This window comes from Salarias fasciatus, chromosome 2, assembly GCF_902148845.1.
Source record: "Salarias fasciatus chromosome 2, fSalaFa1.1, whole genome shotgun sequence".
NCBI lineage: Eukaryota > Metazoa > Chordata > Actinopteri > Blenniiformes > Blenniidae > Salarias > Salarias fasciatus.
The window spans coordinates 25,876,145-26,020,323 of NC_043746.1; the positions used below are offsets into that span (position 1 = coordinate 25,876,145).

The following is a 144,179-nucleotide window of genomic DNA, read 5'->3' on the forward strand; positions in this document are numbered from 1 at the left end:
TCTTCAGATCTGTAACTGCATGTAACCAGTGTGACTTTATCAGCAGCTAATTTGTTCTCCCTTCGAGTGCTGTATCCAGCCTGACTGATAACACGGTGAGCCTGATAACGTGAGACATACGGTGTCTAATATATGGAGATTTGGTGTTGCTGTAAGACCCAAAGCTTGCCTATAATAAATGACACTATATATATAAAATAAATGCAGAAAGTGTGTCAGTGTGGTCACCAATCAGAGAGCAACCAACAATCCTTCTGAGGCTGTTAAGGTTAATTTGAGTAATTTTACTATCCAAACGCCCTTCAGGAAACCAGAGCATCCCCCAAACTTCTGCAGTGGGGCGATTCAGTAATGCTCAGCAGACTGTAGCTTTATTAGGAAACATCCTGCTGTGATTTCATTTAGCTGTGACTGAGCTTGATCACATTAGCGATAAAAAAAAAGTCTCGCTCAGTCAACTTTCCCCCGTGAAACAAGATAAGCCAAAATAAACTTTATTGATCCCTCAGGATGGAAAGTAAATGATGAAGATGTCAGTTTGTCAAGAAAAAAGATGAGAAGATTTGAGGAATATGAATGAAAAGTCAAACGAGGATATGAAAACACACACACACACACACACACACACACACACACACACACACACACACACACACAAAATATGCAATATATTAAAGATTGTCTGGATGTTTAATAACTATCAGGGGATATTTGAGGGTAATGGTATGAAGTCATGTTACATTGCACTCAGTGTGGGTTCATCTGAGGAGAGAGAGAGAGAGAGAGAGAGAGAGAGAGAGAGAGAGAGAGAGAGAGAGAGAGAGAGAGAGAGAGAGAGCGAAACACTGAAACTCTGCACTTGCAGGATTTTCCTTTTCCCTGCAGGATAGCGAGCCGGGCTTTTCTGACACTAGTCAACAGAAACCATCATTTAGCCCTGAGGCACTCGCTCTCGCCTTTATCCACACTGCAGGCGCTGAGAACAGAACAAGGTTTTATAGTGAGTTACAGAAATATGTGCCGTGTCCGTGTGTCCCATGTGGAGTGTTTATCCAAGACGGGCCACCGAAAATGAAAAGAGCTAAATAATGAGCCAAATAATATTTTGTGTGTCTCTTGGAAGTGGTGGTGCCATAGGGTATTTAAAATGTGATGATTTTTAAATTACTTTAGCAGCATAGGAAGGCTTGAAAAGCACCAAAAAAAAAGATTAAGTAAAAATGTTATGTAATTAATTACTTATTGTTCAAGTATTTAAAGGCCCACTTATAAATAGCAATGATTTCAAATGAAAAGTAATACTTTCATTGCCTTTTGGGTGTCTGTTTACAGGACAGCAGTGCTTGAAGCTGCTGAAAACCCAAGTTTTTGAGAACTGCTTCCAAGGTAGAACTTTTCTGGAAATGTTCGGGGGTCATTCTGGGTACATGGCGCTGTTGCCGCACATTCACACCACAGCTGAATTAAAAAGTTCTTGAGTAGATGGACCAACGAGAGTGAGAGGAACCAAAATATTTGACAAATACTGAGGAAGCCACACGATAAACACCCAATCCACACACAGATGGCTTCCAGATTCACCCCTCAACCTTCCTGCTGTGTGGCAACAGGGAACCACTCCTCCACTATGCCACCAGGACTGATTACAAGGAAGCTTGGAAAACCTGTCAGCAGGTCAGGGTTACAGTAAATACTGTAAAATATGAAAGCTGTTCTTTTAAACTGAAATAATCGCACTAAATATATTAAGAAGTTATAACTTCGGATAACATCTGGACCTGCATTGCTGTGAGCATGTTTCCATTTTGGGAGCCTTTTGGAGCATGTTAACTTGTGTATTAGGGTTAATTGGAGTGATAAGAAATACCAAGCGGCCACCATCAGAGCCTTTGCTGCCGAGTATATGCATCCATCAATTCATGTCCTACTTTGTCCAACTCAAGTTGAAAGAGATCTGGAGCACACCTGATGGATGACAAGGTAAATATGGAGATATCAGTGAACAACTTGTCTTTGGATGTTTTTAAAAAAAGCCCCTATATGACACCCAAACATGCACAGAGAAGAGCCTTGAATCAAACAGAAATCTAAAAAAGTGATTGACACGTAGAAGATAAGTGTCAAAAACCAGTCCGGGACAATCCAGGTATCGTTCCTAAAAATATCAACAGCCATATTTTTCCTATTTTGATTCAAGGCAGTATGCACAGTGATGAAGGATGCATGTCAAATGTTGGATCAGAAGGCACATACAGTATGCTGTTAGTGTCAGGTTATTATAAAAATACAAAATTACTATATGTATAATCACACTGAGTTTATTTACCCTCAAAGTCTTCATCAGTTACTGGAATCTGAACTAAGGCCGTAAGAGAAGAAGAGCTTCATACCCTAAGAAAAAAAGAAAAAACAAAACAGGGACCATTCAGTTTTTCACTTCAGCAATATCTGCTGACAGCTCCATCGAAGCATGAAATAACATGCAGTGGCCCAGAAAACAAGTATAAAAGACCTAATGTCTGCTTCTAAGCTGTGATTCATAATATATGATGCATATTGACATATAATGTGTGTCGCAACTGCCTGAGCACACAGTGGGAACGATACGACTGAGCGTCTGGTGAAAAGACTGTATCCACAAACCCAGGAAAGCTTTACTGCGGGGTGACTGTCAACTAAAACTGCCAAGCCCCAGGAAATTATAGACTGAGCGTCAAGACACTACTCACACGTGCACAAATACTATTCATGATGGCACATGTGCAGTAGCAGTCTTTCCACTGTTCTGATGGAGGTGGAGCCTGAGCGTTCTCGTAAAGTTGTATTTTTCCCCTTTTTTGATGGAACTGGAGCATTTTCAAAAATGTCCACCTTGAAATCCATTGCTTTTTCAGTAACAGAGAGCACAGTTGTTGCATAAAAATATCCCCAAATGCAACAAAAGTTTTGTGTTTTCACTTGTAAATGTTGTGTAAATGAGGTTTTTGTTGGTTTAGTCTGTTTGTCTTTTTAATCTTTATCTGACCCAGGTTTGAGCAAATCATTGATGAAGTTCATGGCGCTGAACATGGTGCTAAACTAGCCAGTCGGCAGTTGTGGTGTATAGATAATCAGCAGGTTTGCTGTTTAATGACAAATCCATGGCGCTGTCCATGGTGCTGAAACAGTGCAAATTGTGCTGTACAACTAGTCGTGATCCACATTCTCTCCATTTTGCCCTTCTGTCTCTGTTTCCCATTGTTAATGCTACTAATTGATCAGCTGAGTCATTACAGGCTGTCACTGGGCATTGTCTAACATTAGATTTAGATTTTTTAATGTACTTTTTTACATAATATATGGTCGTTTATGAAACTGATCGAGTCCCTTTGTTGATTTATGATTTTATTTCACATTTTGGTTGTTCAAAGTGTGAGACTTTATTTTTATTTTTGAAGCTAAGGCCATTCATTCAGTCCATTTTTGGCAGCCAAATACAGCTCAGATCCTGATTAGATCCTTAATGTGAATTGTTGCCAAGTGAAATAGCCGCTAGGCTGTCAGGTCCTACGACAAGTCTCCACCCCTCTACACTGTGACACTGGTTCTTTTCCTGTTCTCAGATATGTTATGCCATTTTACTCATGCAAAAACATGTTCCCAGTGATCAAATCGGAAAAAGTAGTTAATTTCTGAGGGGAATAAAATTGAAGGTATTGTCTTCTTTTCCATTTATACATTTCACAAAGTCACTCTGCAGGCCTGGTTTAATCATCATGAGCCAAAGGCTATTTGATACACTTGATAAAAGAACAGCCTTTGCATTCGCAATCCCCTGATTTCAATCAATTCTGGCAGCTTTTATTAGGCATCTACAATATTTCTGCATTATTGATAATCCCTGCAGGTTCTGCCCCCTGAAAATCCACAAGCTGATAGTTTTAAGGTCAAGACTGAAAGATTTTCTCTATGTCTGAAGATTCAACATATCGGTATGGGTCCTCTCATAAACACACTTGTTGGAACATAGTGCATGTCGAGATTTGGTGCACGTCAGAGTGCAATGGAAATGTGGGCTAACAAAGTTCAATCTATGTGTGAAAAAACACGCAAGGAGAACGCTGCTGCACACTGCTTGGCTGCTCCACCGGGACCGAAGAGGAATTTTTGAGGGGGAATTTTCTGCTCCACCAACACACGGTCCTCGGATGATGATGAATCTTGCTGTGTTGGAGGTGGAGGTGATTGTGTTTCTGTTTACACTAGAAGTCAGGATCATGGGGATTGCCATCAGCTCCCACTTCAGGTGGAGATCACCTCCTGATGAGGGTGTCTATTTAAGATGATCTCTGAATCCCCTTTTGGCACTGGAGCGTAGCAGCTTCTACAGTTAGTGGTGACTTGCAAATGTTTGTTCTGGCTTTTCATTCCCAGTTCCCAGTCTGAAGACCAGCCACCGCCTGCTTCTGTTCAGCTTCTGAACCACTCCGACTACCTGCCTGGCTTTGGAACTCCCAGGCCGAATGTCTTCACCTGATCCAGTCCCTTGGGTCCCTGTGGACTCCCGAACCTCAGATCTTCCCCGTGAAATTAATAAATATATTTTTTTCAATCTTCATTTTGCGATCTGCTCTTGAGCCTCTGGCGCACACGTAACACCAAATTCCATGGCTGGAGGTGAAACAAGATGTGGGCACTTAATGTTCAGAATTTTTCAGATGGCACTGTCGAGGCATTTTGCCAGTCACATGTGTATTTCTCCCAAAATATCCAACTACTGGCCTCTCTGAGCAGTTCTAATAAGGTTGTGCTCTCAGGCTCAGACCCTGAAAAGGCCTGAACCTTTGCACATTGTTTCCTGGCACCCTTGTTTGTTGTATTTTCTTAAGTGCTTTATCAGCACTTCAGCATTTGGCTGTGTGGGTTTTTCTGTTGTGTAATATTTTTTGTACAAAACTGAATAAAGATTTAGAAACGGCTCTGCTCTCTGATATTGTGAACGTTTTTTTTCACTCTTCTCAGCCACACAATACAGAAAGTGTTGCATAAAGTCTTCCTTGAGCAGAAGAGGTGTGAGCATATTTTTTTAAACGACTCTTCTCAGAACCAAATCAAGTAAAATGAGATGGATGATGATTTTCAGACATAATAACATCTCGAAGAAGAGGATTGGAAACCTATCGGAATGACGGCGCTTTTGTAACGTTGTGTGGGTGAGTGAGTTCATGTGTTTAGTGCTCGATCATTTAGGTGTTGTTTCAAGCAACGACAAGGTTCGAATCCAGGATTGTTGCTCAGGGCCTTTCCTTTTTCTAATGCAGGATTTCTCTGTGAGAAAGAGAATAATCACCCACTCACAAGGCTTTATCCACATGTAGTCGAATGCCAAGTTTCCTAATCTTTGGAGTGTTATGAGATACTCACAACAATAAGTCTTCTTGTGTTGGGTTTCTTGGGTTTCATTGGTTGTTTATCTGTGACATTTCAAGGATTTACCTCCTCTTCCTCCAGTCTGGGATACAATAGGCTCCAGCCCCCCTGTGAAGACACTGCCTACTGAAAACGCCTGGCCCTTGCAAAGTCATCGCAGCAATGGCTCCGAGATGGATGGGTGACTCGGCTCAGTCATGTTTTCAGTCTTAACTCGTGCATTCATCAGAACTGCAATGGAAAATCAGTCGGTAATTAATGTTTAAATGTTGCTCATGTGACAAAATCTCATAATTTCACTCGCTCCATTTTCCAGGAGCTACGCCATTTTGCCCCTGAAACGTTTTGCATGATGTTTCCCATGTGTAATGTCACCTGATCTCAAAGTAAACATCAAGGCAAATCCACAGCAGATTCAATATTTAGAGCGTAGAGGTGAGGGACTACTTTAATTAAAAGGCATACATCAATGGGACGATGTACAGAAACAAACTAGGCTTACATAAATCAAGAAAACAATTAGATGAACTGTAGAGATGCTGTGGAGCGAGGTGGAGTCCACGGTGATCTGCAGCCTGCCTGCCGGCGGAGAGAAGAGGAGCCCGCATGGTGCAGCAGCAGCAGCAGCCTCCATGTTCACTTTCTCCTCACGTCCTGCTGATCAGGCTCTCCTTTGAAGACGGGAGATGAGGAGGGGACAGGTTGACAGATGTTCACACACCGCTTCTTCAGCCTCACGCTCACGGTCCGCCTCAGCGTGTGTATGTGCGTGTGTGTGCTTCAGTTCAGCTGAGATATATGTGTGTTTATATGCGATAGCAGGTTTTTTTTTTCTGCATCATCGAGCATTCATCCTTTTAGACAGTGGGTGGGCAAACAGTCATGTTTATTTCAAAATTAAGTCGTGTGCATACAGTGAACAACAAAAAAAATCATGGAATATTTTTGATTAACGTGAAGAAATTCAGCATTTCATCTGTTTTGTAGGAAATCAAAAAATATTTATCACAAGGTCTAATAAAGACTAATTGATCTAATTAATTCAACTGACGAGTTTTGAGTAATGATAATAAATTTACTGTATGCTGGACAAGAGCATCACCAAATCTTGATGCTGTACCAACAACAGCCTGGTCTTGTTGAGGGACGACTCATTGTGACTTTAACTCTTTAACAAAGTATTAAATGGAAAGTCATAGCTCGTTTTCACAGTACAATCATAAATTCTCATGGAAAACAGCTTAAATTTTAAAAGCCTTATGATCCAGTTGAATATTAACTTTAAAAACCCAAGATCTTTGTTAAATCAGAAAAAAAATTCATGATTTTGATGACAAAAACTGTTGAATGTTGTAGATCAATGGGAAAATCAGTGGAATGAAATTTGATCATGTTCATCTACCAAAGAGATTTCTGAAAATTATAGCAGCTAAATATGTATCTCTAATTTCAACCAACATTAGCAGAGTTGATATTATTACCTTGAATAAAGAAAGATTTTATTTAAAAAGATTCATGAGCATTTTGCCATCTTTAGAAGACTGCCTCTCTGAAATGCTTTTTCTGTAATAAGAGGTGATCGGGTGCTTTGTGGCACTAATTGATCACTCTGCAGCCATTTCAAGACTCACAAAACAACCAAAACTGCATTTACATTCTAGTTACGTGCCTGTGATTTATGGAGTTGATTCACGCTCAGAATACATCCATCATTATACCGGTCAGGAATTCTAAAGGTTATATATACATTTGCATAATAATTAGCAAACACGTTAATAAAATGGATGGCTTTTTTTTTTTTTTTAAGCACCACAATAGAAATCAAGCAATGAGCCTTTGCTGTGTATGGAATAAACAGTTTTATTCGAATGTCAGTGAAGCAGATATTACTTTATGTAGTTCCTGCAGTTCCAGAGACCGTGTGACGTGACAGGATTTATTTTTGGCCTATCCCATATCAGAAAGGATGAATAGAAAATAGAAATCCATCTGGTTTTTATTATCAGGCAGTGACCTTTGCCGGTGAGTTATTCCCTGGCTTTCATGCAATTGTTACATCCAGGTCCATTCCTATAGAGAAGAAAGCGTCACAGGAAAAAGTAATATACAGAGTGCCAGACAGATGGAGAGAGGCAGTGACATTTCACATTTCTTGTTCCAATTTTTATTTTTTTTTTGCAGCCTCCTGTCGATGAACCCACTACTGACTTTCAGTCTGATACAGTTTTTGGAAATGAAGCATGCGTGCCGCTCCTGCCGTCACGAATGACGGCTGACATGGGAGACGGTGACAGTCCACGGCCCATTAGCTCAGCCTGAAGCCGACTTCACACTGCCAGGTGATTCTATGGAGCAGTGAAACTGGCCACGATCAGGAAGGAATTTAAATGAAAGCATTTTCTTTTAAAACTAGAAGATGACTTTTATATTAACGTGTTGGATAAAATCCACATGTACAATTTTGCAGTGCAGTAACATCGTAATAGTGCCAACATCACATATTATGTACAATCTTTAGGTTTGTAAACTAGGACAGATTCTTTTTTGTAATTCAAGTTTTTATTCAGTTTTGTCTTTTATGAAAAATAACAAAAAATAAAAGGGAAAAAGAAAGAAAAAAGGGACAGAAAGAAAGAAAAATAAATAAAATAATGAGGTACAATGAAAATATCTTAAACAAAACAAATGTCAAGTGTCAGGTTGAAGACATGTATGTGCAGAAACTATCCCATTGATGCACTGTGGCTTCAGATGCACATAGCAATTTTCCCAACATTTTTTCTCAAGCAACGTTTTCAATCATCCTTTCCTTCCACATTTTAAGTGTTGGGGACTGAGAGTCTTTCCAGAATTTTAAGATTAGACGGTCACAGGTTACCAATGCAGTACCTAATACTTTAAAATAATACTTGTTTAGTAGTGATATTTCACCTCTGTCCCCAAGTAAACATAATTTTGGCGATTTGGGCAAATTACAAGGCAACCAGCCCTGCATATAATTTAGCACATCCTCCCAAAATGGATAAACCAATGGACATTCCCAAAGAGCATGTATCAGGGTACCTTTAGTTGTTTTGCATTTCCAACAGAGATCGTTTCTGCTAAGACCCATTTTACAGAGTCTTTAGGGGAGTGTAATAGTATCTGTTTAGAATTTTGTATTGAATAAATTTACCCCTGGCTTCTCTAACATGCAATCCATTATTTGAAAGAATTGAATCCCACGTACCCTCATCTATTGTACACCTTAAATCTCTTTCCCATATTGATTTAAGGCATTTAGTTGTATTGTTTTTACTCCAGTAACAAATATTATACCATTTTGAGGCTTTACGTGTTTGTGGAGGTGATAGCAGAAACGTCTCTTCTTGGCTTTTCCCCTTCAACATCCTAACTTTTTCTTTTAAACAATCTCTCAGTTGCAGATACTTCCAGAAATGCCCATTACCTTCTATGTTAGATTTTCTTTTGACATCTTCATATGACATGAACACATCCCCTTCCATTAAATACCCAATAGTTCTAATACCTTTTTTTAACCACTTTGCCCAGTAAATTGTCTGTTTACCAATTTTAATTTTAGGATTATGCCACAAGGGGGCATATTTTTGAACAAATGGAACAAGCTTATATTTCTTGTGTATTTCCAACCACACCTTCTGTGAAAATTTCCAGATTGGATTTTGCAGATTAAATTCTTTACTTGTATTTTGTGTTAAAATGTCCTTTGGTGAAAATGGAGATGCAAATTCTTGTTCTATTAAAATCCAGTCAAGGTTACTATTCCCAGCCCAATTTTTGGTCAATTCAGACATTTCAAAAGAGAAACTATAGTGTTCTATATTGGGCAGAGCGAGTCCCCCATTTTTTTTTTTTTTTTGGTTGGTAGAGTCGATTAATATTAATACGTGGCTTGCCACCATCCCAAAGGAAATGTTTTATCATACGATTATAGCTTTGTAACATTAACTGTGGGATGTGCATAGGTAACATTCCCGTATAATAATTAATAACTGGGCCAGATTCTTGTTGCCAGCTTACCAAACAGCTAAGCCTTGAAGCTGTGGAATTTAAAACAAGTTTTAAGTTTTCAAATAAAACTCAGTATGCGTTCTCAAATTACATTAAGGACTGCACTCGGCACGTTCATGATAGACCAGGTGAATTCTAACTTACACGTCTAACATGTTACATATGCAGTATGTTTTTCTCCAACGGTGAAATTATGGATAAAACATCAGCGAGGCAAGTATTGTTAAAAGATTTTGGGCCCACATGAACATGAACTAAAGTTGGTTTAAGATTCACAGTATGTGAAAAAGGCAAGATTAAATAGTCTTCTGGTGCCGAGACCAGATCTGAGACCTGGACCGCCACATGACCTGCTCTCTACAGTCGGCTAGCTCAGGTGTATCTATCTTATTAAGTGCACTTATGTCTTTCTTTGAGTGTTTTTCTATTACATCCACTGGCTTTGTTCCACTCCAGCAGTACCTGTTAATTAAACCACCACGGATTAATATATTCTATTATTGGATCCTGTGAAGCGGCGAGCATCTTAAATTCGTTGGAGTCTCCCCCGTGCTCCGTGCAGTGGTGCAGTGGAGGGACAGTCAGGACAATATGATGGTAATCCTTAACAGAAAGACAGGAAAATTAGATGTGAATATTTCCCCCTCTTCCCTCTCAGGACTGCATTTCCCTGAGCAGAGACCAACCGGAAGATGGATTTACCTATTATCGTGCTTGTGCACGCCAGAAGGAAAGACGTGTGGAATCAATACATCCTTGGGAATAGCGCACGTCCCATACGAATGAATGGCTGAGCCGGTTTACAAATGAGGTAATTTTCCCACTAAAAACTGAGTAGTAAATCCTTAGTATCTGCATCCGTTGCGCCGTATTACTTATTAGCCAGTTACTAAGAAAATTACCACGTTAATTATCTGGAATAGCCTCCCTTTGTTTTCGATGTTTTGCATAATAACCTTGTTTCAACCTGCTGGATTTGCTTCTGCTGAATGGGTTTCTGAGCACAATTAGGCTTTAATTGTGGACCTCAACAGAGGGATGAGGCACTTTTGTGGCTGCACGCGCACCTTGGAGGAGTTTTACAGTATGAGCCGAAAGGGTTAAAGTCGGGTGTCAGTGGGGCTGGAGACTTTCGAAGCGGAACAGCAACAAACTAAACCTTTCCATTTTCACCATGAGGAGCATTGCAGGTCAGGGGTCAGTTGGACAATGCGACTGGCATGTGGGGCAGATGCTCTTAGTTTCTACGGCTGACCCTGATCTCATGAACAAGTCGTTTGTGTGAGATCAAGGAAAAGATAAACAAAGAGAATCATGTTTGATGTTTCACTCTGGTTTCCTCTCAACGTGAAAAACCATGAATGTGAGGTTAATTATCGACTCTAAAATTGTGGTGAACTGGTGATATGGAGTGAAATTAATGCCAAAACCTCTCCAACACAAAAAACGTGTTTTATTCACAGCCGATGATTCACACACAAACTCAGTGTGTTTTGCAAAAGCAAAATGTCATTCACAACTAATGCACTTAGGTTTGTCCATCAAAAAAACGTTCCACAAATTAAAAAAATATATATCTGCACTTACATTAAAACATTCTTTAAGTGCAAAATAAAATCTTTCAAGATTTTTTTTTTTTTCCGAGTACAAAAAACAATTCTGCGGGTTGGAGAAAAAAATCTGCAGGTTGGAGAAAAAAATCCGCGGGTTGGAGAAAAAATTCCGCGGGTTGGAGAAACTTTTCTGCGGGTTGGAGAAACTATTGGCTCCCCAGCGTCACGTGACTTTTGGCAGTGATTTTGCACCTTCCTGATTCGCATCCGCAGGACTTAGGATTTATTCACAACTGCCAGTGTTGTGTAATTTGCATGCCACAACAGGAGGTGGCGCTGTGCGCGTTCACGTTTACAGTGTTTACAGTAAATGATCATGTACTGTGCTTCAGACAGAATTAAACACAAGGAGAAATGGACCAAAACAGAAAGGCGACGGACTGTACGGAGACCAGCTGGACCCGGTTCAGACCCGGTTGGGCTCACTTACCGCTCCTGTTGTGGAAAAGGCTGCCTGGAAGTGAAATGTCCATCAAAGCATCGCAGCAGCACGGCGCTATAGGTTGTCAGGGCACAAACTTTTGTCTGGATTCAGTGATGGCATTTTGTCTTGAAGAAGACAGTAATACTACAGCCAGACACAGAAACACTACAGCCAGACAGACTCACATCTTTGTGACAGCTGCTAAGTTTTGTGACTTAGTTGTGTGGACGCCGGTGGACTGCAAGGTGCACAATGTTTTCCTTCATTTTATTTGCAGTGTTATTTGTTTATGCACAATCTAATTGTACTTTATACAGTTGCAGTGATATTTGTTTGCACAGACTTTTGCACCTTATTTGAACTGTAACTAACTTTAACAGTGTGTTGCACTGCACAAGAAGATTGGTAATAAACAGAATACTTTGAAACCAGAAATGGTGACATTATTGCAGCATGGGTAAATGGCACAGTCTCACAGAGGATTTCCCATTAAAATGAAGTTTCATAAATAGCTACTGAGCTACAATATTTAATTTCACCATAGTCTTATTAACTTATTAAAGCAGAGGCTGGTTTTTGTCACCATATGAGCAGTAACAGCTGAGGAGATTTACCTGTCCTGACAGAATGAAATGTTCAGGATAAATATTAGAATTAAGCAGAGGAAGACTGTTAGCCATCAATTTTATTTACAGAAAAACAGAAGTTGGCCACATATAAACAAGATAAACAAAACAAGCGGTTCATCTCAGCACACATGGACTTAATTTCACCATTCATTCGTTTACAACTGACACACTGCTCATTCTCCACCATGTCGTTCTGTTGTGGAGCTTGATACACATCAGGTGTGTGAGGTTCAGGTGTAGCCTTTTTCTCCGTTGGAATCTTTCCGCAGCGTGTGTTGAGATGTGATGACAGGAGCGCAGTCTGGATGAGGTTCATTCACTTCATCAGCAGCTCTCCTGAAAAACACACTTGCCCATTATGACTTTTAACATGAGGTCAGTTACAATGTACTCTCAAAGTCAATCTCCTATGAGTGAGGACAATTATGATATAAATTCAACAGTAGAGGGAAGTGGAAGTGGAGGAAAGAGTGTTTGCTTTGCCACTACTGCCCCGTGGCTAACGCTCGCAACCAGCTAACACCACGGACACCACAACATGGGTTAGCTCCGGCAGTGACAAAAATGACATGTACCCACGAAGATAATTTAATTTTTCATCAACAATGACCACAAACTCACCTGTTGGCTGCTCAGGGCGTGTTGTTTTGGGGCGACTGACTCACTCGGTTGTGGTCCTGGCTGGTTGTGGATGGTGCTATGCGTTAAACGGCATCAACAGCGCCACCTCCTGTTGTGGCATGCAAATTACACAACACTGGCAGTTGTGAATAAATCCTAAGTCCTGCGGATGCGAATCAGGAAGGTGCAAAATCACTGCCAAAAGTCACGTGACGCTGGGGAGCCAATAGTTTCTCCAACCCGCAGAAAAGTTTCTCCAACCCGCGGAATTTTTTCTCCAACCCGCGGATTTTTTTCTCCAACCTGCAGATTTTTTTCTCCAACCCGCAGAATTGTTTTTTGTACTCGGAAAAAAAAATTAATCTTGAAAGATTTTATTTTGCACTTAAAGAATGTTTTAATGTAAGTGCAGATATATATTTTTTTAATTTGTGGAACGTTTTTTTGATGGACAAACCTAAGTGCATTAGTTGTGAATGACATTTTGCTTTTGCAAAACACACTGAGTTTGTGTGTGAATCATCGGCTGTGAATAAAACACGTTTTTTGTGTTGGAGAGGTTTTGGCATTAATTTCACTCCATAGGGTGACCTGTCCAGGTTGTCCCCCGCCCTCACACAGAGTTAGCTCTGTGTCCAACGTCCAACTAAACGTTACCAAACAAGCCACCCTGTTTCAGTCTTTATGCTTTTTTGATGATGTGTTTTCCCCTCATAGTCACATTTTACAATAAAAGAAACAACTCTCAAAAAGTATTCTTAAAAAAAAAAAATAAAAGCTGCTGTGGTACTGAATGCCTGTGAAGCCCTCCAGAGAAATTCTCAAACAAACCGACATGAAAAGGCTCCCCAACTTGTACACTTACAAGAGTGCAGACACTGGAACAAGCACAGATAGGTGGGTAAGTGAAAAAGAGAAAGCTTACCCCACTCAAAAACCATCCACTTGTGTCAGCACTTTGTGGCTGTTTTTCCCTTTTTTCATTTAAATACGACGGAGCCTCTGGAGCCTTTCGGCTGAGGAGAAGCAGCTGCATTCACCCGGTAAGTGGATAGCCTCTATTTACATTGTCACGGGTGGAGACGAGCCCGGCCGCGTATCTTTCTTATCCAGGCTGCACAGGGACTCACATACATCAGTTCACATGTGCCGCCTGGCACGCCGCCTTACAGGCACAATCCCATTTCCAGCTCAGTGCTTTATCACCTTGATGACCTGTAATTTATCGCACTCCAGTGCAAGCTGCGACGCCATGAACAAACCCCCTTCTGAGCCTTTGTGTGGGTTTGTGCACCTCTTCTCCAAATACCTGGATACACTTCTGTGTGTCTCCTTATCCCGCTTTTATTATGTCAAGAAGAATGAAAATATCAGTAAAGGTTTCCCTATGAGGTCCTTTTGGTTTTCTAACACATGCGTCCAGAATAATGGGCACGTCAATAGGACCGGAGCGGCACACGGGGGAGATACATCAGCGTTTAGCCTCTGGACGATAACGCCCCTCTACTACAACCACCGCTACCTCAGTCTAATACCTCCAATAAACACACACACACACACACATACACACACTCAAGAATGCACTCTTTTCACGCGCCGCCACTCCTGACTTGAGGGCTGACTGACTGGCAGGAATATCATCCATTAGCAAGAAGCTTCTCGGCATCACATTAATGGGCCCTTGTTCATCGTGTCCGGCCGCCGGCTATTCTCAGGGGCAGCACTCTCAACAAGACATGAACAAAAGCAAACAAGGCAGTGGCGCTTTGCTTGTTTGTTTATCTTCAGAGATTTAGTTTGGTTGGTTTGAGATGGAAACCTTCATTATTTTATCATTTGTTTTGTTACTATTTGTAACCGCCCCCCCGGTTTTCATCCGGCCCCCACTGGGCTGGAGTCGGGACTGTTGCCGTCTTGTATGTGTTTCTGTCACTTTACCAATATATTGTCTTTATGTTTTCTCCCTTATCTTACTTACTAAAAATACTGAATGCACTTTCATACAACTCTTTTGGAATCTGTGGTACTTCTGATTCCAAGTCCAGATCTGTGTGTGTGTGTGTCTGTGTGTGTGTGTGTGTGTGTGTGTGAGAATGTGCATCGCTTGACTGAAAAGCAGCATGCGCACAAAGACTGGTCTCTCCTCCAGTCTCAGAAGAGCCCATGCATCCGAGCGACTCCAGCAGCACACCTCTAATCCTGCCTTTAGCTGACAAGACATCACCAAGATGTGCTATTATCTATAACTTATTCTTATCTGGTTTTATCCCCATTAAAATGTAATCTCCACTGTGACAGGCAGCAACTTTTCCTGCCACACAACCACGTCAGGTTGTCTAGGTGTTTTTTTTTTTTTTTTTTTTTTTTTTGAATAACTAGAAAAAGTCATGATATTCTAATATGCCGTCTCTGTCTTTAGGAGCAATAACACACAAACAGCTGCAGAAAAGAATGGTTGATATACAGTAGGAGGATCAGCTGAAACATGGTTAGTTGTTAAACCAAGTTAGAGGACACTGAATCCATTAGGAACATGTTTAATGTCTTAATTAGAATTAATGTGAGAAAGTAGGAGACCATTGAATGCTTTCATAGTTATACTCAGTGTGAGTCTCTATAAACAGCTTTAAAGCGGGATATAAGGGTTGAGGTTTTTGTTGTATAGTGAGTTATGTCTTGACAACCAGAGTCTGGAGTTAGGGCGAGCGAGCACACTTTCTGGCATGGACTCCACGTTTTTCTCTATTGTGAACTATAGATCAATTGGACTTAAAAGCTTGTTTAGTGCTTTTCCACCAGAGACCCTAAAGTGCTTTATATAGTCTAAGACCCTGCATCACACACATTCACATTCGTCACAATATTTTTTTAATCTTGTTCACATTCACACATCTTACCCAGTTTTTCTTCTGTTGAATTAATGCCTAAAGTGTGACGTCAATAAACAAAATCTGGATGGCCCTATTCTGCCATGGCAGTTTTTTACAGGTTATGGATTTTCCTGCCACGTTATTCTCACAGTCACTGACACTGTCACTTACCCTCCGTCAGAATCCGCTGACAGTGAATATTTTTTGTCACTCCTTCACGGACACTCATCTTTATTCCTGCATATGTGGAGCTTCATGTATCTCAAAATTCAACAGTGGTTTTCATTGTTGAACCACTCAGTCACGACCCATCTCCATCTCAAAGGAGGAAATTATTTCCATCTCCATACATGTCTCAGTCCAGCGGAGCAGCAGAGGTCCTGCAGGCTTTACCATCCCGACCACGCTAATGTGTTCATGTTGTTGTAATTCTGAATTAGACATACCGTGCAAATTTTGACCTATTAAGCTGTGCTGGTGAAATAATCAGCATAACAACCTATAGACTACAAATTTTTGCCTTTAACCATAAAGCTGTATGTAATGTTGCTACTTCATGTGGGACATAATGGTCACTGCTACTGAAAACTCCTATACCTGCTGCGTGTTGCACCCTGACACAACTTGTATTTTAACTCGGAGCGCTCACAGTGAAGCAGTGACTGTGGAGACTCGTACTAGCAGTCGAGTGGATTACATCATACTATGAATCCAGGATGGAGTAAAACATTTAGAAAGTAGGGCAGCTGTCTGATAGCTCATTCACAATGTTACATAATCTCAACTTTCAGACCGCCGGATGATGATTGCCCCGGTCCTGCACGCTCCTCTCTGCCCCCTCGTCTCCCTCATTCGGCGGCGATGTCGAGCGTTGTTTCATTTAACTATTCATCTCTAAAGCAAGACACTCATTTTCAAAATTCTTTTCAGTGTGACAGCTGTGTGTGTTCGCTGTGGCGGAGTGGTGATTTTAAATGGTTTCCATGAGAACACTCCAGATTGTATCTGTGAAAATAATTCCAGAGAAGCGACGCTCTCGGTGGTGTTTCGCTAAGTAGGTGATTTAAAGGCAGCAAATTGACAACAAATGCCAGTGATTTGCTGAACAACGGAGCAGTTTATCTCGTAAATGTTACAATTTAGTCATTATGGCCAAGTGTGCTGAATCAGAACTGTCAAAGTAGCCCCTTTTTCTCAATTCAAACAATGAAATACAGGTTGTAGAGTTGATGGTAAATATTTCATGTCTGCCATTCCTTCATGATTCCATCCTCTATTGCTGAGAAAGTAAAAAAAAATCCTCATTATGAAACATTTTTTTCCTCCCAACACACGGAAGAACGCCGACGCTTCTTTGTGTTGGTAATGTGTCCTAATTATGTTGGGAAATGGGTAAAAACTGCGTTTCTCCAAGAATGGCACCTCACATAAATTTAGAATTTCCCTTTGTTTTTCACAGAAAGGATGAAGTGATTACATTACAGCGCTTTGTGTGGCTGTCACTCTTCCGCCATGGTGGCGTCTACCTCATTGGTGAGCGTTTCCTGAGCAGCCTCTGCTTTGTCACGCCAGAAGACAGCCAAATTATATTGATGTCTGTCTTCCGCTTTCATGTTAATATATTCAGAATGACTGTGGCGTTATCGTATTGTGTGGGAAACACAGTTCCTCCCCTCCTCGTCTTCACCGCTGCCCCACGTCGCCTCCCAATACGTATTTCTCCGAATGAAACCAGACCGGATCTGCTGTGTTCTCGGTGCCAAATTCATTTCCAGTGTGGACGAGGATCACAGTGGGATTATGTCATGATAGCCTGAAACAATCAAAGCCAAGCCTGCAGACTGAAGTGGGGCTGCTCTGTGCATCATTATCATCATAACCTTGAAAGACCTTCACTGGCAGACAGGAGGGAGTCAAGAGGCCCTTCAATAACTGAGTATACAGCGCCCCCTGTTGTTCATGTGAGGAGAAAATCAAGGGCATCAAGCAAATGGGGAGACTGATGAAGATGAAAGACTCATAACAATTGCACTATTGATCCTCAATTGATCATGTCTGGGAGTTCAAACCTGCTTTAGCTTTACAGCTGGAGACAAGAGGAAACCCGGTGTATTGAAGCTTAAGTCCCCGGAGTCCATGTCCATGGACTGTTACATCTGTTGCATATTTCAGTTTTTAATTCCTATTTAAACTTTCTTTTCCTTATTTTCATTAAATTGCTGGTGATATATTTGGTCTACACTCTTTGTTTTCTATTATGTGTGATTCTTGTCTAAACTATCAAGGCAAAATTTCGATTCCACCATGTCTCTTGTATGTACAGCACACTTTAACTTTGACTTTGATATGGAAATAATTGACCTGATTTCAGCAAATGAATATATTTTCAAAGTCAAAGACAAAATAACTAATCTCAGAAGTGTAAATCTACATTATAATACCCACGTTAAGATCTATTGTGTATGAAAGAATGAAGATTCCTGAATTCAACAGGATCAGAATTGGATCTGAAATCAGCCCCATCACACTCTCAACTAAGAATAGCAACTGCTAACATGATGGATGATATTACATGTGCTGAGAACAGTTCCTGTTTATATGGAGGACAATTAATACCTTTTTGACCCCCTGAACATAGCTGAATGTGGGGTTTTTTGGTATCTATGCGATCGGCCCGGCGAAAAATTCGATAAAATGTATGCCTCCACAGTGACAGATCAACACTGGCTCAACAGCACCGCCTACAATCAGACCCCTATGGCCCACAGAGTGGGCATATTTTCACGTAAGAACACAAAATTCACACCAGTGACAGAGCATGAGGGGACAAACAGAAAACTCTCTTGGCTCAAATCTGTGGGACCAACAGGAAGGCGGCCATCTTGGATACAAAATTCGCCGTCATTTCGCTTTTCACTGAACTCTTACTTCCTTTCGTCCAAATGAGCCCAAACTCACTGTATCTACACACATTGACCTTCAATAATCAGCCAGCTTTTTTTGATACGTCGCTCGGTCTCCTCACAGCACGCCGTCGAAAAACGCCTTCATTTCCTGTTATTTCGACAGCCCCTTGCGAGCTCAGGCATTGTCCTAGAACACTCAGATTACAGTCAGTTATGTGCCATAACGGTCCTCATGTAATGCATTATAAAGTTTACTACAACTCAACTCTATAGCGCCCCCTACCATAGACCTAAAACATTAACATTCTTCCACAGTAACCAAACTGTGCAGAAAAATTCTATGCCTGAAGACAAGCAAAACATTATATTATCGTTTAGATGCATTTATAACCGTTGGCCAGCAGGGGCGCAAAGACCCCAACAAAAAATACATAAAAAATTCTTACAACACATACTTTGTCCTACTGTCTTGAAATTTTGATCAATTATACACAACATGATGCTGATTATATTGATGTATGAATGACTTTGATAGATGCTACAGCGCCACCTATGGGAGTGTGCAAAGATTACAATGCAATTTAAAAAATTACTTTTACCAATCTTTTTCAATAATGTCAATCTAGCGAGCGTGAGATGTCAACGGCAATAGCAGGGGAGTGAAGCACTAACGGCGATGGCTTTCATCGCCGCGCGCAGCTTTAATTTCTGTTGTATTCATTTGACAATTTTGAGAAAGAAATTTAATTTGATTACTATCATTAGCAGTCATAACAGCAGTAGTAGCAGTGGTGTTAATAGCAGCAGATGTTTCAGAACTTTTTACACCTTAACCCAGGAAGCAGTTGAGGTAATTGTTTTTGGGCCCAAAGAGGAGAGGTTAAAGGTCAGCACTCATCTTGACTCCATGTTACTCAAGACATTGACTTAAATCAGAAATTTGGTGTAGGTTATGGATTCAGACCTGAAATTCAGCAACCACATTAAGGTAATAACTAAATCAGGTCAATACCATTGGAAAAATATTGCAAAAATGAGAGTCCTGAGAATCGTAAACCTCCAGACCCCCTGAGGTTCTCAGAAGAGGTTTACTAAGTGTTACTAGAGTCAGAAGGAAGAAACTAAAACTAAGCTTTTAGTTGCTTAGCTGATCTGTGAAACAAACATCCTTTATGCCTGAGGGCTGCCATAGACACTAATTTTACCTTAAATTAATGTCTACAGCAGTCAGTTAATGTTTTAACTTAAGACATTAATTGGCTCAGGGTTTTCAATGAACAATAGATTTGGCTCTTTGTATTACCTTTCTTATAATATTATATTATTATTATAGTTTTGTCACAAATTACAAAGGAAATTCCACTTTTAAATTAGATTAAAATATCATTGGACAAAATAAACTTTTATTTTTGAAAGTACCCGGCCCGCCCACACTTCCGGTCTGTTCCTGTTCCGTCTGTGGCTCGTTGCACACTCTCAATTCTGTTTGTGCTGTTTTCGGATAAATAATCATGTCCCTGGAAGTGGAATCCGCAGAGTAAGTTGTCCACATCACGATTATGAAAGTGGGATTGGTTATGTTAAAAAAGTGTTCTCGAGTATCTGCAATTTTTTGGTTTATTTGTCAGTTGGGCCCGTCTCATCCTGCATTAGCTTTAAGCTAAGCTAACTAGCCGACATTGAAGTGCATTCATGAATATTTACCTGTATTTATCGAGGTGACGTTTAGCTAGATTCCCATTAAAGTGCTGTTGTGTGATGCCAGTCGTCCACCGTGACTCGATCGCTCATACGTGATGCTGTTCTGCAGGAATCATGAAGTTGAGACTCGCTGAGCGAAGTTAGCATGTCGTGCTACCGGTGTGCACTGTTTCCTCAGAGTCAACTCATTATACTAAATAAGAACAGACATGAGGTTTTTCAGGTCACAGAGATAAAATTGTTGTGTTTTTTGTTAGTATTGAGCATATTTGTCATTGATTTATTCCTAGTATTTTTGTTGCTTCGGCTTGGTTCACCTAGTTGTGTCACAGTTTTACTCAAAATGTAACTGTCCAAATGTTAGCTTGCATCGAGTTGATACTAGATCACTAAGCTAACTCCTACAACAGGTTTGCTGTAATATTTGAAATATCCTATATAGTAAACGGCTTGTTTGGAATTATAGTAAGTGTTGATCTAGAAATAGATCCATTAGACTTGCTGTTCCAATATCTCTAATCTGGTATATTGCCATGTATTAACTGTAAATAAGAAAAATGTGTTGCATCTGTACGTTGGTTTGTGTTTAGTGATTATTAATTTTGGCTGCAGAACTGATCGCTTCCCAGGAATGATCACGATTTTTGGATTTGAACTTATTCTCATCAGAATGAATGAAATTGTCTGACATCTCACAGTGTATTCATTTGCAACGAGTCACAGACTAACTGAATTTCTTTGTTTTTCTCAGCGTGATCCGTCTGATTATGCAGTACTTGAAAGAAAACAACTTGCACCGAACTCTTGCCACACTGCAGGAGGAGACCACCGTGTCTTTGAACACGGTGGACAGTATAGAGAGCTTCGTGGCAGACATCAACAGTGGCCACTGGGACACTGTCCTGCAAGCCATCCAGTCCCTCAAGCTCCCGGATAAGACCTTGATAGACCTTTATGAGCAGGTGAGGATGGACGTAATTGTTTACACACACAGCACACCCTCTTGTCTTTGATTTTTTTCACAAGAGTCCTCAGTATTCTGTAGAAATGTTTACATTGTGATCATAAGCCAGCTGGGATGAAATGAAAATGTTATTTACAGAAGAAAAGAGACACATTTGTGCTGCCACTGTCATGATTCATGCTAACAAAATTCCCTCTGGAGGCAGTAGGACGTCAGTAAATGATGCACAAATTCATATGTTTTCTTGCTTCTTGCCCAGGTTGTGCTCGAGCTGATTGAGTTGAGAGAGCTGGGAGCAGCCCGTTCACTCCTCAGGCAGACAGACCCCATGATCATGCTCAAACAGAACCAGCCGGAGAGATACATCCACCTGGAGAACTTGCTGGCTCGGTCTTATTTTGATCCCAGAGAGGTGAGTCGCAAACGATTGTCCAACAAAAAGTAATGATGTTGCAGCAGTGTCATTTTTATTGTGCATCTCAAGTTATTTCACCTTCAAGTATTTGGTTTTCTATCTCTCAGACATTTTTTTACTTTGCTATATAATCGCTATGTAACACTGGCGGGCCAGTCTTGTTTACCATATGCTGCAGTGGAGAGGGGTTTTATTGCAGCCGGATAAACAGTATTTTGACAAACCAGCATCAGTGGAGTTCAGCTGAGAACTGTCATGGTTATACAGGATGGAAATAACATGCAGAATGTATTTGTTTGTATTTGAGAGTGATACTGATCCTGTTTTTAGGCATACCCAGACGGCAGCAGTAAGGAGAAGCGTCGGGCGGCCATCGCCCAGGCTCTGGCTGGAGAGGTCAGCGTGGTGCCGCCGTCTCGTCTCATGGCTCTGCTGGGACAGGTGAGGAGCAGTAAACACCCGCTGCTGTTATGAGTCGGTTGGCAGGTGGCATCTTCAGGCTCAGTAAGTTTACAGTTAAATTTGTTTCCAGTCTCTGAAGTGGCAGCAGCATCAGGGTCTCCTCCCGCCTGGTATGACCATCGACTTGTTCCGAGGTAAAGCTGCCGTGAAAGACGTGGAGGAGGAGCGCTTTCCGACTCAGCTCACCAGACACATCAAGGTGCGCAAAACATGAATTGTAGAAAATAACCTAATCAAGATATCCTCAGTGTTTCAGGATCTCTTTTTCAAATGACTTGATGTGACTTGATTTTCTTCCACTTCTAGTTTGGACAGAAATCTCACGTGGAGTGTTCCCGATTCTCCCCTGACGGTCAGTATCTGGTCACTGGATCTGTGGACGGCTTCATTGAGGTGTGGAACTTCACCACAGGCAAAATCAGAAAGGTAGGACAAGAACAAGGTTTACTGTAATAGTAGAAGCTCCTCAGCATTTATACTTGCATACAGGAATGGAATCTATGGTCTTTAATGTGTTGTACGTTTGTTTCACCCTCCAGGATTTGAAATACCAGGCTCAGGATAACTTCATGATGATGGATGACGCAGTGTTGTGTATGTGCTTCAGCCGAGACACAGAGATGCTGGCCACCGGAGCCCAGGATGGAAAGATCAAGGTAGAAGACTTGACTTTATTAACTATTACCCAATGTCCTTGTGATTGAATGCTTTCTGAGTCAGAGCAGGATCTGTCAGAGTTTTGTGCTTTGCCACCACCTTTTTTCTCTGAACATCTGTGCCTTAAGCATCATGTGAATAGAGACATTACTAACATTTGCACAGAGGTCACACACCAGCTCCTCTCATCTGATTAGAATCTCAGCCGAATCGGACCAATCTAATCAGATAGAAACATTGGCATGGTGTGATTTGAATCAGATCAGTCTGTCATCGGATTGCTTGGGTTCCAGTAGCCACAGCTGGTGTTACATACACACAAGACCAGTCTGTGATGAGAACAGAGGACTTTTTTTTTTAATTAACGTGTGTATTCTGTGTGTAATTCGGTGCTTTAAGGCATCAGTAAATGCAGTCTGTGTGTTGGTGTAGGTGTGGAAGATCCAGAGCGGTCAGTGCCTGAGGAGGTTTGAACGTGCACACAGCAAAGGAGTAACGTGTCTCAGCTTCTGTAAAGACAGCAGCCAGCTCCTCAGCGCCTCCTTTGACCAAACCATCAGGTAAACACCAACAACCAAGTCCTCCATTTATCAACCTCCTTTACTTCCTGTTCACTAACTTTTTTTTTTTTGCGTTAGAATTCACGGACTGAAATCGGGTAAAACTCTGAAAGAGTTCCGCGGCCACTCCTCGTTCGTAAACGAAGCCACGTTCACTCCAGACGGCCATCACATCATCAGCGCCTCCTCCGACGGCACGGTTAAGGTGAAACACACTGCAGAAAGAAACTTGCTGGGTCCACATGAGCGCCGCCTCCTCACTGCAGCCGTCTCTCCCCCCTCCTTCAGGTGTGGAACGTAAAGACCACCGAGTGCTCCAGCACCTTCAAGCCTCTGGGCACGTCGGCCGGCACCGACATCACGGTGAACAACGTCATCCTGCTGCCCAAGAACCCCGAGCACTTCGTCGTGTGTAACCGCTCCAACACGGTGGTCATCATGAACATGCAGGGCCAGGTGGGAGAGCTTCAGAGTCCACTGATTTGCTAAAATTGGACACAGAGATGTTTGTTCATTTGTATCTTGGTTATTTGTGTTCATTTAATTCTTTTTGTCGACTTAAGCATTTTTTTTGTCCATGTCTCTAATTTTTCTTTTAAAGCACTTTGTAACAGTGTTGATAAAAGTGCTGCTTGTTCTGTTGTTGACGTGCGTTTTTATGTTTTTTCACGTGCTCTCCATGTCTGATCTGCTCCTCAACCTCCCCTCTCTGCAGATCGTGAGGAGCTTCAGCTCCGGTAAGAGGGAAGGCGGTGACTTTGTGTGCTGCACCCTGTCGCCCCGAGGCGAGTGGATCTACTGCGTGGGTGAAGACTTCGTGCTCTACTGCTTCAGCACGGTCACCGGCAAGCTGGAGAGAACGCTGACGGTACGCAGACCGTCTCGTCTGATCACGGTGCAGCGGGTTTGTTTTGATTTCTCCTTTCATTCAAGTGTCGCTCCGCCTCTCCCCAGGTCCACGAGAAGGATGTGATTGGCATCGCCCACCACCCCCACCAGAACCTCATCTCCACCTACAGCGAGGACGGCCTGCTGAAGCTCTGGAAGCCCTGAAGCCTCGTCCAGGAGGAGAAACGGACCTTCTCGCTCAGCAGCTCGCCGCCTCTCAGCTCTGTTTTGGTCATTTTTCAAACCCGTGGAGGATCTCGAGCACATGTGGAATTTCACATTAGCATCGACGAGAACAGATGCGTGGAATGAAAAAAGATGGTTTTTGTATCACTGAAAGCTAAAAGTGGGAAAACTCACAGCAGGTTGACACAACAGAGCCTTATTCACGCCAGATTCTAATCGATACCTTATTTACATTGTTTTACGACGTGGTTTGATATGTATGTCATAAACTAAGAGTGCCTGTTGTGTGTAAACGTGTGTTTGTTTGTTTTGTTTTTTTAACACTTTCTGCACTCATCCCAGAAAACACAGGACGTGTGATCATCCCAACCTGACAGATACTTTTTAATTTAAGATCTGAACAGTGAAAAACTGTCATTCATAACACATTTTAAGCCACTGTCCAGTAAATAAGGCTCTGCTGTTCAACTCCTGGCTTGGCTGCCTCTCAGCTATGAATTTACACCAAATGTTCACACTCTGCATCCTTCACTGTGTTTCATACACTGACCAAACAGGACGGACAGGAGTTCAGTGAGGACTGTAGATACAATTATTTCCTGTCTTCACATTTTATTTTTTGTAAATATTTTTTATTAGTGTTTTTTCCAAGAAGACCTGGTTAAATAGTGACTTTTCTGAATTGATTTGCTGAAATGTTATTTTCAGTCACAGCCAGCAGTTGCATCCGTTCAGACATCATTGTCGATCATTACAATTTATAATTTTTTAAAAAAAGGATTTTCTCACTTTGTGTCTCCCGTTTTTGGATTTTCTTTGTCATTCATTTGAATTTCCCACAAATTCAGACGTTCCAGACCTGAACTGTGCAGATGAGACTTTTCTTTATCTGAGCCAATAAAAGCTATTTGACCAGATCTGTGACTCATGTTCTCTGTTCAGGTAATTCTATATGTGTATGAGTGTGTGTCGATGACTGAAGTATTGAAACAATGTGTGGACAGGTCAAGACAGTAAATCTAGTCAGATGCTGTGTAAATATTATAGAACATACAACATTATGAAACTCCAGCCTCAAACAACAGATCATCTTGCTGTGAGGAAAGCATGCAAACCATCACACTGACCGTGCAGTTATTTTTTAAGGGGCTTTCATTAAAAACCAGACAGCTAGAATAAAAAGGTGTTGGTGGGCTCCTGTCCCCACTCTGCAATCATATGCTCTGCCCTGTCTTCATGGTTTGGTTTCCGTCATCTTTCCTCATGGTGTCTCCTCTGGGCTCCCTCCAGTGTTTTGGGCTGTGTCTCATCAAGCCCTGCACCCAGTCCGTCCCTCTGTCTTGTTGGTTTGTCTACGTCATTTCCTGCCTTTGCTTTAAAGGTAATAAACCTCGCTTTAATTTGAGCTGATTGTAGATTTAGGTTCTCTTTATTGTCTTATAATGATTGAAATTGTCCTTGAACAAAGCAATCAGGTCTGGTATTTCATAACGAAGCATACATCTTTATCTTTGACCTCAGTGAATGAGTCCATGCATGTCCACTCCTGTTGAATGCTCCATATGTTGATCATTCATTCATAACATTATGGATAAATATTTGTGACGGTTCAGCTGCATCAACAAGAATTTAGTACAAGCATGAATAAAGCAGCCACCTTAACAAAATCTGCTTTTAACATTAAGAAACCTGCAGAACCACTCAGAGGAGGAGAGTTTCTGCTAATGTTTCCTACTGGAAGTATCGCTGGAGATATACCCACTCCAAATGAAGGAAGTTTTACTCTCTTAAATCGGTGTGCAGCAGGATTGCGTGTTCCTGTTCTTGGGAACTTGACGGTGCAGAGAGGGGGGGTCAGGGGGGGGTTGAATGACTGCTCAGAGTCAGAGAGGTTCCTGCAGGCTACAGTCACTATGGGAGAGTTCCTGCACTTCACTCTGCTTTTCTGTCTGAACTGGGGCGCTTTGGCTCTCGCTCCAACCAGACCTGCTGATAAAACTACAGTCAGACCCACCGTGGGCTCAGATGCCAGTTTTACTCCGAGTGAGGAGCTTTTTTCTGCAGGGAGAATCAATGCCACTGAGCGCCCCACCGCAGGATTCACAGCCAGTGATCGTCAGTCAACAACAGAAACCACCACCACCACCACCACTACTACTGAGAAACTACCTGAGAAAACACTGTCAGGAAAAGAAGAGGAGGAAGAGGAAGGGCCAATAGAATTAGGTGAGTACATTTTCTATATTAATTATTTTCTTTATTTCTTATGTGTTTTACTTGTGCATTGAGAAAACTGGCATTTCTGGACATAAGATTGTTTGATTTATTTCATATTCTTGTGAAGTATTTCAGAGTTAAATGACATTTATGTCAAAAACTTTTTTATGAGCAGAGGCAGAAAAAGTTTTTCTGTCCTTTAAACAACCAACAAATGTCGTCAGCATCAGAATGACTCAAACTTTATGTGTTCTGTAAGTGTATTATTCATCTGAGCAAACAGTTTACAAACTTGTGGCTCTTTTAGTCAGACAAATGGATTTTGAAGATGAAATTTGAAGTCAGACTGTCCCTCCTCTGCTTTTCATTATCTTGTTAGAAACTGTTGATCCGAAATCACATATCTGTGGTCAGAGTCAGTGTCCGTGGCCGGGGGGGTGTCCCACATTCTCCTCTGAGCGCAGGGAGACTCTGTACTCATGAGTTTAATGAAAACCAGATGGGCTGTGCGAGAGAGAGAGAGAGAGAGAGAGAGAGAGAGAGAGAGAGAGAGAGAGAGAGAGAGAGAGAGAGAGAGAGAGAGAGTTCACATCAAATCACTCATGTGTAATGTTTTTACCACTGACATACAGTACATTCCACTGTAAACTGACCTGAATGTAAGTACGGGAGTCTCCGGCCTGAAGAATAACACACATGAACATTTGTTTTGGCGGAATGTCAGATTTTTTAAAGCTCACTTTTTCTCTTTAATGGAAGAATTAGGGAGTCTTTCTCTTACTTGAAGAAATATTAAGGGATTTAACCTCCTAATTTGTGTTGAAACATGAAGGATTTCTGGTTTTAAGAGCATTCTGGATCATTTTCCAAGTCAGTTCAGGCAAGTAGTTGTTAAAATGAACCCAAATAAGATGAATTCACCCTTAAAGAGTAACCCATCCATCTCTGAACGACATGCTCATTAAACAAAGAGGATGCTATGTAAATAATTCTGAAAGTTTCTTGATTTAACCTTTTTTTATATATATTACAACAATTACATAAGTGCATACAGTATGTCAGGTCAGTTGTGGTTGAGTTGTTGAGAAAACAAGCTTGAGGAATAAAACTTCAGTACGTACAACTTAAAACTTCTTGCGGATGTTACAAAATAAGTGTTGAGTTCATCTGACTAATTTACTTTTGTCGTTCCGGTTACGCTGAGTTCAAGAGAATGTTGTGCAATACGTGCAAACTCATAAAGTTTCTGGGTTCCAACTCTGAGACAGCCAGCTTCCTTTTAAAAAGATTATTCACTTTTCCAGATTGTGTTCATGGCTGAAATGTCAAATTGTGGTTTGCACAGATGTTGCTGAGTGTGCAGCTGATTCTTCCCACCGTCGCTTCTCATTTCAAGCAGTTTGGACTGGTCGTACGTTACGATGGAAAAACACTGGATGCCTCACTAGACATACGATGGTTTTACCTTTTTGTAGCGAGCAGATCCACCAGGAGTGTTAAGGTAGGAAAGAAGCCCAGAACGGCGCTGAAGAAGCCCAAGGTCATCGTCAAGAAGCCAAAGGTCACTAAGAAAGTGCGAGCCAAGGTCAAAAAAAGCATGAGAAAGCCAGTGGCGGCAGAACGAGTCCTCCGTATGTATCAGGATGGATACAGTATGTCAATCAGACAGCGGCCAATCGCCTCTCCTGCTTGTTTGAAACTGGTGGGTTTAGAGTCAATGTCCAGCATGTGTCAGAGTAAAGAGGAGATTTGAAATAAACCCACACAGGAAACAAGCAAACAAGCTGAATTAACACTGGAAATGTCCCATAAGACCCAGACATGGGTGCTAGTGAGACATTCAGTCTTACCACAGAGCTGCTCTGATTATACTGTATATCTAAACTTTTTCACAATGACTACAACTAACTTTTTTAGAAATAGTACTCAGATTCCTGTAATTTTATTATTTAATCATTTTCTTAATTTGTCTTTTAAGTGCCATGAAAACTACAAAAATATGTCACTGAACCGGTTTTCATGACTAAAAGTACAGTAGTTTTAATTATCTTTATCATTCACTCCAGAAATATCAGAAAAATCATGTTTGAAACTTTGTTTTAATATTTGTTTTCTTCTGTTTTCCACACTATATTTTCTGTTTTTAACACATGCATACATGTGAAATAATAAAATAAATCAGATAGCTAAATGGCAAGCATGTATGGAGACACAGATGAGAAATCTTTGTTGATCCAATTTGTCAAAATCACATGATTAGACATACATATTCCATTACGGTGTTTTCACCATCACTTAAGTAATCTGATAACTCCAGGAAATGCACGAGGAACTGATTTTTGGAGCACATGTCAGGCTTTTGGCTCTATATAATAATCTTTATAAATAAACTCACTGATGTTCAGAGTTATGCAACAAAAAGCTTTCGTGCTATTCTTAAAGAAAGTCTCATCAAACAAAGCCTACGCTAAAAAATGAGGAATCTCTTTAATAAATCCATTTTATTAGTTTCCATCTTTGATCTCTCTTTCTTTTTTTAAATTATTTTCTCTCCTAGTAGAGTTTATTTACTCAAATAATCTGAGACGTGGGCCGCTTTAATCTGGTGGAAATTGAATCCTGTGTTTGTTTTCATCTCTTTGGCTTCAGTTCGGTAATTTCCAGAGAAGTCTGTGTTTTGGCACTGGTCCAGCTCTGAGCGGTAACAAAGACGAGTCACAGGCGACCCCGGTTAATCTCTGAGATCCTGCAGGACTACAAGGCAAAAGGGGGAGACGGGTCTTTGCGGGACATGCCAGCTACATTTAGTGTGAATTTATGCCTCTTCTATACCTCGGCCCGGCGCGTTGGAGCTGCCGGTGAAGCTTCCTAACAGGAAGAGGCAGTTTGAACCCAGCCGAACCCCACAGACAATGAGAGTCTGTCTGAAGCTGGAATACTGCAGCAGAGGTTTAAAGGAACTTCACAAACTAGAAGGGAGCATTTCTTTCTGTTTCCTGCCCTCGTTTAGCTTCAGTTTGTAAGTTTGGTCCTTGCAGTAACGGCTGTAATATCATAGCTTGAAATGCATTGAATCGAAGACTCAAATCACCCTTTATTCACTTCTCATTTGAATTCAAATCATATTTTGGTGATTGTAGCAAATAAATCACTGTGAATCCACTCGGCTCAGATATGATGGGAACCAGAGGTAGATCAATAATTCATACTGTCAGAGATCCTGCAGGAAGTTAAAGGGAAAGAGCAGAGACGACAGGAGAGAGAGACAGAACGCTCATGGCAACAACATCTGGAACGCAAGAAACGAGGGAGGATTGGTGCAGTAAAGACGGTTTCTTAGGTGTGTAAACCAATAGCAGCTGAAATGAATCTGCGAGATCTGAGTTATAAACTTAACAAAACTGGAAGATTTTAAGTTTTTAGTGTAATTTTTTTCCCCATATTGGGTTTTATGTGCCGCTGAGATTAACAGAGTTTGAGCCTTAATGGCTGACTCAGTCACATCAGAGCTTTGCTTGTAGAAACTCAGCTCCTGCTTGCTCTGCTTCTCTGCCATTTCCTGCAATGAGAAGTGACTCCCAGTTAACTTGTTCACATGATGAATAAAGCCTTTCTGACCGCTCCAGAATGCCCCCCGCTGGGTCTGGAGTCACTGAAGGTCAAGGACGACCAGCTGAGAGCTTCATCCTTCAAACGGAGAGGCCTGGGCCCCCACCGCGGCCGCCTCAACATCCAGGTAGACGACGAGAAAGGAGGACGAGAGCCTGTTTTATTTTGTTATACATCGCCGAAGTAACCGGGAAAAACATTAACAGCATATGCAAACATCATCAATACTTCAAAATGCTGCATGCTTTGTGTCTGCTGTGTGTGCGTGTGCGTGTGCGTGTGTGTGTGTGTGTGTGTGTGTGTGTGTGTGTGTGTGTGTGTGTGTGTATGTGTGTGTGTGTGTGTGTGTGTGTGTGCAGTCTGGGACTGAGGACGGAGACATCTACGACGGCGCCTGGTGCGCTCAGTACCGAGATAAGAAGCAGTGGCTGGAGGTGGACGCCCGGCAGCCGACCCGCTTCACCGGGGTCATCCTGCAGGGCCGCAACTCCATCTGGAGGTCTGTGCTGAAAATGAACACAGTGATTTCTGGAAAGAACAGTCCCATCAAGCTGCTGAGAAAATGATAGATTTCTTTAAGGTGACGATGCTTAGAGACCAGTAAAGTAATCATGCGAATTACAACCATAGCTGAGAGAGTACTGCATGGTATGTATTCTCAGTCAATATAATGTTATGCCATCTGCTGTGTCTATTTCTGATCAGAAAATTGCTTTTTTGTTTTTCACAAAATAAGTGTATATATCTAATATTACATTTTTGGCCTCTGTTGTTAAATTTTCTTTTTAAAATTATTATTTTTTCAGCTTTTACATATTTATTGATTCAATTATGTTTCTTGACATTTTCTCTACCATTTATCTGTGTTATGTATTTTATGATACCCAGCCCTGTATCAGGGTTTTTAGTAATAACACAATATAAAATGATAAAATGATTGGCAAAATGGTATCCCTATACTTACTGAGATATTTTTACACTATTCTCAAGTTACTACGTTTTTGGCTTCAAAAGTATTTTGTTACGCAACATTTTTACATAGGCTATTGGCTAATTGCTTTGATTTTTTTTTTACTTAATTCAGAAAAATGGAAAATGTTTCAAAAAGAAGCTTAAGGGTATTGCTGCGAAAAGGAGGAATATCTCGTATTTTCATGTGTTATTCCACTGAAAAGGGTAAATTGATGGAATAATCAAAGATTACTTTGTGTAACGTCGTGTCTGTGTCGTGTTCACCGGCAGCTGGGATGTGGTCTACAGCTACAAAGTGCAGTTCAGTAACGACACGCTGGTCTGGAAGCCGTGCATGAACGGGACTGAAGAAGCCGTGAGTGAACACATGAACTCTTGTCTGTCCGGACATTTCTCCTCTGATTTCAGATCAGATAGATGTTTATTTTAGAATTATTTACCCATCCGTATATTTTTGACAGTTTGTCAGTAGAAGGTAGACGTAGAAGGTGTTTTTTTAGAGATTTGCTTTCAACCAGGATGTGTCTTGGATCTGCAGGTGTTTGAAGGAAACAAGGATGCAGAGACACCCGTCCTCGCCCTGTTCAACACTTCCACGGTGGCGCGTTACATCCGCATCAACCCACAGTCGTGGTATGAAAATGGGACGCAGGGCAGCATCTGCCTGAGGGCGGAGGTGTTGGGATGTGCTCTCCCGGGTAACTGAACCCACTGTTTGGAAATCCTTCCTTCATTTGCGTGTTTTAAACTGCTGTAACCTCCATCCTTCACGTTCTCCAGATCCTAATAACATCTACGCATGGCAGACGGAACCAGAGGGGTCTAAAGACAAGCTGGACTTCAGACACCACAACTACAAAGAGATGAGAAAGGTATGGTCTGGGTTGCCAGGTCTGAGAGAGAAAATCAGTCAAACCACAGGCCTGGCCCACAATGGTGTGCTTCCTCATATCAGGGGTGTCGAACACATTTTAGTTTCAGAGGTCTGAGTGATCGACCATCATTAGACACATTTAATCCTTTGTTCTGTGTTTCCAGCTGATGAAGTCTGTGAACGATGCCTGTCCCGACATCACCCGCATCTACAGCATCGGGAAGAGCTACACCGGCCTCAAACTCTACGTCATGGAGATCTCGGACAACCCAGGGAAGCACGAACTCGGTGAGCCATCAGGAGTAGAAGAGTCACTCTTTTTAGGAGTGCTCCAAGCATTCCAGATTAAAGCTCAGTGAAAACATTCAGATCCGGGTTTAATGGTCATGAAGGGGTTAACTTCACCACGCACTGCCCATGTGAGGACAGAGGAGTAAATACTTGGCATTCAGGCAGTAATTTGAGAGGTCAGGAGGTCAGAGTGGACCTGTACACTGACAGCGACTGTATCTCAGCCCTCCTGGAGACACAGAGGCCGACAGTGTGTGAGCCGTGAGCCGTGAGGCTGCTCAGCCTGGAGCTCCTCTTCATTTGCTCTGGGACTCGCTCATGTTTTCTTTGGCCTCCTCCACTCAGCCCACATGGCAGCAGAGCACGAGGGTTTTCCCGCCAAAACGAAAGGCGGTGAAAGCAGCACAGACGAGCTGGAGCAGATGAATCTTCACTGAGGTATCAGTCCAGTCCGGGCGATATCTTCCAGCTTGTTTCAGTACACTTGCAGAGACAATACTTTTAAATATCCACAGTTTAGCCTCTGCAGATATCTGGCAGCCTTTATGAAGGAAAAATATCACTTTTTCCCTTTTCTCTCTGCTGAGTTCATCTCAGAATCTTTTTTTTTTTCCTGCTTTTTTCACCACAGACCACTGCTGGTTTGGTATAATCTTCTGTTCCAGTTGGTCAAATCCTCCAAACTATTCATCTTTTCCATTATGTAATCTGCATCTCAAGCTGTTTAAGATGCTTGTGTGACTCTAGAGATCATATAAATAAATACACAGTGGCAGAAAAATAAATGAGATGATGATGTTTGTTGTTTGGGATCATCGTAAAGTTAAAGATGTTGTTAGATATTGTAAGCAATATTGTTTCAGTTTTTAGTTTTTTGCCAAGATAAATATCCAAAAAAGTATGGCCTGATTACTTGTTCTGAGATCCTGCAGCTAGAAATAGGGTTAGTTATTTTTCTGGCTCAGTCTACATGGTGTCAGCAGTACAGAGAGTTAAGAAACTCAAGAAACTCCAAACTCCACTGAGACCAAACCAGAGATTTAGCAGATTCTGGTTGTCATTAAGTTGAACATATCTGGAAGACTAAAATACAGCTAAATGTAAAAGTATTTCTGGGGCAGGAAAAAGTGTGAAACATTCCTAATTCAGCCTGGATCAAAAAACGGCAACAATTAATGGAGGATTTTTTGGAATATTATTTTCAGCTTTAAAAAAATGATGTCTGAATCAGGTAATCAGACTAAATCATCTTATTTACATTTCACTCAGATGATATTGGTGCACTGCAAATTCCTTCATGTCTTTATTAATGCAAACTTTTTTTTTTTTTTCCATTTTCCATTTCGTACAGTGACTTAGGATGTACTGAAAGAAGTGTGAGGAACTTAGCTGAGAACAAACACCCTCACCAGCGGGTGAAGTGAAGCGAGCAGTAACTTCCTCCTAAATGGTTTTGAGGAGGATGTGTGATATTTCAGAGTTACATGGCACTGTAGTAGAGGTTAACCAGACAAATCAGAAAACACATCCAATTCTTTCATCTCTTATCCGTGCAACTTTGCAGAGCAAATATTTATCAAAAAACAATGAAAACCAACTTGTGGCTCTGGAAAGTAACTTTTTATTCATGTTAAAGTGTATTGTCTGTTATTTAAGCTGATTATCAGGGTAAATGTGTACAGATTCAAATAAAAGAAGTAACACATGCATTGCACATACAAAAGGTAATATAGATACAAATATGAATATAAACAGCAGCAGTAACTGTATGAAATCAGAAATAAAAACTGTTTTATTGGTATAGGGATTATTGGACTAAACTTTTTTGTTGAAGCAAATGAATGGATAAGTATCACGAGCGTTAAATCGGCTGCAGGGATGTGAAGAGATTTTATCATCAACTTTGTCTCATCTCTCTGTTTTCTCCTGCAGGAGAACCGGAGTTCCGCTACGTTGCAGGGATGCACGGAAACGAGGTGCTGGGCAGGGAGCTGCTGCTCAACCTGATGCAGTACATGTGCGAAGAGTACAAACGAGGGGACCAGCGAGTAGTCCGGCTGGTGAAAGACACTCGCATCCACCTCCTGCCCTCCATGAACCCTGATGGATACGAGCTGGCCTTTAAGAAGGTGCCCGGAAGCCTCCATCCAGGTTCAGGATCCTGTTAGAAACCCAGCGGCTGTCAGACTCTCTGCGGTCCTCTTCCCCCCGCAGGGCTCGGAGCTGTCGGGCTGGGCCCTGGGCCGCTACAGCTACGAGGGGATCGACATGAATTCCAACTTCGCTGACCTCAACTCGGGGATGTGGACCGCCATCGAGCTGGAGACGGACCAGTCCAAGTTGATCAACCACTACTTCCCCATCCCAGAGTACTACACCTCCGAGGAGGCCTTTGTAAGGATCAAACACACTAAAACATTACAAGGTGGACATTACCCACTGTACCTCAGTTGGTTTTTACTGGTCTGGCGTTAATGAAGTGAGCCTCCCGTTAAACCTGGTCCTCCTCCGCCAGGTGGCCTCAGAGACCCGGGCGGTCATCAGCTGGATGCAGAACATCCCCTTCGTCCTCAGCGCCAACCTCCACGGCGGCGAGCTGGTGGTCACCTACCCGTACGACATGACCCGCGACTGGGCGCCCCGGGAACACACCCCCACCGCCGACGAGAGCTTCTTCCGCTGGCTGGCCACCGCCTACGCCAGCACCAACCGGGTTCATGCTCCTTCCCACTGCTCTCAGGACTCGGACCGGTATTTCCCGGACTGTGGTGAACTCTGTGTGTTTCCTGATGCTACCAGGTGATGTCCAACCCGGACCGCCGGCCGTGCCACAACAAGGACTTCCTCAGATATAACAACATCATCAACGGAGCCGATTGGCACAACGTACCAGGAAGTAAGAATGTGTGTGTTTTTACAACCAGAGTGTAATAAAAATGAATATATTAATTCAACACATGGTCGGAGACAGCATCTAAATAAAGGTCGTCCATGGACCAGTGTCAGTCCAATACTGCTGTCCAGCTACTGCCTACCTCTGCCTCCGAGCATCATGGGAAATGGTTTGATAGTTCCATAAATCCCCATGAGTATAGAGTAAACAAAACCTGTTAAACAAGCCAGAATATGTTTAGTTTTTGCTCCTCTCATGCGGTAGTCATCTGGTATGGCTTTCGGGGGTTAGTTTTTGGAACGTCTGTCCTTCTTGATGCGTTTGATATTAAAGCATTTTCAGTTTATCACATAAAAAGATGAAACTTAGGATGAAAGCTGTTAAAATGTTATTCTCCTCACATATCTAGTTTATTTAATATTAATCAGAATTATAACCAAGCAGAAGAGACTGCTACAGGGGTCACTCTGGGATGTATCTACTATAACTATTTGCGCTCATATGGTAACTGGACAGTGTCCCACTTGGAGGTATTTATAGAAAATCTGCATATTTAATACTTCTTAGGCTTTTGAAAATTAATTTGCAGTTAAACGTCAAGTTTGACTTCATACTGAAATCTCAAGAACTAAACACAATTCTATTTCCTTTAGATGGTTTCATTGCAGATCATAATAATGAGTGACAATAGATTCAATATAACAATGAAAGAGAAAAATTCTAATCAGGTTCTGTGATTTTTCTCGCAGGTATGAATGACTTCAGCTACCTGCACACCAACTGCTTCGAGGTGACGGTGGAGCTGTCCTGCGATAAGTTTCCTCACGCCAGCGAGCTTCCCATTGAGTGGGAGAACAACAGGGAGTCTCTGCTCATCTACATGGAGCAGGTACAGGCCTCCGTCCTTTAGGCTCTTCATTGATCTGCTTCTCCTCTTGCCTTCATGTGGTGATGCTGGTTTTGTTCCAGGTCCACCGCGGGATTAAAGGTGTAGTTCGGGACAAAGACACAGGCGCCGGGATCATGGACGCCATCATTAAAATTGAAGACCTTGATCACCACATTAGATCAGGTACATTGTTTTCAGCTCGAGAACGAAACAATAAAGGCTGGAACGCTTTCTTCTCTCAGAAATGAGTCTACAGTGGAAAAAAGTCAGAATCCAGACTGAGTTTTTTGCCTAAAGATGTAAAATGATTCCGTGTAATTCTCTCTTCTTCCCACTCGAGCAGCCTCTGACGGCGACTACTGGCGTCTGCTGAACCCGGGCGAGTACCGGGTCACGGCCACGGCCGAGGGATACCTCTCCTCCTCCCGCACCTGTCAGGTGATGTACGATTACTACCCCACCATCTGCGACTTCCACCTCACCAAGATGCCGCTGCAGAGGCTGAAGGACATCCTGGCGAAGGGCGGGAAGATCCCGAAGGACCTGCAGCTACGCCTGCGGCAGCTCCGCATGCGGAAGCTCCGCGCCACCACCAAGGCCATCAACCAGAGGCGGGCCGCCGCCAGCAAGCGGGCGAGGAGGGCGTGAAGAGGAGGAGAGTGACTGGGAACAAAGCAGGACTTGGTTCAGAGACGCCCGGATTCACCGGATTCATGCCTGATCATCTTTTTTTTTTTTAAATGCAGACAAAACGGCGCCGTGCTGTTTAAACAGTGAAATTACAGAAGAGTTTAATTTCCTGCTGTGGAGCAGCAGAGAAACGCTGTGCATCTGGACACCATGTTTGGAAATACTGTAATAAATGACTGATTTTATGTTGTGTAATGTTTTTTTTTTAACCCCAGAGAATCAATAACCAGTGACATTTATTGAACCTTTAGTTATTCCATATTTATTACTTAACTGACATCTGACTCGAGTAAAAAAAAAAAAAAAAAAAGTAAGCTAAACAAACTTATTTGAGAACAGAAAGCTTCCACTTGACACCATTTCTCATCTTCGGTGGTGCTGGGACTTCAACATCTAGAAAGTTAGAAAGAAGACAGACAGAATGATTAATGGCAAAAGAGAGAGAATTTACATCTGATGATACAACAAACTATGAATTAATGAGCGTTTATTCAGATATGAAATATATAAAAACAACCACATAAAGTTTTGTAAATCCAGAACACCACACACAAAAGATTTAATCCTTCTTTCTGTGAGCTGAACAAGCTCCTCCACTACACCGCTCCAGCAAAATGTTGTTTGACAACCTTACTGACCATAACAAACGCAAGAAATTAATCCTGACATAAGTGCAGTGGTCAGCAGTCTAGCTTCTCCAGATAAAAAAAAAAAGAAAAAGAAAAGAACAAAAACACTTTTTTTTTTTTTTTTTAAACAAATTCTATGAGCCATTGTTCCTCTGTGTCAGATTGTCTCAAATTCTTTGTCTGGTAATCACAATTATATTTTTCAACATTTCAAGTTCAGTAAATAATAACCTAGTCCAACCAACAATGAGATAGAAAGCCTTGACCATATTAGATCTAAGAAAGTCAACAATTACTTCCCAGTAAGGGCTGCACCATAAAATCATCATCATCGTAAATTTAATTTGATTCAGGATTTCACTGAGAGCCACATCTGGCCCTAACGGACCTCATGACGCCCGGGTCTGCTGCAGTTGGACAGGAGAAACATAGGAAATGAAAGAATGGAGCGAAATAAAAGGTACTAACCTTGTGAAGCTGCAGGTCGCTGCTGCTGCTGGAAAGAAGCCATGATGCTGTTTGCAGTGGAGTTCGGTCCAGTGAGCTGCAGAGACAGGGGGACGAAAATTAACACACAAATAAGCATTAAAATTTTAGTCATAAATCATGTTCATAGATCCGGGAACACTGATCACTGGTGCTTGTTGTTTAGAGTAAGATCTAATAAAAACATAATAACTGAAAAAAGCGTATTTATTTACCGGCCCCTGGGTGCTGAGCAGGCCTTCGGGGGGCCACACCTCAGGAAGCGCTGCCTCCATCATCTGCAGAGCGTCTTCATAGGCCAGCTGCAGCTTCTCTGCCTGTTTGTCAAAGTGGAAGAGCACCAAGGCCTTCAGCAGGCCGTGGACCTCCTCTGGAACAAATGAAAGGCAGAGGATTCATTATGCAAAACACTGTTATTTATTCTTTTTTCATATATGGTATTAATACTGTTTCAGGACAGATAAGAGAAAAAAAAAACACAAAACATTTTCTGCAACACACAGAGAGAATCCTTTTCCATGTTTGTACCTCTCATCTTGTCCACAGTGGTGATAATCTCACTCAGAGCGTACATCAGCGCTCGGTCCTCCATCGGACTTCCTTCCTTCAGACTCAGCTTCTTTCGATCTGCTTTCCTTCGGTTCTTCGAGGATCTCCTGCAGGAAGAGCGTGAAAAATTAAGCCAGTAACAACACCGAAGACGGATTGCTGCGAGTGTTTTTCTTACGAGGAGATCCGGGAGTTGCTCTGGGAGTATTTGGAGCCGGTCATCACGCTGCTGGCCTCAGAGTACAGCTCAGCATCGGCGCAGTCTGGACCGTCTTCATCTGACAGATAGCACAGAGGTCGGTTGATTTATTGATTTGATTGATTGATTGATTGATTTTATTTGTTTCATTCTTTTTTAAAAGAAAGAAATGAAAAGGAACAGAAAGAAGTGAGACTTATGATGTCTGCCCCTATCAACATAAAATAAATGACAATTTGTCAAGATTTGTTAACATATCACAAAAAAAAAAGCAAAATTCAATACAACCATTTCACTTAATCAAAATATAAATACGAAAATTTCACAAATAATTGCAGATCAAATACAACCATTTCCCAAGTGTAAATACAAAAGAAAAGAAAAAAAAAAAAAACCTTAATGAAATATTTTCAAAAGAAACAATCATTCTAAGTTTGACCATTCTTTAAAACAGAGTCGTACCCTCCCAATAACTGTGCTTTTAAACATTTCTTGAAGATGTGAATGGACTGAGACCTCTTAATTTCACTGTCAAGTTTATTCCATAAACTGATTCCTTTTGTTGTGATGCATCTTTCTTTCAATTTGGTTCTTGATTCCGGTCGTTTGAAAACTTCAGTGCCTCTTAATCTATATTGACTGTCTCGCTTTGCAAATCTATTCTGTAAATTAAATGGTAATTTTTTCCGGTGAGCTTTATACATTGTTTTAAGAAGGTTGAGTTCTACCAATTCTTTCATTTTTAAGGATTTCAATTTTATAAATATTGGGTTATTGTGGTCTCTGTAACCACTTCCATTCACCACACGAATCGCTCGTTTCTGTAAGAGGAAGAGTGGTTCAATGTAGGTCTTACAAGCATTTCCCCAGACTTCAACACAGTAGGTCAGATATGGTATAATCAATGAATTGTACAACAGAAACAAAGAATTATTGTGAAGTGACTCTTTCAATTTGTACAGAACAGCAATGGTTTGAGAAATCTTAGTTTTAACGTACTCTATGTGGGATTTCCATGTTAGTTGTTCATCCAGCAGTACACCTAAAAACTTAATTTCATTTGTTCTTTCGATCTCTATACCTTCCACTGTCAGTGTTGTGTCAACGTCTGTCCTTCTGTAACTGAAAATCATATATTTGGTCTTACTGATGTTCAAAGATAGTTTGTTAGCGTTGAACCATTTTATAACATTCTGAAACTCTTTTTCTACAATTTCTAATACTTCATTTATATTGTCTCCAGCATAATACAAAGTAGTATCATCCGCAAACAAGATGCATTTCAATAAGCTGGAAGCAGCGTCAATGTCATTGATATAAAGAAGAAAGAGTACTGGTCCAAGGACGGATCCTTGAGGAACCCCACAAGTTACGTTTCCATTTTTAGATTTTATATCGTTTAAAGGGGAAGATGATGTGAATGAAGCATGTAAGCCCTGCTTCACACAGTTCCAAAACACGTTTGAATTAAAAACCAAACTCTGAAGGCCAGATGATGTTCTTCGTACCGAGCATGTCCTGTCGGGCCTTTTCTTTCAGCTCTCGAACCACCGCCAGCCGGTTCCTGTGACGTGTAAAAGTGGCGACCTGAGCCTCCAGGAAGACGGTCTGGGTGCCGACGGCTGGAAAAAGAACAACAGAAATAAATACTTCACTCATCTAATTTCAGTTCAAATTTCATCTTGAGACCTGCACGAAATACTTTCGATCATATTCGACTGCAGGAATCCACCAGAACACACGACTCCATTCTCTCTAACACTGTAAACAGGCTGAATAGCGAGGACACTCTCCCATGATGCCTGCGCCTTTAAACATTTTCAACTGTGAGGCGCTGGTACCTTCGATCAGTGCAGGTTTCAGGTCGGTCTCAGTGATATCCTGCCTGTTGTGCATGTAAATCTGAAGCAGACAGAAAAAAAGAAAACATCATTTGATGAACTAGAATTCTCAGAAGTGTGTGATCTTTCTCGTTACTGACCAGTCGGAGTGCCTCCTCCCAGACGGCCCCGGTGATCAGAGCTAAGATGGCTTCCTCGCAGTCCTGGTTGGTAGCAAAAGGAATCAAACTGTCATCAATTTATCAGTAGCAGCAGGGGAGTTCTGCAAATTTGTAACAAAAAACTCCTACTTTTGCGTACTGATCCAGCAGCAGAGCGGCTTCTGAGTACCGCCTCTGCTCAATCAGCTTCTCTGCAGGAGAGCGAAGAAGGAACGTTCACAGCTGGAAGCGCAACATCTGGCCAGCTGCGGGCCTCTCTACCTGTCGCCATGGTTACCTGCCAAGTCTCTGGCCAGCAGCGCTAACTGGTCCGGGGGAAGCGGCATCTGCTGCGCCACACAGATGGCGTTCCTCCAGCTGGAGCTGGTGGCGAACGCCTGCAGGGCGCTGGCCGTCTCGCCGCATCGCCATAGCAACAAGCCGGCCTGCTCGGCCTGTTGCTGCTCCACCAGGTGCTCGGCGTAGGCACAGCTCAGAGCCTGGAGGTGGGGGGGGGAGTTCAGAAGAGTGAACATCCGGCGGAGCGGTTCAGTCATTCAGTGACGTGAACGGCGAGTCGACCTTGCACTGAGCGCTCTCGGCGGCGTAGAGTCTCAGAGCCTCGCCGTACAGCTTCTGCTCCATCACCAGCTGCAGGACTTCAGGGAAATGTTCCTCTCCTAAACACACACACCAAAGGACACGGCAGTGCAGCAGACGTGTCTTCAGTATTCACTGTTGGTCGTGTTAAATGGTGCATAAATAAAGATCCGGCTGTGATGTGCTTCTCAATTATCTTTGTTCTTTCATGCCGCAAATAAAACTTAATGTGGACCTCAGACTTGTTTCTGTTCATGTTGTTTAAGCAAATATTCTTCTTTTTCTTCGACATGCTGACGGACATCACACTGACCGCTCTTGCTGAGGTGAACCAAAGCCTTTCTGTAACGCTTCAGGTGCTTGTCGATGGTGTAACGCTGGTAGTTTGGCTCCAGGCTCTTCAGCTTGTTTAGGAATGGAAGGTACTCTTTGGGGTCCTGCACAGGAAGACAAGGAGTGAAATCAGTAACCAGGAGGACAGATTTGGACGGATTGTTCCGTCTGTCTGGTACCTTCTGAGACTTCTCGGCCACCATCAGGACCAGATCGAAGTCGTACGTTCCCAGAGAGTGTTCGTACAGGTCGTTGACGTTGACGAGGAAGAGGAGGTACTTCAGCGCCTCCTCGGCGCTCACGGCCCCCGCAGCCTGAGGGGGGTTTTCTGTGCAGATACACAAAAACAACGCAATACTATCAAACACGCTTTACCTAATTTTGCTGGAGGTCACCGCGACATCAGAGGCCTGCCTCCTGACCTCGAAGCTCGTGGACCTTCTGCAGAGCGATCTCCAGCTCCGGGACGCTCTTCTTCACATGTGCAGTCAGTATCGACAGACAGAACCTGAGAGAGGAGACACACGCTCAGGCTTTCCATTAAACAACAGATCTGGAACTCCTACATTGGCTAAGAAAATGTGGAAATAAAGGCGTAACCACATCGGGTCAATCCGTGTGGTGAAACCCAAACAAGGAGCACTCACTTGTTGGAATCCATTCCTTCCATCGCGCTCCGTAAGGAATCACAAACCACATCCACCTTCTTGGGCCCTGAGGCGGGGCGGGGCTGGGCCGGGCCGCTCTGAGGGCGGGGGTACATGCTGCTGGTGGTGTCCTCCTCTCTGACAACCACACCGGAGAAGAACACATGGAGTCAGGGAGGGTCGGGGGTTTATCATGAGAGAATGAACTCCCTGAAGCTCACCTGAGCTCCGTGAGGAAAAGGTTGATGTGGTTGATGGAGTCCAGTTGTGTGATGAAGGTCTCGATGTTCTCCAGGAAAACCTGCACAAGGAAAAGAACTCTGGGTCAGAATGAATGTTTTTTTATATTTTTAAACATTCAAACATCCATTATTTCCCATAATGTGAACCTCTTCTTGTTAGCAGGCATTCAAAGCTTTTCTGATTTTCTGTCTGCTTTCATTCATTGGTTTTAAATATTGAAGGTTTCAGTCCATTCATTCCAGATTGTGTAGAAAGTACTTTGAATGTGAACATTTTACAAATGCATTCAGAATCCTCTTTATGAAAATTGAGAGAAAATTAGTTTTTCAAATATTATTCTGCCAGCTTATTGAGTTAAACCCGTTCTGAATGTAAATGGATTTTAAATTGTTTGTGGGTTTGACCTGATTTGACCTCATTGAATGAATGAATGAATGAATGAATAAAATCACTCCAGCAGTCTCAAATCCTCCTGCATACCTTTGGGTTGTGGTCATAGATGAGGTTCAGGTTGATCCTCAGCTTCCTCATAGACTCGAAGGCTTCTTTAAACCGTAAACTACAAGAAATAACACACGAATAAGCTCAATACAGCTGAAGAAGAAGAAGACTCTATTCACATACAGGATAAACACACGTCATGAAGCTCAAAATTATTCACAAGGTGTTAAAATCTTCTGAGCCATTAGAGACATGACAAACTAAAAACAATCAACAGAAACATATCAATTCTAACTCTCAACTTTATTTATATAGCTTTACAGGTCTGACAGAGAGACCTAAAAACCTAAAGGCATAAAGTGTGAACAGTAAAACAATAAGTTTCTTGACAGAACTGAACTCTGGTAAACGGACCTGTCGAGCCACTTCCTGAGCTGAGCCAGCACCAGCGCTCTGTGATGGACGGTCTCCAGGTTCCCTCGAGGCATCTGGACACACAAACACACACAAATCAAGACAGATCCAAACCTGAAATCTCAATCCCTGCTTTTCTTTTGAATCTGCACTGAGTGAAATGACCTGCAGAATGACTCTGGTGTCCTGAGGCACCACCGTGACGATCCGGGATCCTCTCTCCACGCGCCGCAGCGTCTCATCGCTCTGACCGCCGTCCGACGCCAAGGCCGCCTGCAGCCCTGAAAGATCAACGTAAACTAAAAATGATCAACAGAACGCAACAATGGCTACTTTATTTATTAGTGTCTGTTTATTTCCTTATCGTATGGAATACATGCAGATACACATTAAAACTGCAGCCGTGTGTGTCTTCTCCCCACCTTTGAGTGTGAGCGTGCTCAGCTGAAGGCAGCGACAGGTGTGTGAGTGTGTGGTCACCAGGAGGAAGTCGCCGCAAACGGCGAAGGAACTGATGTTGGAGGCCAGCTGAGGAAGATTTAAGAACTTTGATTCAATCCCCAATAGCTGTGTTTCTTCTCAGCTTTAGAAAAGAAAAAAAAGATCTGAAACATCTGGGAACGGGACGTCCGTGACGTACCTCAGCGTCTCCGGCGTAGAGGTGCGATCTGTCTGTCAGGCCGAGCAGACATTCCTACAGACAGACAAAACAAGGAGCAGTTCATGCATTTAGGTCAAACGTGCAAATCTGAACACAACAACGTGCCGAGCGAGGTGATGTTCGTACCTCGCCGCCGACGCTGCACAGAGCCGCCTGGATGCAGGGAACAGGGAAGTTGATGCTGCAGCCGCTGGAGTCACACCAGTTCTCCACCGAGGGCTCAGGACAGTCTGTGGGAGCAAGAATCAATATGAAACTGGAAAATAAAACTATAAATGATGAAAGATTTTTAGTTACTTCACTCATATCAGTCACATTTTAAAGGATTATTTCACATATTAAATATGTAAAGACTGACCCCAGAGCAGTTTTCGGATCTGTCCGTCCTCCAGCTGCAGAGCGACCGTTCCAGTCCGGGGACAGTGAACCACGCTGACCACGAGCCCGTCCACCTCCACCTCACACCTGAGCCACCGCACAGGTCAGACGGGATTTACACGCCGTTTCAAACACATTCATCATTTTCAAGTCAAACTGACCCGATGGCGAGCGTGTCACTCTCATCCTGAAGGGGGCGGAGCATCAGCAGGGTGGAGGAGGTCGGCAGCAGACCGGGAGAGACGCCCACAAACAGCTGGTCCTGCAGCCACAGCAGCTGCCTCAGGGCCAGAGGGGCGTCCTGACGCACTGCCAGCCTGAAACAAACAGGAAGGACAGGAAAACAGCTATCAGGAGAAAGAGTGTGCACTGTATAGAAATAGCGGCGTGTTTTAAGATAAGAGCAGCAGTGTGATACAGTCGGGTTGGTTTTGGTTTTACCTGAAGGTTTTCTGAAGGAGCAGAGGTTGAGATATAACCCTGAACGCGTCTCCGTTTTTAGCAGCTTGTTCTCCTGAACCTGAGGTACAGTTGAAATATAATGAATACATATTTAGTGTTTCAATCACAAGAAAAAAGACGAATGTGAATGGCAGTACCCAAAATAACCTTTTTTGAATTTAACAGAGAAGTTGCAGAACTTGAACACCAACTGCAAGACTGACAGTTATTTTTATAAAAATTCTCTGAATAACCGTAAAACATAAATCCCATATCTTTTTCAGGCATCTTAGGCAAAAGTAAAACCGACAATTAAAACCTTCAAATAGCTTTTTTTTGACAGGATTGCTGTCTTTTGCTTGAAAATTCACCTTGGCTGTAAACTGAGATCTCTCCGTTGGCTGTGAACGCTGCGAGCTGATTGGTTCCCTGAGTTGCACAGAGGAAGGCCACCTGGTTGACTGGAGATTTTAACTGGAGCTCAAATGAAGACATGGGCGGAGGAACCACGCACTGCCTGAAGGTCGTCACCAGGATTTTATCTGAAGGGGCAGAGAGAAAAGTCGCTTTGACCTCCGTCCCTTTTTAATGAGAAAATATGAGCTGCACTTTATGTTATTGAAAGAGATCCTCATCATCATCATCATCCTCACCTCCATCGATCACGGCCACGTTGGCGTTGTCGGAGGCGTCCACCCCGAAGCTCCGCTCGGTCGTCCAGCCCCAGTCGTAGGTGACGCAGGTCCAGCTGTGGGTCACCAGATGAAGCCGCAGGGGGCGCTCAGGGTCCCAACAGACGCAGGCCGGAGCCTTTCCAGGGTCTGCGCCAAAGTCCAGGCTCTGCTTCAGATACCAGTGGTAGTTCCCCACTGTCCACAGCTGGACTGCAGCAAGAGAGCCAAGTTACTCCTATGATACACTTATTTGTAGATTTTCAGCTGTGTCAGGTTGGATTTTTTTCATTCACACTGTGGCGTGAAACAAACATCGTTTTTAAACACTACTGTCTAAACGTGAAATTTTTCTGAAAGGAAAACATAAACGTATCATCAGAACATACTCCAAGTGTTGAGCCGTCCATCGTCCCCTGCAGTCAGATCCTCCAACCAAACAGCCAGAACAGTGGAGTCACTGTTCCACAGGAGCTCTTTAACCTGAAGCACAAGCGAGAAACGACTGACTGCACCTTCATGTTACAACTACTGCATCGCTTTCGCTCTGAATTTGAACGTACTTTGGCTTGGTCTTTGCTGAACGGCAGAGTGAAGTCTCCATGCAGCAGCCCGTTCTTCTCCATGAACACCACGCTGTGTTTGTTGGGGTGGCGCTGAGTGCTCGCTATCAGGCTGCCGGACGGTCTGAAACAACACAGGAACGCTTATCTTTCAATGTCTGCTTTTTGCTTTAAGACCCAGCAAATGAAAAGTCTGGTTATTCTGCATATTTATGAGATATGTGCTTTATTATTTCTCCAGTCCGTCTTCTTTATCCAAGAGTCCACGGGAATTGGAGCCAATCTCATCTGTCTGAAGGAACTCAAGCACAGGGAGCACACTCAGCTCAACATGCAAACTCCAGACAGAAAGGCCTTCAAGTCTGGACCCACACTGTCATTCTTATCGGTAGAGAGGGTTTCATTTCACGTCCAGATTATTATATATGTTAAAAAAAAGCTAAAAAGATTGAAGTTTGATCGCAGAGCTCCTACTTCCAGCAGAGGGCCTGCTCCAGGCCGTTGACGGGCTCGCTGGTGGCCTGCAGGACGCCCTCTCGGTTCCACACCCGCACCTTCCTGGCTCCGGTCTGAGGACAGATGGTGCTGACGGCAAACAGCTGACCGTCACCTCGCCAAGTCACCCGAGGCCGTCGGTCGTCCCAGGAAACAGCGGGCTGCACCTCCTGTGGAGGGAGGTTCACATGACTCCAAAGATGTGGATGAAGTTTGAACTTTAACAGCTTCATCCACTGACCTGGATCTTCTTCTGCGCTGCCTGTTTCCCCTCTGACCCATGGAACTGAGTCTCCTTCTTCCCCCAACCTACTGTGATAAACTTTCCTGCAAAATAAAGCAGAAAGCTGCAGGTTTTGGACCACAATGGTTCCTGACCATCAGGTAAGAGAGGATGAATTAAAAATAACTCAGTTTGAAGGCAGTGTACCTTCACCAAAATCATCCTGGTGAATTCCGATCTCAGTGATGGGCTCGAAGTCTTTGGTCATCATGATGATGGTTTGTTGACCTATAATCACAAATTATTAGTTATTTTTTACATCATGTTCATAAATCTCCAGAGTATCAGTGTGTTTTCCATCAGACGCGTCTCATGACTGAACTGCAGTTCAATGATCCTCAATACTTTAGATTTAGAATATATAAATGTTGTTGTAAAAAGCTTCCTCGTTATAAACACAATTAGTTATAGTTTTTAAGTTTGAAAACAACTTTAAAATGATACTTAAATGACTCGTTTTCTTTAAATTTTACCAGACTACAATCACAAAATGTTTGTCCTCATAATGGGAAAATAAATCAATTACATTCAACAACATAGTTCCATTCTCTGATTATTCAAAATCCTAAACTGAAGTCATATGCTCAGGAAGAACTGACTTCTGACCTGTTGATACAGCATACTGACCAGTAGTGAGAATGACAAGCTCTTCATCTGGACTCCAGCTCATTGAAGTGAGACCACTATCGACACTGCCCACACACTCCAGCTGTGGAACATCAGCATTTTTCATGAAGACCATCACTGACTCACATCAATTGCCTTTTACATCAACACTTTAAAAAGAATAAAAGTTCTGTTTTACGAACCTGGTGGGTGTTGAGGTTGAAGAGAACGACGTCCCCGCCTGCAGTGGCCAAACATGCAGACTCCAGCTCAGCCAGATCCTGCAGTCCGACCACCTCCCCGCTGCCGTCCTCTGGGAGGAAACTGTCTGCAGTCAGAGAAGCTTCACTGACAACCTACACAGAAAACAAACAGAAGAGGGCTCATGATCAGTCACCACTTGTAACAAAATCTTCTACAAGCTTCGAGCCAAGCAGCAGCAGCACCCCACCTGGCCTGATCGAGGGTCGTACTCTGTAATAGAGTATTGAGACGATATCAGCAGCGAGCCAGTGTCAGCCCTCACGGAGAAACACAGCGGGGAGCCCGGACCCTGCAGCTCTGAGCTGCGCAGGCTCTTCAGCAGTTTCAGATTCCTCATGTCACCTCAGCGGTGTGGGCCCAAGAACTGAGAAGGACCTGAAAATACAAGAAGAGTTCAGGCTGTGACAGACGGATCTGGAGGACGGATCTCTCAGTCAGCAAAATGCCCATATTTCACATTGACAATAACATAAACTACTTCAAAATCATCACAGCGTTCTAAAAATATTCTTTATCTATACGTTTTAGAAATAAACTTAAATTTGTAACTATCCAGATACCCAGTGTCCGAAAATGGAACCAGTCCCTACTAGCTTCCCTTTAAATCGCAGAATTCTGCATCGATTTAACTTCACAACAGAAAGAAGAAGCTTTCAAACTTGCAAAAACCACATCGAATAGCTTCGACTCACCGCTATGGTAGAATCTGGGGGATTAAAGTCTCCAAATCATCCAAACTCTAAAACACAACAACATGCATGTGGCTCTGTCAGACTCTCATGCCCTCTGACCCATGACGTAATTACAGGAGGATAGAGGCACTGTCGCCTCCTGGTGGTGAGGAGGAAGTACTGCAATGCAGGTTTTCATTTGCTTTCATTTTCACTTTGGGTTTTTTTTCTGCATTTAAAATGTATTGCGTGATTTATTCATATTTTATGTTGTTTTATTTGTGTCGAAATTAATTTCCTTCATTTAATTTCGTTCATCACAGTTATTTAACCACCATCAGTCATTTGTAAAGTGCTTTAACAGCACCAAGTTACATGAAAGTTAATCGGCATTGCTTTATCAAAATCAGGGCTGTGAGGTGCTGGAGCTGACTGCTGTTCACATTCACATACACAACAAGGAATAATAGGAATAAGGAACAAGGAATAATAAAAATGAGCTATGTTTTCAAACTGTGGAAGCAAACCTGAGCGCCCCTAGAAAACCCATGGAAACATCAAATGGAACTGCCCTCAAGCCCAGGACAGATTCAAACAGGGGACCCTATGAGGGAAGAGAACTAACTACTACACCTCTATGTAACCCTGCATGAAACTTGGTATCCAGAAATAGTTTGACTGTGTAGTTGAATGACTGAAATACAAACTAAATTTTGATGCTGTTAATGAAAAAGAGATCAAAATAAAAGCATGACTTCATGGCATCTGAAGGAAAGTCCAAGATACATTGTACATTCCTTTCTATACGTATTTCAAGGTTTATGTTTGTAATTTTGAGGAAAATGTTTGACTTATGGATGTATTGCAATTTTTGAGCCAGCGGTAGAGTTTCAGATAAGCCACTACAATGATAACAACAATATTTCCAATCTGATCTCAGGAGCAGGAGCATCTTCAGCAGCAGATTAATGCAACCAAATTGCACAACAGTCTCACATGAGATCACAGGAGAGCTTTCCTTCCTGTGGCCATTAGATTCTTTAACTCTTATCACTCCCCTGTAAATATTGTTTTCTGAGTTTTCACTGTCAATCCATTTTCCATCCATGTATTAGTCACTATGAAGTCTTGTACATGTTAAAATTTAATATTTACTTTTTTAATTCTGATTCAGAAAGATTTGATACATTTATATTATTCAATATGTGTGGATCAACGCTTTGAAGAGTTTCGTATTCTATTCTATTCTATTCTATTCTATTCTATTCTATTCTATTCTATTATATTCTACTACTGCTACTAGGACTACTGTCCATTACTACATGTACATTATACTGCACTAATGTTTTTTGAACAATTCCAGACACTGTTTTCGTGCAATATTAATACATTTTAAGTTGTTCTTTGGCTTTACAGTCATATTTATTTGGCTCTCGGTTTTCTTATTATTCTTAATATTAAAGTTATATTTAAAGTAAATTGAAGTGTCAGAATCTATAGATATAATCTCTCTTCTGGTATTTGCCCTTCATAATTAAGTGAAATAACTTATGATACCATGGTTTGTACAGTTTACGCTTGTCGCTTTTACTTTGAAAAAGCCAAAGCGGAAGTTGTGTTTGCGATGCTTTTATCTATGTGGCCCGCAGACCGGAAGCAGCGTGTGTTTGTTTATACCTTTTGACGTTCTGTACTGATTGACAACAGGTGAGAGACACGGACGGCTCGGTCACTGACGGGATTATTATACACACCACGAGGGCAGGATAACAAAGGTAAATGTTTTAATTATTTCCATTTTATCGTCTGTTTCTTTAATTCGGGCAGAACGACAGACAGACACGCCTTTCCATCCCAAAATATCTCACCAAACGACGTGTTTCACCTTCTTTATGACCTCGTTTTGTCTGTTTTCGACGAGAATATGGTTATTTTCAGAGAATAATATCGATGTTCATTGAAGAAAATGCTATAGTCGCATGTATGTTAGTGTGTCTGGTTACCGCCCCCCTCTAATGGTGAAACGCAGGCAGTCATTAAAATAATGTCATAATAATGACAATAGCAAGAATTTGTGGCCTTTAATTGCTTAGATTAGGTGAAATTGACATTAAAATAACAAGTATGCATACAAGAGTGTGAAAACAGCCGCAAAGGACGCCTTTTTAATGAAATATGTGATAAAAGAAAATAGCCTTTCCTGGAGAAAAACACAGTCAGTGTTGATTGCTGTTGAAATTGATTGAAAAGGTGATTACTGACCTTAATCTTAAACGATTAAGATTATGAAAATCTGAAGTTCTTTGACGGTGAAAAAAATCAAACTAGATAAATGAAAGGTTTAAAGTTTAAATAGCTACAAATGTTTCACAACTACAGGGAAACAGACACATTGCAGACAAGATACCATTGCTTTTAAAAAACAGAGAAGAAATAAACCAGATTAAATAGGAGAAAGGTTAGTGTGAGTCAAATCATGTTCATTTAGTGAAAACAAAGATACAGTTGACTATGGAGCAAAATCTGGACCTAAGTAATGATATATATAAAAAAAAACACCAGAAAACTGCATAAATATTGACATTCTTCACGCATTTGTTGCCATATTCAGTGCATTTCTAGATTTACTTGGTATTTTTTATTATGTATTTAATAGTATTCTGTATTAAAGTTTGGGATTTGTTTGTAATACCGTCCATGTAGTTTTGCTCATTTGTCCACTGAATCATATGTATGAGATCAAAAGTAAATCAGTCTGACAGAAAGTCAGTGGGGACGCCATCCAACAGACAGCTGGTTTATTAGTTCAGAAAGACACAAGTACAACAATCTGAAAGTGAGTTCACCAGGCCGAGTGTGTTTATTTCACTTTTCAAGTGATTAGAAGGCTGAAGTCAAGTTTCCCTCCTTGTCCTTCCTCTTCTGCTGCTACTGGATTTCAGAGGGGAAGTCAATTATATCGGAAACCTCACAAAAACAGGGTTTAAGAATCTGTTTTGCTTATTGTCACAGTCTAACTTGAAAGTCAAAATTTTATTTTCGGTTATTTGTAGAAGGAAAATGGTGAAGCGTCACATTTCTCACAATATAAACACTTTTTCCAAACCAAAAAGGATTGTCGAGTTGACCCCTTAAATTTTAAAATCAGACAGCTTTAGCTGCTGACTACCCTCTAATTTACAGACATCAAAACCGAGTGAAAAGAAAACTTCCAGCAGGCGTTGATAAATTCAAAAACAATCGAGGCTTTTGACACAGTCATCTAATCAGACGTTGGCACAAGAAAATCAATACAGAGAAACATCGGGTCATTTCTCAAAACACATTACTCGCCATCACCTTTCACACATATTTACTCTGCTATAAATAGATCAGAAAATTACAACACTCAACAAGGCAAATTGAGAAAAATTCTTTCAAACTGACTAATAAAGGTGTGTGTGAGCCTTTAATCTGCTATTTCCACACATTGGAGCAGAATTCTTCTCTCATGCTGCGAAGCCAACTGGGTGTGTTCAGTGACGACTGATGTTTTCATCTTCGCTTTCATTTTCAATCTTCTGATCTTTTCTCGGCTCTTTGTCACACAAGGAAGACCTCATGGAGGGAGTTTAAGAGACTTTTCTTTCAGCACAGAAGTGAAAAACTGGCCCCCATGGATCACATGTGATGTGAAGCCCTAAAGTCAAAATCTTAATAGATCACCAATCTCACATATAATGGTAGTTTGATGGTTATTTTAAGCAGATATCGGTTGAAATGTCTCCAGATCATCTTATTATTTGGTTTATTTCAATGTAAAACATATGAAATGTCTATTTAAATACTTTTTTTTTAAATAAATTAGTACCTATAGCTCCCCTTAAGCTCTTATGCTCGATGGTCAACTCGTTTACAATCTGCTCTTTGAAGATAACACTGAAATTGTTACAACTGGCCCAGTTTATTATCGATCATGTTGATCATTAACCTGGCAGCTTGGTTCAATTCAGCCATCCTGTGTTCTTGTTGTCCTGTGGTGCAGCAGTTCACCTTTGATCCATGATGACGTATATCAAATATTAGAAACTGAGTCTGTCCCACAGTTTCTTCATTCACACTCAACTGTTTTCTGCACTGTAACAGAAAATTTGCGTGACGTGACATGATGCATTCCCTTTCAATCTCACCCTGACATCCCAACGTAGCACCTGACATAAAGGGTGTCAAACACAGTTCAGGTCAGGGACCGCTAACGGCCCGGTTTCATCTTAGTGGGCCGGAACAGTAAATTAGTGCCATTGAAACTTTGAAATTTAAACTTTAGAGATTTTCTTTTTTTGTGATGCAGAATAACAAAAAGTTTTTAGTTTTACAAAACCATATAATTACTACCGAAAATGACTGCATGCACATCTCACTGATGTGGTCACTACAGCAAAGTTGTTTTTAAAGCTATTTTTTGCACAGTGAGGCAATTATTCAAACATATTGGAATGCTGCAATGCAAAAATGATACGTTTTCGATTAGCGTTTGCAGCTTGTATGAAACATTTTGAAAAAGAAGTGTCTGAATGTAACAATGAGGGTGTGTATGTCTGGACGGGGTGTCTGGAAATGTTGGTATTTCTATGAAAAGGTTTGGGAGCCACTGCCTTAATCCTAAATTTAACCTAATTCTAGTCTTAGTCCAACAATATCTGCTTAGCAACAATATACAAATGCATTTAACTGGTACACACACACACACACACACACACACACACACACACACACACAAACAGGTCCAGCTAGCAATTACAGTAAACATTCTACATTTAGCCTTCTTACTACATCGCCACTCCTCAATCATTCTGTGTGTGTGTGTGTGTGTGTGTGTGTGTGTGTGTGTGTGTGTGTGTGTGTTTGTGTTCCACTGCTACAGTCATGTTTCCATCGGTGACTCCTCTGACTTCTTTCCCACGTGAGCTTTGAGGTCAGAGGTGTAGTTTCCAGGTGCGTTAGAATCCTGAGAAAAACAGCGTGAAGTGTTGTGACCACTGTTACACCGTACAGTAATCATGTGGATCACTCTCTGTCGTCGTGACGCAGTCAGACGTAGAACAACAGACATCAAGAGATCAGTGACACATTGTCACAGCCACGAGAGTCTGAATGTTGGTGAACGTTATTCTGAAGCCGAGGCATCAAACACATTTTAGTGCAGGCGCTACGTGCACGCAGTCCAGTTTCATGAGTGGTGGAATAACATTCAAATTCAAACTTTAAAGTTGTTCTTTTGTTGTGGTTTACATGATGAAAATGTCTATGTTCTCAAAAAAACAAACAATTACTACTGGCAATTATGACAATGTAACCATACAGGCAGTTTTAACAGAACCTTCTGGTGCAAAATACAGTGAGATGTCCAAAAAAACCCTCTCCTCCAGGTGTTGCATTCGGCATGTTTTTATTAAAAACAGTAAAATTGATACCAGCTTCAGGAATGTGTGCGTCTTAAACAAAGCCCATCAGAGTGCAATTATAAAATCAGGTGATTTTCCTTGTTCAAAACCAGGTTTCCCCAAATTTCATCCTGGAATCATGGAGTGCAGTTCTTCTTCCGCAGCACCACTGCAGCTGCTGTCCAATCAGCTGATTCGCCCGTCTGGCCCCGCAGCATTCCTTCTCCGTGACATACCGTTCTGATGAACCCGATTAGCTGCTGCCTTCTTGTCTCCTTCATTCCACTTTAATCAAGACTGACTGCTATGAATACCCTCATTGTGACAGTCTTATTCTAATTATGTTCAGATCTCTGTTGGACAGACAGCCGTGTGGGTCTGGCCTTCAGTTTGCTTTCACTAAAGGACCAGCTGATAAATATTAATTTGTCACAAACAGATCTCTTCATTAGTCATCAGCGAGGAATTTATTAGGCTCATTTGGATGTCTTCCTCTCCTAACGAGACATGTGAAGTCCAAACGATGGTTGACAGAGATAAATTAGGTGGTGATTGCATCCTGCCGGCTCTCTCAGCACTCATCTCCACCCGCTTCCTTTTTGGATTTGCAGCTTTCGGCCCTCCTGCAAACAACAGATTTCTAGTGCTGAGGGAAGGTTTACTTTCTCAGAAATGACAAGTTGATCTTATGATATGAAAGCAAATCAGAAGGAAGGAGAATCTTACTTTTTCTATTGAGCCAGTTTCAAGTGATTTAAAAAAAAAAGCAATTTCAGACAAAATGGAAAAGTCTCCAATTTGGATTTTTTTCCCCCCCTTATGTAGTCCTGAGAATTTGTATGTACATGCATGTATATATAGATACTTTTCAACACTTGTCTCTGTTTCAAAAAAACTGGCCCCCATATCGACTACTGTTTTATCACATTTATTACCGGGGAATTCATTTGCAAAAGCGATGCGGTTTCAATTGAAGCATTGTAAACGGGGCTTCAGTTTGAGTTTAAGTCACCATCAGACCTCAGCATGTTCTGCCTCATTTTGCAGAAGTTTTTCTCATCTTCTTCAGCTTAACAATGTTGCTAAATTTGTCAAAACACTGTCAGATGACACCAGGTGAGTGAAAAGTTAAACAGTTTCAGAAGAAACTGTGAAGGAACATTTCATGCAGAATAAAAGTTTTTTCACTGCTTGTCTTCAAAACAACCAGCGACTCTCGGCTATAATTAACAGCTTGCATAAATCTTCTTTTCTAATCTGAAGGAGGAGTCTGTAAATCTGTCTTTGTTACGATCCACCAGCAAAATCCCCACAATCCCCTTGCAATTGGAGGAGGATGGGACGTCCCCCTGTGCCTTTGTTCCCCGTGAGAGGAAAACTTCACCCGCCGCTCGGCTCTGTCTCCGCCGGGCCGCTCTGTGTTTCATGAAGCCCCCCGACGCGTCTCCTGATTGGTCCTTCGGTCCCACTCTGAAGAGCTGCCGGCCAATAGGCGTCTGTCTGGGTGAGAGCCATTTCCTCTTCCCACCAGCTGCTGCAGTCAATCAGCTTATTCAGCAGCACCGGAGTGTGTGTGTGTGTGTGTGTGTGTCTGTGTGTAGGCATGCTTGTGTGTGTGTGGCCTCTCTTTCCTCCCCCCCTCCCTTTTCTTTTCCTCTACAAAACACCCATCCCACCCTCCGATTCGCTCCCATCCCCCCCCTTTCCTCACACACTTAAATACTGTTTCCCTCTGACACACACACAGACGCACACACACTTGTGAATATTCACTCACAAGCTGCTGCCACATGCAGCCCAGTAGCAGACTGCTGTATGTGACTCACTGGAGAAAGTTACACCACTGTGTGCGTGCGTGTGCGTGTGTGTGTGTGTGTTTCCATGCAGCAGCGTCACCTCTGCAGCACATTTCTCCCCGGCCGGGACTCAGCAGCACCACAGATCGATGGTAGCTGCAGCTGAAGCCGGCGCTCTGCACCAGGTAACGATCTCCTCCTCCTCCTCTTTAAATGTTCCCGATGGTTCTCTGACACACAGCGTTCCTGTCAGGACTGCGGTGAGGTTAAATCTGACTGCAGCACATGCTCAGGCCCCGAGCGGTGACACACTGGTGTCATTGACTTAGAGTTTGTGCAGGTTTGTGACCAAGGTTCGTCTCTTTCTGTGCGCTTTGAAATGCAGTGGTGCAACTTTGACACTTGCTTTATTTGCACCTTTACGAGTTCAGAGTCAATTCTTTTTCTTATAACTGTTACATTTACTTTTAAACAACGTGACTAAGTTTTAAATGGCAAAATCTAGGCTAAAAAAATGAAGCACCCCGTCAATATCTGTGCTAAATTGCTTAGACAAAGTGTTTAATGTTCACTTTTGCTTGTTGTTCTGTCATTACTGTTCAAATATTCAATTCTCAGGTTTGGTTATGAATAGAATAAATGAATAGAAAAAGAAATACTTTACTAATCCCAGAACTCAACTCAAAATCAATGATAAGTCACCATGACAAGATTATAATATCTGTACAAGTGATGGATGTCTGAGGAATTGAACTCATTTGTTCAAAAATACAGCTTTTAAAAATGCTTCCCTAATGCTTTATCCGGTTAACACTAACACTTTTCACAAACATGCAACAAGTAGATGTTTGTCAATATGGAATAGGTACAAATGACTACACAAAGGTTACATTTAATGCAAGAAACTTTGTGTTTTTCTCATGTCCAGATATCAGATACGATTGTGTAGATTCAACATTTCTTTTTATGTGCCAATTTAGTCCAATATTCATCTCAAACTCAGCTGTCCTGCTTTTTTATCAGCTCAAATTTGGACTTCAATTCCTGTAAGGAAGCATGAATAACATATAAATTAGTTACAGGTTGATCACAGAAACATAATGAACTCTGTGATATCGTTGCAGTTTTGTGTCAGTTGATATAAATAATCAGTGACGCACATAAGATTCAAACCGATGGTGAAGGACGGCAGAAAACAGACTCAACAACTCGGCAAAACATTTTCATGGACATTTCTCCCTCTGAATGTCAGAGTTTACTCCTCCAACTGTGCTGCTTGGTAAATAATGAAACGAGAACATTAGACATGAGTGAAGAGTGAGAAAATATCACAGCATTAAAACTCAAACTAGAAATGAACCGACCCGAAGTGATGAGTAATCTTGATCCACACATCATGAATTAACCTCTGAGTCCAACATAAAGTTATTAAAATCCATCCATTGGAGCCACGAGGGCGGCTCAGCTGAACCATGTAATGGCTAATTGTCACAGCGGTGGCGGCATTGGACGCTCTGTAAGCAGCTTGCTGACCTCCTGGCGGGCCGACACGTGGTGTCCTCATAACAATACACCCACCCCCGCCTCCTCCGTTTGCGCCATGTTGGCAATATATACAAAATCATCCCATCCACAGCTGGTTGTGCTCTTATGAGAGCCATCGGCCCATGGGGTATTTTTACAACAAGCTTTTTGTTTATTATTGTTATTTTTGGAAGAAGTCTGAGGTGTTTATTACACTCTACATTAGAACACAACTTGGCCGCCAGATGTTTCACCACACACACCCTCTAGTCTTTTATTCTTCCCATTAATATACTGTAAATATCACATTTAATCTAGAAAATAAACATGAATTAATCATCCAGGCACAGATCTTGACACTCGCCTGATACAGTTATACAGAGCAGACATCGCAGGCATGTTAAATATCCATCTCTGACACTCTTCAGGCAGCACAGCTGTGCAAATACAGAGGAGGTGCCGAGAACTGCCGCCAGTATGGCTGCAGTGTTCCTGGTCCATAGTGAGTGTAAAAACTGTGGTTTGTCTGAAAGATCAATGCAAACCGTCTGAATTTTCTAAGAATCTGTGAGGCATTTTCCTTATAATCGACTTTTATCCGTATTTCACTGATTATTCAATCTTCATTTCAGAAGCAGCAGCAGGTTGCAAAACCCCCAACAGTTCAAGAACCAGAATAGAAGAGACATCAGCAGTCGAGTCGAGAAGAACATTTCTGCCTTGACTGGTTGTAGTTCAGCTTTGGTGAATAAAGGTGACAGCAAAGTGGACATTAAAGTCCAACCTTATTAGACCATAAACCACTGATTTATGGCTCTTTGCTCCAGAGAAATATTTACAGAGAAATCGGCAGGAAGGTACCGAGAGAAGAAAATACAGACGGTAGAAGAGACAGACACGAAATGGAGACATTTTGGTTACTAGATGCTGCGACTGCGTGAGAAGAATTCATTCATAACAATGAATGCAGTGTGTGCTTTAACACTGTTGAGTTTAACGGCGCTTCTTTAGTAAAGTCTTACTGCACTGACATCTGGATGACATGAGGAGACACACTTTATTTTCAAAAAAAATACTTAGTGATCCAGAACAGCGAAAAAAGACTATTTTCACTGCGTGCTGTTCATGTTGGCGGTTGTATTACGTAAAAATTTCACCCACGAAAACTCAATTTTTTTTAGCATTTTGAAGCTCAGAGCTTTTTCTGTCGTCAGCCATAAGCTGTGGAATGAGCTGAACTGCACATGAGACAAGCGCCTTCCTTGTTTTAAAATTAAAATTAAAACCAGTTTTTACTTCTTGGCTTTTAACCCAGTTTGAGACTCTGCTCCTGCTTTTATTGTCGCCTTTATTTTCATTGTTTTATTGAATTTTTGCTGCTTTATTACTCGCACCTTATACTTTTAGGCTTTTATGTCTGTTTATTCACAGGCATTTTGTTGCAGCAGTGGTCGTTTCTAAAGTGCATTTCAAAGTTGAGAATTTCTATGGAAGCATCATTTTGAAAAAGCTGCCATGCAAAACTTTGCTGAAAGGAAAACACAAAAAACAATGTAAACGGGGTCTGTGGGGCCTCTTTAATCAGAGCTTGCAGCTGGTGCCAGAAGACATTTTTATTCATTCAACTTTTAAACGCAAGGAATCTCCAACGGCTATCAGTCTAGAAAAAACAATACATGCGCTCCTCTGACATAATAAGAAACTAACAGTGCTCAGGATTTGATGAACTGCGGCCATCCAGACGTTTGAGTGAAGACAAGTCAAAATAGGAGAATTATGTCCTTAATCTGAATTTCAAAAGTTTAGCAAAAAAAAAAAAAATTAAGTGAAATTAAACAGTGTTTCTCTAGTGATCTTAAACTGATGAAGTAAAATAAGTGCTTCTTGATTGTGCTTCCACTTCCATGTTCTCCCTAAATGGTGCTTGTCAGGCTGGTGTAAGTCGATACATTTTGCATCCTGTCATCTGATATTATTGCCCATCTGGTCCTTAGTTGGACTCTGAATATTTGATACCTTCCAGATGTTATTCATTACTTTCCATGGCTTCCTTAGAAAATCAATAATGCAGTCTTGCATCTTTTGAAGCAGTTTCTTTTTTCCAGTCCGTTTTCACCATCTCTAACTTTTCCTGCAGAACCCATTCCATTTCCATTTGAAAGCCACTGAGATTATCAGCTTTATCAGCTTCTCTAAGTGCAGCACTAAATGGTATTTGTGCCTCTTGACAGTGATCCTCAGGATGGAGGTACCGAGGAGGCTTCAGTCCATGCCTTTCACACTGGCGCTCCCTAAGCCGGCTCCGCGCGGCGTGTCTCCGCTGGGAGCTGGAGAGAATCCAACCAAAGATAAGCTCACGGAGAAGAAGGATGACGCCACACAGGAGAAACGCAACGCCGCGGAGGAGAAGTTCAGCTCGGACGAGGTTTCACTCAAGGCCGACGTGACCGTCTTCGTTGAGGCGGATCCCTCACAACCTTCAGACTCAAGTACTGTGAGAACAATGTCAAGGCTTCCCTCGCAAGATAGCTTCTCCGAGGAGAGCTTGATATCAGAGGAGATGCTGGCAGAGGAGGCCAAGAAGAAGCTAGAAGAGGAGGCGGCAGCGGCTAAAGAGAGGGCAGCCCAGAGGCAGCTGTTTGCCGTCGAGGAGCTGGTGCAGACTGAGAGGAATTACCTTCGAATGCTGCAACTGTGTTCTGTTACAGTCAGGAACAACCTCCAGCAACTGCAGGTACGGAGAAATGGTATTGAAGATGGCACACACACACACACACACACACACACACACACACACACACACACACACACACACACGCACAGTCTCGTATTTCTATCCTTGTGGGGACCTTCCATTGACTCCCATTCATGTCTAGCCCCTAACCCTGACCCTTACCCTAACCCTAACCCACACCACAACAAAGCCTAACCCTAAAGAAATGTTTTAGCACTTTTACTTTTTTCAGTAACAACAACATGGTCAAGAAAACACTGTTTCTCCTACTTAGGACCGGAAAAAGGTCCCCACAAGGCACGTCGTTCCACGTTTTGCTATCCTTGTGGGGACATTTGGCCCCGACAAGGATAGAAATACGAGAACACACACACACACACACACACACACACACACACACACACACACACACAAAGCCAAAAAATGTCTCTGAGTACAGATATTAGTGTATTTTCTTTATTAAAGGTGCTGTAGGCAGGATTCGGCATCTCCGCCATCTTGCTTAGGGTTACCTAAGCAAGATGGCGATTTGACCCATCTAAGATGGCGATTTGAAACCCAGCACAGCCAATCCTGTCCTGTTTTCTCTGACATCACACCCTTACGCAAGTTAAGCCCCTCCCACAAGAACGTGCGACCGATATTTTTGTTATTGTTGTTTTCCTGACAATTTTTGTACTTAAAGCTAGGGCAGACGATGTTGAAGAGCCTGCAAGATTTGAAAGTCGCACACCTCAAGCCATCCCCGCTAAGCTCCTCCTACTCCAATCAGTGCTTGGCCCAACGCTACACCCCCACGAACGTGACCGCGCATCTCAACTAATGTTTTCAATGGGACCCCGCTCCAAGCCTAGGGTGACCATACGTCCTCTTTTACCCGGACATGTCCTCTTTTTACGTCCTGTCTGGGGCGTCTGGGCGACTTTTTTAAATTCAAGGAAATGTCCGGGGTTCACTGTTTCTCATAGCACATAAACGTAAATTGACCAGCGCTTTGAACACAATACTATGATACTTTGTTGCACGACGTAATTACTGAGAGGCGGTCTTGTGAGCCGATCTGCGCCGCGCGCTCACACAAACACGCACACACGCACACACACACGCAGACGGGGCTGTTCAGACAGCGGAGCACGGCATCTGATTGGTTTCTTAAGAGCAGTCCGCGCCTTACGATTGGTCGGAGTTTTTACTGTCCTTTGGCCGCGACAGTTGTCAGATTTTTTCCGCACCTTTTTCCATCCACATAATGTATTGACTTCTCCCAGGGGGCCAAGGAGCATTTCACTCAGTATGACAAAAAGTGCTTTTGGACAACATTGTCTACCCTAACTTTAATCTAGACCTGAAGTGTCAAACATAAGGCTCACAAGTCTAAACTGGCCCACAAGAGGCCCCAGGTCCAGAATATGACCATGCAAGTTGGGGAGGAAAAATCCACTTTTTGAAAAAGTTTGTTAAATTGAGTTTGTAAAAACATGCATGCAACAGTCATAGAAGAAGTTTGTTTGGACATTTCACCAAATTTTGCACCAGAAAGTATCATTTAAAATGGCTTTATGCTGAGTTTGTGGTCGTATTTGCTAGAAATTGTTCAATGTTTTGCAAAAGAAATGGATTTTTTTGAAAAATGTCTCCTCAATGCTGCAGCAAAGTAAAACTTCAAAGTTTAAAATTTGGGGCTGTATCTGGACCCTAAACTAAAATGAGTTTGACACTCCTGATCCAGGCAAATTTCATTTTTAATCAGGAAGGCTGTCTGTAACCAGTAAAGCCCCCCTTTTCATTCTTAACCCATATGGAAACATATTTAGGTTTTGGTTTCTGTTCTAACACCACCATGACCTTTTTGTTTGCCATTTAAGCGAACACCCACGCGTGGAAATAGCAGTGCAGCATCCAGCAGGTACTGTTCGTCTGCAGCCTGCAGACCGATCATGATCAGATCTTCATTCATTATGCCAGAGATATTGCTCATTGCTGCCAAATAATCATTTATTATGCCTGTGATAATGAAACGACTCCTCATAAAACATAATGAAATCATGCTTTTATGTGCCAGAAGACTCTGGATGAGCATGAAAATAACCAAGCTCGGGGAATAGAAGAATGAAATGAAAATGAAAAGACTTGAACGTCGTCTGATGAACTGTTAAGAGAACAAAAAATTGGCAAATGCAATGAAGCTGATGAAGTCTATGCTGAAAAATGTATTTTCATGGTGGCAGAATATGTCAACATATAAGAAGGTGAAGTCCAGACAGATGCTGACAAACAACCATGTAAAGGAGCGCTGAAGAGAGTCAAAATATATTAAATGTGGATGAATGGCGACATTGTGAGGCAGAAAAATTGCGGAATTGTTTTCTCTTGCAATGCGCACATTGTTCTGCCGCGCATCGGCTCGTGTGCCCACTGCTGCCTCATTAGAATAGAACGGAGAGACAAAAAGATCCTTTATCGGCTGCATTTGCAGCGTGAATGGAGCAGAGAGACATGCATGAGCTCTACCAGTCCAAAACTTTATTATCTATTGGATTGCGTAATGATTACGTAATATTCTGCTGGTATACATGCTTCAGTAGTTGTATACAATTAAATGGCTCAGTATATCTGCTAATGCACCTCATTTTTGTTCCGATATTTTAGGTTTTAGATTGTCTATGTATTCTAAACAATAGTTTATCAGGGCTGTATTGTGACTGATTTTATTGAGTTTATTTTCTTTTGTGCTGTGGATAAATGGAGCGCCAAAAAAAAAAAAAAAAGCTGAAGATGACAGACATGAGGGTGGAATAGCTGTAAGCTCAGTCTGATTTGATAAATCACTGCAGCAAGTGCAAAAAAAAACAATTTTATTTTCTCTCTTTTCTTTGTCCCTGCACATGAAAGCCTCCTCCGCCCAACCTGGACAGCATGTTTCTCTACATCGAAGACGTCATCGGTGTTTCATGTCGTCTCCTCAGCTTGTTGGACCAGAAGCAGGTTCAGCCAGGAGACCCTGAGTTTCTGGAGACTCTCTGTAAGTATTGAATGTCTTTTGGGGTTTCTTCATGAAATGTTTGTCATTTCTAAAACCCCAGTGCCGTTACACCAGGTTGTCTTTGTTATGACAGAACGAGATTGTTCAGATTTCTAACAGAGCGTGGGGAAACTGTTTTTGGATTGAGGGATATTTTGCGTTTCCTGATTATTTTTTTTCCAATTCAACTTGTTGTCGGAAAACCTATTTTTTAGAGGAAGTCTGAACTAGGCGGGAAAAAATGTGCATACTCACATGCATTTAATTTTGCAGCATAAAATAAACGGGGAGGTCAGTACTAAACTATTTTCATTGACTCTTTGATTTTTACTCTATGATATTAACTACTGTTAGAATTAATGGAATGGGAAAGGAAGGTTTTTAGGTAAGGTATCTCAATGCTGGTCTTTTAAAGATTTTTCCTTCATCTTAGCAATGACGACTGGCTTCGACATATTGGGTTCACGTTCATCATTATGGTCTGCAGCAGCCTGGCTTTGATCAATACATCTGAATCAAGTGTAGTGGAGGAGGACCTGCAGACGGACTGTCTCTGTGTTTGAGCAGAACAAGATACAGGCAGCATCTGGTGTCACTTTCAGGCCTGAGGGCAGTTATTAAGTCACCACTTAACTTCAAGCGCATGCTGTACTGTTTGAGTAGAATTGAGCAGAACATGCAGAATTGCACTGTGGGAGGAGTTTTAACCCTCACACTGCCTCAAGCCTTTGAACGAAATCAAAATAATGAAGAAATGTCAACATTAAACGTGATTGTGACATTTCATAGTATTTTTGAATCAGTTATTTATCACATTACTCTGTTCTCTCACTAATGTAACTGACATTGGATTGTAGTCGACTATATATATTTTGTTCTTTCTTCCCTCCAGGTAACTCATTCCTCAGCCTTTCTGTGGACATCGAAGCAGCTTATAAAGAGTACCTGGCTAACTACAACAATATTTCAGCCGTGGAGAACGGCTACAAACAGAAAGAGGCTCTCTGGATAGAGATGGTCAAAGTCATCAAAGCCTCAGCGTAAGTTCGTCACTTCCATCATTTCACTTTGAAATGATTTAAACGTGAACTCGTGTGATTGCAGCTTGATCGGAGTTCTGACAGCCTCTCTGTGTCTCTGCAGGCCTGAGGTCAACGCCGCCTCTCTGAGTTTCTTCCTGGTGATGCCCATGCAGCGGATCGCCCGCTACCCGCTCCTCCTGCAGACCATCCAGAAACACACGGACCCATCTCACCGAGCCTACGCTCTCCTGGAGCAAACCGCCAACACCTCCATCGCCCTGAACTGTCGCATCAACGAGTACAAACGCTTCAAAGAAGTTGGTACGATAGTTTCCCTTTACAATGAACTCCAGATGCATTCTGTACCTGATCACCGTCAAAGCTGCCTGTTCTTTAGCTTTGTGGTTGAAACTAAACATGATAAAAACATGGAAAAGTTTTTAACTGTAGCTCACATTCTGCAGCCGACAAATACAAGAAGACAGAAATCCTGACCATCAAGGACAAAATCTACCGCCTCAACACCCGCAGCATCGCCAAGAAGACTGCGAGGCTGAGCCAGCAGCTCAAACACGAGACTGGGATGGCGGCGAAGGTACAGCCCTAAACACTTTGAAAGACAGGCGGGAGAGGGGTGAGCTGGAGCCACAAACATGTGGGGGCGACACATTTTAGTGATGTCTCCCAGTTATAAACCTTTTACTGCCCCTCTGGGATTAATGATTACCCAGGAACACCTCTTTCTCTCCCTCCCTCCTGCTGTACAGACATCACCTGCAGCACTGGCTCTGACACCTCAATGGCCTGAAGTTTTGCCTTCTGTCCTTTAGGAGTCACTGAAATTGTTCCTCCTCTATCATTTGTTAGACTATCAGTCAGTCTCTTTCCCCCTCCAGGGCCACCCAGTAGATCTTCTGCTCCTCTGTCACGCTTCCTCTTCTGTCTTGTCTACCATCCCCATGTCCTCCTCCACTGCATCCATGAATCTTCAGGTCCTCCCTACTGAATTTGCCCCTTGGGGACAAATAAAGAGATTGAGCTGAATCCCCCTGCCTGGCGCTCGTCCTCCAGCATGCTGTGTCTAATACAGCGGCGTCAAACACATTTTAGTTCGGGTCAGTTTCATCTTGACTGGGCCAGACCGGTAAAATAGGCCCCGTTTCCACCTGGCATCAGGATGTGTCTCGGGTGATCCGAGCACGAGTGACGAGCCCTAAAGACAAGTGTGAACAGACACCAGTGTGTTTTCACTCATGCGTCGTGCACAGTGGCACCTGGCGTTAAATTTCTTAGGTGGAGTGCTTCATTATTCTTCAGTTTCAGTGTATGATGAAATTCTAATTTATTCAGTCTACATATGTTATCTAAACTTGAATTATGAGTTTCTACTCTGAATGAATGAGTTGAATGTAATCATAATATACCTGATACGACACAGGCTCCCAGCTTGCACTGTTTCTTATTCTCATATTTCTTTGTTACAGCTGGTGGACGAGGAGTTTGACGCCTTGGAAGGTTTCTTCTACGTTCTTGAAAATGCGATCCTGGAGCTTCTGGAGAACGTGGAGACATATCTGCATCATCTTCAGGTAAAGACCAGACGACTCTGTTAAAGAAAAGCATTTTAGTAAGCTTTAAGTTGCTGTTCAAGACAAATTCTCAGGAGTTTGGATTTGGACATTATCAAATTTGTACGTGTTTTTGAAGCTTTGACCTTTTGTTTGTATAAAAATGAGAGACTTTACAGGTTTAAGATATGAAAATGAGAACAGTCTTAGGTACAAATCCTGTTTGATTCCCATATCCCCTTTTTCCTGTCAGCTGTCATGAATTATTCAGTCTTGATGAAGGAATTATACTCCAGACTGAGTCAGTCAAGCTCCCAGCAGCCAATATTGAATGCAGAAACTGTTTTATTTTACTTAAGTTTACTGTGGCACCTTAGAAGATAATAATAATAATGATCTACTTATCTTCACTCCCACTGTTTTTTCATGTTTTTCTTTTCCATGTGGTCATGTCTGAAATGTTTTTGATCATCTAACTTCATACTCAACATACATAAAAGCTACATTCATTGGATCTGCACTGTATAATAGATTTCTGGCCCTTTTGTCGGTTGTGTGTTTTGCCAGCTGACTCACAGACTCCGTCCGAGGTGGAATATTCCTGCGTGTGTATTTATGCACACGTTGTCATATGTTTATGAGTCACACCATGTGTACACTCGGGAGTGCCTTTAAATGTCTGCCTGAGGTCAAAAACTGGACTTTCTGTTTATCTTTCCACCCTGAAATTAGCCTGAAGCTTGGTTTTTTCCTCTTTCCAACCTATATTCCAAACCATGTTGTTTTTTTTTCTGTTTTCATCTTTCTTCCTGAACATATCCCTCAACACAATATTTGTTTTTTTTTGTCTTCTAGGGATTCCTGGCCTGCAAGACAGAAGAGTTTGATTTTGATATGGACGGAGAGAAAGAACCCATTTGTTACAAAGAGATCACCACGGCGCTCAGACAGTGGATCCTTCCTACCTTTGTGAGTCAATTTGATGAATGTGAAGTGAATCACAGTCAACAGTGACCCTTTAACAGGCCCCGCCTTTCTGATTCATGCGCGGCAGATTTCCCCTGCAATCAAGATTCTTCACCTGTTTTCTTTCATCCAGGAAAAGCGGTTGAGGACCTTGATTTACAAGCCGCTGTGCGCCCTGCGTGACCTCCTGGTGGGCCCAAGGAACCTGATCAGGAAGCGGCTAGACAAGCTGCTGGACTACGAAGTGATAGAAGCCAAACCCAACCTGAGCTACGAGGAACAAGCTGTGGCCAGCACGTACAAGTAAAGAGAGAAACTGTGAAAAATGCATGCTGGGTTATGCTTTGGTTTAGTATCTGTCAATCAGTCAGTGATTCAAAGCGATTCTGTCGCGTGTTCCGTCTGCAAAATGAAAACCGTCTCTCTCCCTCAGGACGATGAACACGCTGCTCCTGAATGAGCTCCCTCAGTTTAACAGCCTGGCTCTGCAGATGATCTGGGGCATGCTGGGAACGTTCAGCTGCCTCCATAAAGACCTCGCCTCAGACATGGAGCAGCTCTTCCAGAGCTTCGCACAGCAGGTACGGTTTTGCGCACACAGAATAAAACGCTAAAACAGAAGACATATTTCTGTACACGAGCTTTCAAAGCCGCTCTGACCTTTTCGAAGCCGTTAGCCGGTTATTTACTTTCCAGGAGAAAACCCATAATACCAAATACCAAACCATAAGGTGTTGCTCTCGGAGCACACTGATCAGCGGAGCTGCACTCATTAAATGTCTAAAGGTTACATTGAATTTTCATGCACTTTAATTTTTCTCTCTCTCTCCATCTGTCTCCCTCCAGCTGCCTCACAGCTCACTCCACCCCAGGGCATTCTGGGAGTGGGCCGAGTCCGCCGCCCTGGAAGGTGCGAGGAGGCTGCAGACCTTATGTCGAAGTGTGGAGGACACGCTCAACGCTCCCATTGTCCAGGTTGGAGCTGATTTAACGCTTTACGTTGTGAGCTGAAGATGCCATTAACAGTGACAACAGAACAGAAACGCTGTGAGCAAGCATTGGCTGAAAAAGAAAGAACAGCTCTGAACGTTTTTAATATACTTTAATCTTGACCCATTTTTATCATGCAGCACCAGGCCGAGTTCACTAGTTCATGCCAAGACATCTCAAAAGATTCATGTCAGCTGAGCATGATGATAATATTCTTCTTCTTGGCTCATAAGCCTATTTTTTAATAGTATGTGGAAGATACCTGGTTTCTGACATTGCTTTTTTTTTGTTTTGTTTTTTTCTTTTCAATGAAACTTGCCGGGAAAACATTTTATTTTGACCTTGTTACCTCTGCCTGTCCTTCCTTCGGCATTATTTCCTACAGTGGAAGTAGGTCACATTCTTTCAGACCTGATAAGCTGTGGATGAGTGCACAGTCATGCCCTGTATTGTTTGAAGTCACAATAAGCTGAGAGTAGATATTCACAGGTGAGATTTCCAGCTCGTTGTGCAACACGTTTTTCAAGTTGGACAATGAGACAAGTCATCATAGCAGACATACATGCGTTTTCACAAATTGTTCACGCATGAAACGATCCAGAAATGCAGTTTTTCTTGTTCTGCGTCTCGCTTAAAGACTTTCCCGCAGGTTCAGATATTGACAGGTGATGTGTGTCTTTCAGTCTCTGCACAGCTCGCTGCAGAACAGGAAATGGGTAACAGTCTAAGCTTTCAGAGCAGGGGAAACAGCAATACCACATTAACCATACCTGGAATTTTTGTAATCCTTTCAAAACAAGCAAACAAACCACATTTTGAGTGTTTGTTATATGTGTGTTGTGCAGCAGGGGGGGGGGGGGGGGCATTCTAAGCACAACATCACTTTTAAAATAATTATTCATCTGATGTTTTTTCCACCTGAGTTCATGTGGAGAAGTATGAAGGTGTTATTGTTGAGGCTGTATTTTACCTTCAGTTTTATTGTCTTTAGTGATATTTTACTGTTTCTCTGCCTCGCAGCCTCTGAGCGTGTCCTCTCAGAGCCGCCTGAAGCAGCTGACAGACAAACACGGCTCTGGGAAAATCTACCAGGTGGTGGCCACCGTGGTGGGCAGCCGGGATCTGGACCTCAGTCTGAACAAGGGGGAGCTGGTGGCCGTCATCAGCGAGGCGGACACCCGAGGAGACAAACGCAGGTGGCTGGTGGACGCAGGAGGTAAAACTCTCTTTCAGCATGATGTACACAGATGTTACCTTGAGGGTTTTTTTTCTCTGTAATAACTGAAAAAGATGTGTTGGTGAAGTGTTGAGATGCTCTGAAGTTTAAGATCAGTGCAGAAAAAGTAAATTTGATGGCCCCAGAACTCCTTATTATTTATATTTACTTAAAATGAGAAAAAATAGTATTCTGTTTAAGCCTGAATAAGTTATTAAAAATGAAATTTTGATTTGAAAAGCCACAGTTAAATAGTAAAAACAAAAAAGTCTGCAGCTTCGTTTGATGCGAAAGATTTTGGCGCCATCTGGTGGTGAGTTGTAGTTAAAACAAGCTAACTGGCAAACCAGATTGGTTGGTGTTTCTGAATATCTGTGTTGGGGCTAACACAAATGCTTTAACACAAAAAACATTCTAACAAAGCTGAAACATCCGAAATAAATTATTTCAACTGAGTAAAAACTTTTAGTTAAACAATTAGTCTTAATATACTTTCATGGACTCTATTATCTTCATTGTGTAGGCAGAAGAGGATACGTTCCCTCCTCCAAGCTCCTTCGGTACCACCAGCCGACCGACGAGCCGCCCCCTTCGCCACAGCTGATGCTTCCCGAAGGCGTGAGCGGGGCAAGAAGGCACTCCTACACCCCCGAGAGTCCGCCACAGCTGTTCGTCAGACAGCCCTGCTTCCAGGTACTTCACCTAGAGTTTGAAAGCTTTCAGTGACGCATTGATTCATCCGTCTGCTACACGTCCTGTAAAACACACACACACACACACACACACACACACACACACACACACACACACACACACACAGAGACAGTTTCACATTCACTAATTGAGCTACCATGCAGGAAGTGGTAAGGCCTTCTGGCTGTGGTGGGAGTCTTAACCTCTAAGCTCTACACCTGTCAACAAAGCGTACGATATGCATGTTAATAAACTCGCTATAGGCAATATAACATACATCTGCATAACGTGTTCATGTGTCCTTGCGTAATATATCGCTGCAGTCCAGATGAACACACTCGTCTTATAGCATGTTTTATTATGAGGCTTTACAGCACACTGAAGCAGTCATCATTATTTCATGTCTGCTGCATTCTGACACTTCAATCAAATGAAAAAGCAAGAAAGGAAATCTGCCTGACCTTTGGGTCCAACATGAGGCTCGGGGGCCGAAACTGGACTGCGAGAGGCTCCAATGCAGTCAAACCACAACAGCAGCCGACACAACACAACACAACACTGAGATATCAGTGATGCTGCCATGAGAGACAGCTCCCCTATTGCTGCCAAACTCGCTCAAAGTCATGCTGTCAGGGTGTGTTTGTAAAAACATGCATATTGCAACAGCTCCTGGAAAGGTTTTTGGACATTTCACTGTAATTTTAATCATTAAGATTGACTTTATGTTGAGATTGTATTAATTTTCACTTGTATTTGTTTGGTTTTGTGAAAATACAGATATTTTTCATCACATATACTCTGCACCTCAACAAAGAAAAACTTTCAAGTTTAAATTTCAGGGTTATTATGGCACAATTTTATGGGTCTGGCCTTTCTCAAGCTGAATTTGGGTTGTATGTATCCCCTGAACTAAACCGTGTGTGACAGCCATGATTTAAGATATGGACCTTGACGTCAAACTCAAGCACTGCACATGTTAGAATACAGAAATTAAACGTGGTAGACTTGACTCATCAATCTCAGGTTGGTGTGTCTTATCAGCCTATCATATACCTGTGTGTGTGTGAGTGTGTGAGTGTGTGAGTGTGTGAGTGTGTGAGTGTGTGTGTGTGAGAATATTTTGTTTTCACCTTCCAGACTTCTTGAGGTTTCGAGGTATCTATCAATACCAAGGCTTTATGTTTGAGTAAAGGCCTTGAGAATCCATTAGGTTAATGCAAGTCCTCTCAGAGATAGAAAAACTGTGTGTATGTGTGCGTGTGTATGTGCGTGCATCCATGCGTGCGTGTTATTAATGGGAAGGGCCATAATTAGCTGTTTAACCTTGTAAGTGGGTTTCAGCGCAAACGACGAATAGTTGCGTTAATTTATGCGTTGCAGGGCTGCAGGCTGAGATAAAGCTTGTTCATGTGTTTGTGTGTGGATGTTGTGAGATTGATTTACAATTTGTGAGTGTGTGTGCGTGTGTGTGTGTTTGTGTGTTTGTGTGTGTGCATGCGTGTGAGTGATTTGTAGGGAGAGTCGTGGCTTGTAAAGTTGTGATGGTTTATGTGAATGCGTGAACATGTTGGAGAGCGGTGCAGATTTAGGTGTGTGTCTGTGTGTGTGTGTCTGTATGTGTGTGTGTGTGTGAGACAGATATGCCTTCACATCACCTCGCCTGTTAAAATGAGTGATTGCTCCAGTGACCTTATGCTGGCCTTTTTTTTCTCGTCCCCCGTGACCCGTAGTCTGCTCATATAGAAAACATACATCCCCTTTTTCACCTCCGTTAAGCTGCTGCTGCTGCTTTTCTACTGTGTGTGTGTGTGGGGAAAAAATGCAATTCAGTAAATATGTTGGCATTTGGTGGGGAGGCTGAGGGAAATAGAGATGATGTATGTCTTTGCCTAAAATACATGACTCCTCCACTGCAGCCGCCATCAGTGGGATTCCAGAGTAAGCTGCTCCACATATAATATTCACATGTTGAATCTCCTGCGACCATAATAAGACTAAGTATTTTAGAGGCTTATGCTTGTGTGGCCTGTTTTTAACACAAAGCATCAAAAGCCAGTAATATAATAATGACCAGAACTGCCAGTAATGTAATGATTTTGGCCATTTTCAATGTAATAAAGCCAATATTGCTCTGTAATCGAATTTAATGGTAAAAAAAAAAAATAAATACAAATGAATGAATGAATACGACTGTGCCTGTGCAAAACCTGCAAAACAAGCTTTATTTTTTTCCAAGAAATGTAGTCCTATTTCTGTAGTATTGCAATATTGTTTTCCAGTTTATGAAATTATTGTTTATATGCTACTCCTTTATTAGGTTGTTTACTAAACATTGTTACTAATACCTTCAATATCATAATATATCATTGCATTATTGGCTTTATTACATCTAGTACGGCTCATATTATTCCAGTCTTGGTTGCTACTTGCTGCAGCATGGCGGTGGGTTTGCCAGGCCGGGCCTTGACGTGCGTCTCCCCTTCTCTCCTTCTCCAGCTGATAAAATGTGTTCTCTCAAAACAGCAGCTTTGTGAAGCTGCAGATCAAGAACAAGCTCTGGCGCAGCGTTAATCATTAACAACTCTGGCAAACGGTATTGAAGCTTTTTGGAAATAACACTTCGGATAACGGTCGGCTCAGTCTAGTCTGGTAAAGTTGTTGACTGTTCAAATAGAACAGTCACCTGGTTTGGGAGTTGCCAATAAACTGAGTGAAGTAATGTGTAAAATGTACAGATCAGCTGTAAAAATCTGTGGTTTGAGCTGCAGACGGAGTTCTTCCTGACTCAGCCGCGCTGTTTGACAAGCGGCTGGCGGTGACCTCGCTGGGTGGATGTGGGCGGATCATGCGTTTACACTTCTGTTCCCGCTGACCTGAACACATCCACACTGCTCTTTGATGTGGTCAAACGGTGACCGACTGCAGTCCCATTTCCCAAAATACATTGCAGAGCCGGCTGTCAACCGGGGTCAGAGTGCGAATGTGAGCTGAAATGGCTTTTCTCCTGCAGTCAAACTATAGGTGAGCGTCCATGTGCAGCACTGATTTGATCCTATTCTGTTACGGTTTTGAGTAACATGAAACCTAAAATTTGCATTAAGTTTTATTTAACAGACCTTGATCCTTAAATTGTCTTTGCTACGTGGATTTCACCCACCCTGTGTGCACCCAAAGATTTTCTGATCAGCTGCATTACTACATTCCTCTCAACTTTCAAAAAGTTATCTGCAGAAAAAAAATGATCCCTGTTTCCACCGGGCAAAATGCTAATCATATGCTAATTGGAGCGGAGCGTAAGGGCAGAGCTGATGTTGTAGCTGAGAGGTGGGCGGAGGTGAAGGTTTTGTTAATGACACCGAGCAGCCGGCTAAACTGGGCTATTAGCGGCGCCGCGGCTCTCTGTCATCCTCACACAAGGCTCATTAGGAAGCCTTCACTCTCCGCATGTGTGCTGATGAGCCGGGATTTGTCAAGACATAACTGGTGGGCTTAACCTTTTCAAACAATATTCCAGTGATTTGTGGTTGGGGCGGTGCGCATGTGTGTTTGCACCTGTGTGGACACTCAGTCATGTCTCTCAACTCGTGCGCAGGGTGGAAACTTGCTGATCAGCCACAGCCAGCAAGGTTTTTTTTTTTTCATGTTTCCAGTGGTTTTCAGATGTTTCAGCCATTTTCACTGCTCAGGCATTTCAACAGATTTAGTCAGTTTTCAATTACTTATTTGATTATTTTAAAAGTAATTTTTCTGTTTCAGCCATTTACTTCTTCACCCTTTCTAGTGGTTTTAACTATTCCAATTGTTTGGAGCAATTTAGTTTTGTTGTGATTTTGGTTGAGAGTTTTTATCAATCAATCAGTCAATCAAATTTTATTTCTAAAGCGCCTTCCAACCGCCAAAAGGAGCACAAGGCGCTTAGCAGAGTAAAATAAAATAAATAAGTAAAAAACACTTTAAGAAACACAGTACTAAAAGGGCCTAAACATCAAACGCTAAACGAAAAAAGTGCGTTTTGAGATGACATTTAAAGATATGTGAAATTTGGAGTTTTATTATTTTAGATATTTGGGGTTCAGCTGTTTTGACTGTTTTTGACACTTTTTGAGCTTGTGGCTGTTTGAGTGGTTTTACTTGTTTTCGTAGTTTGATGATGGCCTTTTGTGGTTTGATGAGTGCTTTTTACATTGTAGTTGATGAATTTCTGAACAGTGTTACAGTGGTTAGTGCTCTGGCCTCACAGTGGGAAGGTCATGGATGCTGTGTTGTAGTTGCTTCCATATAAAAGTGAATTGAGATGGATAAATAGATTTAGGAGCTTAATGAAAACATTGTAGGAAAAAAGAAAGTAGAAGCAGACAGTTTCAAATTCACCATTTCTTTCCTTTTTTTTTTCCAGGTTTTGGCGGCCTACGACTTCACAGCGAGGGGAAACCATGAAGTGTCTATGCGGGCAGGTGAGCCTGTGCGAGTCCTGGAGCCCCACGACAAGCGAGGGAACCGCGAGTGGAGCCTGGTGGAGGCCAAAGGTGGGCAAAGGGGCTACGTCCCCTCCAACTACCTGACCATCTTACCCGTGGGCAGCAGCTCCCAGGCTTTCTGATCACACAGGAAGAAGCAGGCAAAACAGAGCAGCGGTTTCCCAGCTCTGCTTCATGAACACGTAAAGCAGCGCTCTCCTGATGAAGCTTCGGCTGTTTTTAAAGAGAGATAATCCACTGTTATGGAGTAGCCACTATGTGTGCACTAAGATGACTAAAATCATTATTTAAATTGACTGCTTCGATCTTTTAAACATCTCTTTGTGCTCTTTGAGCTGTGCAAACAAGAAGCTTTCAAAATCAATCCAAAAAGCTAATAAAATATCACCTTTAGGTTTTATTAGTATGCTGCCACTGGCTGTGGCCATTAATCTAATCCTGCATGTTGCAGCACTAAAAAGACATTTAATGATGAAGAGGTGTAAAAAGCAAACAAAATTAAGGGTTTTTTTTTTTTTTGTGTCAATTTTGTTTCACTGGACCTCTCATTAAATGTAAAGCCAGACTCCACCGCTGTGTGTACATTAGCAAACTGCTGTTTGAAATGCCTGAAAAGTGAGCAGTGGAAAGCAGCAACACATCACTGCTAATTCTGTCATGTTTCAGGGTGGACAAAAGCTCTTTAAAACGGTCAGTGGAGTGAAATGAGAAGGATTTTTGAGTGTGTGTGTGAGACACCAGGTGAAGCTGTGGTGAGGAGTACACACTCACTGTGACTTCAAGCTGAAGGACAATCTTAAAGACGCACTGGGAAAACGATCGCACGTCTTCTGTTTAGTCCAGCCGAGACAATGATGGAAGACTCAAGCTGGGAGGAAATGGAGATGCGAGTGAGCGCGCCCTTGATTTCCCTTGATCCTCAGCAGGCGAGGATACTTGAAGTAAGAAGTAGAGACCGCATGCTTTCGTGAGCGTGTGTGTTGGGATGCCGAGTTGCGATGGTGAAGGGAATGAACGGAGAGGACCTCACAAGGATAGTGCTGCGAGTGTGTGCGCACATGCTGAGTACCTGGAGGCAGGAAGCAGGCAGCGTGATGGAGACTGACGGGTCCGCGGCGCACTCATCAGCTCAGACTGTCTCTGGGGCCAAGTGGGACAGACGTGGAGAGGAAGAGGAGGAGCAGGAGGAGGTGATGTAAAAGGAGTGGAAGGATCTCATACTGGGAAATCGGAGTTGGAGGGAAAATTTAGAAAGGAAAAAAAATAGTGAGGTGGAGACAGGAGGCTGCAGCTCAGTGTTTCCCCGCCAGTTTGAGTCCGTGAAGCAGAATGAATTCCACTCCTGCATCATAACAGTTTCCATCCTCTCCAGGACGGCGCAGCCGATGCTTGTTGCTGTGGATACAGCTCAATCAATGCAGGTCATGTCTCTTCGTGGCATTTCCTCAAGTTGGCTGAACAGCAGAGCCACTGCAGCGTTTAACTTCTCATGTCGGCGTGGAGGAAGTCTTTCTGCTTCATTAACTGTGTGTGTTCCACAGACCCGCACTGATTATAACCACAGAACTCATTCCGTTGCTGTTAATTGACTACTTGTCTGCCAAACATTTCACATTAGTGCCACTTTTACGTTGGATAGTGCCGCAAATGTGTCAGATCAAATGGTTTTTCATATTTAACGTTTGGATTTCCTCCTATATTCTGCCCGTTAATGTCTAAAAAAGCTCTATAAACATGCTGCTCTGCAGCTTCTGCTATCGAGGAACCGAGTTATTTCAAAGCACACCAGCCATGGAATCACTGTAATATTCTGTGGCTGTGTGAACTCATCAAGAATTTTATTAACCTGCAGTGATAATCAAAGCGTCTTGGCTATTCAGATCTAGAGTGAATGAATCTTCGAACTCTTTTACGCTGAGGAAAAAACATCCCCAACCTTGTGCACTATACAAACTGAATAAATGACATTTGCATGTCGTATGCTTTCATATACTCATTATCTCCTCACATTTTTATTATTGCTCACATTTTCAGATTGGTAGAACATTAACCTGAACTGCATCAGTAACCTAAAAATATCCTTTACATCCGTAAATCAAAGTTGAATATCTTTTTTATGCCACTAACTGAACTTGGTGCAACATACAAGTAAAGTGCTCAACATAGTGTGATATCTTATTGACACTGTATATAGTTATTTCCATATATTTCTTTCTGCATCTACATCGTTCATCAGTATGCTGTGTATTTAAAGTGGTTTTTGTTTTGGGTTTTTCAATTTGAAGCCCGAAAATGTCCAGAAAGTGCTCGACTGTTTGCGCCTTTGCAGCTTAATCACACATGATGGTTTTAATTGATGCTCAAGACAATGTTTCCTGTGGATTATCGCTTGGTAACTGCAGCAAATGGAAGTGCATGGTGCTGATTTCTCAACCCGTGTCCCATTAAATGCTGCAGGAAAGAAAGCAAAATTGAAATCCAAATGTAACATAGCATCAAATCATAATATTTCTGTTAGTGAGATCCACATGTACTCTACATGAGAGGACACAATTCTGATAATACGAAATGATTGTAGTGAAACATATCTTTGCAATCCTTATTTTGAGCTTATATCGGCATAAATTTGGACTTTTGATTTTAATGATTTCAAGTTGAACTTTTTCATTTGGCAGCTATCAACCAGCTACAGGAAGATGAATGTTTCTTGAGACCAAAACGGAGCCGATATTGGATTCGGAACCACCGATGAATGTAAATACCAACAGTAAGCCTTGAAGTTTTACACAGTTTAAAAAGTCATAATCAGTTGAAGGATCCAAAGTCTTGCCCCAAGAGTGGCCTAAAAAAGAGATTATTGCAGCTTTAACCTTTAACTGTAAGAGAAAATCCCGGCTTTGGCTCCTCCAACATGGCGGCTCAGTCAGCAACTTGACTCCTTGTTCCACGTCTTGAGTGTTTTCATGTGGGATTGTGCTGCATCAGCTGCTGTGGATGGGAGGGGGGAGGGGGGAGGGGGGGATTCAGAGCTGCTCAGCTGGAGCTTAGCTGTTCCTATCAGTCTGAATGTCAGGTCGGAGCCGAGCAGCAGGAGGGACGCGCAGAAACAGAGAGAGCGTGATGATATTTGAAGGCCACAGTATCGAATGTCCTCAAGGTTAGAACAATGAACATGGAAATCCTTCAGCCTTAAGATATTTTACCTGTTTCCGCCTCTTCAAATGCCTTTTTTTTTTTTTTTGAGAGAGAGAGTGAAAGGAGAAATTCAGCTGCATATTTTTGTGATTACCTGCTGATTCTTCAATATATTGTCCAGTAACAACAGATTTGATTGGAAAATTAGCAAGATTCACGGTTCTGGTAAAACTTCTGATTTATGATTGTGTGTCAGTTCTTACCAAAGAGTGCTGTTGAAGTTCATGTCTCCACCACCAGAGGGTGAAGGAGACTGGGTTAGAATTTAGTGAGGCAGCTGGTGGACACTGAAGAAATGTGTGTCAAAGTGTTGCTTAGTGCCATCATTACCTGAGTCAGTATTGATCTCCACTAATCTATAGAGCGCAGCCGGACCCTGTACATTCTGTTAATACTGCTCAGTTTACCTCTGATCTTTAACCTGCACCGCCTGCCATCACCTGCGTGTACAGCAGCTCTGCTCATAATTTATTTGCTTTGTAATGGTGCGTAATTGTATTGTTGGTTTAACTTATTTAACGCTGCGGGCCGACACGGCCCGAGACGAAGGGTGAAGCCTTTTGAAGTGTTGCCAACGGTTGTGGCGGTGCTCACACATGCATCCACAGAGCAGATGGGCGTTCATGCAGCGCTGCAGCAGCTGTGAACTGACTGGGTGGCTTCAATAAAAAAACTCAACTCGGACCAGTCATGTGTCCTTGTGTCATTTCACACCAACACGAACACAAAGTGAAGCAACGAGATGGTAAATATGGAGGCTGCTTTTCATTTTAATACAAATGCATTTTTTATTTCTAAAAAAGGGGTTGATATTTAACCTCTCTATCTGTGAACATGTCCAGATATATTCTCTCACTGAGAGAAGATTTCTTTAGTTTTTGTGTATCGTTTACACTTCACATTTGTCAGCACTAATGCATCCATGGAAATGTTTGTGTGAAGTGTTCATGTTTTCCCTGAGGGTTAAAGTTTTTCCGTGTACTCTGGCTTTTTTCATGTTCTTTGTTTCCATTCAGTTCATCTTCTGTATTCATTTTAATCTAATAAAAGCTGCAGAGAAATTAAACATATCCAATCCCAGCTCGCACTTTTGATTTTGATCAGGTTCTAACAGAGAAAAGCACAAACCCTGTTTACACGACAATGATCCAAGTAAAAATCCATCATTTTTGGCAGGAAAACAAAAAAAAAAATGATGTAGTTCTCATGTTGAGCCACTAGTAGGTGCAGTAGGGTTTTCTGGTAATGAAACCACACCTTTTCCCAGTTTCCATGGAGACGGAGTCAGAGTTTAAAGAAAGTTCCAACTTTTGAAAGATTTGTTTTCAAAAAGTTGCATTTTCAGTGCCTTAAAGCACCGTTGTCATGGAAACGTGGCTACAACTGAATCGTGTCACTATGAGAAGGAAGAAATCCTTCCCAGGGAGAACATGCAAACTCCACACTGAAAGGCCCGAACTAAGACTTCGTCTTTAAAAGATGTGTGTGTGCGCCACTGTTAAACCACATCTTCTCTCCCCTCCTGGACTCACTGCAGAGAAAACTGCCCAACTTTGCAGGGTTTCTAATTTAATCCCCGAAAAGGCCAGAGAAATCTGTGCCCCCGTGTTGACGACGAAACGTTCTCAGAGTGGCGGCTTTGAGAGAAGTCGCGGGAACCCTGCAGCTTAGTGTCGGCTCGCTCTCTGCAGAAACCCGTTCTGGCAGATTCCTCCAACCCCAGCGTGTTTGGCGAGTAAACAGAGCTCCTCGCAGGTCTGCGACGGCGGCGTGAGCGGGCCGGGTTGCCCGCTCCGGTCGGACTGTTTGCGCAGCAGCTGTCACTACATCATCCTCAGTTCACCGAAGAGAGAAAGAAGGAGGTGTTTGCTTGTATCCCTCTCTGCTGTTTATTGGCTCCGTTCACACATTGTTCCCCTCTCTTTATCTCATTCCCGTGACTGACTGAGTGCTCTGGAACCACAATCGAACCTCTCCTCGTCCGATTTCTCACCACAGCCGATAATAAAACGCTTCTTAAATTTCCATTTTCTTGGAGTCATTTTTCTTTCTCGGTGCAGCATGTGTGAGGTTTTTTTTTTTTTTTTTTTTTTTTTACCTCTCTCATCTTCACACACCTCCAGCACAGCAGTGTGTGTAATGAATACATAATAGGAAGCTGCAGAGAGAGAACACACACATTTTTAAGCCGTGTTTATGATGAGGTGAGCTCGGCGTTCACCTGCTGTGCAAATGTAAAGCACTTCAACAGCAAATATTTCCCACAGAAATGTTGTGGCAGCAGTTTTTCCCTCTTCACGGTATAATAATGTACATTTCTCTGTTTGAACACCTCGCTTCTGTTGCTCTCTGCTCGTCCGCTTTTAATTGTTCTGTTCCCTCAGATCAGACGCGTGTGGCCTAATCGGCTGTTTGCGTTATATTAGCATCTCTCCATCTGATTTATAAGCCGACTCTGTTCACGGTATTGATGGAGAGGCGAGGAAAAGAAACGCTAAATGGAGAAAGCGAGACAAAGAACTCCCAGTATTGATTGGTACTGAAAGAGAGAAAAGCTCAGAATGACACATATTAATGACAGAAACAGGAGGCAGGAGAAATGAGGCGACTTTCAGAAGAAGTTTTAGGGGAGACATGTCAGGGAGACTGGGGGGAGTTGGAGGTTTTTTTTTTTGTGTTTTTTTTTTTGACATTTCTGTCAATATCTCAGACCTCTTTGAAGGTAAAGCCTTCAAAATTTAATTCTAACTAGTTCCACTTATCTGCTGTTACTGCAACGCCAATAGAAACTGGGTTTGTTCCCGAGGTGGTAAACTCATTCCACTTCAGGGGCTGCATGCTGCGCAATTAATAATTATAATTAATAATTAGTAAATAATAGCATTAATGTAACGAGGACTTTAAATCTGTCTTTGTTTTAGTGCGACAAAGTGTTAATATATCATGAAGAAGTTCACGCTAAATGAACTATTCTTTTAGGCATTTTCTGAACAGCTTTTTTCTCCCATTTAAGCCAATTTCTTTCCCAAATAGTAAAAAAAAAAAAAAAAAAACTGCCTCTTAACTCAGCAGGAGCAAGAACAGACTTGACTTTTCATACATATACACTGATGTGACGGCCAATAATTTAAACTTTTAAGGACCTTGAAAAGGTTCAATCAGGTTTTCTTTTAGTGAAGCTGTTTCTCATCTTCAAACTGAAATATCATATGATAATGTGACCTATTAGCATGGGGATCAATGAAATTATCACTTCTTAAAGGCACCCTGCAGGCCTCCTTTTTTCCTCAAAACAACATTGCGTGCGTCCAAGAAGTACATTTTTAATGAAGGAAAACCTGCGTATCTGCTCTCTGTCTTCATCCTTTTCTCAGCATATTGCTGCTTTTATTTTCCCACCGACAGCTTCCAATCAGTGGCAGTTTGCATGACCCTGCTTTCACACCAATTGTTGGAGTGAGACTTCGAGACGAGTAAGACGACCATTATTTCAGCTGCACCGCCAGTTCCAGTGGAGAAATGACTGCCTTGATTTTACAACAGGATTTGTGGAACAGGATGTGCCGGATGAGAACGATGTTCGATGTACTTGCACATCTGACCGAGAAAAGAAATCAATATGGTGAGAAAGATCTGGAAATTAAAAGGCATTTCAGAGAATTGGTGGCAAAATTTAATATGAAACCAGAGACACAGCATTGCCCAATCAATCAGAAATAGTGAGATACAATATGAATGAGGCTATATGAGATCAGCTAGTTTCATTTAGAGCTCTAAATAAGCTATGCTAGAGATTTGAAATGCTGATATGAAGCTCTCATGTTGTGCTTGATTCACAGTTGGGTGCATGTCAAATAAAATATGTGAGATTGGAGTCAGGATACATCAGAAAAGCAGGTTTTAATGAGTGGAGATTGGTTGTGATGCGAGTCCTGCTGGGACCACGAGGATGCATAAATGCTACTTGTACATTTTGTTCTTCCTCCCACATGTGGAGCTGCTCCATGAACCGAGCAGCCCGTCTGCAGATACAGTTCCTGTGAAATGCGCCGTATATGTGAACAAACAAGGACAGGATTCAGACTGAGGAGCAAATTCAAGGAGGCCAGATTGAAGTGTTTTTCAAAAACTACCTTTTGAGGAAGACCCGACGCACATGATTAATGCGGACTGCTGCCACAGCATAGAAACAAAATCCTCTTTCAGTAACAACATCATAACTTCAACTCCTCTCCCATGGAGCAAATCAACAAAGATGAGTATATATATATATGCAAAGCAAAAGACTGTAACGAAAGAAAGAAAACACATATTATGCTCTAGCTTCAGGATTTAAATCAGCTGATAGATTTAGAGAATGTCGATTATTGAATTGAAGAGGATTTTATTGTCATTTTTCTAAAAAAAAACCAAAAATAATATAAAGATATAAAAGCTGTTTTTTGGGTGTGTTGGTTTTGGCTCTAAGTGTCCAGTCATGCCTATCTGAGGGGAGGGGGGACAAAAGAGAGTGTCCTGGATGTGAGGGGTCTCTGGTGATCCCCCTGGATTTCCTCTGAAGTCTGACTGAGTAAATGTCTCTGAGGGGGGATAGTGTGGTCTTAATCACCCGCTCTGCTGCCCTCACCACCTGCTGCAGGTCCTTCTTAAAGGTGCTGTCGGCAGGATTCTGCATCTCCGCCATCTTGCTTAGGGTTACCTAAGCAAGATGGCGATTTGACCCATCTAAGATGGCCATTTGAAACCCAGCACAGCCAATCCTGTCCTGTTTTCTCTGACATTACGCCCTTATGCAAGTTAAGCCCCTCCCTCAAGAACGTGAACGCACCTCGACCAATCACGGTTAGAGCCTCATGGGCTCTTCTGATTGGTCAAAGATACCTGGAGCTGTGGAGATTCCTTTTCAGCTCAGAACAGAGACAGATGGAAACGCTGAGCCCTCACGGTAGTGCAATTATGCTACACTCCTAAAGGATTATCAATGGGTACTCTAACATTTAATTAAAAGAAAACACAGAAAAATTAGCATTGACTAGCAAAATCCTGCCTACAGCACCTTTAAGATTTTCAGATGTTTTTGTCTCAAATATAACAGGTGCTGTATTGATTAAATTGCATGTGCATGTCTGTGATGATCAGTCTGTCCATGTTGCAACCTCCGATGACTTTGCTGTCACAATAATCTCTTTGGAATAAATTCTATCTGGACGGTTTAAATTGTGCCACTTTTATCAGAAACAAGCATTAGTTGGTTGTGCAGAAGAGCTGAGTATTTTGGTTGCACCCATGAAAAATGCACAAATCAGCCAAGCAAAAGCCAAACTTGTTGAGTTATTGAGTTCTGGGTACCCAGCAAAGCCTCGCACTTAAAATGCATTGAAATAACTTCAGGGGTCAGCTCGTGTTGTGACCGAGTATAGTCTTCCACGCTACTCAGGTTACCTTTTAATAAAATGATAAATATGCTTTCTATTTTCGACTTTATTCATCCAGCCCTTCAAAACAAGAGTCAGCAGCAGAATAACCTCTTCAGCTTTGGCAGGGAACATTTTCTATCATTTTTGTATTCAGCTCTGATGCTAATCCCACAAACACTTGTCCCTGCAACACTACAAGATCCATAACCAAGAAGCACTGTTGCAACTGAAGAAATAATCCAGTAATTATGAATTTGCTTAGCTTCTGTGGGTTGTTCGCTCACTCTCTTTCATCTTGTGTGCTCGGCAGGCTGAGTTCTAAACGGTTGTTTTTCTCCTGATTTCATCCTTCCAGGCAATAAAGAGAAGCCACAGCAGGTTTAGTGGGTGAACACTTTCAGTAATTATCCTGCAAAAGTCTGAAAAGCACAAGTAAACAAACTGAATCTACAGTACCCTGCTGAACTATACCCTGCAAATTAACTCCCCCATAGACTCTTCCATGGAATTTATTAGTTTTTACCAGCAAAAGTCACTGTGACCCATGTAGCAACACATAATGTCAAAATCAGCTGATAACCAAAACCTTGTAGTAACATATTTCATGTTATTTAGTGAAACCAAGTTCTAATTATTAAGAAGAATTGTTTTATAACATTTCCTTCCACCTCTGTAGAATATATTATGAACATTACTTTTCACATTATTAAATCCTTTGTTGTTACTACATTATGAACAGTCACAACGTGGTGGATTTGACATGTCAGGGTTTTATTAGATAATCAGTGCATTATTACATTCTTAACTTTGAAGTTTCCACATTATGAGAATCATTATTAGATTAGAAGAGCCGCTACAGGCCTCCCGTCACTGATGTAGCTGCACCTCAACAGAAACACATCTGTATCCGTGTGTGTGTGTGTGTGTGTGTGTGTGTGTGCGTGTGTGTGTGTGTGTGTGTACCAAGCATCTCCACCGGGAGCATTAGCCGCCTTCACTGAGCACTGGAGTGTGAACCGCGGAGCTGGTTTGGGGGCTTTTAGAGCGGCACTTTAGTCTGCCTCAGTGTTTGTGTGGACGGACGCCGAGCTGATTGCAGGAGTGTGATGCACAGGTTTATTTTAAGTTTCTGTGTGAAGATGTCCATGTGTTGAACACCCAGTGGTTCATGGACGTCCATGCTTGAACGCCACATGTTTCGCGTGCATTTTTCCGTTTACATCTGTACCGCGCACGTGTCTACTCAAGCATGTGCATATTGGATTAAGCCTGGCATAAACGTGTATCATCTTCTATATTGCCTGTGTCAGCAGCAGTTTGAAGCAAAACCTCTCCAGGCGTCTGATAGCCTCCAAATGACTGCATGCATGAGTGTGTGTGTGTGTGTGTGTGTGTGTGTGTGAGTGTGTGTGTGTGAGTGGGAGGGTGCACAGGCCTGTGTGTTTGTGAGTGTGTGCCTGAAGCTCAGCAGTGAAACAGTGCACAGATCTCAGGCTATAAATATCTTGTCCTCCAGCTGAAGTTAGGCTAAAAATAGACACCCTGCCCACCTCTGCTCCGTCGCCTAGAGGGCATCAGAGGAACTGCAGCGCGTCCCCCAAACCCCAAACATCACAGTTTGTTTGATTTACTGCTGCAGTCATGAATCAGAGCTTTCGGCAGCTGTTCAGAGACCAGGAATCTGCTGGGATTTCAATAAGAATGCAAAAGAGAAGGAGAGTACATCGATAATGTGTAATGTAGCAATCAGGATAAATGAATCTCTTCCCATGACCGAAAATGGCTTTGCTCAACAGTGACCTCCCTCTGCCACATCTGGCTGAGCCGGAATTAGCTGGCCGACATACCAAGAGATGCACCTGTCTCCTCGTCTTTTTTCCACTCACATGGCACAAAACTTTGGAATAAATGCTGCAATAAAAAGCAATTCCCCAAGTCTAGCCTCACACAGCCAAGACTGAGAACCAGAGCTGGCTCACGTTTGGTCCTGAAGTGCTGCCGCTCAGCCACAGATGTTCTGGGAGCTTCATCCAGTTTGTGCAGCGGTGATGTGATTAAAGTCTGCAAACAGAACAATGTTTAGTTTTTCCCTCAGTTTGTCACATTGAAATGAGACGTACATTGTCCAGACATGATGGCACACACACAACATTTGTGACAGTTATCCAAAGTGACCGTACGTTTTTGGTAACGTGAGTGCCTTCATCGTATATGTCCTCATCTACTGAGCTACATTTTACATAAAGGAAACGTTTCACTGAGTATACTCTTTTTTTTTCTTTTTTACTCTCAACATAGCACAATAAGACAGGGAAGCTACTTTTCAATTGTACAGTTTTTTGTTTTTATTTGTAAATTTGTAGCTTTGGTCAAACATTAAGATGCTACAGTGGGTTACTTTTGGAAAAACTCCTCAGTGACCAGGCATTAAGGCTTCATTGATTTATTTTAGTCCAAAACTAATGGTGCTAAAACAGCAGTGGTAAACCCGCTGAATTGATGAGAGGGTTCAAATCATTTTATGAGTTGTTTTTTTTTTTTTCAAACCAGTGAATGGTTCATAAGATTTCAACTCCTCTCAACACAGCAGCATTGTTTTTTGTTTTTTTTCATTATCGTAGAAGCTAGCACTTAAGAAGAACTGGCAAACAATTCACAATTACAATGAGATACAATGCATAATCTTCCACACAATGATTTGTTTTCAGCCTGCTGTTTCTTTTTCTTGCGCATCTTCTCGGATCTTCTCCTCGTGCGCTCTGGCGCTGTTCTGTTTCTCGTTGTTTACAACATGGAAAATGATTAAAAAAACAAAACTAGTGATTTTATGCAGTGTGTTTGTGCGTGTTTCAAAACTGCAGTTGGTAGGCTTGAATTCACCAGCAGGCTGTGTGTGTGTGTGTGTGTGTGTGTGTGTGTGTGTGTGTGTGTGTGTGTGTGTGTGTGTGTGTGTGTGTGTACTCAACGGTCATCCAAACTGTTCATGTTGCTAATGGCAGCCTCGAGGTGAGAGCAAGCCATCTGCGCCTCTGCGTGCAAGAAGTGCGTGTGTGTGTGTGTGTGTGTGTGTGTGTGTGTGTGTGTGTGTGTGTGTTGTATGGCTGCTGCCTAATTTACAGCTGATCCTATAAATCACCATAATAGTCAAAGAGGAGGAAAGCAGGAAGAGGAAACATGCGGACGCACTGAAGCTGCAGCCAACACCTTCACTGCTCAACACCACAACGCAAGTTATAATGTGTGTGTGTGTGTGTGTGCAACCCATGTGGCATGGACAAGAAGCTGAGTCAACACACACACACACACACACACACACGCAATTCTTGACTATGCTTAATGCATGTTCTAAGAAAATGTAGTCAAAAATAAATGTGTAATTGCCACTGTGTATGCCTGTGTGTGTTTGTGTGTGTGTGTGTGTGCGTGCGTGCGTGCGTGCGTTTTGTATATTTGGGAGTGAATGCGTGCATGTGTTTGTGTGACAGCTGATGTCTGAAATTAGGAGCAAAGTCAAACCCCCTGAGGAGATGGAGAGGTGCCGACTGACACTGCCTGCACACACACACACACACACACACACACACACACACACACACACACACACGCACGCACACACGCAGGCACACTGAAAATATTTTTGTGTTTTTCTTCAATTCATATCATCAGGAATTATAAAACTCTTCATCAAATATGTGGAAACGGCAGGATTTTTTTTAAAATTAACAGCTGTAGTCATAGACACAAAAGTGAATTTGATTCCTCGGCGATCAGGCTTTATCTCGTCGTCTCATCAGCGGCAGGCCGGCAGTGAAAGCACCGGTCGCCCCGTTGTTGCTGCTGGACTATTTGTAGCCTCGGGCAGAGCACAGATCAACACCAGTTGATGCTCCATGTTTTTGCGTTTCTGCAGCTGGATTATGGGGAAGGGTTTCCCATCTGAGATGGGAGTGTTTGGACAATGACAACAAACATGGCCGCCCTCCAACACCCCGCAGGAGGGCGACGTCACCTGAGCATCGCCGAGAGGAAGTGGAGTTGGTGCACTGCATGTCTGCCTGCGAGCCGGGCTAATTGAGCCTGTGGTCAGTGCTCCAGCCTCACTATTGAAAAAGTCCTTGATTTTTTAAATTAAAAGTTTTGTCCTTCTTGGTACTGAGACATGTTTTGCTACACAGCTGAGGTCAGGGAGCAGAGACATTCTCTTCATGCACGGGAGCAGGAGGTCGGTAGTTTGATCCTAGACCACATTCCTGAGCAGTATGAATCCTGTATGTGTGAATTCACCAACCTGTATATATCCCTGCCCTGCCGTGTCGTCGACTCCTCACCGCTGCTGCAGCAAAACATCTCTTTGCCTTCATCTTCTTCTCTCTCACTATTTCTGACGTGTGTCGCCGAGGTGCCAACTCATTTTAAACAGCGTCTGTGACAAAGCTTCGTCTGAATGTGTGCACAGTGATCACTGTGATCTGAAACTCGCTGGATTTACCCGTTCTCTTTCAGCAATTATAGTCGAGATGCAATGACATGATGCAATACATTTCTGGATAAAAGTCTTGCTGTACAATTACATGTCATGGCTTGACAGCTGATCCCTTTTTGTTCCTGCATAACACTGTAGTAAAGCAAGTTAGCGACATGTCTTGGATGTATTTGCGCAATATATGTATGCATAAGGACGGGACTGCATTGTTCATGCCAGATAGATGAATTTGTTCTTTCTATCTGCAGAAACACTTTGGAATAAAGGAATGAGAGAAAGCTGAATTTTGGTGCCTCCTTTATCTTCCCAGGCCCACTTTATCAAAGTCTGCAGGAGCTGATTCCAGTCACACTGATCAGGACAAACACACGAACAGAAAGACTTGAGGATGATACAAAGTTTGCAATGAGCGGAGTGAGTATGTTTTAGGATTTTTATAGGAAGAAACCAGAGTACCTAAAGAAAACCTACTGCAGGGAGAACATGCAAACTCCACATAATAAAAGCCCGGAACCTGAAGCAAACCCCAGGACCTGCTTATATTTACATACTTGCATTTTGTGCGTCTGTTTGCACAACAACAGTGCTCGGAGCCACTGAAAACGCATCTTTGTGGAAATGGCTCCCAAGGTGAAATTTTTTGAAAGTGCTGAAGCTCCTTCGCCTTTCTGGTACTGCTGGGGCCTGTCTCCTCATTGCTGAACTTACACTTTGTAGTTGAATTCCTGGCAGAGAGGACATCAGGATAAAAACTTGCCAAGATGGACCTACTTGCTAAGAAACTCCACTTTCTCTCACTACATTTACTACAGCCTGTAAAGGAAGGTAAGGAAATAAATGCAAATGCAGCAACGACAAACCAACATGGGTCCTTCTTATATTTGGAAGACAATGAATCTTCAACAAAACTGAACTCTAGTAGCATTACACTACATTGTGATTTGAAACGGATCCTAAATGAGAAAAAAAAAAACAACGAGATTGACAGCAATTCTCATATCTGTGTGATTCTTTTAACACTTTATTTTTTTGCCTAAATTCATTGTCGTGCACTGGAGTGTTCGTACTGAGAGCACCAGCTGATGCTGTTTTCGTAGCGCGGCGCTGCCATAATGAATAAAGATTAATAAATAATAACACGGCCGCTCTCTCAGCGCGCCGACTCGTGTTGCACCGCTTGGCCGGACCCACATTACAGCCCGATGATGTGGAGCCGTTTATATTTAGGCAGAGACCCTCATGCTCTCACACGTATCAGGTGCTTGTTGTCATTAGATTTGAAGTGTCCCCATGACACACAGACACACACACACACGCACGCACACACTCACACAAATATCCCCGTCTGAAAGTCGCGCACGCATTTATCCGTCTCATCTTCCAGCCCGAGCTGTCAGTCTTCATTAGCTGCCTTACCGTGCGGTGCATTACACGGGGCGTGAGCACAGCTGAGTGGCAGCTCAGCTAAAATATGGAGGAGGCTAAATATAGCCTGAACTTAATGCTGTTATGTTATTTGATACTGCTGTATGAATATTCAGAATAACAGCGGTGAGTCACTTTGCCCCGACTTTATTTTTACTGGTGGTAGTGTAATGCATCGATTACTTTGACTTCAGAGCCAAAGAGACGGATCGGATTGACCTCGTTTCAGTTCTGTTTGAAGTGAAAACATGAACAGACTGCAAGATCAACTCGTCCAGAGCTCTCATTCACACTTTGTTAATGTTGTTTTCCTGATGACATCGCTTTTAGTGGATGACTTGTTCTTTCCATTTCGCCTCGACATATGTTGATTTCTTCATTGGACGGAACAAAGTACAACCATCCTCACATTTCTGGAGCCATCATGGAGTTATAAAGCACACAAAAACACAACGGAGTGATAACGCATTACTTGATCCATCAAGCACTGAAAAATAATCACACTCAAAGCTGTTTATTTAAAATATGCGACTTAATCTCTTTAACATGTTCAGTGCTTTCTTTGGATAGGCTTATGGAAATTGCGTTGTTGACCCATTTCTGTCTGTTTGTCCTGCAGCAGAAAACCCCAGACACGTTTTAATTTGCAGAGATGAAAAAGACCTGATTATCTTCTGGTGAAAATCTGACTCAATGAACTGACACGTCTTGACATTTTCATATTATTTCAACATATTCCGTTTAAAAATCCACTTCTCTTCCAGATTTCCCTTCACTGTGAACGCGCTTCTGCTCAATGTTACGTCAAATGAAACTGAGTGACTAACAGCTCAGATGCGTTGCTGCACAGTACTTTTGTCTCATTCAGTGAATTACATTTTATTTACGCTTCACGCAGCATGACTTCATCATAAATAAATATTGGTTTAAATGATAAAGGAGGAGAAATAAATACTGGGAAGTGTGTTTGTCCAACAACAACAGTGCAGGGACTCGATATCAGCAGTTGTTGTAATGATTTGGATGAGAGGTGAAGAACATAACGAATCGCAGAAATCAGAGATGTCAATATCGTTTAACTTAAAGCTCAAATTTATCTTCAATGGGTCAAAATAATTGAGTAATAACAAAATCATGACAGTCCAAATGTTTGTGTTAATGTAACAAAGATCCCTTTTACAAATTTGGTTAAAAAAAGAAAGAAAGAAAGAAAGAAACATCGCTTTTGTGGTTTTATTCCAGAAAAGTTTCACATTGACGCGACAACATTTTGAAAATGTCCGTTTTCACAAAAACGGGAGAAATGCTGGAGACAAGGTAGTTGTCATGTTTGACCACTAGTAGGTGCTGTTGTTCATTTTGGTAATGAAACCACACACACAAACTACCAACGGCAGTGTAGATGGACAACACTGTCCATCTACACCGTGTAAACGTGAAAATAAAAATGCAAAATGATGCATTTTCACTTGAAATGTTATCATATAAAATAAGATTACAGCTCATTAAAAACGCATGCTTGGAAACTCTCCTTTATTCAGGTTTGACTGATCATTAATCCAGTATTTTTCTCCCTGATATACAGATGAAGTAGCTTTATCAGCTTTAAAGACGGATGAATGCACCGTCTCTGGTAAACTATCCTGTTTAAATTACTTTAATCATGAGTTTCCTTTTCTCAACAAATGGAAATATACAATATCTAAAATCAGTCCCTCAACATATTCTCCAGCATATCAGTGTTTTGTCAACAAGCCCCTCCAGTGATGCAGAGGGTGGTTTTCTATGATTTGCCACCTCTAATCCGCCACACGAGGCTGCAGACAGACAACAAGGCAATAACTAGAGGTCAAGACCCGACTCCGCCCCCGCGCCGCTGAGCACCGTTCTTTTACTCACTCCTTCTGCCCCGTTTCCTTAAGAAGAGCTAAATCTCACCCTGACCTTGCTCTGCTAACCTCACCTCAGAGCTCCATCCTTTCTCAGCTGTAAAACACTGAAATAAAGCAGGATAAGTGGCCATTCATCTTAAACTAAGAGGAGGACGAGGAGCGGCCGAAATGAGGAGTGGGGAAGGAGAGAATTCAAAGAAATTTAAAAAGAGGGAGAAATATGAGATGGAGTGGAAGCGAAAGGTGATGGAGAAGGAGGAGAATGAATGGAAGACGAGGAGGAGGGATGAAATAAGGTGGCGGTGTGAGGAGTTCAAGGACTATTCAGTAAAAAAAAAGAGTCAAATTATGCAGAAAGAGAAAAAGACAGAGCAATAGATAAAGAACACCATGGATGGAGGGAAAAAAGAGAAAGAGGAGGTCACATATATCACTAAACCCTTAAAGACTCTGTCAATATAAAGATGAGGGTGAGAGGAGGGCAGGAGAGGAGAGGTAAGAGGTTGAAAGGCAAGAAGAAGGGGCAGAGGAGCTCAGTGAAGGATTCGAGTATATCAATGTGAGCGAGTGGGAGGGAGAGGGGGGGCTTAAGCGATTTCGTCAATAAGATATTCCTCGGCCGGCCTTGACTCACAGCTTTCCTTTAACGGCTGCAGATAAATGACACCTTTCAGCAGCGAGGAAAAGGAGGTCAGACCCTTTTCACAACATATAGCATAAAACCAAACCATCCACCTCAGTGTCACATTCCTACCACATAGAGGAGGAGGATTATTTTGAAGTGACATTCCTAAAGACAGATTAGAGTGGGGTGGATGGACGGATCTCACACTGAAGCTTCATGTTTGGATTAAAGCTGCCGTCCAGCAATGAGATCAATTCATGAAACTTTTATCAAGCAGTCTGATATCGTGAAGATGATGCAAAACCTTTTCCAAAACCCGGTCATTAAGTCCAACACAACAGAAAATATTTCAGAAAGGGGGTAGTGGAGGCCTAGTGGCTGGAGAAGTGGTCTTGAGGTTGTAAGTTAAAATTCCACGGCAACTGAGCATGACCCTTGACCCTCCTTGGCGCCATGAAGCGCCTTAATGTGGAAACAGGATGAGTAAATGCAGAGACAGGAGCTTCCCCATAGGGATTAATAAAGTATGATTAAAAAAAAAAGTCCTGTAAATCATTTAGGATTTAATTTCTTGTATTTTCAAGTGAAATTGATTTCACTAAAGCATTCTGCCACTGCTTCAGCTGTCCCCAAAGGGCTTGACACTGTTAATCACTCACCCGTTCACACCAATGCTGACTGCTAGCATTGAAATTTAGGGTTCAGTGTCCTCCCCGGGGTCACTCTGACATATGGACAGGGGGAGATGTGGGACTGAACTTGCAAAATTGTGATTAAAGGACAACTCACTGTACCAACTGAGCCACAGCGGTCTCTAAATCAGTGCTTCCTGAAGTGAATATCAGTCTGTTCAATGCTTTCACACTCCCACTTATCCACAAACACATGTGACAGACTGAGAAAAAAATGACTTCCTGGCACAAGTGCTGTCGTGTTTTATCATTAACATGTTGAAATCAGGACATGGTGTGACTCAACGCAGCACTATAACATGATCAGAGTGAACTTGTAAGTGAATGCTCTTCCAAAGTCCTAAAATTCCCAGTTCCACAGCCAGTCCCAGTCAGGTTGCTGGTCCATCGCAGGCTAAACACAGAGTTACAGTCTCACACACTCATATTCACACACACAGGCAACGTGCAGGCACTAAATCACCTGCAACACGTTGTTATACTGTGGGAGGTAAACCGGACTACCCATGCAAAGGCCCCAGGCCTGGACTTGAATCAGACTCACACTGATTCGATCCTGTTCATAGCTGCTATTGTGAGTTCATTTCATAATTAAGCCTGGTCTTACCTGATCCATTACGGTTGAAGTGTAGTGGTTTGCAGCGTGGGCTCACAGGTTCAAACCTGCTCTGTTTGCATCTTCCCGGGGTCTCATTGGTTTTCTTCCAGATACTTCTGCTTCCTCCCACATAGTAAACACGTACTTGACTCCCACCTGTTGGAGGTGTGGCTGTATGTACGCTGGATACACATTTTTGTTCGATTGAAGCCTGTGAATCCTACAGAGTCAGCTGCAACAGGTTTCAGCTCCAGGCCAGCCAACTTCAACAAAATGGGTGTTAAATGAAAAAGAAAAGAATAAACAGGATGGACAGCTGCACTGTCTGAAATAATGTCTGCCAAGTCAGTCAGGCATATGTTCAGAAAGAATGTTGATGATCGCTTCACTTTTAGGAAATGGGAAGAAGTGTTTCCTGAATTATTAAAGTATTTGTTTGGTTTTTTTTTTTCCTTTGGACATGAATTGCGTTGGTTTGAATACTGCTGTTAGCTAAAGAAGCTGCCATCTGCTCCAACATCTCAATATGTTTCATTATTCTGCCACATTTTTTAAATCTCCAAACACTTAAAAATTCAAATGCCGGCAGTGTTCGGTGCAACTCAGCAAGTAGAGCATAATAATCTCATCCACATTCTGTACGACTGGCGCATGCTTTAAACTGGATGGGAGCGATACCGACGACAGTCATACAGCTTGGAGTGCGTGTGTGTGTGTGTGAGTGTGTGTGTGTGTGTGTGTGAGAGAGAGAAAGAGGATGGAGTGGGAGAGAGAAGGTGCCAGTTGTATTTCAGCGATTGCAGAGGGTACACCATGTACATCACATCCTCAGAATAGCTGTTGTAGTGGAACTGATTTAGAAAGTATTCACACTCCCTCACATGCACATGCAAAGGTATGATTGTGTGCACGCACACCCACACACACTACCGGCAAACACTTGTTTCCCAAAACTGCACTCGCATCTGTGAGTGCAGGGCTTTGTGTGTGTCTGTGTGTATATGTGTGTATGTGTGTGTGTGTGTGTGTGTGAGTGATTTTCCCAGTGTCAGCCGAGCAGACAGATGCATGCTGACAGGGCTGCAGTGCGCAGGATTAATACACTTAGTGTTCCACATGTCAAACTGCATCACTGCAATCATGAACCTCCACCAGCCCCCACCCCATCCCCTCCCCTGATTACTTCTACCAGCACAGCCAGCTGTCCAATCATCCAGCAGTGCAGTCAACCACCCGGCGAAACTGGCAAACGCCAGACTGACGCTCGCTCGTTTCAACCCACCCGCCCGTCTCCTTATGCAGGTAGCAACCGACCTGCCAGCCGCCCACGCCGCAGCCGAGACAGCGCCGCAAAATCAGCACAAGCCGGGACGGCCAGTCAGGGAGCCAGCTCGTCTCCTCTCAGCTGGTTTTAAAGACGGCCAGGAGCACAGATTGATCACTGCAGATCCAGGCCAGCTCCAGAGATCTCAAGTAGTTTCCAAAGGTCGGGTCGTTGACGGTATCATGTAGATGTGAGCTCTTACCTTGAGTGATGTGTAATTTACTGAAAAGTAGCACTTCATCACAGTCACTTGTGCTCTTGCTGTTCAAGAGAAAATGTAACTAGTTACTTGAGGCAACATATTGCATTACTTTCTTACAGTTAGTGTAACCGAGGCCCCGTTTACATGACGAGGTTATCAAGAGAAAACGGAAAACCTTCATTGTGTTTTGAGAGTCCGTTTAGAGGACAAGGGAGCTCGGAGCCACTGAGAACAAAACGCTCCGATTCCATCTCCATGGAAACGGGGGGAAACGCAGATTTTGCACATGTGCACCATAGTAAACAGATCTTCACCACATGTGTGGGTAGATGGACAACTACAATGGCGGGTTCCAGAGTCATAAGTTATTGAGTGCCTAATAATGGTAGCTCCTATAGACACAGTTCATTGTAATGTTGCTGCAAGCAGAACTGAATTAGAGTTAAGGCACAAGTCCAGATGAATGAGAAACTCCTGTTTTAACTGGAGTTTAATGAAACAGTAACCGATATGGACTGAGTGTAGTGCACAGAGATGGAGCAGCTCCAATCTGCAAAAGTAATTGCAATAGTGTTCTTTCATATTAGTAGAAAGTTATTCCTGTGCTTAAGTAAAGTGGTTAAATATAAATGAAGCTCTCCCACCACTGTTTGCTCCAGTCAGGGGGAGAGGGTGTTTTCATTTTTTTCCCCCTTTTGGTTCAAAAGGCTCCGCATCATTTCATATTCCGCTCTGCTGTGCGGTCAAACGCACAGAGGGATGGGACCAGGCCCACAGAACCATTTACCTTCATAATCTCGCGTCATGCTCGGAGGAACATGAAAACGTGTCCAAACCTAACCTGAATTTGTCAAACCCACCGAATCCCTCTGGGTCCAGTTGGACTCAGGTTAGGTTGTAGACCTCTATTACCGTCATCCTGCGGAGGACCTGCTTCCCTTCTCTGTAGAAACGCAGACAGTTGCTTACAGGAAACTACCGGTAATTTATCAGGACACTGTCAAACTCTCAGGCTTTACCTACAAGCTCCTCATCAACGCTTACATTAAATTTTTAACGATAAATGAGTCAATTGTCTAATTTTCAGGCAGAAAAGTGAGTGTTCAGATGGAACAACACACATTTCAATGGTTTCAGTGAAACCAAAATGGTAAACTACGCAAACTTTTTCTCTCAATACACAACATTGAGTACAGAATACAGATACATTATTACATTTACTGAAAGAAATTACTTCACTACTAGCAAAATTTGGAGTGCTTGCATCTGTAGACAAATAAAAACACTATTCTGTACTTTAATAAATGCGATGATGAAGGTGAATTGAACTTCACTGCTTCAAGTTTTATTTAAGGCTAGGGTTGGCGATCTTGGAAAACTAGCATGTAGCATGAATGTAGCATCTCCCCAAGGCTCCGCCCAGCTCCCACCCCATTGGAGGAGCTCCGTTGGGAGCGGAGACGCGGAGACGTTCTGCGCGCGGTGCGCGCGGCGCTTCCGCGTCCACTGCGTCCCTGGCATAACCTGTCCTCAGCGCTTCGTTTCTTCGTTTTTCTTTATTTGCACTATGCCAAGTTATGGCGCACTCACCGGTAAGTAAAGCCCCAAACATTATTCTCCGCCATTCTGCAACGACGCTCCGTCCTTCTACACGCGCACTGAACCAGGGTCAGTGCACGTCATTGACATGTACGCGCAGGGGGCAGGTCGAACGGCGAAGGGATTTGATTGGTTTAAAAAAAGGTGTCCCGTCAAGACGATTGGTTGCTGTTTTTCCCGTTTTACTCCTGCTGTAGATAGCGGATATTTTCCAAACTACTTTAAAAACACACTATGAATTACTTCCCATCGGGTCATAAAGATCATTTTAACCAGTATTTAAAAAAATGTATCTCATTCAAATCGCCAACCCTAGCTTTAAATGGTATTGATCTTTATATTTCCATGATTTTGGAGTTTTAGAGTCTTTATAAAAGACTTCACTAGCCTCCAGCCAGCTGCTCCCCTCTGGTGAATAAAATATTGCTGACTGTTGACTATTGCAATCCTACTCGGGGTAAAGCAAGTAAACGATGTATTGATTATCTTAATAATCATGATTTTGATAAAAGTCTTTTTTGATAGAGCTGGGGCATTCACAGAGGTCAATAAACCAGCTGGGAGGGAGAGCTGACGAGCTGGGTGACTTCGACAGTGGAGCCTGTAGGTCACGATCACTCTGCACACTCCCGGTTGATTGAGTGTTTCACACACACTTCAGCCACATGCCGAGCTTTGGGCCAACTCTTGCGGAAATGCAGTTGTGGCGTCAGCAGGTAAAATGATAACCTGTTTATTCAAGGTCAGTAAACAACAAAAGGTCGCGTCCCCGAGACGCCTGGGAGATGGAGACTGCTGCCGATGTGAAAAAGATGTCATGTGTAAAGATCGCAGGGGATCGCACGGGGCTCCGAGAGCATGTGTCGGTGAATTGGTGGCACGGGCACAGTCGTGCTTATCTGTGCACGTCAGCGTGGATACGAGGTGCTGAGGAAGCTGAGGGTCAAGAAGGGCAAATAGCAGTCACAGTAGCTGCATTCACGTGGCTTTAGGATTCCCCTGCTGCTGCTCATGGCTGCCAGCCGCCCCCCTACCTGATCTTCTCTTTATTTTGGTTGTGCGTCTCACGCACTGGGGCTCCAGCGAGCTTTATTCACCCACCACGTTGGCTCAAAATGCCTTGTGGACAGTGAGGAATATTGTTCAATCAGGAACCAACAACAGGCTCATATTTAGGGAAACGCTTTTACAACTCCTATTTGTGGGGTTGAATCTCAAGGTCAGAGCAACACTTCCCTCCTGCACCAGCGTCTATTGTTGCACCAGCCTTGAACAGGTCAAGGAATCTCAGACTGCTTGTACATTGCCATTAAGTGCCCACTGTATCGCCCAGCTGCTCTGGATGACAGTAAAACTTTGTTTTTATGGCACATTTCACAGTGAGAAAGCAGCTTCCTCTGCTTCGGAGAAGGAAGGCACCGAGCGCTGAAGGCAAGGCGGAAAAATATTAGGAGCAATTATTGTCAAAAGGAGCAAAATAAGTCAAGAAAAAAAAGTGCCTTACAGCTTTGCAATGGCTTACACAATTAGCTCAAATCATCTGCGGTACCAAGATGACTCAAGTCGACGTAGCAACTGTCCTTCCTCATAAAGATTCCCAAAATGTATCACAATATGACTCACGCTATAAAATTTTATTTGAAGCAATATTAAGAAAGCTCTACATGGGATCCTTTTGTCCTAATGCTGCTGAGTCATCGGATACTTCTTTTAAAAAACAAAAGTAATTAGCAGACTGTGGAATTATAGTGCATTCCTCATCATAAAGTTTACATAAAAGCCTTTGTGTTACACTGTGGCCTGAGTGCATCTTCAGATGTCAAATGTATGTTTCTGCTGGAATGCATGTCCGTGAATCAGACCTTCACTCTCTACTGATGGAGATCATATGAGATGTTGTACTGTGTGTTAAACAACGGCATCAGCCTTATTTCAAATGGAAATATAGACATGCTATTATCTTGTTCTCTATGATTCCATACTATTCTGGAATTTTTATTTTAATACATGATTTAATTGTCTGCATGGAGAGCAGAGAAATGTATTTTGATCTACAAATTTGCATTATAAGATCAGCTTTAGCTTTTGTGTAACCCTTAAAGCCAAAAACAAAACTGATTTACAGTTTTTTTTATGTTAATGGTCTGCTTGAAAGTAAAAAACTTTACTCTCATAAAGCTTCAAAATGAAAAATTAATTCCTGTAAAAAATAGTGTATCTGTTCAGTGTGTCTGTGTGTGTATATATATATATATATATATATATATATATATATATATATATATATATATATATATATATATACATATATATGTATGTATGTATGTATGTATATATATATATATATATATATATGTTTTTTGTACTTATGATACATCACTTTTGTATGTTATTTTATATTGCTTTCTATTTTATTCTTTACTTTATGTTTTGGTGTAGACCGGGCCTTGAGTATGAAGTTTTGCACCATTATGTTTAATGTGCACTGGTATGACAATTGAGAATCCTTGAATCGTTCAATTCTCAGTTACACAACAACATCTGAAATGAAAATGAATCTTTTTAGGTTTTTATTTCATGTTTTTACATGAAAACATCAAGTAAACCTGCGTTTAGTTGAATCCTGGCACATGAAGAGGGTTCATTGATTTATTATTGAAATGGTTTCTCCTCCTTTTACTGTTCATAAAATCACTAATAAATTAGATTTTGACCCACTATTTAAATCCTGTCTTCTATAATTGTTTTTTTTTTTTTTTTTTTTTTACTGAACTATAGCTTAGTTGTGGTCATCCTCTTTAAACTCTTTAAATACGGGATGTTATCAGATTGGTGCACAGATGGCACGGCAGCATTTTCCTCTCGGTTTACCTGGACTCACCACCACATACCACCACACTTTCCCAGACAAAGTGCTACTGGGCCAAGCTAAAAATAAAAACTTTCTCTGGGTGTATTTTGGAAGAAAACAGCAGCTTACATTCAGGTCATGTTTGTCTACCTGAGATACTTACAAAGATTCATTTAAAAACCTCCAGACGAGTGGTTAATCTTTATGAGTTGTGCCCCCTTGCTCACTCTGAACCATCTTAGTTTCCAATGAGGAATTTGTTCATTGGCTTTGACGGCAATGGAGGTATAAACTCCTCTCAGAGCATGACTGCAATCCCTGTGCCGGATCTCCAAGTGTTTAAATCTAAGCCTGTTCCTTACAGTGAGCTTTTAGAAATGAGCCCGCACCACATGCTCCCGTTGGCCGCCAGCCAGGCTGCACACACACACACACACACACACACACATAAACATCACACAAATATACACATGGGCAGCTCCACACCAGTGGAAATAGCTGTAAACACCTCAGTGCACGCATGGGCAGACATTTGAGATCTTACAAACAATAAACACGTGCTAATTCTGAGCAGTGCACAAAGCTACTGTCACGACATGCGTTTAGTTACTTTATTTAAAAAGCACATTTTTGATATGCAATGCAGTATTCTTCAATCTTCCAATGCAGGTCCATATGTTATTTTTACCATATCAGACTTTACTGTATCGTATCCTATAATATTACAGTATTTCATTGTATCTTACTGTATTGTACTGTAACAAATCATTTTGTACTGGATTGTTCCGTGTTGTATGGAGCTATATTGTACTCCACTATAGTTTATTGTGCTGTATCATATTGACTTGTACTGTATCATATATATTGTATCATATTGTGCTGTATTATACCTCAACTCATATTATGCAGCATCATACCATATCATGTCTAATTGTACTGTATTATTCAGTAATATACCATGTTGTGCTGTATTATAATGCATTACATTGTACCATATTGCTCTATTATGTACAGCACCATATTACATTTTATTTACATTTTATTTACATATTTCATTTTCCTCTGTGATTAAAAAAAATATTTCTTCTCTTTTTCTTTTGTATTTGACCGCATTGTTCTGTTTTGTACACTGCCTAACTATAATGTACATTATATGTATTGTACATTATAATATTGTACTGGATCATTCCATATTGTATCAAACTATGGTGTGCTGTATTGCAGGGTTTCTCAACTGTTGGCGACGGGGCTGTTTTCAGTGGGTCGCAGGTCTTTGCCAGTAAAAAGATACATTTCGGGGGAAAAAAAATGAAGGTCTGTTCATAGTCCCTAACAATAGATGGCGCCAATTCCCTGTATTGCAAGGTGACACTCACCACTTGACACCACAGAAGAAGAAAACTGTTTTATTTATTTATTTATTTATTTATTATTATTATTATTATTATTATTATTATTATTATTATTATTATTATTATTATTATTATTTTATGCTGAACTCAGAGAACTCAGGTAAGACCTGGATGTATTTTTGAGCTCAGGTCGAAAAAGTCTCTCCAGTTGAGTCGCAGCTCTTTGTTGAAGACAGTTCTGTCTTGATCTGCCAGTGCTTCTTCTCAGCTCTGTTCAGCTGAACACACGAAGACTGAAGGCTTCATGTCTACTTCCGGTCCTGAGAGCGGAGGAGTGCTGGAGGTCTGCAGCCAGAACGTCTCGGTCAGCTTTGTCCATGAGACATTTGTCAGGAGGTAAAAACTTAAACAGTTCTCCATTAATTCCTCCAAACTTAGAGCTACATCAAATATTGAAGCTGCTTCATTTAACTTCTGAAAAGGTCAAATAAATAAATAAATGAAATAGAAAGGTTAACTTTGGATACATGAATTCTTTTAAATTGCACTTTTTTTGTTGAATTTATTTTTGAATTTGTGTAGAAATGCGACTACTGAAGAAATGTGTTATCTCCTTAATTTAGTATTAGCTAATAGCTGTGACAGGTTCAGTGAGGATTCTCAGCTACAGTGGTATGAAAAAGTATCTGAACCTTTTGGAATTTCTCACATTTCTGCATAAAATCACCATCAAATATGATCTGATCTTTGTCAAAATCACACAGATGAAAAAACAGTGTCTGCTTTAATTGAAACCACCCAAACATTTAATGAGAGTAGCATGCAAACAGTGACAGAAGGGGGAGGAATAAGTAACTGAACCCTCTGCCTATAAATATTTTTTGGATGAAACCAAAGTTGAATTGTTTGGGAGGAACACACGACGTCATGTGTGGAGGAAAAATGGAACAGCTCACCAACATCAACACCTCATCCCCACCGTGAAGCATGGTGGAGGGAGCATCATGGTTTGGGCTGTTTTGCTGCCTCAGGGCCTGGACAACTTGCAATCATTAATGGAAAATGAATTCAAAAGTTTATCAGGATGTTTTGCAGGAAAACCTGAGGCCGCCTGTCAGACTGACAAACTAAAAAGAGGATGGATGCTGCAACAAGACAATGATCCAAAACACAGAAGTAAATCAACTTCAGAATGGTTTCAGAAGAACAAAATCCACGTTCTGGAGCGGCCAAGTCAAAGTCCAGACTTAAACCCCATTGAGATGCTGTGGCATGACCTCAAAACAGCGATTCATGCCAGACATTCCAGGAATCTGACTGAACTACAGCAGTTTTGTGAAGAAGAATGGGCCAAGTTAGTCCTGATCGATGTGCCAGACTGATCTGCAGCTACAGGAAGCGTCTGGTTGAAGTTATTGCTGCCAAAGGGGGAGGGGGGAGGGGGCACAAAATATTAAATGAGATGGTTCAGTTACTTATTCCTCCCCTCTTCTGTCATTGTTTGCATGCTGTCATAAAAATATTAAAACCTATAAATGTTTGGGTGGTTTTAGTTAAAGCAGATACTGTTTTTTCATCTGTGTGATTTTGACAAAGATCAGATCATATTTGATGGTGATTTTATGCAGAAATGTGAGAAATTCCAAAAGGTTCATATATATATATATATATATATATATATATATATATATATATATATATATATATATATATATATATGTATATACATATAGTAGCGTGCCATGTCATAGCATATCATGACAGAATATTTCATATTCATGCATATTGTACCACATTATATTGTACCGTATCTATGTATGAGTTGTACAGTCTTCTTCTGTATTCTTGTTGGGCCCAACATCACCACTATGTTTGGCCAAGATGAGAACATTTTCAAATCTTGACAGTGCATTATACATGCAGAAACTCTAATTATAAAAACTAATGCAGTGTTCATTCAGAATATTTTAGTGCTGTGATCAAAAAGAAAGATGCTTGAGGCTTCTGCCACAATATGATTTATTATTTGTTTTTTTTTTTTCTATGTGGGTGTGGTCTGATTCCTGAGAGACTTTATCTGATGGAACAGTGTTGTGTATCACATCATATAACATCATCATGCAACATGTTGTTTTGCATTATGAATGTGCAGTTGAGGTTTTAATGCCCTCCCTCTGGTCTACATGCCCTTCTTTCTGCTAAATTAATTAAAATAAAACCTTTCCTCTACAGTATTATATGCTCAGATACCAAAACAAATCAAACAGATCAGTTAAATATATTGGAAAATCCAGCTGAAGCGGGCTATCATCTCTTCCAATCCATTAATATTGAATGCTAATGTATGCATTTATTTATTTTTATTATAATTTATTTTGCCTTACATTTTTAAAGTTAAAAAAAATTAGCATTCTAATTTAATTATTAATAGTTTTAAACTTGATTTTGCATATTTATGGGGATTATTTCTCAGAATTGACACTGATGAGGGCCTTCTGGGAAAAGCAAACACCCTCAGCCTCCCCTCTGTCAAATCTTCTTTTAAAAATGGCATTGCACTTTGTAAAATATGTATTTTATAAACTCACAGGGACAAAAAACACATGCTTTGCTTGATCATGATTATGTTTTTGTTTATTTCTGAATATTGTGCTGTAAAAAATGCGGCGCTCATATAGTGTCATGTAATTTGATCGAGTTTTGACAGGCTCAACTCCCCGCCCTGATTGAAGATCTCATTCTTCCACATGGACAAACAGACACACCCCTGACTTCCTCAATCTCTTACATACGTGTGTGTTCCAAGTGAATCAGTTCAAGCTGACATGATGAAACAGACACACACGCACACACACACACACACACACTGTTGGGAGCCCGTTATAATAAGGCTTACATGTCAACAGACTTACATACTGTCGCTAAACAGCAAAACTGTTTGCAGTGTAACCAGCCAACATAAAGGATTTCAACCAAAACCCAAACAGCAGCGAGCCCGACAGGGAGGCGATGGGCTGCTCGGCGTCCATGGGAAGCTACAATATTGACTCAACAATTTACTCTGAGGCCTTTTTTTTCTTTTACTCAGCTGAATCCACAACAAAACATATAAACAACACACGATCACACCTGCTACCTGCCAGCTTTTCCTGGAGAAAATCCTCTAATGCTTTTTTTTCCCTAGAAGAAAAAGTGTGTTCATTTAAGGAATGCACAAATTTGTTAGATTTTGTACTAATTTATGTCACTTTTTTATTGTGTAGGTTGTGAAACTTACTTTATTGTTGCACTTAGAAGTCAAACTGCATCGTAGTGTAAATACAACCCTTGGGAAGTCACGCAGTTCTGTGTTTTGCTGGGCTCTGCCAAAAACATAACTGAAATATTATCCTGGACCTGCACCATAATGCACAGCAGAACTACACTGTTATTATCTCCATAAATAATGTTTGATGTATCGAAAGCTTTCAGTGGATTGGAGATCCAGTGTCTTCGCAGCATACCTGCAGTGTGAGTGTCACCACACCCTCAGCCTGTTGTTGTTTTATGTGAGCTCCACCTCATAATTAAGTGTCTGGCAAACACTTGGAACAGGAGTCGGGCTGGCTGGTGAGAACATTCTGTGTTTTGTTGTTGATGTCCTTGTTTTGGACGGCATTTCAAAAGCTGGAAGTTTCTCTGGATTAACTTATGTCATCATTTATCTATATATACAGTGATAGCTTTGCAGTTTGTCCCCCTCAATTGCTTAATTATTTCAGATTTTAGATTCTAAAATAGAGCATTTTTCTCCATCTGAATGACGTTTCCAGCCAGCCACCATTACCTAGCATGTTATTTTCTATTGTCTGAGAAAATGTATTTCATCTTTTGAAACTGCAGCTCAACAGCAGAAGCATCAGTACTCCATTAGCATTAGCACAGGTCACTTATATTTCTGGATCCACATTTGTTGTAGTCATATGAAAAAAAAAAGAAAAAACACATTTCCAGCTGCAGTGATGTGGAGATCTCACTGATGAAGATGGATCGTGCCTGTTCAGAGGTCATGGCAGAGTTGTGTGTGTGTGTGTGTGTGTCTGTTCAGTATGAAAACAGACACAGAATATGGCAGAAAATATATTACATTGCAATCAAGTCAGTAGACACATTGAATAAAAAAGAGATTTAAATGCTGATACTGACAGTTTCTTTTAAACTCATGGAACTAAATTTACTTTAACACAGATGCACTGGATTCTTTCTAAATGTAGTAATCCCTTCATATTGATGCTTAACTTAACCCTAACCTGTAGCACTTTAACACCAACAGAGCTCATGTGTTAAATATAAGTAGCAGTGTTTTAAAGTAACTTGTACTTTAAAGCAGCACTTTCAGATCTCACATGTATGTATGCATTTCACCTTTTTTTCACCAGGTAGGACAAATTAAGAACCAATTCTCATTTACAATGACAATCGAAAAGCAGCAATAATGCAGGCTGAAGTTAGGGTTAGCCTCTGAATCTAGAACGTAGAATGCAATTTGTGCTGTTAAAATTGAGATAAGACTGCAGATATTGATGCAAACGGTGCATAAGTATAGCAAATAACATCCAGCTTGTGAAGGAGAGCCTTTGAGGCAGATTACATGGCCACAATCTCAGATTAGAAAAACTGTCTTTTTAACAAGACGTGAAATTGTTTGCATAATGAGTAACAGCGATGCCATGAGCCTTAAACTCACATCGTCACATGAAGTTCAGTGCCAGAGGCCACTGTTGCTCTAATGTCTTTGTAGAATCATTTCTATTGACCTCTGCTCCCCCCAGGAAGTTGCAGTTTTATGATGGCAACAATTTAGATTCAACCGGTCTCCATGAATTCTGTGCAACCTCATGATTTTGTCAAGTTGCGCTCATTGGACAAAACTGCAAGGTCGCACAGATTTTACAGACTCTTGTTGAAGTTAAATGAATTGTTGCGATTGCAACGTCGCAACTTCCTGGAGGGACCGTTCAGTGCACATTAGTTCTTTTCTTTACATTAAGCTCTGAAATTATTTTTTGAAAGTTAATAAATATAGATTTTTAATTTATTCTGTTCATGATCTCTTTGGTTGATTAGCAAATTACACTTTGTTGTCACATGAAAACATAAGATGAAGCTCATAAGTGTTTCTAAATAGGGCGATGGACTGTTAGCGTATTCATCATTTTTATAAGGACCCTTGCAATTTTGCTCAATTTTATTATTAGCGGTTATCTGCCTGCCTGCTATAAAAAACAGACAAAACAAACAAACAAATGGTTCATCGTTTAGTAGCTATTAGAATCAGCTGTTTGCTTTTCTGGCCAAATCACAGAAATCTTTTTTTTCTCCAAAAATTCTACTAAAACAGTTTATGATAATGTGGTCTGAGCTACTCTAATTGCATCCTATTTGTCAAACCCATGAGAAAACACAGCTTTAAGGTTTTGATGGAGTAAACACGGGGTCAGTGTTCTGCTGACAGCACTGGGTGTGTGCACTCGCAGTATGCCGTCATGTCGAAACAGGCCGCATTTCTGCTCTGCCTTCCTCATTCACATCAGACCTGCATTTCAAACAGACACAGGAAGTATTAGTGTGAAGGTGGTTTCAGGTCAGAGTTGTAGCTCCTCTTTGTATCCATCAGGGAAACAAGTTACTGTGGAAACATCATACCAGAAATATTTTGGACGGTGCTCTTCAGTTCCGTGCCCCCCCCCCCCAATATGTAATATTAGCAGATACCAGACAAGACAAACATTTCCTTGCTTGGTAGGTTTTGGATGCAGGCAGGCAATGCTGCCGTCTGCTTTCTGTCTGGGGGGAAGTGTGTGTGGATGTGTGTTTATTGTGTACTGACACACACGGGAGAGCTGGTTCAGAAACGGAGAGATGGTAAAGCTGGACAGATGCTCGTGACACCCTGGGTTTTGGTGCTTTATTGCTTGTGTGAGCTCGATGCCTCTCAAATGTACACATGCTGTACACTGGTGTCACCACTAGGGGGCTGTGGGGAGTCGTAAATTCCTGTGTGTCAGATTGACACGTGTCAGCAAGTGGTGCTGATGTGAGACTGTCAAATGATTTTTGATGTTTCAATCTAGACACACACACACACACACACACACACACACACACACACACACACACACACACACAGCTTATCAGTAGTTGAAGTGAACATTTGGAAAAGGAGCTTGTGCAGTATGTGAGTGTTTCAGATGTGTTGAAGAGGCCACGGATCTGGGTGTGTTTAAAGACAGAAACTGAACCTCTTATTGCTGGGGACCAATCTGAACTTCACTCATTAGCCTATCGCCGGTCAGTGCGGCCCAATAGATGGTGTGTGATCGATTTCTCTGAATATGGAACTGATCGATAACTGTTCAAGCCTGAAACACGCTGCGTGCACTCATCTGATTAAGTATATTAAAGTCGTCTGATTGGGCCGCACAGTGTTTAAATGGTTGACACTGAGCAGATCCCGCTCTCTGGGGATTTACTTCGAATACTCCAGATTCCTGCTGGTGACACTGCAAATATAAGTGTTATACCTGTTGAATAAACTCAGCATTGACAGATCAAAAATTTCAAAGAAAGTACAATTTTTTTTAGCACATTTCTAAGTAGTTGCAGATAACACAATGCTGAGATATTAGTTTGAACACCAGCTACCTCATTTGTAAAAGCATGCAAAGTGAAGAACTGTTACTGTTTAAAAGCTTTATTTTGCTGGTATGGCCCACTCAAGATGAAAATTGGCTGCATGACACTCCTGAACATGAGTGAACACCACTATTATTCAGTTGTTTCTTCCCTGTGTTCAGTGTAGATTGAGCAAACATCAACAGCAAAAAGAAGTTAAAGACATTATTAGACCCTGTTATTGCCTCCGATGCATTAATGCTTCACTCCTAAATGGACCATATTATCAGGAAAATGCCTTTAATTAAACACGCAACACAGAAAGTGAAAGAAAAAACAGAGTTTCCAATAACTGCTTGAATTATCATTGTTGGTGTATCAGTGCTGTGTGTTTGTATTGAAAACACTTAAACCAATCCTTTCCCCCTCCTCAAGTTTATGTATACTTTCAAGCCGTTGCTTCTGTCATGAGTCATTTAACACACTGACTCTCATGCTGCAAGAAAAGTGACATTTTACCTTCTCAAAATGCTTTTTTCTGATGTAGCACAACAAGTAATGTGTTGAACCAACGACTGCGCTTTCTGGACTAATGTACCCGGGTTTAAGCCATATTTGTCAGAACCATCAATGAAGCCAGTTTTAATGAAACCTTCTGCTGCAAAATACTGTGAACTCTGCCGGATTGGAGCCCAGCATGGATTTGAAAAGATATGATCAAGATTTGCTTTAGGTGCAGACTTTCATCTTCATTATGAGAGTGGTTTCTGCAGGCAAATTGTGTAAAAATAAAAGCACATCATGCATATTTTCTCCAAGGGATTAAAACTGTTTGGACAAACCAGAGCAATACATATTCAGAACATGCAAACTCCACACAGAAAGACCCTGGCTGGTGATTGAACCTTCTTGTGCTTTCTTAAAGTGAACTACAGTGGTCCAATTCAACTTTACCTTCATACTGAATATTTTTCAGTAAATGTCTCATGAAACTTTTTCATAGACGAACATTTGACCTTTGTTTAATTTTTTTGTATTCCACTGAATAAATAGTTTTGTAATGTTACATTATGTCTGGTCAGTTTTTCTCTCTCTCTTGTTTTTTTGTAGACAGAGCTTGTGATTGCAAATATTTACGGTTTGGTTTTCACAGCGGATGGACTTCAACTCGTAACCCTGCGGTCCAGGTCAAGACTCCACCCGATGCTCCTCCAGACTGTCTCAGGTAGGCAGATTTCTAATTCTTGGATATCATGAAACACGTCTGGTTTTCTTAGTTTCTCTACACCAAATCTCATCTTTTCTCTTCATTTATCCACCTGTGTGTCTGACCTTTTATCTCCCATCTTCTTTTCTTGACTCATAACCCTCACACCCGTTGATGTTCCTGTATTTACTTGTTTACCCGTAAATCTCCAGAAAAAAGTGACTTGAATTTCTGCAAGTGGGAGAGAATGTGAATCCCCACAGAAATGTTAGAAAGTTTTGATGGAAAATTCCTGGAGCTTTTTCAGCTGCCACCATTTCCTCTGGTGTGATCGCAACATGCACACAATTTTGTGACCTGCTGAGTCCTGCAGATGCTTCCGAAGTGTGAAAGCAGAACGCAAACAATGGAGTAAAAAAGAAAAACATCCATATCGGTGGTTGAACTCTGCGCCCTGCTAAGCTTCTTAGTATTGTTTTCGATTGCTATTTTTCCTGTTGCATTCAGGCAACCCGTGCATGCATGTTCATAGGTGTGTGTGTGTATGTGTGTGCGATTGTGTGTGTGTGTGTTGACATGCCCACCCTGAGTGCTTGCACGTGCGGACAGCCTGTTGATTTATACCAAAGTCAATACCCTGCAATCCCAGATCACATTTTCTTCCGCGGCGCGCGCGCGAACCCTCGTGCACGCTGACAGCTCTCTCGCCTCTCAGACTGAATTCATGCTGCTCCGCTCTCTTCGGCTATTAAACCGGAGCGTCAGTATCTGTCTGGCAAGCTGCTGCCAGCTGCAGCCACGCTGTGTTTGGTGATGAGGTGATTCGGAGTTCAGAGGGGTGAGGAATTATTTTTCTGGCATGTTTTATCAAACTCAGCAAGAACAAACAATATAGACAGATTTTTCTTTCCTCTCTAAAATGACAAATCCCGCTTCTTCCTGATCTTGTGCTGGGTTTACTGTTTAGAATGCAAGCATAGTTTTCCACTGAACAAGCCAGGCGGACTTTATCAACCTGAAGTCAATCGGATGGAAATGATTCACCCACGTGGTTCACTAAATTCCAACCAAATTATTTTTTTCTGTATATAAACATGTTAACCAATAACCATTAGTTGGGTTAATTAGGTTAATTTAAACAGAAGAAGAAAGAATACATAAGAGTTTAATGTAGGGATGTATAAGTACAAGTGCTGTCGGACCTGATACCCGACACTGGTATCAGTGCATTTCTACTTTAATGAATACTTTGACTAATAAAATGTCTTAAGTATTAAATTCGCAAAAGAAAATGTGGTGCCTTTTCTTAACGGACTACAAATGGAGTTGGTGTGGTAGCCACCGGTAATATCTGATTTTTCTGCAGTTTTTGACAACAAAAGATGTGTTGTGACAGTTGAGCCAAGTCCCGTTTGGCCTGGGTTGAACATGTGCAATAAAAAAGGACCTCAAATTTGACCTTGTGGTAAAAAAGCCTTGCCGATGATTGAGTAATACTAGTGATCGTAAAGATTATCATTAATATAATTGATCATTAATGAAAAGAAATAACAAGTGGCTGTTATGTCGACCCGTATCTCAGCTAGCAGGTCTGCAGCCAACGGCAAAAGTAAAGAGCATGAAGCTCCTAAGATGAAATAACTGTCCTTGTGTTGCTAATCTTATAATAGTAACGACTTTATTTACTGTGATACAAACATAAAAGTGTTGAAAATGAGACTCTGCAGAGTCTCTGATCCGTCTCTGTCCTCAGGATCAGTTCAAACCTGTTTGGTTTCATAGACTTATTGAATGATGTGGTTTCCTGACTGCATGTTCCATAGGAGACACACACACACACACACACACACACACACACACACACACACACATACACATACACACACAGTCACGTGTGTTTTTCAACATAAACATCCGCAGATATTTTTCAGTGATGTCACTCGCCAGTGTGTGAATGAACACACACACACACACACACACACACAGCGTGTGGATGTGGGACTGTGTGCTGCCCTACTTTCAACAACATCAATAGAGAAAATTAGACTTGAGGGCTTTCCTATTTCACTGCAGTGATGAGCGGTGTGCTGACCTCTGGTTCAGTGTGCTTGTGTCTGTGCATACTGTCACTGGACCCGCCGCTGCTGTATTGACTGGTTTTACTATATGATTCACAGAAGCAGCACTCGTTTGTTGTACTGTTTTATTGCCATTGTTGTGGTTGAAGCTTTTACACGTTAAATTGGATGTTTGAATGAACTGGGGCCAAGCTGAAGTCAAACTCAACTTAAAATCTAACCGCTGCAAAGACCTTATCAGTGGCACAAGTTAAAAAGTAACCAAAACCCCAGGGACAAATGTTGATGAAAGGAATTCCCTCACTTCAAGAAGGTCATTTCACGGCTATATATTTTGTTCTCGGAGATGTCTTGACACTTTTAAAAAGCTGGGCTTTGCCAAGTTTTGAAGAGATACTGCTTAACACTCCAGTCTGGGTTAAATTTATGACGAGGTAAACTGATAGCAAGTGGTGCCCCGGTTTATAGTGTCAAACACACTTATTATGAGCTGATAAGCTCCTGCACACTGTGTCTACTGGAACTGCTTCAGGATACTCGTATTTTCTTTCTTTTAATTATGAAAATGCACCAGCAGGATGCCTTAATGTTTCCGCATGCAACAGCTTAATAGACTGCAAGCAGTGTCTGCACAAGTATTGAACCCTGTTGTTGAAATCAATGGAATTGAATTAAACAGAAGAAGTCTGGATCAGGTTCACCCATCATTTCCTGTAAAACCCACAAGATTGATGCCACAGACAAGAATCATGTCTCTCTAGACTCAACAACGTTACTGGAGAGCAAAGTTATACCATAATGTAAATGAGGAGGATGTTTCAAGATAAACTTTGCAAACATTCATAAAGAATACTCAAGCACATAAATACTTAAGACACTGGAAGAGATTCTGAGACCATGTCGAGAAGGATCGGTTTCAGCATTCTACCAGTAGAAAACCATAAAACATGGCTGTAAAGCTGAAAAAGTCACGACTGAGAAGAGGAAATGAATTGAAAGCAGAGGGGAAAAAAAGGTGTGAACGCCTGTGTCTTGTTGTGTTACTTGTCGACAATGGGAGCTGATGATTGGTGACACATTTGGGGTCAAAGGTTACGCTGACTGACAGCCCGGGCCGCACTGCAAGCAGCCTCGGGTCTGACAGCCGTGACAGACAGGGCGGCTGGATGTCACCATCAAAGACTGACAAACTGGGAGGTATGAGCCCAGATCGGAGTGAGGTGGTTCCATCAAGTTTAGTTAAACCGTTCAGGAACAGCTGGAGCAGCAAACTGCTTTTTTCATCAAGAACTAATAAGAAATTAGGCTCTACAGCATCTTAAAATGACAAGATTTCATGCAAAAGCTTAATAAATGAGGACAAACCAACAAACACTAAACCATGAACTGTGACAATGTTTTTGCCCTTTTGAACTACTTGAAATTGAAAAAGAATTGTTTGAATTTTCTGGATTATTAAGATTTGACACACAGCAGTAGGTCAGCACTTTTGTCTGATTTAACCGTATATTCAACATTTTCGAGTATTTATAGCCAATTTTCCAGAAGTATCCAGTTTACTTGTGAGAAAGACTGCAAACCCCCTGAAATGCAAAACGATACAATAAAGCCAAATGCTGGAGGGCTCAGCCTTCAGAATGACTCTTTGGATCGCAAAGTTTTCTTAAATGTGTGCAAATCTGAATTTGCCAATCACACAGCAGACAGTGCCTTGTCTCCCATGAACCCTGAGTGGAAAAACAACCAAAACGGAATAAAACAGCAAAACATGCCTGCAAAAAAACCAATATTGTTAAACAGGATTGTTTTGCATGCTGTGATTTGCAAAAGGGCAGTAACGATTTCTGATCTATGTTGATCTCCTTTAGTCCCATCTAGTCCGTCCTGTGACTTTCATGAGTAATCTTTCTTCAAAAGTAAAGTCCTGCAGGTTGGGAACAGTCCATCGTGGAAACAGTACGGTTACAACAGATCTCTCAATGGCTGCTTTGGCGCTCCTGCAGCCTGAGAAATGAGGTCAGGACCGTGTGCTGATCTATGTGCCACTGGCCTGGAGCCATGATGATCCTGTCAAAATGTCACTGAACAAAAGGCTTTTAGGCCTCGTTTACATGACAACGTTTTAATGTGAAATTGAAAAACTGTTTCAGGTTGATTTGTGTGTCTGTTTACATGACATTGGTGCTCCGAATCACTGAAAACGGCTCCCAAGGTGGACATTTCTGGCAGCGCTCCGACTGCGTCTCTGGGTATACTGAGGGGAAAACATAACTTTTCTGAAACGCTGCCACCTTGCATGCTCACCACCCTCAACAGCACCCACTATTGGCATTTTCACTTCAAACATTGTCCAGTGTCAGTGTGAAAACTGCTGCAGTGCAATCAGATTGTAATATTATTACTATTTAAAATAATAATATAAAAATTAATTTATTTTTATGAGGTAGAACTATGGATAACTCCAGGATAAATAGATTCCATTCACTTCCTGAAGCCCTCACCTTCAACAATGTTAAGTGGACTAATATCATAAGAGGTCTTTGCTGTGATGAGCAGCATTATCTCCTCAGACAGGATGGGATGAGAGCTCAAGCAAGGTCACATTATACTGCATTGTTCTAGTGGCGTGAATATATATCTGTTTTTCTCACACAGCCTATACATGCCACCTTGCTTTTATTTTTTGAATTAACATTCATCCACTTGCGTGGCGAGACCAGTTTTAAAGCTGCGATAGTCTGGAAGTGATGCAGCTCGTAGTCAGAGTGTGATCTGACGGCTCTGCAGCTCTAACCGTTAGTTGCGTGCATCCCTTTCTTTACTCATAACGTGGAACGAAGAACTACAGTAGCCTTAAAATTTCTCACACACACTCCAATTCCAGTAGGAATGGCCTTACACCTGTATAAAACATAGATAAAAACCTCACCTTTGAATTATTGTGAAAACTACAATGATTTTTGGAGCTACCAATTCAGTGAGCATAACTGCAAATGCAGAAACATGACGAATAATTAGAATAAGAAACTAATAAGATTTCTGTGCAAGTGCACTGTTAAAAAGACCTTCGATTGCTACGCATTCCTCCAAAAGCCACGGAGACTGATTGTAGTTTTCATGGGCATATTAATACTGTATCAACTTCAAATATTCAGAATTGCACAAATAATGATTCTTTTGTGAATACTTGTAAGTTACCCAGCCCTTAGGTGGTTGTAGTATTTCTGCTGCAGCACCGGCTGTAATTGTAATAGTAGTAAGAGATGCAAGCGAAGCGGACAGTCTGTCAATCAGTTAATCCACGGTGGTCAGATGTTGAACCTTGTGCCCTCTTTAGCCAGATGATGATGCTGTAATCTCATCCTGAATACACACCCATAAACACACACGCAAGTATTTAAATGTTTGTGAGGACCGTCGTTGTTGTAATACGTCTCCTTGCTGCTGAGCTCTATTTTAACAATTCTAAACAACCACCTAACGCTTCGTTTAGGTCCAAAACCAACTGAAATCTACCCTCAAACCCTGAAGTCCACCCCTCACCGCCCTACAGCCTGTCTGTGAACGTCTCAGAGATAATAACAGAGCGGACCTCACAAAGACAAACTTACAAGTGCACACCGACGCACACACACACAGAGCAGCACAACTCATTCCCTAAATCCAGATAGCCTTTGACACATAGTTATTATATTCGGTTTTACATGCATATATTGTCTCTTTCTCTGTTTTTATCTGTTGCACTGCACATAGGCACACTCTAGGTTTAAAAACAAAAAAAAGTAAAAAAACAAAAAAACAAAACAGCAGATATGTTTGCAGATTCAGTCATTAATCGTAAATGCACTGTATGCCTCAATTTGCATAAAATACAATACCATTTAAAGTTTTTTTTTGGCTTAACACTGCATCTTAAAGTTTAATTTTTGTCTTTATTCGAATAAATATGTGCATATTTCCAGTCTTACTGTTTCAGCATTAATGTCTCTGCAGCCTCAATAAGTTGATGTGTTTTTCATGTCGGCCTGATTGACAGCGACAGAGATAAGCAGGTAGTAATTGCTGTACAGTAAGTGTTAATGGTTAAACTGCAGCGCTCTTTCTCGTCCCCTCTCGTTGACCTCTGTGACACCCGTTCTCTCGTTCACCCTTCATGCCTCTGCCGCTGTGTGTAGCTCGCCCATCCTCCCGCCGATATGCTTACAGCAGCACTCTCTTACCCTCAAAGACAAACCATTAACAACACAGCTTCATGGCTTCATGGCATGGCGATCGCCTGATAACTAGAGCTGCACCTCGTTAAACACCCGACACACACGCACACGCGCACGCACACGCGCACGCACACACACGCGCACGCATTTGTCAAAACATCAAGTGGCCCCCCGATAAGAAGCTGCGATCGACCTGAGTGGCCTTTAAGCAAGGATCAAAGTCACACAGAAAGAAAGAGAAGGCCGGATTGTTCGCCACCAGGTTGCACTCCATCTTTTTTCATTTGTTCGTGTTTATGTGCTGCGAACTATTTAAACATTCACTCTTCATTCAGGGCTTTTGCTTTCAGATTAAAAAAAAAAAAACAACTTCCTTGCTTGTTGTTGCACATGTGCATGTGTCGATACTTGTCAAGTTTATTGAAACTTCACTATTTTTCTGTTGGTGACACCAAAGGTTTTCTTTCTGATCCAATACCAAATAAAGCCGGTGTGATATGATTCAATACCAACCTGATACCAGTGTGTTCATTTAAACTTGACGTTAATATGCATGTGGATACACACAAAGCCTTTTTTCTGTCGTTTCCTGGCATCTTAAAGACATGAATTGAACATTGCAATATCAAAAGTAAACACAGGTGGCAGTGTTGAGACAATGATGAAATAGTGTCATCATAACCTTTAAAGGGGGTATATTATGTGTTTTTTAGCCCTTTAGTATCAATCCACAGCACAGTCAAACAACAGCTTTGCCCAAAGTTGGATGGCGAAAGCTGCATGTGTCAAAAAAAAAAAACAAATCAAATTTGCCTCTGCATCAGGTTGCCTCAAACGACTGGAAATGGGTCCCTGTCTCTTTAAGAATCTCCTCAACTTAGCGACACGCCCCCCTGAGAGCGTCCATTTCCATGCGCATTCTCCGAGAGTGGAGAGGGGCGGGGGAGCGCGAGCTAGAGCTGGGGCGGAGCTGTGCAGCACCGGGTGTTTCAGCGCTCAACATGGCTGCCAGAGGGAGATTCAGGGATTGCTCAAATATGCGTGAATGGTTCAGGAAACAACTCCATGTGTCTTTTTAATGGGGAAATGACACTATACTGTAGCATTATACAACGCTCAAAAAAGCGGATTTTGCATAATACCCCTCCTTTAACTTTAACATTGATAGTTTTTCCTTTGTCGTGGCACAGAGTATGCACGATGAAAATATCAATATAACTAAACAGTTATGACAGAAAAATCCTGCAATCTCAACGAAGCTCCAAATTTAAGCAAACCTTGTGCAAAATGTGAAATTTTGCCAAAGCTTCTATAGCTGTTGCATTATGCATGCTTTTATAAACTTGCATGATGTTCAGACTACTTTGCTTCTTTGCCTTTTTTTCAATCACCAATATCTCCGCTTTGGTCTCAGGGTTGCATTGTGTCCTTTTCTCTTAAGACAAATGATTTAAAAAGAAATAAATGTTCTCTTTGAAAGTTTACAGTTTTGTTTGCTTGGTGGTTTGGTGGTCCGGATTAGAGTGTCTTGGAGGACGATTTGGCTCACGAATCTTATTTTGACTCCCCTGATTTAGACTAAAATATTGCTGGTTGAAGGACTGCGTTAATTCCGGATTAATGAGATGCTTATTCCCCAGTCAACAGGAGTTCAATGGAAACACAACAGCCCTAATGCTGAGAATGTTAATCCTTCAGCAATTGCTGTTCTCTATACCTTTAAATGATCAGTTGCTGACATGGCGACACCATGATGTGTTTTTCACATTAGTACAGGCCACTGACTGAGGAAGCTAAAGGAATTGTGCACCAGATCATTGACATGTTGAAACCAGATTAATGCCTTCCATTTAAATATCTCTTCAGAAATAAATGTCAGCAGCTGGACTCTGCGCTGCCTGTTGTCCAAGCTATGGCAGATGAACCTCCAGAAACATTAACGACACGCTGAAGCCTCCATCCCCGCTGCTACATTGGGTTTTTGTTAAATCAGTATTTGCGAGCAATGAGAGTTTCCAACATGTGACCAGCTTTGTGTGAGTGCCTGAGTGGTGTGTGCGTGGAAGTCTAGTGGCGACCAGCCGAGTTATTGATGCCGGTGACCTTCAGGCCCTGAAATGACGGCTGTCTGCTCAATAATAGATTGGACTGCTCTTATGGGAAAAACTGTGTGAGGCTATGCGATTGCTTATGTGTGCATGAGAGAAAGTGAAAGAAAATGACAGATATATTGCTCTGGATAAGCACGTTTGAGCGAGTGTGTAAGATGAGAATGACTTTGAATCTCTCTGTGAGCGTGTTTACCTGTCCTGTATGTTTTGCAGCATCTGCAGTGTGAGTGAGGGGGTGCAGGAGCAGCTCGCCGCTCACGTACACGGCCTGCATATTTTTCTCTCCGCGGGAGGCGTGGAGAGACCGGAGACGCTCGGGGATGCGTGGGGAGGGGATACAGATGCGAGGGCACAGATGCAGAGGAGATGAGAGGGAGACGGATGCGTAACAAGAGAGAGGAGTGATCACGAGCAGCAGGTAAAGCGGATGAAAGACAAATGACACGGTGTTCTGATCGAAAGTGGCAAAGCCGAGGTCATTTGTTGCAAAAATTGGAACTGCTTCATGATTTTGATGTGACAAATTGGCATCCAGCTATCTGTCGAACACATTTATTCTTCTAGAAATATTATTTACCTACCCAGGGGTCCTGTTATGATTGCTTTATAAATTCTTAATACAGAAAGCAGACTTCAGTCAAGTCAACAGATAGTTTTTTGTCACTGTGGGGGAAAAAAACAGTTTTTGGACCTGTTTACATGACACTTTAAAGTGAAAACACAAGACTTTTGTTCCATGTTTTCCGTCTCTTTTCATGACAAGTTCTGAAAACTTCAGTGTGTGTGTGTGTATGTGTGTGTGTGTGTGTGTGTGTGTGTGTGTGTTTGTGTGTGCGTTTGTATGCTGCTGTAGCTTTTGCATTACTAAGAAACCACATTAAGATATTTGCAAGTCGTGAAGGCATGAAGATCCTGACCAGCTGTCCCACACTAATTTAAAGAAGTGACAGATGAACAAAACATGATGCTGTAGGTGTTCAGTTCTCATATTCAAGTAATCCTAATGTAAACACACACATTTTGTTACCAACGGTTCCAATGGCCATCTCATTCCCGTCTTCTTCTGTCTCTGAGTTTGACACACAAAATGCATTTTCACGCAGCTCATATGTGCGCCGTCTGAAACAGAACAGGAATAGTTTTGTTTCATGCAACTAAGTTTCATTTCAATTTTAAATAAGAGGTCTTTCTCTCATTCATGTAAAGCAAACGGCAAGAGGCTAAAATGACCAGCTTCTTCACTGTCCTCACAACATGAGTACTTAAACTAATGGAGCAGAAAAAAATAGCAGTAGTGATAGTGTAGTGTTGTGCAGCAGTGTGAAACCTCCAGAGCAGACACCAACAGGTGGGCACACTCAACTGAATGTACTAATATGTGCCAGTTGCTGGTGTGATCACAGCCGTGATCAAAAGTCAGAAGCTCACATGAAATTTGGATTTAATCACACTTTTTCGTGACTTCAGTTTAAACTCCAATCAAACTTGCAAGTAAAGTTTGAAAGATGATTCAGCGATAGTTCAGGTGAGGTGGTTCATGCATCAAGATGCATCTCTGTAAATGTACATTCCAGTCACGTCAAACCGGGAGGACACCCTGAGGCAGACCCAAAATGCTGGAAAGATTACACATCCCAGCTGGCATGAGAACGCTCCCGGACACCCCGGGAGGAGGCGGTGGCAGGGGAATATGTGATTGGAGAAACCAATTTCTGATTTTCATGCCTACATATTATCATCAAGGGTGTATGAAAGTCATTCCAAGCATTTGTAACTTTCAGATGCAAAAACCAATGCAATTTTAGATTATTTGAATTTGCAAAAATAAAAGAAAGAAAACAGGCAGCTTGCTTTGTGATACTTTTTTTTTGCGTCTTATTGCTTCTGTAGAACTGTGATGCTGAGTTTTCAGCTCGAAGTAAGATGTTTCCTGACACACAGTGTACTTTTTGAAGGAGAAGTTCTCTCGGCAGAGGAAATGAATTGAATTTGGTGCTACTCTTTGTCTGCGTTTGTTGCTGTCAGTCTGAATAGGGCGTTGAAGGGGCGGAAAGATAAAAGCAGGTGATGGAAAGAGGTGAAGGAAATAAAGAAGCAAGAGCAGCAGGAGGAGGAGGAGGAGGAGGTGGAGAGGAAAAGGCAGGGCTGCTGTGTATGTTTTAGTCATCTGAGATTTACAGTGAAGTTCTGCTTTAGTGCCTGAGTCACCGCTCCACAGGAGACAAGCGATAGACGAGCCGCACCAGCGTCTAAATGGTGCTGAGAGTCTCTACAGCGGAAACTCCAGAGTAACTGAGAGACAGATGAGCAGGCAGATAAAATATTTAGTGTATTAAAGTTCAGCCATAATGGAGAAAAGCTCACAGAGGCGAGGATAAAGAAATGCAAAGGGACAGAGCTTCAGTACAGGAAATGCTGGGTAGTTGTTACATGCACAAGTAAATACAGTTTATCACCAGCGTAAAGGTCTCCAGTGCATCACAGACCCCACAAACAGAGAAACAGGGAAACATTTGCCAAACCACTGAAATGATGAATATATGATTGAATAACCATGTAGTGTAAACAAATCACACATTAGAGCTTTTTTTTTTTTTTATTACAAACAACAGAGAAAGTTTAACTATATTGTTTATTTGTACAGTTATGAAACTAAAGAAAACTAAATTTAGGCGAGAATTGTGTAAGTTATCAGTCAGTAAATTGAGTGATTAATACCTTTGTGTGTCTTCAAAAGCTTCCGGCAGTGACTTCTCATTAGAGGTTAAATGAAAACATGCAAACGTAAACCAAGAGTTATAGCAAAGCTAGTAGTTTTCATATATTTCAGTAACAACATAGCTATGTTATTGCGTTTTACATCCGAGTAGCCTTTTTTATTTTGTTAAAAATGCTGATTTCCTATTACAATTCGACCAGCAGACTTTCTACTAATTGTTTTTAGGATATTATTGTATTTTCTTGTGATAAGCTGATGACCTGAACAGTTTGTGCTCTTGGCTGCAGCCAGTCAGAGCCTCACAAGAAGAGTTAGTGGAAACCTTGATTCATGAACCATTCATATCCATCATTAAATCCCAATTCTAGTTGCACTTCCAGCATCGTCTGTCTGTTCTTGCCTCATATCTGGACCCCGTCTTGCATCTTCTGGTTTGGATCCTACTTCTTGTTTGGTTTTGTGGCTTTTCTTACACCATCTAATAAAGATAGGCTTCAGCTTGAACCGGATCTGTCTGCAAAGAGCTCAGCCTCCACTGAAAGTAGTTTGAGGTTCAGTGTCTTGTTCAAGGGCGTTCAGCAGACGTACAGGGCAAGACTGGGGACTGAACCCTCAACCCTGTGATTTGAAGACACTATAAACTCAGCCGCAGCTTCTACACTGCTAAATACATTCAACACTTATGTACAAATAAATGTAAGTTCAAAATAAATGTCCAGCTTTTCCCAATATAATAAATAAATATGATATAAAACAAAGTATTTGCTTTATAGAAATGCGTGGTTATTCATTTATGCACACTGGCGCATAAACAAGCATGAATACATATATTTATTTACCGAATTTCTGCTGTGACTGGCTGAACACTTCGATATGACTCACTGTCTGTGTGGTTAATTTAGCAGATCAGTGTCTTTGTGCGATTCAGCCCTGGAACCACTCAGGTCGAGGATCTTCATGCCTTTCATGCCTGAAATATGAACTCACTGGAGACGAGAGAAGACGCAGGGCTGCATTGTGCTCTGCTATCTGTGTGTGCACTCAAGCAACACTGCAGCTAAAATCCAATGAGAATTACTATAAGACAAGTTTCCAGTTTCTGACATTAGGAATGCAAGATTTTCCTTCACACACTCACACAGAAATAGTTTTTTTTTTTTTTTATTTGTGGTTCAGAATGCCAAACATTAAATATTAAAGAGTTTATTTCTGCAGCGGCTCAGGGAGTGATCTCACCGAGATGGGTTTTTAGAAATCAGCAGCTTCTTTTTTTAGTCACAATGGCTTTTTTCTTCTTTGAAGGATGGCTTGCGACTCGCTTGCAGATGTTTTTTTTTCTGTTTTTCTCTTTTTCTCATGATCTTATTCTTTCAAATGAGGCTTTATTTGCAGGAAAACATGAAGGCTTATTATTCTGAAATCCAAGTAAGACACGTCCGTAAAAAAAAACCTCATTCATGGAGAACCTGTAAAAAAAAAAAAAAAAAAAAACTGTCCGAGGCAATATGCGTAAAAGCAGAGGTTTTGAGAGCAGGAGACACCAGTCATCCCGGCTGACTGTCACAGGAAACCACAGAAGTGCACTTCCATCAGACTGACAGGTGTATTTGCCGCAGCCAGCCGGAGCCAAGGTCGGATGATGATAGGGGAAGCGGGATACAGCTTGTTCGCGAACTGGGAGGCACGTGATCGTGTGTGTGTGCGTGTGTGTGAGACCTTGTCACACACACACACGCGCGTGCGCGCGCGCCCAAAGCCAATTTAAAATATCTTTATTGGAGAATGAGAGGAGGCTGAGGAGGGCTATTCCGGACATTCGGAGGCCTCCCGTTCTCTCCCTTGTCTGGCCAGACTGTGTGGACAGTCAGTGACAACTGGCCGACAGATCTCAGCGCGAGCAGAATGATGTGGAAGGAAAAGGTCAGCAGCGTAGGGAGAATGGGGATCAGTTTCCAATAAGACACTGTAAGAGAGAAATGTGGGAACAGTTTCCGGTAAATGATATTTTCCCAGCACGTTCTGTGTTGTATGTTTGCGCTCATTAAGCTGCTGCTATGCCTAAATGTAGTTTCAGGCATTTGTATTTATCTTTTAATGGGTATCCTTTAAAACAGGCTTGTTTTTATTTTCATGTTCTAGAGTGAGGCATCTCAAGACATTATTTTTGACAGTAACTCTCAATATCATGAAATTAGATGTAAAAGTTTGAAAGAAGCCATTGTTCATTACCTTACCTGTACATAAAAACATGTGGAGAGCTTCTCTTCCAGGGATATCTGCCTGTTAATAGTTTATCTCTGCTGTTCTGCTGTCACTTTGTCCCGTTTTCGTTGTTGCATTAGTGAATGATTTTCAAGAAACACCAACACTAAAATTAAACAGCATCTTATTCCAACCACCTTCAGCAGGACTTAATGAGTGAATCAGTCTTTTGGCTGACAACAGCGGTGTGTGCATTAACAAGAGCAAGATATGGATGAATTTCATTTACATTGAATGTTAAATAGAATATATTTTCATTATCATTGTGAATAGGAGACACATGGGAGGAAGTGCAGATTTGCAATACCATAATTTCCTAATTTACTGAGAAAATGCTATGCTATGACTTCCATGTGATACAACAACAAACTAAAAATCTTTTTAATTCAAAATACAGCCGTGCGTGTGCTGCGTGACGCATTTTGTAGAAAGCATTCAGAAAAAAATTGTGGAAGAGATCAGGAAAAATATATCTGCAAACAGTTTGAAATATCATATCTCAAAAAGGACTTTCTTAACCTTTCTGGAGTTGATGTTGGCTGTGATTTTTTTTTTTAAAGCTTAAATATTGTCTCTACTGTTTGTAATTCCATCATATGCATGGATTTGCTTCATTTCAGCAGCTGGTATAATGCAGATATCTAACCTTATGAGTGATTATTATTGGTCTCTTCTGTTGAAGAATTAGAGGAAGATTTAAAATGAGATCAAAACACTAAAAATGAGTTCATGGTGAAGAACGAGTAGAGAATGAGCGCTCTATTCTGACTACAGTAGTTTCCTGCATTTTGCAGAAGACTGCTGTTCAAGCTGAAGTATTTTTAGAGCTGTAACACATTTCCTCCATCCATCACCCGATGCAGGAAAACCTCTGGAAGTCATTTGGTTAGCGAACAATGTCAATAGGATGCGTTAATCAGCTGTTCCTTTATTTTATACTGTAACTTATATTTTATGCTGCTTTTTCTATTTGTTAAACATTAAGCCATTTATGTATTTGTTTTTTTTAATTTTTGAGAACTTCCAAAGACACGTGCTTCGCTTGGAGCCATGATAACTCATCTGACTGTATGATCAGTTTATTCTCACTCTGTGTCTCTTGGTTGCTGCTTGTTTCGGCATCATGGGAAGAAACACATTCCACTTTGCTCTAAGGTGTCAACATGAAGGAACTGAAGTTATGTTGTATTTGTGTATGACCTTTTTGACCCCCTCATTCCAGGTCAACACCGTAAGGAGTATATATAGGTGTACTTAGTGAACTGTGAAGTCTCCCAGTGGTCTGCGGCGAACTGTTTGATGTCCAAAACTACAGCGTATGGTCGGCACTGTCTCATCTATTTGAGAGCAGAGACAGAGCTTCCAAACAAGGAGTGCAGGGATTTGCCTTTCAAAGGTGCAACCTGAGGAAACCTCACACACAGTTGAGAGTTTTCTGAGCGCTGGCGACCCTGACCCCCAATTTGTTATTGAGTGTGTAAGATAGGAGATGTATGGGATGATATGTCATACCCTCTGTTGGAAAGATGCTCCAACTTAGTGATACTTGGATGAAGTATGTCCCATTCATCTTTGATTACTTTAAATTGATAGAATGAAATTGCTATGCTATAAAAATGGACAAATCTTGCAAAAAAAAAAAAAAAAAAAGAAATCTCCAAATAAATCATCGGTCCATGTGAATGTCCATGTACATTGTAAATGTTCCTTTGCGTATTGTTTCTCTGTGTATGAGTGAATTTTTTGTTCCAAAAACAAACAGCGCCCAGTTGTGGCTCTGTTTGAAAACCCTTGCTGTAGTTCCCGTCCTGTTGGGAATGTCAGGTACTTTCTGCTGGGTGTTGCAGATCTCCTCCAGTGCTTCAAAGTGCCAACACCTTCGCTCTGACTTTATCTGCAAAAAGAGAAATAAGGCATCAGTTACAGCAGGAAGGAGAAGTAATGGGAAGCGGATATCATGTTGGTGCATCTGGAAAATGTGCAGTTTAGTCAGCACCTTGTGACATCAAAGTGCAACTTAGGTCATCTCTAAATGCTTTTGTCAAAATACTACATCCCTGACTTACAGATCTAATATCTTACTACTCACATCGGAAAGACGAACATGTCTATGTTTGAGCTACAGCAACATAAATGTAGTTTTCATGTCGGGCCACTAGTGGCTGCTGTCATTTGCTTTTGAGGTGAAACCATGTTGTTGCCAAGTCAACAACTCCCAAAACTACAGTTTTGCAGGGCTTGATACCACTGATTATCCCTTCACCATGCAATCGTGTATATTCTTCAAAAAGAAACCTTTTGTCCTTCAGGTTACCAAACTGTAACTGCAGGCTCCTGTAATATTCACTTACTTTCAAAAACGGTCCAACAACTAAAAAAACATTGAAAAACTAACATTGGTATGGGTGACTAAGGCCAAATGATGTTTGTTTGCAGCAGAAAATGAGAAAAATCCAACAAACAAGTCATTGTAGCTCAAACTCTGTAGTCTCTGATGGTAAATTGCATGAGTATGAAAAAAAGCGCAGTTAATTCCATATGAAGCTGCAAAGATAATAATGCTGCTGGTGCTGTCGTCTTGTTCGTCATGCAAAATAAGAATCCGTGGTTTGAAAAATCACTTTGAAGGGCATTTAAAGAAGTGGTCTACAAATGATACTTGGCGGGAAGCAATCATTTATTTCTAAAGGCGACCACCCGATCCCCCCCGATTTCCTCCCATGTCTCAAAGTTGTAGCGGTGCGTCCGAAATCTTTGTCCTAAAAATCGGACGCTTGGCTTCACTCTTTCTGGGAAACAGAACCTGAGTTTTTTCCATGATGCAGCTGAAAGGATAAAATGTCTGCTGACAGCAGTGGGTTCAGCTCCGGGTGGCAGGTTTCCTGCATCGGGCAGAGTTAGTGTTAATATGGTTGATAAATGATTCAGGGAGCAGATCTATTCTCGTCTCCCACCTTTGTCCAGCGAGGAGAACACAAAATGTTCACCCTCATTATCTTTATTCTTCTTTTCTATTCTCCAGCTTCTATTATTCTGTCCTCCTTTTTGTTACTTTTAGTGCTTTTTTTATACATTCGTTCACTACCTCTATCTTCACCTACCTGTCTGCTCCCGTCGTCTGGCGCTTGCATTATCATTCCCAGCAAGGGAATAATGTGTGTGTGCCGTATTTCTATCAGACCACAGGGAGCAGCCGCCGGTGTCCGCTCTCTTTTGTGGCCCACTGCTATTTGCAGAGTGTATCACATGAGCTCAGTGACACACACGCACACACACACACTGACCTTCACACACACATGCATGCACACATAATTCCCATTTTGTACCGTCACACACAGGGGCACGGACCCTGAAATTTGCTTACACTTATGCAGACAAACATACAGCGCATACACACTCAAATACACAAAACAACCTATCTGAAAGGTATTCAGGACTCACGCACACACACACACACACACACACCAAGTGTTTAAACCATAAACAATGCCACCAGCATGCAGTACGTCCTCAGTTTTTCAACTTATACACAATTTTATTACTCTTCCCGTCTGCAGCCACGACAAAAAGCATATCATTCCTGAAGACTGACTTAGATTGAGACAAGTATTTTGAATTGAGAGCCGGCTGACCTATCAGGTTACTCACATGCCGCAGACTCAAACCTCTGGTGGAAAATGTTCGGCGGCCTTGTTTACGTCAGACACAATCACACGACTGCAGCAGGGATGACGTGTAGTAGTAACCCAGATATCGGCGTCACTCTGCTGCTTCCCTCAGTCAACCAAAAATGGGATTTTTTCCATCCGGCTTCTGGAATATTCCAGAGTATGAACCCTGGAATAAATGCAGTTTCTTTGGATTTGCATGTTTTTGCCAAGATATTTTCAGCAGATGAACTGTGCTTTTAATTATCTTGATAAATAAATGACAGCATGATTGTAAACCGATGGATGTACAAGTTGGATATGTTGGGTTTTAATACTTTGTAAAACTTGACTATTTTCCAAACAAGACTGCATTGCAGGATTAGTTGGTTCCACTTTTAGATAATGGAATAAAATATATTGAAACTGTCTTAAACACATTATATTCACACATTCAATTGAGTTAAACTTTACAGCTTCTGCTTACTTTGCAATGCAGTGATAAAAATGGGGGAAATACTTATTGATTTCATAATTTAACCACTTTTTCATTGCTAATTGCTGTTACTATTAAATTATTAAATCCTATCCTAATAAATAGTTGTTGTTTTTTTCCAATTCAATAATGTTGGATAAAACAAAGAAATGCAAGTTCTTCTGGTAGAGCCGATACAGAAGTTTAATTCCTTGCAAAATACAGAAATATTTATGGCACAAGCTCATTTGAATAAAAAAAAGTGAAATCCATCATTTATTTGAATGGGAGAGTTTTGCAACATAGGTTTAAGATAAAAGGCTTTGTGATGGCATTTACTCCTGTATTGAACACTGCAGATGCTGAAACTGGACAGGAAATGCCTCCGTCCATCTCCAGTCCTGATCTCCTCTCCAATAGTTTAATGTCAGAGAGTTTCCTGTCTGAAATGTGTCTCCTCTGGCTGTTCTGATGAGTAAGCAAATTTTGTCAAATCTGCAGCTTCTTTGTGACGTTAACTCTGTGTGTGTGTGTGTGTGTGTGTGTGTGTGTGTGTGTGTGTGTGTGTGTGTGTGTTAGTCATACATTAACCTATCTGTACATTATGGGACAATACGAATGCACATTAAGTATCCACACACTGACGTCCTTTTCCAGGCTCCATCATGGCTGCAAGTTAATGTGTGTATGCATCTCCATGTGCGTGCGTGCGTGTGTGTGTGTGGGTAGTGTTACCTGGGAGCTGGCTTCAGGCTGTCCTATGAAGCGACTCCAGCTGGCCTGAACACACTGTGAGAGACAGGGACATTTACAGAAAGCACAAGGGACCTTTTTTAAAAAAATAAAAAAATAAAAAACTAAGCTCAAGAATCAGAGGGAGGCACATTTGCATTTGCAAAAGTGGAACAAAATAGAAAAGACTAAAGATAAATCGTAGCTGTTTATGCTTTAGCTACTTCTGCATTTAACATTTACAGTAACACAAGGGTATTATTAAATAGTTTTATCTTTTTTCTTTCTTTTATCAGTTTTAATGACTTTTATGTGATGTTTCTGAAGTCTGAAATGGAGATGGGTCCCATGCAGGCACAGAAACCTCCAAAACTATCTTCATGACTGCCTAGAGTTTCAGGAAAATATGTTTTCAGGGTGTGTTTTGTGAGTGTGACCTGACCGCTTTACCTTTCATGTTGGTCCTGGCTGGCCTTTGCCTGGGGGGCTCGTGCCTCCTGTGCAGCCTATCGGCCCCTGCATCCATACATCCACCCACGGCCCCTCCCCCTGCACCTGCCAGGGGTTAAAGGAAGCGTTAGGACTTTTTGTTTTTCTCCACTTTGGCGGCGGTGTCTGGGAGTGTGTGTGTGCACGTTAAACAAGCAGAGCCAGACTTAACCTTTATACCGCGTTGTGAAAACACAAGAGGTGGGGGCTGTACTGTGTGTGTGTGTGTATGCATGTGTATGAGCGTGTGTGTGTGTGTGTGTGTGTGTGTGTCCGTTATTTGGAGCGTCAGTGTTACCGTTGCTTTCAGTGTGAGTGAGCGTGTGCATGTGTGTTTGTGTATCTGGCTATATGAGAGCCTTTGCAGGGAGAGAGAGAGACCTGTGCGTGTGTGTGTGTGTGGTGTGTATGTGTGTGTGTGTATTATGGAGGGTGGCTGCCCATGGGGAAGACTAGAGGCATTCTTGTTTTGAATTCCTTCAAGCCAACTGTCATAATAGAGTTGTATGGAAGCAATCCACGGAGTGTGAGCGGGGAGCAGGAGAAGAGGAAAACTACCGGGACGATGTGGAAATGATCGGTCTCAACACTCAGTGTTTGGGCTGCAGATTATTTCAGAGATGTCATTTACAGAACACGTTGATAGATTTCAATTTCAAAAGGTTTTGGAAGGTGTGTGGAATCATAAGAGAAACTGGATTTTGTATCTATCATATATTTATGCTGCATCGCAACTATACATCAACAACAGACACTTCTACAAAATATATAATGTCATTTTGAATTTTACAGGAGCAAGTCGTCTCAAGAAGCTGAGATAGTGACTGGAAAAGAAAAGCAGTATTTTAGAGAGTAAGAATGTGCAGAAGTTAACTAATGTGCAAAATCCCTATTTATAGACTGAGAAATTATTTCAGAAAAGTTTCCTCAGCATAAATGTGATAAAAACTCATAATCTTTATGCTTTCAGGCAGCACTGCAATAAAAACAGATTTAATTCAATTTTCAATTCAGTTTTATTTTCACACTGGCAAAAAGCAACAAAGATGCTTCTCTGTACTGAAAAACAGCAGTGTGAGCTCAGGAACACTTCCAGAAATCATTTTCTGCTCACAGTCTAAAAATGGAATACAAAGCCAAGAGAAGCCACATGTGAAGACAATTTTGAGAATTCAGTCGTCCAAGTCAGGAGGGAAGATCTGACTTGTTATCAGCAGACGTTTTAATGTTCAGCCTCTTTGATGGCCTGGTGATGCATTAGCGCTAACAACTTATAGACCTGGAAAGCCTCCACCGGCGCGCCAAAGAGGTTTCAGACACTGAACTTCTGCAGCATGAAAAGCTTTACCGACAGCAAACATACTTAAAGACATACTGCATTTATCTTCAGAGCACAGCATCACAGCAGAAGCATGAAGCATCGTTTTTTTTTTTTTTTTTTTTTTTCAGCATGAAACATTTATTTCCCAGAGGAAGAGATGCCACCCAAAGGTAAACAATTTTTTTTTTTTTTCACATGATGGTAAAATCTGCCTCATTGAACATCTGATAAGTTGTTCCATGTGCTTTAATGATCATGGTTTTCTTTGCTGTGTCCCAGCAGATAATGCTATTTGAAAGCTCATCTACTAGAAGCCCTTTTTGTTGTGTTATTGATCTGTTGGATGATCCTATTGATGCCTTTGCGTCAGGTGAGGTATCCACCTCTCGGTTTGTTGCCTCTCTCTTGATATAAAAGGGGTTAGTAGAATTTCTGGAGGCGCTCAGAGCAGCGTAAGCATATAAATAAATAAATAATTCATCTCTTTCCAGACACAAAATCCCCAGATGTCCGCAGAGACTGCTGCCAGCAGTTTGCGTGGGGGTTCTTTCTCCTGGTCCAAATTATTCCAGTCATCACACATCAGACTGAGACCGAGACGCTGTTTCTGTGAAGCTGGCGGACTGGTAGAAAGAGATCTTCCTCACATTTGCATGACAACAGGCACTTAATGAAAACTGCTGGGGTGACGAATGGTCAGAGGCGAATCACTGACACTTTTCAGCGATGCAGTTTTTAAGTACGTTGAGCGACAAATCAGCTGTCATAAGTGTCTGTCAGGGTGGCGTATTGGGCGCCGTTTGCATGTCGTTTCACATCTGAAAGCTCTTGTTACATTTTGGTGTCCGTTCACATGACAGCGGAGCTCATAGCCTCTGAAAACTCCATCTCTGGGTCATTGGGGGGGGGAACACAACTTTTCTGAAACACTGCTGTGCATGTTCTCTATGCTCAACAGCAGCCACTAGTGGCCCTGCATGAAAACTACACCATTTTTACCATTTCTGCCATTTCAGTGTAAATGGACACCATTTTCAAAATGCTGCCAGGTAAACATGAAACTTTCTTGATATGACAACGCAGAAGTGATGTTTTCACTTGAAGTGTGTAAACAGGGCCTTGGAAAGAAGTCTTGTCTTAAAGTGAAGAATATCTTTACTTCCGGTCTGGATTGACTGAGGTATTTTCATCTGCATGTTCTCTCTCTGCATTGGTGCGTTTTCTCATAATGATTTGCATTACTGTTTCCAGGATTTATGATTTTTGCAACGATGCATTATTTTGAAAGGGCGACCGGCTGCCACCAAAACTGCGACACATGAGCTAGTGACGTTAAAGAAAAGTTACTGGATGGTTCAAATGATATGTGCTTGACTTGTGAAGCAGCACGAGTGCGTCAGAGCCATGCTGTCAGAGTGAGAATGCAAAACCATGCATAATTCTATAGCTGTCAAAGTTTTTTGATATTTTCCTTAATTTTTCACCAGATCATAGCATTGATATTGGCTTTATATTAACATTTTTTTTTTCATTTTTGATAGTAAATGTTTGGATTTGTGAAAAATAATAACTTATTCCTCGCATATACTCTGCACCCACAACAAAGAAAAATGCTGAAGTTTGATATTTGCAGGTCATTGTGGAATTATTTTACCAGTCTGGCCCACCCGTGATGAAATTGGACTGCATGTGGCCCCCAAAATAAAATGTGTGCGACACTTTGATGGGTCAGATTCTAATAAATGCTTAAGAATTTGGTTTTTTTCATCTTGGGTTCATAATTTCCTTTTGTCCTCCTGACGTTTGAGACGACCTCTGGTAATAAGAGCCGATGTTTTATTAGATGGTCTATACCACAGGAGCGGAGTGGGCGCCGGGAACCTGTAACACTCTGCCCTCCCCTCACAAATTACACGCTGAATATCATTATTTTCCCTCATCAGTAAATTCCCTCTTGGCCGTGGGTATGCTTATGAACTCATCAGAGGACGCCTGGGAGGGTGGCTGCGGCCCCGCGCTGACCCTCGTTAGGCACGACGTGACACAAACAGGAACCTCCAGATCAGTTCAGACGGAATAACATGCGATGCGGCTGCGCTGGGAGCAGGGAAAGGGCAACGAGAAGTCAAAAGAGGTGTTTCTATTCTCTGGCAAAAAGGTCAGTCTTGGTCGTATAAATCATGCCACCGTGTTGGAGGACTTATAAAACAGAGACTGGCTGTTTAACACTATAAACATCATGGTTAGGCAGGTTAAACGGCCCCGTGAGATGAATTTGGAGTCATTGAAGTATGAATTATAGCTGAACATATAAAAGGATCGTAAGTCATAAGATCATTCACTCTCACAGTGTATAGACTACAACATGTCCCTGCTTGATATTCCACAATTAATAGTACAGGCAATCAAAATTCCAAATATTTTCAATTACTTCAGTTTTATAAGCTTATCCCTGCCCAAAAGAATAACCAGTTTACCAATCAGCTCATCGTTAATTCTTTAAATACGGTCATCTGTTTTGAGGCTGATGTCAAATTACAAGCATTTAAAAAAAAAGATACATTGCTGGCCATTGCACATTAAATTAAGAATCCATCTCCCATCAATCAACATTTATTTTCTTTTTCACCTTCATTGACTCCAATTTATGAACTTTTTATTTGAGCCGATAAAGTGTTTTATTATCTTATTACATTACTATCTCCTTCCCTTTGCTTTGTCACTTCACTTTTCTTTCTCCCTTTTCGCTCCACTGTCACGTGCTGTCTTTCTGTCTGAATTTAATCCTTGATACAAACTGCATTCATCCTGTTTTCAAAACAGTTCTTACCTGTACAACTCTAACCAGCTCTAAAAGCCGTCAATACGATCCACCAATCCAAACTCAATGTGCAAGAAAATGAACTTTGTCACCGTGCCAGTGTGTAAATGTGTGTACTTGTGTTGATTTATGATCTTGTAACCTGATGTGCTCTTCAGTATTAGTTAACGGCGACTTTGTAGTAGTTAATGAGCTCCATGTAATTTCCCAAGAAGCTCTGAAATCAATAAAACGCGCCCATCTTTTCCTCTACCTCAATTCCTGTGACGCACGCACGCACGCACTAAATCAAATTAAATTTCATTTGCTCATTCCACAGCAGCAGTCCGTGAATTCATAAAGCTGGTGTCAAATGACAAACATTTGAAGTTGCATGGGAACAAGTGAAGACATACTCCCACATTTCAGCTCCTACTTTTGGTTTGTTTGCGTTGCCGCCACTGCTTTTGGTCATGTTGAGTGGGATGAACTAGAGGCTGCACAGAGAGCGAGTGAAGGTTATTGAGAACCTTAAGAAATGTAAAACTGTTGTAGCAAAGCTTAACAATATGAAAGCAAACCTTGAAATGAGCATTACGGCTTCCCTTTAGGCTACACGTCCCTGAACTGTACATTAAACCCCGTTAACCCGAGCTGTCCTCTGTGACTGTGACCACGGCTTCATTTCTCCTCCTCTGCAAAAGCATTGATCCAGAAGAAAACACTCTGGAGGAAGCTGATGTGTCCTTCAGATGGCCTTGGTAGTAGTGGAATTACAAGCAAGCTTATTACCATCACCTTTCACATAGACACAGATGAGCACGCACAAACACACACACACGTGCACGCATGAGACGTGTCCAAAATGCATAAAAATGGACATTGAAACTAAATCAGGCCCAAGATCAGCTGCATCTACACACACTGTGTGCACATACACACAGTGCCAGCACTGATCAATAGCAGCACTAATGGGAGCATGCGACGATCCGCAGGATGAAAACACACACACACACACACACACACACACAGGCAGACAACCTGCATGGTTCCCTCATGTGTCTAAAGTTAGAAATGAGAAAACACCCACTGTAACCGAAGCGCGCGCACCTAAGAGGGAGAGCCTCTTGTCAAAGTCACAGTCAGGCCCCCGCTGTGTAAAAATGCTAATGTTGCCAAGAGGTCAACCAGCAATGTCTCACACACACACACACACACACACACACACACACACACACACACACACACACACACACACAGCTGAGTGCAGCACTAGCGGTATGCCGGTCACTCATGCGGAACCAGCTGACCTTCGACCGCTGGTACTTGTCCTTGAGTCACATGAGAGGGGGTGGGTGGGGGGGGGGGGGGGGGGGGGGGGTGAGGGAGTCCGCAGCAGAATGACACAGAGCGTCTGCGTGAGAGCAGAACTGCAGTGCTTTCAAATCCTGCACATACAGTGTGTGTGCATGCATCTACGTCAACATCTGAGACTGCTGTTATTCCATTTTCTTTCACAATATGTATATTTGTGAATCGTCCTGTCTTTGTTTTTTTTTGTTTTTTTGTTTATGGAGGGGGGGGGTTGCACATTTGGTGTTACAGTTAAATAATTTTTAGTGTTGTGTGACATTAGCATGTGTGTGTTCACTCCGTGTAACCCTCCCGACTCATAAATATTTTACTGTTTGCTGTTGTTTACATTAAACAGAGACTGTCCTTTTCATTGAATATAATGTAAATAACAAACGTGTAAAAGCTCCCCTCAAACAGCACAGCCAAAATTCAGTTCCATCTTTTCCCCTTCATACATTGGTAGAACACATTTTAAAATGTGTTAATATTAACACCTTAATATGAAACACTCTTGCTGGTGACACGTGTGCTTTTGTGTGTGTGTGTTTGTGAGGGGGTACTGTGCAGACGTGTGTGTGTGTGTGTACTCTGTTAGGTGTTCAGCGTACAGGGATCCGTGGGTGCGTGTGCTGACAGATCCTTTTCCCACCGTTCACCAGGAGTCCTCCGGGTGACCTCTGATCCTCTTAACCCGCAGAGATTAAAGAATGATGGAGGAATGGATGAGAGACAGAAATGCCTACTGTACCTCCTCCTGTTCCCAAGACTTGTCCTTCATCTGCTGCCTTAAGTCTCAAATTAATCGATTTTTATCCCTTTTCCTCAACAACCTCTATTTTTTTCTCTTCCTCCACCATCCTCCACTACCTTTGACCTCTTTATTCCCAGATTTTATCTGCAGACATTCACAAAGTTTTGCCAGTTTTGGCTGATATCATCACTCAATCTATGTTGAATGAAGGTGAACTTTGAACACCGAGTGTGTACATACTTGTGACCTAATTTGTCAAGCGTCATACTGTACTTTCAGTTTTAGTTCCCTGTATGTCGTTTGACAGTTCCTATTCAGTTTATTATGAATTTACAAGCCTAGAAATCATTGGACACGCCCCTCTTTGCACATGACGAATCTCAGCTATTGTCCCCACAAGCATGAACAAGTCTTTACAATTTGAGTGTGTAAACACATTACACTATCTTTAGTCCTCCCAACCCACTCACACACACACATACATGAACGCACACACACACACACACCCAGTCTACCCTAATCTGAATTACAATAGTTCCCATAGCCAAAGCTCTCCAATGATCCACTCCTTTAGGAAAATGCAAGTAAGCACATGGTGTTTCTGAATGGCATGGAGGCAATCTTTCATTAATACGCCACTCCCAGCATTCATAGAGTGAAAAGTGTCAACAGAGTGTTAGTATTACATGCCTTGCTCAAGGGTGCCTTTTGAGCCTGTTGTAATTCGCCTCCAAGTGGGTGGAGATAAGTTATCAGAGGCCAAGGTCTTCCATGTCAGCTGAAGGCTCTCAAAAAGCTCCAGATAGTCTAATCAGGGGATGTGATGAAAAAAATAACTCTGCTTTAAGTGCGGCGGCAGCGTGGCCTTTCCAAGGACTGAGCCACGCACGGGCCGAAATGTCATTACCAGCCCTCTAATTAGAAGGGAAATAGCGCTGAGTAACTGTGTTGCTATCAGATTTTTACTGAAAAAATAAAACCCCTGAACTCAAACGAGGAGGTAGAGAGAGACAGGGGGGAAAATACCAGAGTGAGGCTCGACTGCCCAGACTCCCCATCTCTATCATTGCTTGGCTCAGAAACACTTCATGTCAAGTCATCCTCGCTTTTTGCGGAGCTTTCATCACAACAACATGCACAAATGCTTTCACAATCACACGTTGGAGAGTTGTCAGCCGGATAATGACCCTCTTCAAAAGTACCTCGAGGGGCTACCTTAGTTTGGGCTTGTTGATCAAGGAAATCGATGAAGAGATTACAGCAGGGAGTTCAATTTTTGAACTTATGAGACGTTGCGTTCTGCTGTTATGAGCTGTTATTTTCTGACACAGCACAACACAGACCTCGACACTGCAGCTGAAAACAATGCATGAACTTCGGTTTGTCTTCTTGCACGAAGTAATTCTGTCTTTTTTTGCAACAAACCAACAATGCGAAAAGGTCAGCGTTGGCAAGAGGAATTTTGCAAGACTTTATGCAAACAATGTACCTCTCATATATGCACAATCACACAAGTAACCTGCTTACAAACAACACACCCCAGCAGTATATTTAGTGCTGGAGATCACACAGCACGTTTCCTCTGCAGCAGAGAGAGAGCTGTGGTTTGTTTGAACCCATCTCCTATCTGTCTGGTTAATGTGGCTCTCAGTGTTCTGCCAAATTAATCTCTTTTTTTTTTAAAGAGAAACTAAAAAGTGCAGTGAACGTTGTTATTTATCAGGATCATGAGCACAAATGTGCTGCAGCGTTCTGAACATAGCTCCGAGCTGTCATAAATCATTTTGAATGATTTTTTTCCCGGGGCTGAACTGAAGGTAAACACAGGTAATGACTGCCTGGAACAATCATCTTACTAAGTGCCTTATCCTATTATGAGTGGTAACAGTTAATGGCAGAGTTGTGGAGAGGTAAAAGGCAAAGGTAGACTTACTGGAAAGTTTTTTTGGAATAACTTTAACAGCTATGAAGAGAACAGATTAGAAGCCACTGACATATGCTAGTCAGTCTGTCACATTCAGTTGTATCTAATAAATCTGTTTATGCCAGTGAACGACGGCACTTGAATATCAAAAGCTTGCCAATATAGAGTGAGGTGCAGTTAGATAGTATACAAGGGAATAACCATACGCACGCTGTTGCAGATGCAGTTTTAAAGCTAACTTATCTACTCTGGAAACCTGATGAATCTCTGTGGAAAAAAAACAAAAGTGGGCTTCGTATTGACATCACTGGCCTTGTAAAAAGTGGCCAGTCCTGATCCATTCCCTTTGAGCACAAAAAAGTTTTTTTTGTGAGTTCTGTCTGTGTTCTCCTCTCATTCTAAATATGAAAAAAAAAAAAAAGGAAACAAACAAACCTCGCTCGGTTCTAAAGAATCTTCTTCTGATGTGTTTGATATAACAAAATCACTAAAAAGATCCCTGAACAACTCCCTGGTACAACATGGCAAGTGATAAGATAGAAGCAGTGACTGTACTGTGAGTCAAACACAACAGTGGTAAGATAAGAATCTGAAATGTTTCACTTCTGCCACTGGTGCAGACACACCTCAGAATCAGAAATAATGAATGGGATACACATCAAACCCATGTATTGTAAGAAAAGAAAAAAACTAGGTGCCCACAAGCTTGTTGATGTTATTCACATACCTTCCTCTTTGGTGCTAATCAGAATAGCCGGTTTTAGTGTGGGAAGACACAACTTCACAGCTTCAGGGAAGTCACCCGGTGAGGATGTGTGATGAAACCAGCCGAGCCCCGCTGCAAGGAGCCGGCAGCCACCTTTAAGTATTTCATCATTCTGTGGAGGAGCGCACCAAGCAGGACTAAAAGCACTTCTCAAGGTTTCCCACCCTGATGTGAAGGAAACTCTGAGAGAACGGCAACAAACTCCAGTGTGTCACATTTCATTCAGTCAGAGATCACAGTGAAGATCAGCTGATGAGCAGATGCACTTCCAATCTCATTCCTGCATGGAGGAATAACATTTTTTGGGGAGCAATTTAAAGCTATAAACTACAGGCCCGTCATGATTACACTTTATATTCCTCTCGCTTCCGTGAACTGACTGACCCGTGTTTTTGAACTCCGAGTACAAAATGACTCAGTAGCTGATAAATGGGTCAGCAGGCGAGTCACAAGAGTTCAAGTTCAAATCAGCTATGTTGCACTTACCTGCTACCTGCAGCGGCGTTGACAATCCCGACCGCAGCAGGAATTGATCTGACCACAACCTTTGTGTTGTTTTGCTTTGGGTTTGGTGTTTTATGTCTCTGCATTATCTGATTCCATCTTTCTCCTCCACTCCCACTTTTCCAGTAATTGTCCCTTATCTTCTCAATTCTTTAGTGTTTCCTGATTAATTTTTTTTTTCCTGCAACGTGTCTTTTCATGTTGGTATTGGTACTTTTCCCTCTGTTGTGGACAGGGCTCTATAATGTTTAAAGGCAAAACGTTTGTTGCATTTTGAGCCACTGAAAGCACATCTTTTTGAGAACAGCTCCCAAGGTGCAACTTTTTGAAAAATGCTCCGGCTTTCCGGAAATGCTTGTGCTCCGTTCCTGTATTGATGCTGGAAATGCTGCCACTGGTCATGCGCTGTGTGGCGGTAGTAAAGAGATTTTCTACACAATGTTTGCCTCCAGAGTGTGATGACTTCCAGTCTTTATCCTCCTGCAGTTGATGGTTTTATGGTCGAGTCGCCGTAAAAGCAATCAGACTTGGTCCTCCGTCCATATGAATGTCATTTCTCTACTGTTTTTGTGTATAGCGTATTGTTCCCGAGCTGTATGTGTTTGTGGCTTTATTCCTAATAGAAACAGCTAATTGCACATTTTTCCGTGTTTCTGCCATTTCTGTATAAATGGACGTAGTTTTCATTTGAAACGTTGTGTGAATGGGACAGAGGTCTGTGAACTTCACCCTGTTGGAGACTGTAGGTTTTCCCACCTGCAGTCTTGTAGTTTGTTAGTTTCTGGTACTTTCTTGTAATTTTACTTAAATTTAGATTCAGTTTGTTGTAATTCAGGCATGTTAAAAACAAGAGGGAAAGTATTTGTCTCCCAGTCTCTGCAACATACGAAAAGTTTTTTGCAGTAGAAGAACATAGATTCACACAGTCAAGCTGAACAGGTCTGTGTGAGACAACAGTTGCATTATGGGTTCATAAAGTGAAGCTTTGTTTTTATATTAACAGCTGGGTTTATGATTGCCTTTCGGTGTCATGCCCGGGTGCTCCTCCTTCAGCCCTGACAGACGGATTTATGTCTGTCTACCTGTTGAACACCTCCTTTATGACTTATTAAACATAAAGTTCAATCAGAAGACGGGGGATAAAAAGAGAATGTCAGGCTCAAAACAAACCGGCTTCAGCGTTAACACCGCTGAGCTTCCATGAGTTCATTTAGTCTAATTACTTGTGACGATACTGCCAATTAATAGATATTTAGGTCGATTTTTTTTTCCTTTTTTGTACATGTAAGTATTTTTTGTGTTTTGACTGCAATACATTGATAAATAGGTGAACTCAACATCATCATGCTCGTGTTTCTTTAGTGGTCTGACAGTCATTACGAACCACCTTTACAGGATATAGATGAAACAATCAGGACGTTTTCTAACATGTTTTATGCTTCAGAGTAAAGCATGCAGTTATTTTAATAGTGCTGAACCAGAAACATTCAGCGCATGCAGTGACGTGAGGATGCAGGAACAAGAAGTGCAAACATGTTCACTTATTTCAGTAGTTTATGATTCTTTTTATTTTATTTTTCTGCGAAACTCTTTTATGTTCATGCTGGAACGCGCAGAGTGTTTTTGTTTCCACATGTACATCACCTCTAACTACAGCAACCAGATCAAAGGTCAAAGCCACATGAGTGTTGTACATTCCACCTTAAATGTCAGTGTCAGGCTATTATTGGGGTGCAGCGGTCCAGACCTTTGGATCGCTCTGTGTGGTTGACTTTGTCTGCTGGTGATGCAGACTGCTGCTGGACTGTTCAAAGTCTGGGGCTAAACCTGCATTAAACAGTAAAAAAAAAAAAAAAACCTATAGAAATGCTCAAATAATGAACATGTTCCTGTAGTTATACACTTTCATCGTTCCTGATTACTGATGCATAGCTTTGTTTGGAAGATGGAGTTCTGGTGCTGATAAATGTAAATACTCTATAGAAATAACATATTTTTAAATGATGCATACATTTATGTAGAATGCTGCTTATATTCATACCCTCATATATCTAAGTCAACCTACTTACCTATAGATTTTTATTTGGTGGAATTTTGTTATAATGATGTTAGAATTTGAAAAGAACTTGATCAGCTTCCAGTGTATTCCATATAAAGTTAAAAAAAATCAAACCTTATACAAAAAAATGTTGAAAGCTTGTGCATCATAAATGTGTTCATCTAAATTCTGCTCTTTTATGTGTAATATCACCTTTATTAATTCCAACATTAGACACTACACCAACAGCTTTCCAACCTTTATCTGCCTACTTTATGTTAAATAAAGTGATTTATTTTTGAGTCATCAGGTTGCTTTGCAGCCTGCAGTGAGACTGTACAGAATCCTGCTCCTGTTGAAGGTGTGGAGGTGAAGCTGATCAGAGGGATGAAGTGAAGGGCAGCTGACACTCCCTACAGGTCACGGCTCCATCACATAGTTGATGCAAAGAGACAGACACACTGGAGACGCCAGGCGATCTGAAAAACGTGTCTGGAAGGGGAGAGTTTTGGCTAAAACCCACACAGGCACAGAGAGAACATGTAAACTCTACGCAGAGGTAAGAGAAACGGCTCATGCTCTAACGCCGGCTTGATTTACTTCTGCATAAAAACTCTTCAACTCAAGTCAATGAGATTTTCAATTTGAGTCCATTTAGCTCTTGATCAACTCAGAGTAACAGAATGAGGGAAATCACACAGACATGGGGATTCCGATGAGGGTTTTACATGCATTGGTGTTTACATGAGAATCATCTGCTAGAAACAGGATCGCTTCAAGGTCACTTGCTTACATTTGCCATGAAGTGACTGGATGGAGTGCTGAGCCATCTGTGTCTGTGGAGAAAGTATCAAACACGTCAGGAAAGTCTGATACAGATTGAAAAAGAAAAATGCAGAATGAGAGCCTAGTGGGCGCAGAGTCAAAATTTAAGGTACAATACAGAAAATATCTTATGATAAAATCTGGAAACAAAAATTGTGGTGAACCAGCTGAAGAAATACTCCTCACCTTTTCAACATATTAAAAAAAGGAAATAATAAAAAAAAAGACACATTTGTAGAGATAGTAAATCACATTGTGCATACCAGATGTTCCACATCCATTAAGGCAAATACAGTCAGTAAGTAGTGTGTGTTTCTCTGTTCTTCTTTCACAAGCCATGGTCCGTTTGGCCATTTATTTAAAAAAAAATATACAAAATGCATGGTAGCAATTGTTGCTGCTATTCAACACAAAAAAGAATGATATCAAAGAGTAACACATTGCTGGAAGAGTCGATCGACTCGGCTCAAATCGAGTTATTATCGTCTGCCAACTGGAACAGAGTCATAATAAAGCTATATGACCAAAAAAAAAAAGGAAAAAGAAACTCCTAATGATAATCACAATAAAAACTGAGTAGTGTTTATTAGTTTTGGTTTTGGAGTACTGTGAATGGTCCACATTAGACTGTTGAAGCTAACCAGCCCCTCTTTACGATGCGGTGACGCTGATGTGAGGCTCCACAGCTATTTTAAAGTCTGCCGTGTCCTCAGGCGTCGGCACCAACTCTTGGGAAACCTGTTTTAGGGAATGTGCCACTCACGCATCCCAGTGGTTAAATTTTTATTCCGTGGAAGCAGATTGAATGTTTTTTTGAAGATGGTGCTTTCCTGCTGGACTGTTGAGCGCAGTGAGACGTTGTGTGGTTTTCAAGCCACGTGTTGACTGTTTCCTTCACTCAACCTGTCCATGTGTACAAGAGGCCGCTGCAAACCGCCACGCAACAATGAAATATAATTACAGGTAATCATTTTACTACCAGATAAGCAGTATTGACCTTATTTATCGCTTGAGTTCTCTGAAAGCTTTTGATTACAGTACCATTGTAACCAGGACAGATAATGGACAACACTAAAATCAGGGTTGTGTGAACGTAACATAAACAAACGCCACGTTTCATTTGTGCTGCCATAAAAGCATAATCAGTTGGGATGTGACGTTTAAATGCTCTGTTCCTTCCAAGCCGTTCAAACAGAAAATCTTGAGCTCATAAACAGATCGTTCAAATTGTATTTGAATGTAATTGTAAAGTGTGGCTTTTCAAAGTGTTTCCTGCTCTGGCAGTCGCATACCAGAAGTTCAGCTCGGCTGATAGTTTGATAAGCGTTTGAACCTTCAGGCGTTTGTAGATTTAATCATTAACTCCGCTAATGTACAAATATCTGTCTGGTCAGTTACAACACAACCTGTTCATGTTTTACTGCAGCGGAAGCTTCACACGCCTTCCTCTGGACGGCAGAAAATCAATCATGTCTTCTATGAGTTACCGAGGTCCACTGGGGAAGGAGGGATTTACTTTTTTGGGGGGGAATCTATCCATCCTTCTTCTGTACTGCTTTATTCAACACAGGTCAACAATCCATCACACACACACACACACACACACACACGGCACTCTTCTAGTTTCAGGTTGAATCCTTTTGAAAAGTATTGCATTTTTTATCATGTGGAGCAGCACCACACTCAAACCTTCTGCTGGAGTCCTACGAAACAAACCCTCAGAATGACAGCGACATGATATGATTTCATTGTGTTCTTTTAAATCTGGGCAATAGCTGACTCCAAGCTACCACTTTCTAACTAATAATTCAGCATCAAAATTCTAAATGGATCTCTCTTCTATTGTGCATTTATTTTCTCCAGCACATTAATAGCTGCTACATAAATTTAAGATACTCAAAGCAAATAATTACTTTTACAACTTGTTCAGAATCCATTAAGTGTACTTTTTTTGATGCACTGAAGGAGAAATCTATAAATACAGTCCAAAACTTGCAATTTCCCGTCACATTCAGCAGGTCCAGCAAGGTTGTCGAAGCAGTAATAAAGAGTGAACTGAGCCTGAACCCCAGCAAAGACTGTGTGAAGCATTACAGCCACTTTGAGCAGCGTTTGTCCAAAGTGCCTTGTAGCGCAGTCGTGCTACCCCGGTGGGAATGGACCTCCCCGTGCTGACACTGTTAGTGCCTTGCTTTTTCACAGGAGGTGAGCACTCAAATTTGACAGAGCTATACGTTTTGAAATTAAACATCTGATTAATTTATTTGTTTTAGTTTTTAATGACGGTTTCCATTTGAATGTCCAGTGGGGAAATGAGAAAATTGCTTTGAAAAATTATGTTTTCTCTTCTCTTACAAGATGTTTTACAATAATACTTTTGGTTTTAACTTTGCATATTTCCAAAAACATCTCAGCATACAGTTTTTTGAAATCTCTCTTGCTCTGTCTCGCTCTCCTTTCTTCTCGTTTCTTTTCTCTTCGTGATATTTCAATGTCAGCTTTTTCACCGCGCTCTTTTCAGTTTGATCACTCATCTTTCTCTTTTTTGTCCCCTCGATCACGCTTTTCAAGTCCATTTTCCTCTCTGTCTCTCTCTAACCCTCTTCGCTCCCCATCAGCCGGTTCCCACGTGTGCGTTTGTGTGTGCATGAAAGTGTATTTATTTGTTACAGAGAGAGAGAGAGAGAGAGCTGAAGGCTGAGCTGTGGGCTTGAAACATTTTGGATGGATTTGCTGAGGTTGTTTGAGGCTTTCCCATCACTATCCTCCCGCACAGATGGACATAATACAGATGTGGGGACCTGAAATTATTTAGAAGCACAAATCATAAATTATGAAGACAAAAAACCTAAGACAGAGTGTTGGGGTTTAAGGTGCTCTAAATACTCATGATTGTACATAAATAACACTGTAGAAAACACATTTCGCACACGAGAACTTGTACCTGATTATTGATTCACTGGTATTTAAATATAACACTCGTATCTCTGGGCTTTTGCTGCCGACGCCCGTTTTGAGGTAAAGACACGTTTTAGGTTAGAATTATCTTATGGTTAGTGTGAGAGTACAAAAAGTAGCAGTTCTGATGACTTCAGGATTAGATCCCCATACACGCTGCAACATTCTTTGTGCTTTGAGTGTCTGTTCGCATCTTTTTGATCACGGCTCGTGTTTCCGCTGTTTCTGTGTAAACGGACGTCGTCACTGCAACGTCCCCTGAAGGTCTGAAAACCCGAAGATGTGTGCCTGTTTTTGTTTTTCTACCTTTGCAGAGTCCAATATCTGAGAGCCAGCTGCACTCATGGGGTCCATCCCACATTCGGGGCACCTCTGACTGTAAGTTATGGTTCCAGGGTTAATGGTCCTGCAGTAAGTCAGCGTGTGTGTGTGTGCGTGCATGCGTGTGTGGTCTTGTCCGCTCTGAGGTAATTATGGGAGATTTCTCCCTCACTGGAGCGAATGAGGAGCAGGTGCCTGAGGAATACTATCTCTCTCTCTCTCTCTCTCTCTCTCTCGCCCCTTTCCTCCCTCATTTTCTCCCTTTCACTCTCATGTCGTCTCCCCGCTCTGCTCTTTTTGCTCTCATTATTTCCCTGTTTGGTTCCCCTCTCTCCTCACCCGTCTCTCCCTCTCTGGCCCTGCTGCGACATTATTCAGGTCATTAGATTGTGTCCTTTCATTTGTGTTTCCCGCTCGCACGCATTTCATCTAAATGCCGAGAGTCCATCCACAGTCATATACGCTCATCAACAAATAAACTCTGATCGTTAATATTAAATCCGCTTTGCTTCAATTATCTTTCATTGTGCTGACAACTAGTCTCACTCACAAATGGCTCTGTAATAAAATCCTGAAATCACCTCATGAAAATAGCAATAACGTTCCATTTCATCACCGTGGATACTGTCTTTTGGACCAGGAGACAGAAATCCAGAAGAGGTTGGTCATCTCCTCCAAGCCTTCACCTGCAGCAGTGTTTTGTATTTCCTGTCGTTGAAGTGCGTCCACTGCTGCTCTCAACTGCAGAGATCGTCAGTATCAAAGAAAGAGAACTTCACTAAACCGATGTTGAGAACCCAACCACACGACGGCGTTTTCCACTGGAAACAGAAAACATTGCATTGTGCGTCTGTTTGCGTGACGGTTGTGTTTGGAGCCACTGAAAACTCGTGTTTTTTTAAACTGAAGACACAGAAGAGGATTTAACTGAGATAAATAGTTTTTCCAGAGGCAATATAATGTTTGAATTTGTGAAGAAGGAAAGTTGAGGAACTTCCTTGACTCTAAATTCCTTTAGCACCTTCTCCAGTGGGGCAGTTTACACAGCGCTGCTCTGTTTCCCATCCCCTCCTCTCTTCTTCTCCTGTCATATTCCTTTTTAAAGACGGCTCTGTGTGCATCACCTCTGTTCTTTCTCCGTTCTGTTTACATCTCCTCTCCTCTCTCAGTCTCAACCTTGCTCTGAGCTCCTCCTCCTTCTCTCTCATCACTCCATCTCCGCCCTCTCTCACTTTAATCTGATGCTCTGGTGACTGTCCAAGAACAGCTGTTTTTATTGGACCGCCGCCGTTTTTGTGCATGTGTGTGTTTCTGTCGAACATTCATATCTGTGTCTACCTTTCAATTCGGTTGCTTTGGGCTTCATGCCATGATTTCTTTACAAAACAAATACGCACAGTCATATACTCCGATCATTTCTTTGGGCTTTGTTATTTTGTGTGTGTATGTGTGTGTGTATATGTGTGTGTGAATCATGAATCCAGCGATACATTTCAGAAAGACTCTCCCTCTGTCTCTCTCCACGTGACTCAGGGATTATTTCTCTCAACCAAAATAAAGCTCTCAGAGAGAGAGAGAGAGAGAGAGAGAGAGAGAGAGAGAGAGAGGGAGAGAGGCGGGAAAACAGTGCAAGAACAGAAAGAGAGGATTTCTTCCCAAGGCTCAAGCCTCTGGAAGGAGAAAGGCAAGAAAATAGAGGGTAAAAAAAAAAAAATCTGCACTTGGAACAGGACGGAGAGGATGAGACAGAATTAGAGAAAAATAAAGAATGATTCATGTGCCGAATCATCACACGGACGTTTCAGGCTTTGAAATGATTGTAAAACTAATCATAGTGCTCTGAGAACTGAGAGGGAACGGTATACCTGATAGCTTCCGCCATGATCATGTGTTCTCTGCAGTTTAGCAGTTAGCGTTCACACCTCATTACAAGGCTGGAAATAAGTCCTGCTTGTTTCTGTGTCTGCAGAGGTTTCCTCCCATAACTCCAGCTTTTTCCCCACAATCCAACAAGGAAGCGGTGCAGAAGACACGTAGATACATACATATTGTGCATACAGTATATCAGCACGTTGAAATAACTGGTCCTTGTCAGTGTCACTCATAATTAAAACTTGAGTGTGATCACAGTGAAGTGTTTTATTTTTGCACCTTTGGAAACAGCAGCCGGCGACTTTTTTTAGATGCTGCAACATCACAACATGCAACATCACAGTGCACAGCAGGCTCCCTGCAGTCACTCTGCATTACATCAGCCTCACACACACCCAGGAAAAGCAGCGTTTCTGCATGTATTTCAGCGCTTATTCATGTCTTCTCTGAGCTGTGCTGTGTATTTCCATGCCTGCAAGCTTTTTTGTTTGTAATTTTTTTTTAATCCTCCTGTCATATTGTCTTATTCTGCTTTTCCAGCTTCAATTACACAGAAAGTAAATGATGACATATGGTTTAATAGTTACATTCACACTGTATTTATTGACATCGGTGTTAAGAATGATGCGATGACCCACTTTCACATTCATGTGTAAAGTTTTGTATTTTATTTTCTCACTGTGACTCTTTTTTGGTCTGTACTGGACTGCAGATATCATTCCCCAGTCTTTTGGGAAGCTT

At 41.8% G+C, this 144,179-nt stretch overlaps 4 protein-coding genes across 7 annotated transcripts; 3 read left to right on the plus strand and 1 right to left on the minus strand.

Moving 5' to 3' along the window:
• The first annotated feature begins 19,935 nt into the window (after nucleotides 1-19,935).
• smu1a (SMU1 DNA replication regulator and spliceosomal factor a) lies at nucleotides 19,936-25,254 on the plus strand. Its single transcript, XM_030107842.1, has 12 exons — nucleotides 19,936-20,041; nucleotides 20,957-21,167; nucleotides 21,429-21,581; nucleotides 21,915-22,025; nucleotides 22,117-22,245; nucleotides 22,353-22,472; nucleotides 22,586-22,702; nucleotides 23,136-23,263; nucleotides 23,342-23,468; nucleotides 23,552-23,719; nucleotides 23,979-24,131; nucleotides 24,218-25,254. Exons 1-12 carry the CDS (start codon nucleotides 20,016-20,018, stop codon nucleotides 24,314-24,316), a joined length of 1,542 nt encoding a protein of 513 aa, XP_029963702.1. The 5' UTR covers nucleotides 19,936-20,015; the 3' UTR covers nucleotides 24,317-25,254.
• Nucleotides 25,255-26,233: 979 nt separating this feature from the next.
• LOC115400140 (probable carboxypeptidase X1) lies at nucleotides 26,234-36,808 on the plus strand. 2 transcript variants are annotated; one of them, XM_030107830.1, is made up of 15 exons: nucleotides 26,234-26,563; nucleotides 28,030-28,149; nucleotides 30,142-30,290; nucleotides 30,523-30,662; nucleotides 31,406-31,490; nucleotides 31,674-31,833; nucleotides 31,916-32,007; nucleotides 32,174-32,297; nucleotides 34,233-34,429; nucleotides 34,515-34,694; nucleotides 34,816-35,013; nucleotides 35,100-35,196; nucleotides 35,943-36,082; nucleotides 36,163-36,265; nucleotides 36,426-36,808. In XM_030107830.1, exons 1-15 carry the CDS (start codon nucleotides 26,251-26,253, stop codon nucleotides 36,728-36,730), a joined length of 2,403 nt encoding a protein of 800 aa, XP_029963690.1. In that variant the 5' UTR covers nucleotides 26,234-26,250; the 3' UTR covers nucleotides 36,731-36,808. The 2 variants fall into 2 exon arrangements, with proteins under 2 accessions (XP_029963690.1, XP_029963681.1); XM_030107821.1 differs by lacking the exon at nucleotides 28,030-28,149 and having other exon boundaries at nucleotides 30,181-30,290.
• A 245-nt stretch (nucleotides 36,809-37,053) lies between these two features.
• elp1 (elongator acetyltransferase complex subunit 1) lies at nucleotides 37,054-48,443 on the minus strand. Its single transcript, XM_030112241.1, has 36 exons — nucleotides 48,349-48,443; nucleotides 47,844-48,031; nucleotides 47,596-47,748; nucleotides 47,414-47,495; nucleotides 46,934-47,014; nucleotides 46,745-46,830; nucleotides 46,483-46,673; nucleotides 46,009-46,132; nucleotides 45,835-45,928; nucleotides 45,428-45,658; nucleotides 45,146-45,316; nucleotides 44,775-44,853; nucleotides 44,495-44,650; nucleotides 44,314-44,420; nucleotides 44,082-44,185; nucleotides 43,935-43,988; nucleotides 43,717-43,822; nucleotides 43,460-43,575; nucleotides 43,295-43,368; nucleotides 42,920-42,998; nucleotides 42,418-42,497; nucleotides 42,197-42,334; nucleotides 41,972-42,057; nucleotides 41,729-41,877; nucleotides 41,530-41,653; nucleotides 41,199-41,296; nucleotides 40,915-41,116; nucleotides 40,767-40,828; nucleotides 40,617-40,679; nucleotides 40,477-40,537; nucleotides 40,144-40,257; nucleotides 38,615-38,714; nucleotides 38,416-38,543; nucleotides 38,103-38,257; nucleotides 37,870-37,945; nucleotides 37,054-37,165 (listed from the first exon to the last, which is right to left on the minus strand). Exons 2-36 carry the CDS (start codon nucleotides 47,991-47,993, stop codon nucleotides 37,098-37,100), a joined length of 3,942 nt encoding a protein of 1,313 aa, XP_029968101.1. The 5' UTR covers nucleotides 47,994-48,031; nucleotides 48,349-48,443; the 3' UTR covers nucleotides 37,054-37,097.
• Nucleotides 48,444-49,996: 1,553 nt separating this feature from the next.
• arhgef37 (Rho guanine nucleotide exchange factor (GEF) 37) lies at nucleotides 49,997-77,922 on the plus strand. 3 transcript variants are annotated; one of them, XM_030110652.1, is made up of 16 exons: nucleotides 49,997-50,102; nucleotides 55,052-55,254; nucleotides 55,638-55,731; nucleotides 59,302-59,804; nucleotides 62,697-62,826; nucleotides 63,719-63,866; nucleotides 63,970-64,169; nucleotides 64,313-64,443; nucleotides 65,333-65,437; nucleotides 66,272-66,385; nucleotides 66,516-66,685; nucleotides 66,816-66,963; nucleotides 67,229-67,357; nucleotides 68,393-68,588; nucleotides 69,112-69,281; nucleotides 73,678-77,922. In XM_030110652.1, exons 4-16 carry the CDS (start codon nucleotides 59,313-59,315, stop codon nucleotides 73,879-73,881), a joined length of 2,337 nt encoding a protein of 778 aa, XP_029966512.1. In that variant the 5' UTR covers nucleotides 49,997-50,102; nucleotides 55,052-55,254; nucleotides 55,638-55,731; nucleotides 59,302-59,312; the 3' UTR covers nucleotides 73,882-77,922. The 3 variants fall into 3 exon arrangements, with proteins under 3 accessions (XP_029966512.1, XP_029966522.1, XP_029966531.1); XM_030110662.1 differs by having other exon boundaries at nucleotides 55,641-55,731; XM_030110671.1 differs by lacking the exons at nucleotides 49,997-50,102; nucleotides 55,052-55,254 and having other exon boundaries at nucleotides 55,459-55,731.
• The last annotated feature ends 66,257 nt before the right edge of the window (nucleotides 77,923-144,179 follow it).

Bases quoted from the DNA above. Each gene is read 5' to 3' on its own strand.
- arhgef37 (XM_030110652.1), top strand. From the start codon at position 59,313: ATGGAGGTACCGAGGAGGCTTCAGTCCATGCCTTTCACACTGGCGCTC. The intron at 66,686-66,815 runs GTAAAGAGAGAA...TCTCTCCCTCAG, and splicing joins GCTGTGGCCAGCACGTACAA to GACGATGAACACGCTGCTCC. The intron at 67,358-68,392 runs GTTGGAGCTGAT...TCTGCCTCGCAG, and splicing joins TCAACGCTCCCATTGTCCAG to CCTCTGAGCGTGTCCTCTCA.
- smu1a (XM_030107842.1), top strand. From the start codon at position 20,016: ATGTCCCTGGAAGTGGAATCCGCAGA. The intron at 21,168-21,428 runs GTGAGGATGGAC...CTTCTTGCCCAG, and splicing joins TGATAGACCTTTATGAGCAG to GTTGTGCTCGAGCTGATTGA. The intron at 22,473-22,585 runs GTAGGACAAGAA...TTCACCCTCCAG, and splicing joins CCACAGGCAAAATCAGAAAG to GATTTGAAATACCAGGCTCA.
- elp1 (XM_030112241.1), bottom strand. From the start codon at position 47,993: ATGAGGAATCTGAAACTGCTGAAGAGCCTGCGCAGCTCAGAGCTGCAG. The intron at 42,999-43,294 runs GTCCGTTTACCA...TATTTCTTGTAG, and splicing joins CTCAGGAAGTGGCTCGACAG to TTTACGGTTTAAAGAAGCCT. The intron at 40,680-40,766 runs GTAGGAGTTTTT...GCTACCAACCAG, and splicing joins TGCTGGATCAGTACGCAAAA to GACTGCGAGGAAGCCATCTT.
- LOC115400140 (XM_030107830.1), top strand. From the start codon at position 26,251: ATGGGAGAGTTCCTGCACTTCACTCTGCTTTTCTGTCTGAACTGGGGC. The intron at 28,150-30,141 runs GCATGAGAAAGC...CTCCCAGTTAAC, and splicing joins GCGAGCCAAGGTCAAAAAAA to TTGTTCACATGATGAATAAA. The intron at 32,008-32,173 runs GTATGGTCTGGG...CTGTGTTTCCAG, and splicing joins ACTACAAAGAGATGAGAAAG to CTGATGAAGTCTGTGAACGA.